Genomic DNA, 144,179 nt, shown 5'->3' on the forward strand with positions numbered 1-144,179 from the left:
AATTTCCCTTTGAGCGATCCTTTCTGAGAAATACCACCCCTTTTAACTCAGCCATTGCCACCTACCAATAGTAGGGCTTTGGGGATTCTTTTTTAAGCTATACCTTTGTTGTATTAAAGTCTGTAGGTTTTAATAGCCGAGCCATTAAAAAGTCCGAGAGTGAAAGCTGTGAGAGTAATATACAGAATCTTAACTTGGCTATTAAAGGAGAGTGGTTTCTAAACATAAGAAGTATTGTCAGTGAGACACTGCCTGGGGCCCTGGAAACACTCCAGCCTACAGTGTAGGAGTTTTGTCAGGGTGGCAGCAGGGTGTGTGCAATTACATCTCTCCTATGGTTCAGCTTCGATGGTTGCTGTGGCTCAGTGCAGCTGGCCGGCAGTGCCAGAGCCAAATGCCACGAGCATGAGGTCAGAGACCACAGTGATTAGGCAGTCACTTGGTGTGAGGATGTGGTAAAGACCTTTCAGCCTCTTCAAGGCCACGGTGCTTGTGCTGTTCAGCCTCCCTTAGCTCTACCTTTACCTGTCTTCTCCTCTCCCAGGAGAGTTTCTAAGATGCTGCCACGAAGTCTTTTTTATGACTGATTAGAAGGTGACTTTCACCCGGTCTGATTAGATCTGGTTCATCAAGGCTAAAGCAGCCTCTTAAACCACTGTCTGGCAGACTGGGAGAGGATCTCCCATTTGTCTGTCTGGGCTGACTTCAGATGATCCTCTCCTAGAAATCCAGCTGCTTTGATGAGGATTTACAAGACTCAGGTCCTGAGTCCCCTGTTTCTGGGTGGGTTAGGAATTGCTCAGCCTTGCTCTTGTGATCTGAACCGACTTGCTGTCTTGCATTCAAGAAACCCCTGGCCAAAATTGCTGTTAGGAGTCTGCAGCTCCACACTGGAACAAGACTCTAAAACTGGGGACTGAGGGCTCCAGACAGCCTGCCTGTAATTTTTGTGTCAGATTGGTTGCTTTGTGAGATACCAGCTTGGCAAATGTATCTTGCAAATTAAGATTGTGTTTCTCCTTAGCTTGTGAATGAACAGCAGCAGGAGTTCTGAACTGAGACACAGTTAATGAGTTTCATTGAGATTTTGGAGTCTAATGATTGATAAAGACACCCTAGTTTTAGGCTCCTAGAAGTGTACAGAGTACTTGCAAAAGCAAAAAGTAGTAAAACTAACATTTGTCTATAAAGATTTGGTGACTCAATCTATAAAGAAGGCAGACAAATTTAACTGAGAATTGCCATTTCTAAAATAATTTCCTTCCATTACTGTATTACAGGTTACTTTATTGGGAAATGCTGTTTACACAGAGATAAAAGCATGTAATTTCAAATTTCATATCAGGCTATTTAATTTCATAAGAAGCAAAGAAAAAAATTGAAATATACATAGAATAAGTTGTTTGTGTCAATGTGTAATGGCAAAATGCTGAAACCAATAAAGTCCCCTAAATAAACCACCATGTATGAAACCCTGTGCTTAAAAGTCAATTGCTTTTTGATGAGCCTGGAAAAAATGCTGTTTTCTTCTCCAGCCCAAATACTGTCAAAAAGATATTCATATATGTATGCTGTCTGACTGTTTGGGAGGAAGATTGCTACAAGCCTTGCTTATCTGGGTATTTGTGATATATATGTTATGACATCACCTCAAAATGTATTGCTGGCAGTAATGGAAGTTTGTAGAAAGTATGGAAGTTCCTGTTTATATTGTCTAAATTTTTCTGATTTATCCACTATACCTAGGGATTCTTTTGTCTAGAAGCCTTGGTGGTGTTTTATGTGTATGCTATCACTGAAGATGTAATGATGAATATTGCTAATGGACAGAGTAAGGAAAGTGCCAGTAATATTTAGAAAATATTTACAATATTGGACAACTTGCAGGTTATCTATTTACTACTAACCTATGTAATATCCAAGCTTTAAATCAGAAGAGGGCAGTAAAGGAAAATTACATGGGAGATGAAACAATGGGGAAAATATTATTCCCTAAGGAAAAATAGCAGAGTGAGAAAAAAACCCAAACCCACACGCCTGATTTCATCCAGTCTAGGAGTGTTTACTCTTCCTTAAGAAGGAAAAAAGAAAGTTATTGTACAGAGGTAACTGGGGCCAGAGGAGAGTAGAGTGAGAACGTGTGAGAGGAACAACTCTGCAGACACCACGGTGGAGGAGAAGGGGAGAAGGTGCTCCAGGCACTGGAGCCGAGGTTCCTCTGCAGCCTGTGGTGAAGACCATGTGAGGCAGCCCGTGGAGGTCCATGGAAATGCAGAGATCCACCTGCAACCTGTGGGGGAGACCCACAGCAGAGCAGGTGGATACCTGAAAGAGAGCTGTGACCTCATGGAAATGTGTGCTGGAGCAGGGTCCTGGCAAGGACCTGCAGCCCGTGGAGAGAGGAGGCCACACTGGAGCAGGTTTCCTGGTAGGACTTGTGGCCCTGTGGGGGACCCACACTGGAGCAGCCTGTGCCTGGAGCACTACACTCCGTGGAATCATGACCCACATTGCAGCAGGTCGTGGAGAACTGTTGCCCATGGGATGGATTTACGCTGGAGAAGTTTGTGGAATACTGTCTCTCGTGGGAGCAACCCCAACGCTGGAGCAGGGGAAGGACTCCTTTCCCTGAGCAGCAGCAGGAACAACATGTGATGAACTGACCATAACCTCCATTCCCCTGCTCCCTGTGCTGCTGAGTGGGGAGGAGGTAGAGCTGGCAAGGAGGGAGGGGTGGAAGGTGTTTTAAGGATTTGGTTTTACTTCTCATCCTGCTCTGATTTTGTTGGTAATAAATTCAATTAATATCCCCACCTTGAGTTGTTTTTTCCTGTGATGGCATTTGGTGAGGGATCTATCCAAGTCCTTATCTCAAACCATGCACCTTTCACTATATTTTCTCTCCCCTGTCCAGTTGCAGAGGGGAGTGATGGAGTGGCTTTGGTCAGTGCCTGGCATCCAGCCAAGGTCAACCCACCACAGCCTTTTTGGTGCCAAAACCTAGGATCCTGAGGAATTTGAGATACGGGTAGTGATTGGGAGAGTTATTGGGCAAAACATGGACTGAACAATGTTATAGAATGGAATGATTGTGGCGAATTTTTGTTGTAGTTGTGGTGAAGGGACAAGGTGGAGATGTTTAAATTGTCTGTTTTTGTTTGGTATCATGATGATGTTATTTTGATTTCTTGTGTGGGGAATTTTTTTCTTGTGTTTTGGTTAGTTTTGTTGATGTAAGTGAAGGTTGATGGATGAATGTGGATTTTAATGATAATTCTTAAATATGTCATTCACAGAGGCAAGGGGTGGAAGTACTGTAGGAGGACACCATGGTCACCCACCAGAGATACCCAGACCCCTTGTGATACAGTGATTTGATTACCTAGTTTCACCTGGATGGGGATGCTGGTTGGGAGCCATACTCATCACCTACCAGTCCAAAGAGACAAAAGGCATTGTTTCCCTGGGATACATACTCATATGAAACTAAATCCTGTGAAAAATAATGTGCTTAAAGCACTGTGAATATTTCAATAGCAACTGATTCAAATTCTAAAACAGTTGGTAATTTCTTTTGAAAAATTAAATTTCAATCTAGACAAGAGACTTAGTTACTAAGTTGCAAATCATATTAATAGATAATTTTAACAAAACTAAAATGATAATCGTGATTATTATTATTATTAAAATGGCATTGCTGCATCATAAGCCCTCATAAATGCAGTGCTGTTTGGTTTATAAAATCTCCATGTAGTTCCCTGCATTCCAACTAAGAATCATTTGAAACGGAAAGAGAAAGATTTTAACAAGAGCAGTTCTGTAACTGAAGTTCCACTATTTACCTCTGGAGTGTGCAACAAATGCCAGGCTGGTTGGTTTTCTTGAGGTGTTTTTGTTTTTTCATTACTGTACTTCTTTCAGCAGCCTGGTGTTGTTCTGACCTTTGTGCATCAGGAGTTGCCCAGATGTCATCCTGCCAGGACACAGGAGAGGTTTGTTGGTCTGCTGGAAAGGGGAAATTTCTCTGATGAGTCTGAGGCAGGACCTGAGCTTGGGGACTCAGGTTTGTGGATCTCAGGTTTCTCCCGAAAGGAAAAAAAATCTTGTTTAAAGAAATGGAGGCTTTATTCAGGTAACATCTCTTTCACATCCTGGCTGCCCTGGCTGTATGGCTCCTTAGCTTAACCTCTGATCTTTACCACCAGGAGATCAAGTTTACTCCTATCTCTGAGTTTGTAGATCCATGTCAGGTTGTTAAATGCCACGTTTTAGCTCTGGGAAGAAGCTGAAGGACCAAACCTTTTCCAGCATAGCTTCCCTCCCCGTGGCACACAAATCCTTCTGGAAGCACAGCTGCTGCTGCCGTGGCAATAGTTATTGCTTGTCTCTTATTGCTTTTGTCATGCAAGTGTTAGAAAATGGAGCTAAAGATTATAGAACAGCTATTGACTGCACTCAACAAGTGTGCAGGGTTAGGGAAAGAGCAAGGTTCAACCTGACCCTGCACGCTCTCATTGCCATCTAACTAAGGACACCAATACCGCTGTATTTTTCCCTAAAATGGCTGGTAGCTTTGGGCCTGTAGTATACAGGAACTTTTAAAGACATGGCTCCTGCTATCCCTGAATTTTCTATTTAGTGAGCACCACTGGAGCATCACTAGAAGCATCCTGGTAATTGGCACTTTTAGGTACCCTAATTGCCTTTAGGAGTTATGGATTAACTTGCCACCTTATTCTTACACCACATTACTAAATCACACACTCATTGAGAGGTCTCTCTAGGTTTAAAAAAAGCAATAGTCCAGTTTAAAGTCTAGGGAACAAACAGTTCACTATTTATTTTTGCTGCCTAAGCAATTATTTATGCTGTATGAAGCGATATATTCTGCTTCTGAGAATAGTTGCCCATATACACTTGTTAGTGCTGCAAGGGGCAAGCAGTGATGAATCTGACCGTAAAAGACCCATCAAAATAATTTTCCTTAACACAAATCTTCTGATGGAAATTTCAATTTTCTTTTCTGGAAAGAATTTCTTCCATGTATCACTAAACTGAATGTACTTGAGCTTGTATTGTGCGGTGCTGAATGTTTAAGCTAAATATTGAGTGTAATCCATTTTATTTTGTAAGTTGCACTTTGCTGCTTAAAGATGAGTTGTTGTAACTCATCTGAATAATGGTTTTGTTCTTAAGTGAGCCAACAGCACTGCTGTCCCAAAGCACCAAATTAAGAAGCAGGAGAGCATGTAGGAGTTTAATTTGTAAGCTTATGAGGGGGCACAAAACCAGCTCATCTGTTAGGAACACACAGATGAAAGACAAAACTGGTGGATCTAATAATCGTGTTCAAGAGTAAAATGTTTGGGGACTGTAATATCTGGAAAATTACAGCAATCTCTCTAGGTTTCCATGAAACCAAAGCTGTCTTGGAAAAGGAAAAGATTTCCTAATTTTTACTGTATATTCTGCAAAAGGGAAAGGATATTGCAGTTATGATTAACAAACTTTTAGAGTGAACTACAAGTTAGGCTAATTTTCATTTTTCAAATAGTAATGATTATTTCAATACTTATTAGCTGAATAGAAGCTAGTCACAAAAATGTAAAAAGACATTAAAGCAAAAAAAAAAATAATTTCTATAACTAAGGTTAATTTGGCAAAAAGTGCTGAGCTAAATGTGCTAGATTTTTATTAGATTCAGTTATCATGTTATACTTGAAATTTCTCCTTTTATGAAGATTATTCTCCCACATGTAGGAGTGTGGCTTCTCATGTATGGCTCCAGCCTTCTGGTCTGTTGCTGAAGCTTCATGTTTTGTTGCAAAGTCTGGTTTAATGGTAGAATGCCTTGGGATTGTTGTGGCTTCCAAACTTTTTCTGATCTTCTTTTTGAAAAGTAGCTTTGAAATATTGTGCTGTGTTTGTTCCTTTCTTAGAATGAGGCCATGTTAATTTTTTCTTTCATAATTGCAAAGTCTGAACAAACCTTTAAAGAGGCGATTGGTGTCCTGTATGTCCTAAGTCTTTCTGCCAGGAGTCCAGGTCTGCTGGTCACCTCTGGTCTTAGAGCGTCCTTCCAGCAGAGTGCACAGGGGCATGAGGAATTTCCTTGTCCATTGGAAAAGGAGCACATGGCCTGTATGAGCCCACACTGCTGTCTCCCACATCTTCTCCCTTTCCTTTCCATGTTTCCTTTACCTTTTCCACTGATAAGCCCTAGTTTCTGTTCCCTAGCAATTCCTATTCAGCCCATCAGATGAACACACACCTGCCAGTTCTGCTACCCATCATGAACTTGTTGTTTCCCCTTTTAAGACTGATCTGTAACACCATTTTTGAAAGGTTTGGCGCAGTAATTTTGTGACAGAAGTATCCCATGTTCCTATGTGTTGTAAATTTTCCAGATGAGATGAAGGGTTTTTAAATGTGGTGAAAGTCAACCATCTCTGAAGTTTGGGAGGCATCAAGGCTGTGTCTGCCCCCCAACCTCCGGCTGGCAGTGTCTCGTTGCAATGCAAGAAGTCTTCCAAATATAGAAATTGCTAATTGCTTCCTGGATTTTCAAAAAAGCTTTAACACTGGGAAATTCACTCATGTTGCTTTACAGCTCTGTCCAGCTGGCAGCACCTTCGCCTGAACCGCAACGACAGCAGGTAATTGTAACAGAACAGTCACTGTCAAAACAAGGAAGATATACTATGCTGCTGGATAATGAAATGGAACAACTCATGCAAGCAATAAAGAAAAAGCACTGCCGGAAAGATGGAAAGTCATATTCAGGCCTTTAAAGACTATAAAAGCAATACAGTAAAAGAGTGAGCTGTTGAGTGTATCACTGCTCAACATCCCAGCACAACAGGAGAACTGCGTTCACCAGCATCTGTAGACTCGCTCTGCGTCGGGAATGCTTGCTGAGCAACTGTGGTGATCATTCCCAGCATCATTAGCACTTCCCGCATCAAGTCCCTTGGTGGAAACTCATCTATTCCAGCACACTGGCAGTTTCTGAGACCAGCCCACGCCAAACAATTTAAAAAATGGTGCAGAAAACAACAACAAAATATGTTGTCTGTAGGCTTCCTGAATCCTAACAGTTAAAAGAGCTTTTTCTGTTTGCTTTGCATTAGTGTTTTTCAATGTTTCTGTGTGATTTGTCTCTTTTACTCTTTTCTCTCAGGTTATACAAATCTCTACCCTTTTGTGGAATTATTTTGTTTTGCTGGACGTAGTAATGTGTGCTAGAGAGGAACTCCATCAGCTGATTATGCCTCACGTGCAAGTCTGTCTGTTTTCTATTTTCCTGACACTGTCCTAGGGCTGGTTTATGTGAAAAAGTAAACAAGGAACATCCATCTCTCTGCTGTACATGAATCATTATTTTGTATATAATGCTTTTATGGCTTTGTAATAGTGCCTAAACAGTACACTGAAGTCAGGGCTGGAAGGATGCTCAAGCCAGTCCCAAATTAACTCTCCCAGCTGCTGCCTGAACCTTGGTGGCAGCAGCTCTGGGCACAGTTGGGGCTGCCAAGCCCACCCGAGAAGCAGAGCCAGATCTGCACTGCTGCACTTACAGTAGCAATTGCAGCTCCATCAATCACCAACAGCAGTGGGGTTACACCTTGATCTTTCCAGTGCTTCCCCCTGCAGTGGGTTTGTCACCTAATTCAGAGCTCATTTATTAGCAGATATCTTTCTTTCTGGGAGCATGTTTGCCATATGTTTATGTACACTTCCTTTTTCAAGGAGCATGCAAAGACTAAGTTCTTGGGTGTCCTAGAAATACTGCAGATAAAGTATAAGGATATATATACAAGGGGAGAAAGGGCTATCCTTTCACTTCATTACTCTCAGTTTCTTTTCCCTCTGGTAAACCACAGTGTTTTTTTCAAACTGTGCTATGCCAAGGACCTTCCAGTGGCAATATCCTTAGGATAACAGCATGATTGTGGCATTGAGGGAGGGAAGAGGTGAAGGCTGTCCAGTTCCTTGCCCTCCAAGCTGTCTTGTCCCTGCTCCCCTTGGAGTATCTATTTTTATTTCTGCCCCTGGGACTCAGAAGTAAAACCAAGGGTTGTGTGTCTCTTTTTTGCGGTTGCACAGTAACATTTCCAATAGGTTCCTCTTGTGGACTGGATTTTTATCTAAGATTTAGTGTCAGAGGCATTATATATTATATTATTTGCTATGCAATGACAGTAATTTTTACTATTAATTGTTTTTTCTACTTCCTGGCATTCAGGAGTCAGAAAGTACCAGAAGAAGCAAAAAAGGGAGAAAAATCTCTTATTTTTCTGAGGGCAACAATCTAACTTTTAAGTAGAAGGTCATGCTATATATTTATTTTCTCCTGTGTTCAACTCAGGCAGCCCACATTTATTATAGAGAGAGTGTCATCACTAAAATCTTTACAGTTTTGCCTTTGAGAAAATATAAGATTACCATACTACTCCCTAGGTGTTTTCTTTCCTTTACTGAGGGAACACTTTCCTGGTATTAATTACCTTGAAAAGCATTTATATAGATTTTAAATGTTGAAAACTATAATGTTTATAATGTTTGCATATGATTAATTGCACTTTAGCAATGTGTATATAATGGGATACAAACTATAGTCAATAATATTTTACTACATTTTACTATTTGAAGCACATTCCCCAAAAAGAATTGCTTTCTGGATTTGTGTGTTGGTCTAACGAAGTGAACAATCTCAAAGCATAGGACAAGGTCAAACAAAGCACCTTCAGCTGTGTCTGGAAGACAGCACTGGAGAAAATAATTTGTATTATTTGTATTATTTACTCTCCATTCTCCTTGGATGAGAGTGGATATGGAGTTTGTCCCTTACTCTTTTCATTCCATAGCCCCACTCCCTTTCTTCATACTGTCTCTTGTTGCTCCTTCTCTCCTGCTGACATGTGTTAAAGGGCTCTGTTGGGTGCAGTATGAAAGATGATATTTATATTTTTGTAGATATGTACAAACTGTAAATTGGGCAAAGGGTGATTTTACATGCCATCACTTGGAAGTTTTAGTCTGCTCCTGGTAGCTGTTTTCAGATAAGACAAGAATATGGTTTAAAGGCATGATTTTTCTTCTTTCTCTGGAACTCCATATAATTCAATAAAGCTAGGAGTTTGTTTTATTTAGTGTCAAAAAGTGCTCTATTTTAAAATGAATCTACCTTAGACTTTGAGGAGTCTCCAATGGCAACTCCCTGGAGTGGAAGTACATGATGGAGAATGTTTGCAGAGTGTTGGGCCGGTAGCTGTGTGCCCTCAGCACTCACAGATTAAATGCCTACATGGCCTTTTGTTTGCTGCAGCGTTATTGATGTGGAATGTGGTGAAAAAACCTATCAGAAAAGTGCAGAGCAAAGGTTGCTAGAAAAATACCGCTTTCTTCTTGTGCAACTCGTGTGTTTGCTTTAAGATGCTTTTGAAAGTATCTTTTAATGAGAAGAAAAGACAACAATTAGATGAATAAGTCATCTGTCAGGCTGACAGTATGGACAGTCAAAAATTAATATAATTTAGACACGGGCTATAAATGCCTGGCAACAGTGAGTTTAGATTGACAGCGTGCTTTAATTTGCCTCCAGTCTTTAATGTGCAAGCTCCTTCTACATCATATCTGAGACCGACACCATGTAACCTTTCTCATGGTTGCAACAGTCAATACTCTCCTGTTAAAATCATGAATTCCTGGGAAAAAAAAAAACAAGGAGAAAAGAAAGCTTTGGAGTGCACGGGAGTTTCTACCTGTCAAAAAGACTGTGTGCAAAGCATTCAACGCACAGGAAAAGAATGTCACAAATCAGTCTCCTCGTCCGCACTGTTGGAGCAGCTGGCTCGTCACTGAGCTATGGGAATGGGGGAAGGAAGAGGGGACAGACATTATGAGCAGGCTGCAGCAGCACTTTCATGTGCTGCTTTGTTTTTCTCGCCTGCTTCATGCACCTCAAGTGAAGAGCAGAAGTTTATGCCCTTCCCGGGTCTGCAGCCTGGTGTGCCTTTCTTGTGAGCGCAGAAGTGTTGGGCACTGCGGGTGTTCTCTCTTCAAGATGCAAGTCACAAACCATGAAGTGTTTTCCCTGCCTTCCACAGGGCACCAGGAACTGACATTCTGGCATGAGTCTACGTTCAAGAATGCACTTTTCCAGTCGAACTGCTAAACGAATATGCTCCGGCTGACGCAGCCTCCAGGTTCGCATGCAAAGCATGACTGATTATTTCAGACAGGGAAAATTAAAAAAGGAATCCGAAAGAAGAAGGAATTAAATCTAAACGTTAAACAGAAAACTAAGAGATATACAGAACTAAATATGCATTGGGGGAACTTCAGCTTGGACATTAGGAGAAGGTTGTTCACTGAGAGGGTGGTTGGTCACTGGAACAGGCTCCCCAGGGAACTGGTCATGGCACAGAGGCTGTCAGAGCACAAGGAGCATCTGGACAGTGCTTTTAATCATATGGTTTAGTTTTAAGCAGTTCTGCAAGGAGCAGGAAAATTGACTTGATGTTCCTCATGGGTCCCTTCCAACTTGAGATGATCTGTGATTCTATGAAATGTTGAGCTCTGGTGCGGAATCAGTAATCTGGCACAGTTCAGCCCCTTTTCTCTGTTCTTCTCTAGTTTCATCCATTTGAGGTATGAGAATGGGAATCTTCTCTTTTCAATTTAGCCATTAAAGATGGAGAAATACAGCTGTTATTTAAATAACCAAAACAAGAACCCATATGAAACATGGATTAATATTGGCAGAGGTGCAGACAAGTCACATTCTTATTCTCCTGCATGTGTTAATAGCTTTGTTGTCATCCATTTGTACTTTATTGTTTTCAATGCTGGAATAGCCACTTAAGTTCCCTGCCATTTACTTTGTTCAGTAGTTAGACATCGATTTTGTTGGTGTTTATAAAAGTGCCAGTGCCTTCACATGAATGTGCAAACATATTGGTTGCCTTTGTAGAGAAATAAAACCTTATAGGAATATTTACAAGGACCAAAGGCACTGTGAATATCAAAGGAAATCCCTGATTTTCAATTCAGACCTACACTTGGAAGTACACTTCGGCATTGTTCACCTGAGTCAAGCTAATATTTTTAATAAAATATCTTTGCAAAAGATATGAAAAAGATACATTTGTGAAACACTGGATTTCTAGGCAAGATATGAAGGTCGAAGGAAATAAAGTACTGTTTGATGGAGGGAAATTAAAAAAACAAACAATAGAAGTGGCTAGGTTGTAGCTTCTACTCATGTCAAAAACAAAGCCGGGCTGACTTGTCTGGCTGCTGTTTCAAAAAAAGCAGAGGGCAAAACTGTTTTCAGTTCTATCAGCAGACCCAATTAGCCTGGACTTTTCTGGATCAAGTCACAAGAGGGAAATGCCCTTTTATTTCAATGATTTCCAAAGTACTGAGCCCCTCTGAGCAGTTAACAGAGACTGTACAGGGGAATTATGTGGTGGATGCTATTTTCTATTCAGTACTTTCTAAAATGAAATTCATAAGATTTTTTGCTCTGAATTGCACTGTTACTTTGCAAGTTGTCCCCATTCATCACAAGACATCAAGAGAAGTCCACTGCTGACAGTCATTGCCAGGAAGCTGACCAGATAGCACAAACAAGAAATGTCACCTTCTCACAATTTGAAGACAAAAAAGGGAGAGCTGGCAACTGTGTGTTCGGTGAGATGTGAAAACACAAGTTTGCTGAAGCCAGAAGCTGTATCAGCAATTGATTTAATTCATTTGATCTCAAGAGTTCTGCTTTCTTAATCTATGTGTCTGCTGTAACCTCTCATTATACCTTATCCAGAGACAAGAGGAGGGGGGTTTTCACCAGGCCAGTCTGAGGGGGGTGTTGGACTGAACCCAGATTTCACTGGGCAGTGACAAGCAGCATTTGGGTTCTGAGTGAGACTGAGATGTCCCAGCAGTGAGATCTGAGAATCTCTAGTAGAATCAGAGAAACTGGATGCTGAGCACTCCAGAACCAGATGATATTTTGTCCTGGCTATAAACAGGATGTACCTCGAAGACAGGGAAGCTGAAGGACTCCCCACCGTGCTTGTAAAGCAAAATCATGTCTTCATCGGTTGCATTAGATGCAAAGTTTATAAAGCACTTTGGGAATTTACTATACTGTAGAAAGAAGTGAGAATTACAAGACAAAAATTAAAATGATCAGGATTTTATATGCACTCAGCTGTAAGAAATAGTTTTCCAAAGGGTGCAGTTAAGCAATTAACAACCCTCCCACACCCTGTTATAAAGTGTACGTGCATTTTGGAATTTGAAGCAGGGCTTGTTACAGCAGAAGATGTTGAGTTCAGAATTGGCAGTACTAACAATTAACACCTTAAAATACTGTCAATTCCTGCTGATGGAAAGCAGACATCCCCTGTGCTGTGGGTGTAAGGGTTTTGTTACCGGGTAGCTCCACCTCTCTTTAATCTGGGCAGTTCTTGCTCTGACTCAGATAAGGACATGGTGGGATATACCTTTCACATATTGAAAGTAAGTAGTTTAAGTGTTCCAGTGCTACTTTTTAACTATATTCCAGAAATAATAGTAATTATTGCACACAATTTGTGTTGCAATAGCCCACAGAGACCTTTACCCAGGCTGGTCACAGCTGGGCTTTGTGCAGAATGTGCAGAATATACTCATGGTGACCAATAGCTCCTGCTTGAGAGAGGTACCAGCCAGGAGGAAAGAAACCTGGAGACCTGTGTCACTGTGTCTTTGTGTCACTGGCCAGTTAATTATCTAAGGCTTTGTCTTCACAGAGGCTGTTGGTATGTCACTATCACAGTCTTTTAGATCAGAAAAATACCCTTTTCTCCCCTCTCCTGGTGAGTTTCTGCATCTGACCTCTTGGATTTTTCTGTTTCCTGCCACAGAATGGCCATTGTCCCAGGCAATGTTGCAAATCCCTTTCACAGCACCTAGTTCATGCCATTTTATAATCCATCCCCTAATCTCTCCCGTGGTTATTCCTTCAAATCAGAAAGGGATATCCTCACTCCTGAAGTGCAAGACTTGCTGGGACCACACCACATGTGGTCTCCCAGGAGCAGTGAACATTGTTCCAGGCTCCTGCCAGGGTTTTGAAACCTTTCCTTAAAGACTTATTTCAAACCTTATTTCGACTTTGAAGATGCTTTTAAGGCACAAAAATTATTGAATAAAATTTTAAATAAGCAAAACCTGATTATGTTCTATAAATATTAATCTCAGAGTGTAATTGCTCTACTACTCTATTATATTACAATAAACCTGCTGGTGTTTTAAAATACTTGCAGTATTTTAAATAAGTGTTAGATCCTTTAGTTTGTTCTAACACTCTTTGTGGCAACAATATTCAGTCTGAAACAAGATTGCAATTTGCTGATTAAAGCAGTATCACCTCATCAAGTGAGATTGTGTTCATTTTTTTATTTTAGTTTTTTTTCTTTTTATTTACTCTTACTAAATATTTCGTTTTTGGAACATTTTACGACTTTTCTACTCTTGCTGTTTAATTGCCATTAATAAAATATTCCTAGTCTCATTCACCCAGAAGGTGTTGCATATCCAAGACACATGATCAAGGTTCGATTTGGAAGTGCCACCTCTGAAAAATTACCCAGGGCTGCAGCAGGCCTTCAGAATGTAATCTGTTAGCATGAGTTCAGATACAGTAATGTTTCATATTTGTTTTACTGGCTGATTATGGGACTAATTGGGAGACTTTGGAAGGGGAGCTGAGAGAACTGGATTATGTTTAGAGCTATTTCTGCATCAGAATGGTCTGGAACAGCATATTGGAACTTATATTTGGTAAAAATACCATGGTATCATTCAATTGACAGAGGGCATCTGGCTCTTCTCTCTATTCATGGAGGAGGAGCTGTATGTGAGACATGAAAAGAAGGCAAATTGAACAGAATGAATAAGGCCACAGCAGTTTTTGCTGGAGCAAAATAGCTGAATTGAAGCTGATATTTGCTTTCTTCAGTCCAAATGAAGCAGTGGGGGAATCCATGCCAAGAGATGTGTTTCCCATCACATCTCATTCAGTTTAGCATCTTTTTAGTTGCAGTCAAATATTTTCATAACTGGCGACTCTGCTCTTAATGATCTATTCTTCATAGAATATGAGAATATGAGAAATGAACCTGCACATACAATGAAAGTGAGCTTTTACTTTTAAATAGGTGCTCTTATAAACATTCATGCACCATTCTTTGCCCTGTGGCCTGTGCTATTTTTCAGTCCCCACAGCTAAACCTTTCCTGAAAGTTAAAGACGCTATTTGGAAAAGATAAGTGGAACTGGTCTTGTGGAAGTGACTCAGAATGAGTTGGCCTCTGGCATGGTGGAGTACCTGAGGCTTTTGATCTGTCATTTTGGTGGTGCTTCTCATTATCTTTCCCATTTCTCTTCATATTTGCCATGCTATATATACACCTACTTTTATCATCAAATTGAAATTGCTCTGAGTACTGTAGAGCACTTCCCTCAAAAACATCGTGTAGCTTGTACTCATCTTTAACAAGTGATGACTGCATGTCCACTTTTGTGTGCACAGCCTCACTGGAGGAACTTGCCTTCAAGGTGGAGTTTGACCCAGATGTGAGGGCAAGCACAACCCAAACCAGTGCCAGGTAAATACCCAAGTCATGTGCATAAGACTGAAAGCTGTTACCACTGTGGTCGCTTTTCAAATTTCTGAGTTTCAAATGTCTTGGATAGAATGTCTTTATAGGCCTTTGCAGAACAAACACCTGGTCAGGAGGCACAGTGTTGTGGGTTAGTATGTGGCACACACCGATCAGCACAAACGTTTGTTCAAGCGAAGTGAGAGTTGCAGAAATGCTCACAGGATGTGAAAATACTGTGGGTGGGCTAAGGGATGTAGAATCATAGAATAATTTAGGTTGGAAAAAGCCTCTAAGATCATCGAGTCCGACCATTAATCTAACGCTGCCAGGTTCACCACTAAATCGTGTTTCCAAATACCCCATCTACACATCTTTTTGAGCACTTCCAGGGATTGTGATTCCAGCACTTCTCAGGGCAGCTTGCTCCAGTGATTGACTGCCTTTCAGTGAAGAAATTTTTCCCAAAGTCCAATCTAAACCTCCCCTGGCACAACTTGAGGCCAGACTTGTGCTCTGGACCCTTCCCCTGCTCCGTTGCCCTTCCCTGGACACGTTCCAGCCCCTCAATGTCTTTCTTGTCATGAGGAGCCTAAAACTGAACCCAGGATTCAAGGTGTGGCCTCACCAGTGCCCAGTACAGGGGGACAGTCACTGTGCTGGTCCTGCTTGTCACAGTATTGCTGATACAAAGATCATAGCCAATGTATTTACTTTCCTTCTTTAAGGGCTTGCTAATATCCCTGTGTCAAAATTTATTATTCTTTCATTATGGACTACTTTAAATATACCTTTAGTAAGCTTGAAAACACTAGATTCTTATTTGGGGTATAGTCTGTGTGGAAAACATGGGTATGAGTGGAGAACAGAACAGCAACACATAGCACAATTGTAAGTTAACAACACGTGGTGATCTGGCTGTAACTGTGCCAGGCCCAGTGTCATTGTCTCCAGTGATACACTCCTTTTAATGGTGTTTAATCAGCCAAAATATTTTAACTGTGAAATCTTTAAAATAAGAGAACTGAAAATATCTTACCTGTTACTTTTCACTGGCTTTCCAGCACATTGCTCTTAAAACCAGGTAACTCTAGCTCTCTGATGGCAACCTGCTGGTGATGTGGGAAGACATCAGGGTCAGTTATGCTTTAAAAATCTTTATAGTCAATGTAAAAAGTGGGTGCAACTGTAGTATCACACGTTTATATTACATAGCACTTAGTAAATGAATGCATCTGAAAGCAGTTCTTCGGGTCTTTTGCTCGGGTACATCTAAGTGTCAACTGTGGGTGAATATCCATTTCCTTTTAAGAGCAGTTTGTCATTTTCTCTTGGAATGAAAGATTTTCCCAAATTCAAGCACATTTCCTTCCTGCAGTTAAAAGCTGAGTGAACAGAACTGTATTTTTCAACTCATAAATCCTCTAAAAAGGAAATCTCATTAGTGTAATGAATACACTGAATGGTTGTTTGTTATAGACAATTAACCTCCATTAATTGGAGTGGTGTGCTCACAGAAGTGGGATTGTTTATTTGACAGAATGATTTTTTTTTTTTTTTTTGCTGGGCAGAAGAAGACGTTTCAGATAACTTGCCAAGATAACTTCATCTCTGGCTGATGGCACTGAGTTACTGAGGGCAGTGCAAATGAAAGCTGTCTGCAGTGTGGCAGAAGGGCTTTGTGACACTGAATGACCATGTAGTGGAACAGCAGGTGAAATTCGGTGCTTATGGGTAGAAAGAAGGGTAAATGGAGGTTTTCTCCAAGCTTCACAAGCAAAACAACACAGCCTGGCCTAACTCTTACTGCTCAGGAAAGAGCTTGGGCTGTAACTGGCAGTTTTATGAAAACAGCAGTGTTCAGCAGCAACCAAGAGGTAAAAAGAATAGAGTCTGCCTGGAACTGCTGGCAGAGGAGCATAGAACAAAACAGAGTTTGCTCTTATGCTGCAGTGTAAATCCTCAGCTTGGCTCTCTGTGGAACACCAACCATCCCTGTGCTCTCCATAGCTCAGAAAGCACCTCTGTTCCCTGGAGGTGTGCAGATTTTGGGGTGTTGTGGAGCACGTGCCGTTGGCCAGGACCAGCACTGGTTGTGTGTGTAGGACTGTGCCCAGATCCATGTGCAGGCTGACTTGCTGCCTGTGGTTTCACTGACCCATTCCTTCCTTGCCCATTGCACTTGGTGCTCACAGTCCCAGCTATTTGCATTTACCCAGGCATGCCCATGAAATGCAAATCAGATGCAAATCAACATAGGTACCCCTGCATGAGCCTGAGGATCAAGATCCGGCGGCAGGGCAATTCCCAGAGCCAGGGACCAGCAGGGGCAATTCCCAGAGCCAGGGACCAGCAGGGGTAATTCCCAGAGCCAGGGACCAGCAGGGGTAATTCCCAGAGCCAGGGACCAGCAGGGGTAATTCCCAGAGATGGGGACCAGGCACTGCTCCCTGCCATGAGAAGCATAGACCTTGAAGAGGCTGAGGGGTGTTCAAAGCCCACTCCTGCCACTGTGCAGTGTCACCACCAAAGGTTTGCCCGTTGGGGAGGTATTTTGGAGGGTTTGGGATGTTAACATTCAGAGATAAGGGGGAAGCAGGCTGCTACGGTTCCACTGAGAGGAGTGTCAGGGAGATGTCTAATCTTACAATCCACTTATGTCCTTGGGAAAAAAATGTTACCATTCTGTCTCCCTCTGTTTAATTTAGTGGCCTTCAGGGACAATTGCTCAGTCATAGAAAGATGAGCTTCAGAGTCTGGAGCCCTGATACCACAAGCTTTCCTGCTTTTGCAAGCACTGGAGTCTGACATATTTGCAATGGAATGGAAAAGGTACTAATTAATGTATTTTATATTGATGTTACATTTTCTTCTGCTGTTGAATCATTTTACTATCAGCTATATGATTTTATTGGTAGACCTACATAGTTACTTTTTCTGATGTTAGTTTTTCCTTGTTTGTGAGATGGAATTGATGCTGCTATTAGGGATCTCTGTTGCTTGCTATCATCACAAATGTAAGGAAGGCATTATTATCTTTATAAAACTTGCATTAGCATTTACTGTTGTGGTTATTTCTTAGCCATTCTGTATCTGTGTGGCTGCCTGTTGTGAAGCTGAGAAAATGTTAATGGAAAATGTTCCAATTCTGAAGTGCTGCAATCAATATGCAATGCTTCTTACATGTTAACCTTTAACATATGGATTTAATATCACATCTGATTTACACCTAATAAAACAGGACTATGCCTCCAGAGCTATTATTTTTTTTCTTTTTTTCTTTCCGTCTTTCTTTTTTTTTTTTTTAATTAATTTAAAATGGAACATTTTTTGCTTCAAATATTACTGTGTGCCACATTTTGGTCAAGGAACCATCCTATGGCCTCACCCAGCTCCCCTTACCTAACTAATATGACTTCAGCAAAAACTTCCTGACTTCAGGTATCTCCCAACCATGGACAAAGCTGGATCTCTTGTTCCAAACTCTATTTCAGTTTTGATTGTTTAAACCTGAGGAAAAACAAACTACATAAGCAGAAGTGCTCTGGATTTACTGGAGCAACCACCGTGAACATTTGCCACATCATCTCTAGAGTTCTCTGTAACATTTTAACCAAACTCTTACACATTTCTGGCTGTGATCGTAAGGTTTAATTTGCAACATCGACAGCCAGAAGTGGGCATCCTGCTCTCCTGATTTGTAAGCCAGTTCAACCCTACTGATTTCAGTGGGATCGCAGAGGAGGTGATTCCAGGGCAGTTCTGACCATCTGGCCTTACTGCTAGTCTGCTCATCTCAACCAGTACACCCTATTTCACACCACGGGTCCTTTTTAGCAGATATTTTGTGGTTTTCCTCTCCAGTGTTTTAATTGTGTGTCTTTAGTGTTTCAGTGTCTCTTTAGTGTTTCAGTGTCCTCTTTAGTGTTTTAATAGCATCTCCTTAAGTTATAATATGTCATATCTTGACTGCACTAAAAAGATATGTACTGACTTTCTTCCATTTAATTAATAAACAGTTAACTCCAAGCCACCTGTGCTCTGGTAGCAGTGGAAGGGCACTTGAAAATGGTGACAACAGGTACATCACAGGATATTCCTCACTGATATACCAGGGCCCTATTGCCCAGGTGGAGGATAGTCCTAGCAAAGCACATCCCACGAGTCCAGGATACCTGCACTTTTTCAGAACGTGTTTTCCCACGTACAAATCCATGTCTATAAATGTGGCACCCACAAAGAAGCGGGTCCCTGCCCTCTCCAGATGTTGATCTCAAACACTGTGCCCGTGCCACGTGTAGACAGAAATTCTAGAAGTAAATGAGAAGGTCGGTTGGCAGCCTGGTGTTACCACAGTTTTTTGTCAAGCCACAGAATTGAGGCACAGTGAGTGTGTGTGGGGGGCTATAGCAGGATGAGGGCCTTGCTGAGGTGCTCCTGCAGAAGTGGAGCAGGGCAAAACCATCACATTTAGTGTGCATGTACTCCGAGAGGTCAGTCCCCACCAGCTCCAGCCTCCCAGCTGTACTCAGATTTCCCTGTCTAGAGGACTAATTTGCCCCATAGCAGAGTCTAGATGAAAAGAATTACATGCACGTGTTGTGGGCAACCGGGATTTCGGGACCATGGTTGAAAATGGAGATTGCTCCACCTGGACAGCATGGATATCTCAGTGACTCCTGTCTGAGCACCTTGTGCATCCTGGCAGAATTCTCCTGCCCAAGATCAGGCAGCACCCAGCAAAACACTTAGAACAAAATTTGTCTTGCATACACCGCACGTGGACTTCCCTGCCGGTCTGCTCGAGGCGGGAATCTCCAGGGATTTTACCTGCTGTTTTGAGGGAAATGAAATCCTGCCTCAGGAGCTCCACAGGTTTTGTGGGCTTTGACTTACATTATTCCCATTCATTCACCCTCTTCACCTGCTTTCAGAATGGTACTATTTATGACTTTCTCCCCTGCAGGGTCTTACACCCCTCTACAGAGGCAAGCAACAAGAAGTAGCTTAATTCCTAACACACTCGTGTATTCTCTTTTCTTTCAGTTTCCTCTGAGCTCTGTATCACACCTGACCACTCACTCTGTTAGGAGTCTGAAAACACAGTCGAGTCTTAGAAAGTACCAATTATTTTAGTTGTGCCACTGAATAATAAACTGGAAAGCAAGATGCCTGAAGTGCTTCAAAGGCCCAGTGAAGGTCTGTAGAGACGCCTGTGTTATTTTAGGAATAAATATGTGCAGCCTAAGTAATGTATAACTACTGCATTTAAAGATCTATGGCATGATGAGAACACAGGGTGCTTCTGGTGACAGGAGTTTGAGAGCATCCTTGGCAGAGAAATAAAGTGACTAACTACAAAGCACATAGATGCTTCCATGATGGGAGATGATAATCAGTCGGAGAAGCACTTAAAGATGGATAAGGGATTGGATAAACATAGGTGGAGAGAAGCTGTAGGATTGAGGTGCTGGGCAGAGGGGGACCTTTCCTGTACAATGCAAGATCTCAAAGCCCGTGGAGTCTGCCCTTGGCAGGGAAACCTGAGGTAAGGCCCTGTTTGAGCTGGGCAGCAGGGCAAGGTGAAGGGCACATTGATCCTGCGTGAGAGGGGTTAGAAACAGGCTTGGAGCTACCCACCAGGGTGAGCAGCTACCCCAGGGATACCTGCAAACTCAGTGGTACTTTAGGCGGTGGGGACACAGGGGAAGGAAGCTTTGGGAAGTCGGATGTGGCTCTGCTGTGGGTGGTCCAGGATGTGCAGTACCAGCACTTGCTGAGCCTGCACAGTGTACAGCTGTGTGCTGCTTTCTTTAAGGAGTTTTTAATTCCTCCCTCAATATGCAGTATCTGGAAGGGCTGCAGGTTAAATCAGTCCTTGCTTGACAACCAGGAGTGGCTCATGGCATTCTCCAAGACCAATAAATTGTCTGACAGACCTGTCTCAAGTGCATGGAATGTTGCTGTAACCCTGGGGTCTCTGATGCCAAGGGTGGACCCAGCATGGGAGAAGAAATAGGTTTGTGGCCGTCCCTTGTGTCGCTTGTTCCCCCAAAACTTCCCAGACAGGCAGTGAGGACCAAGCTGCACTCTGAAACCAGAGAGGCTGGTGTCACATGAGGCATAGTCATATTATTTAAGCGAGTGTTAGTGGAGCCTGAGATCCTGATTATGCAGTTTCAGTGGTGAGTTAATCCTTTATGGCTGGAGGTGAACACGAGGAAAAGGTACAGGAGTCCAGACAAGCACCACACAGCCTTTGTGGCGAGAGGCAGGAGCTGTTTCAGAGCGATAAACAGCTGCACACTGCGCTGGCGTTAATGCAGCCGCCGAGAGAGTTTCTCCTGTGTTAATCTATGAATTTCATAGCCCAACACTCCATTACTTATTTATAGATTTATAGCTCTTCCCCCTCCCTCTCCCCCCAAGCATCTGGCTGCTGTATATGAAACACACAGTCGCAATTACAAAATGTCTTCTGAAAAAGTATCCCCACCCCTGTCACCCGTTGTGGGTAGCAGGTAGTCGTGCACCAGGCAGGGTACTTGGCTGGGCACCTGCAGGCTCAGGAGAACCTGCTGAGCACCCAAGGCTGGATCAGTGCCATCCAGGGCCCACCCCACACTCTGCCTCAGCTTGTACCAGAGCTGGGACCAGTTGCTGTGCCAGGGCACATGATGGGACCCATGGGCGGGGATGATTTCCTCTGGCAGCAGTAACAGAGATCTCTGTTGCACCTCAGAGGGATGTAGGTGGCTTTGGTCCTTCCTACTGCTCATGTCAGAAAAAGAATTGGATCAGTTAATATATTTTGGGTCTGCTGCATCATTTTCTCCTGCGTGCAGTTTTTTTGTTGCTCGTTGGAGCAATAATCCTACATGTGGCAATTTGCTCCTCTCGGGGACTGTGCTTTGGGCTGCCTCCAGGCTGGGGCGGCATCACAGCATGTGCTGTGCAGGGGTGTCTATGGAATGATGTTGTGCATGTATTTTTATAGGTTTTAAGTTTTGCTGTGAGTTGTGTACGAGCTGTGTTTTTCATTGACTGCAGGAACTGGGACCTTCTCTGCAGCCCTGCAAGGGGAAAGGCAGCTCCAGGACCATGGCCCACGTGTGGAGTTTATCTGGCCATTGGCATCTCCAGATGCATGTAAGTCCAAGGACTTTATAGTAACTGCTGTGAGAGATTCAATGAGAAAAGCAATCTTTTGAAGGTAAATGTGTTACATATGCAGGAGGGGTTTAGAGGGTAACTGGAACCTCCAGGAACAGCCAGAAGCAAGCAGCTATGAGACAGTGCAGTGCCTGCTTCTGTGCACCACAGTAGGTCACACACGTTACGCTTTCTGCCAGGCAAGATTTCTCTATGTGTTTTCAAAGATAGCTTCAAGAAAACGTGTTTTACAGCAGTCAAGATGTGGAGCTAAAAATGCAAAGAATAAAAACTGCACAGTCACTGGCAGAGGTCAGCATTCAGTACCTGTTAGCACATTGTGCTCTCTAATGTGTCTCTATTATTTCTGCAGCGTGTGCTGTGCTGGAGTGCAGAGATCTTGGTTATGGCAGCTCCTTTCCTTGCAGTGTTGATGAAGGGTTCAAGGCCCTGACATCCAGCTACTACCTGGTTCCTCAGTGTGAGTGCAGAGGCTTTAGGAGCAGCTGCCTCATAGTATTTTATTTTACCTTGCAAGTGCTTCAGTCGAGATGTGTTATCCTGCAAAGCTCTTTGTCATTTTAGCACTTCTGCTTCATCTCCACTTGTGTTCTTGTTGCATATAATTGTTGGGTCTGAGTGTTACTGCTGGTGTCTTTGTGTTTTTCTAAAGCTGAAGGATACCACTTAGGTCTGTAGATACATACTTTTTCCTTTTACTCCAATATATTTTTAATGATTAGTTTTAAAAGATATCACACTTGTCTGAAAGATTATTGCAAAACTATTCTAATGCTGCTGATGAAATTGCTGCAGAATATTCTTCTATGGTTGTGTCAGTACTTCATATTATTTTAAAAGAATCATGTTCTGTATAAGTGAATTTGATTTTCTGTTGCCCATTACTTCACAAGTATTTTCATGCAATTGTTTCACTTACAGAATAATTAAAAGAATATTTAAAAAAAATCCTGTTAGTACTCCAGGCAGGTTTGCAAGCCTTAGTAGGAAGTTTAATGGCAAGAGCTGAGTCAAATCTAAAAATCCTCATTTAGCAGCTTTAATGCTACTCTAAAAGGAACTGCACAGATACAGAGCTCTCTACACCTGTCAAAACCTCTATCGTAGTCATCATTTTATTTATTTTACTGCATTATTCAAGTCCTTTGAATTCAAGTCTTCTGCACAGGAGAGGTGTATCTCATCACACTGTGAACTGAGTAGGTGAGATACACTCATTTTCCTCTTAGGAGGTGTTTCAGAAGGAGAAATAATCAGTGGAGGAAGAGAATAATTTCCTAAGTTTTGATGCTTTTGTTACATGACTGTCATCTTTCAAATTCAAGAGTTCCATCTAGAGGAATCCTATTTCATGAGCTCGGTTTTGCTGGCCTTTTAATGTGTGCCATATTCTCTCTGAAAATAGATTAATTCAGTCTCCCTTCTCAGTTTTCTGTTTTGAATACTTATGAATTTCATTGTTTCTTCCTGGCAGTTTTTGAAACAACTCTTTAACATCAGTATTCTCTGCTTACATTTGAAGTATCATTTCCGTGTTTCTGTTTATTGTGCTGAAGAGAGAGAGAAATTTCGCTCATGCCTGACTGCCACTCATGAATTCGTAGCCCAGAAAGTTACAAGAATCAGATTTTCCCATCAACAGCAATAAAATATATACTTGAGCAAAAAAAAATTTAGGGTAACTTAACAGGCTCTGGCAGCTCTGAAACCATTTAATAATATAGAAAATGTTGAATGCAGGAAAACCCACTGAGAATTAATATTTCTGCAAATAGATATAAATCTCGGTGCAGTTTGTTTAAGGAGTCACTGTTTCCAAGTCTTTTTTCTTAACCTGTAGAGAAATCTGGGGGAAAAAAAATCCAGCTGAAATGCCAACAGAAGCAATTTTGCTATTATCTTTTGGGGTTAGGAGTTAAATTCCTGTTGATCTTTTATCTAATAAACCTTTTTAGACCCTTGTGCGGCTCAGATACTGCGGTTTATCTTTTCTAATATTCTTTGTTTGTCAAACAGAGATTAAACACCTTGGTAATGTTCAATAATGAAGTCTCATATCTAGAACTGTACTATGATGATCGTTGTATTCAGATATGTGGAATTTGTCTAGGACAGAAAGCAGTCAGGGAGAAAGGTTTTAGCTCTCAAAATCAGGTTATCAAAAGGGTAACGGTGCAACAGATGGAAATGAACTGAAGAAACCCCAGTGTTTATGCTGTGAAACTTGAACTTTAATCAAGCTTAACTTGATTAAAACAAAACAAAATATATCAAAACAAAAACACTGGAAACTTTCCTGTAGCTCAACTTTCCCAAGCAAAATTAGCATGTAGCAGCATTCCTATGCTGTATGATATTTATTGGTGTAGCCTTCATGTTCTAGTCACTCTTTGAAGAAAACTCTTTGATGTGTCCTTGAAAAGTAGCTACAGCAGAGGTGTGGGGTGTGGGGGTGCTGTGCTAGAAACCTGAGGGCAGGGCAGCAGGGCTGAGGTAGTAAAACAGGGTACTCAGGCTGTGCCCGTGTGGATCAGTGAAAGAAAACCACGGGGACACTGCAGCTGAGTTCCATGGAATAGCCTGAGTATATAATGCTAAGAACTAGTCCCTTGGCAGCAGATCTATGTTGGAAATATTTGATTGGAACAGCCCAAAACAGAACTTGCAAGGCAATGACCTAAGAGTTAGCTGATATGAATGCCAGTGATTGCACTGGACCCCTGGGTATCTTTTACTTAGAAATAAAGATTTCCCATTTCTGACATGGTTCACATTAAAAACATAAACACCTTTGAACATATAAAGAACACACTGAGCACAGCAGATAAAGTGTTTTTTCTCCACTTAGTTATGCGCTTTTTTCTTTCAAGCTCAAGGTACCATGAATAAATTCTTACCTAATTACTTAATTTTACCCAATTAATTAGAAACCAGATTTTATTTTTGATTTTCAACCTGAGGCTTATTTCAATTCAGATTATATGTTTACAAAAAAATAGAGCTTTTTTACAGTTGTGTTTAGTTTCTTTTTCTGCCAACATTTTCTGAAATTTTTAGATGTCACTAAGAAGACAAATTAAAGTCAATTTCATAACCTCAGGCTTAAATTTGTTTGCACTTTTAATGAAGTCACATTGTGATATGCAATCACAAGTTATTTTATCTAATCTGACACCTGCTACGTTGTTTGTGTCAGTGTTGATTTTCGAGTTTATTGTAGTTTTCCTTAACTTTCTCCCTCTTCATTTTGTAACTAGCTTTGCAATTAGGTAATTTTAGGAATTCAGCAGATGCAAGAGCGTAAGTTTTTATGATTTTTACTACCTGTTACCCTGCACTTACAAGATGAGAACCACATGGATGTTTCTGAACAACTGCCTGCAATTAGCCGTGGTGAAAAGTTTGCTTAGAAGGTATTTCATGTTCTGCTTAAGAATATGGATGTTTTCATGAGGTGCCTAAGGAATGCTGAAGCCTTTTGCTCCTCAGAGTGTTCAGAATTGGCTAACCACGCAGCAAAGCCAGGACCAAGGGCTCAGGTTTAGCCACTGAAGTGGCTAAAAGCAGACTCCTATCTGCCTTTTCTGATTTACGGTTCTCTTCAACTTGCCAGTGTAAGGTGGAGACCTTCTACAGTGAATTCCGTCTGTCAGTGATCTTTTGAGCCAATACTGGTGGAAATAGTATCTCCTTAATATTCTTCCCAAATCTTCGTTCGCAAAGCCTAGCCATGAATATACCACTTGAACCTAGAGGGACGAACTCTGGTAAAAGTCATCCTGAAGAAAGTCTCAGCATTGGCAGCCATTAATTTCAGAGAATATGACCTTCCAGTCTTTGCCAGGACCATGATCTGATGTTGTGGCCTTGTAGTCAAATGGTACTCTGTACAATCTTCTCTCAAACCCAGGGACTGTGTTCTCATTTGCTCTTTTTTGTGTTATCGAGGTGGTGAAATTATTGTTCAGTGCCAGCAGAAGGCCAAATTAATGGAGATGTCCAAACATATTCAGCAATAAGTTGCTCAGTGAAGGTTGCTTATTTATTTGTTCATATATTTGGTTTACTCACTAAGCATAACTTCATCTCAGAAGTAATAATATTTGCACAGTGTAATTTCAGGAAAGACTGTGATCCATAAAGAACTTCCCAAACAAGATAACTGTAAAGAAGATTTAATTGTAACAATTTATTGTCCTTCAAAACAATGAGGCTAGTTAATAAAAATGAAACAAGTACTAAGACCCTCGAAGCAGGCAAAGTGTGCAATGTCTTCAGTTTTAACCCATGCTCACCATCCATCAGCTGAAGTTCCTAACTAGCTGTCACACGAAATGTCACTCCAGAGTATGTACATTTGCTTTTTGCGTGATGGCATTTGCACTGAAATTTTCTGTCCATTGAATGTCAAGCTGTGGTCTAAACTGGTAACTCCAATCCAGAGAAGCCTTTAAATATACTCTAACAATTAAGTTAAGCACAGTTTAAGTTCTCCCTTAGTTGGGACCCAGGAACTGATCACTGAATCTCCCGTGCCTGGTGACTCGTTATATAGAAGCCCAAATTTTTAAGGCAGTAAACAGCTGATTGGTGCAAAGTGCAAAGTGTCCTTGTCTGAACTGCAGAGAAACCTCAGAAAGATGGACTGATACTTCCATAAATAGAGAGCAGAAAATAGATTATTTTTTTCCAGTAGAAAGTGTATAATTTAATCAAGGTGGAAACATTGCATAGGAATGTGCTCTTTTCAACATAATTATTTTTTTTAGAAAACAAAATCAACAATTCAATTATTTTCACTGCTGAGTCTTAGAGTCTCAATGTTTAAATGGAAAGTATTTTTCATGAACACTCGTACAGGATCAGGCTATAGCTGGCATTTGAAGGAGAATGAATGAATTAGTAGATGCTACCAAATATAATTTATAACGAATTCCCTTCCTGAGAAAGCAGCAGAATTTAAATGACTACTTGAGTGTGTTCATTGCCAGCATCTGCCAAGAATATTCATAAAAGGAGATAGGCTAGAAGTGGATTTCAGGATGATCTTTGGAGGCTCTGGCCTTCACTTTCCATTAGATGGATACAAGGGCAGATCTAGGGGACTTTTATGTAAATTTGATTAATATAAGCCCCCAGACAATATATAATGTATCTCCAGCCATCAAAGTATGATAGAATTAGAAACAGGTGATGTACTTGTACCCTTTCCTTAAACTTCTCCTGGGGTTATACTGAGTGTGGAGGTTCACTTTAATACCAATTCTTCTGCAGGGTTTTTGGCAAAAAATATCCCATGTCTTCATTGTCAGCATGACCAGTGAGAAAACTTCTGTTCAGTTTTGCCTATTTTTGGCTATGAATATGTAAAAATTTCATATGAAAGGTTACCAATTACTGATTTTTTTGTTCTGAAAAAGCAGTTCCTCCTGAAACCTGCAATGTTCAAATATTTTCCTCTGATTGGGACCTAACCAATCACTGGGAGCAGTGCAGACAGAAATGTGCTGAAACATTCTAATGAAATGAACTTTAAAGCAAAAATTGTTCTGGAACCTTAAATAATAGGTCACTCCTGTTACTGTATTATTATTTACTTACAGATCAGATGACTGTTTATTTTTACCTTAACATCCTGTCGCTCTCCTTGGCTGCAAAAGGAAAATGTTGATGAGTCAGGTAGCTGAAACAAGATGCAGAATGCAGGATGCTTCAAATATTGCCAAACATTTTCTATAAGATCTATCTAATTAGAAATCATTTCCCTACTTAGTAGCAGACAACAGATGCCTTCAGAAGTAAAGTAACTTTTCTTATAAGGGTCTTATCTACATAGGCTGGATCTGGATCCTGACCATGTAAATGGATTTTCTGTAGTAATAGGTACAATTACACATATATATCATATATACATGAGTGAATTTCCCTTCTTTTAATCAAAGTAATTATGAACTCATAGTTATTTTCTTATATTTGGTACTTCAAAATGAAGAATATAATAACAATAGTAATACCAATAACAATAAGGAACTTCATGTTAATGGCCCATACAGACTTTATAATGCAGATAAAAGACAACCATTTTCACTTTTTCTGCATTTGGCTTTGTTTCAACTTCAGAAATTAGCTGATGGGATTACAGATGAACACACACCGGCCAGAAAGTTGCATTACACCCACTGAAACTCACCTTATGTAACCCTGATGTTGTACAGCAGTGTCTCTCAGGTGGAAAGACTTCCAGAGCAGAAGGATGATGTAAACTAGATGGAATTCTGTGAAGCCACCAAGTGAAGACCCCCATCTCCAGATTTGAAGCCAGAGAACGATGCTTGCCTGGCTGCTGCTGTTGGGGGAAGAGGGGATCCTGTGATTACTCTGACGTGTTCAGTAGTGCAGCCAGCTTCAAAGGTCTTTTTTGCCTCTCCAAGACCTTGCTGACCCTTTAGCACTACTGAAAGAGCTTTTCTGCTCAAAGGTACCTCCAGTGAAAATGCCTTCACAGACCTGAGAAGCTCTTCAGTGTTTATTCGCTTTTTGACATTCGCCTCATGTGCTTTACCAGCTGGGAGAGATGCGTTTCTGCAATGGCTTGTCCTGTAAGTTAAAAGCAACAGTTAAAGCAGGTGGTTGGTGACAGGAGTTGCTTTGCATTGATACACATCAGAAGGTCATTAAATCCAAAGGGCAGTAGGAAAAGCCCACTGGCACAACAAGAACTGTGTTTTGACATCATTGATTACGCATTACCCATTTTCAAAGGTGGGCTTTCAAATGTAGAACTGTTGTGTGAAAAATTAACCATTCCAGAGGATCTCAGAACACATGTCTTTAGCTTCTTGCCATTGTGTTTGGAGAAGTGTCTAATCTCCCAGCACCACGTAGGTCACTCACTGCAATTGAAACAGCAGGAGCTGATCCCTCTGCTGTTCTCAATGCAAATACCAGAAGGGTAACATGCAGCTTTATTTCTCTCACAAAACATGTGGAAAAAGCATTTTTTCCCCATCTGGTAATTGTTCCTACTTTTCTTGTCATCTTCCCTGAGGTATCAAAAAAAGTTATTCCAGTGATATTCAAAGCTAACAGTGAGAGGGAGCAGAATCCCACTAAGGCTTTACGTGTTCCACACCGGGTCCTTGTGGCATTAACTAATGAATACCCACAGCACTTCCAGAACTGCAGCTGACACTAAGCCTTTTGTCTGGACCCCATCATAAATCATGAAAATCAGCACACAGATATTCAAAGTAACTGAACCTATGTCATGTACAGGACTAGCCAGCTGTTGACTGGGCATGGGGATGAAAGCTTAGGAACCAGGGATCTGATTTCAGGTCTATGTGAGAATTGTTATGGCTTTTCTGTTTCCTATTGCCTGAAGTGCTTCTTATTATGGATGTACATGTCAGAGCAAAACATGGACATGCACTAATCCCTCTTGTATTTCTGTCCTTTGTAAAAAAGCACAGGCCTGGCAGGCTGAGCAGAGTCATGGTGGGCTGCAGTCCAGCAAAGCATGAGGACTACAGGGCTCATACCAAGGGTTTAGTCAGTAGCACCCATCTAGTAAGCCTAGACACAGCTAGTTACCGTAGGACAAGTCCTTTATGTTATTTTGCTGCCCCTTTTTAATCACCTTGTATTTTTTATTGTAATCTCCGGAGGACAGGGAGAACTAATATTGCTTAACAGTGTGGATAGAAGTTTAGCATGACTTTAGTTGTTGGAAAGCCAGGAGCGACTTGGTAGAACTCCCTAAGAAACAATCGCTACAACTTAAGGCAAGGCAGCACTGTTCTGTATCCTCTGTAAATCCTACTCTGCCACATATCTTAGATATTTTAAATATACCTTAGAGATGCTCAAACAGTGTATTAGCACTGTGCTTTCCTTGTATACATCAATATGTAAGGCGACTAAGCGAGTTCCTGAGTTGCCATGGAGCTGAACTGCACAGATCTTGGGAGACAGTGAAAACTAATAAAACAGAATGAGAGAATAACTCCCAGGGAGCTGGATTTCCAAAGAGCAAATAACTGAACGCTGCATCAAATATACTTTTACCCCTTTCTTAAAAGATAGCAGATGTGGATGAACTTTGCCAGTCAGATTCCTTTGTCAGGCACATCCGTGATGTAGAGTTTGGGTATTTTTTTCAGAGAAAATACAGCCCAGGATTTCCCCTGAGGTAAATTTCTGATGCCTTTGAGTCTCTGTTGGACTCTGCTAGAAACTCTCCACTTGAAGACATGCAATTTCTTCCTCCTTTCATCCTGGCAACCCCTGCTCCCAGCTATCACCATCAGAGGCATTGCTCTTTCAAAACAGAGTTCAAGCACCCACCCTCCTCTAGAGCACCTGGGGTGCAGAAGGGAAAGAGTGTTCCCTCCCGAGCAGCTCAGGAAATGCAAGCAGCCTTAAGAGAGGGTGGAATTCATTTTGCTAAATGTGGATACCTTCACGTGAGCAAGAGGTCCAAGTCACTGGAGAGAAACTTCTGCATTTAAGCTTCTATTTTTGCCTGAGATGAAGAGCAGCAGAGACCCCCCATCACTGTATTGATTGGCTTGCCATCAATTATATATCTGCTCTGTTGGAAGCATCAGCTCCTCAGGGGAGCCTCATGCAGGGCACTGTCCCTCAGCAGCCCCTGGACATCCTGCTTGGTTGTTGTAATGGGTTTGTTACCCACCAAGCATTTCATCCTGGATGTTCATGTGGGCAGGGAATTGGTCCTTGATTGACAGTATCCCCTCTTGCCATTATCACCTCCTCTCATAAAAACAGTTAATTTGGCTCCTTAAAAATCTGAATCTGAGTAGGGAAGATAAAACTTGAAGGATGAGAGTAGGGACTCAAAAATCCCTGGAGATGAGAATGTTTCATTCTCTCTTCACAAAGTAAAATGTAAAAAAGCTTTTATTTTTCTGTTTCTTCTGGGCATTTTATATATGACTGGGTGGATTAATTTGTTTTCCAATCCAAGCAGCTTTGTTATCCAATTTAGCATAGATTCCTATGTGTATTGGGAGAAAACAGCTATACTCCAATGGGTTGTTCCAAAATGTCTCAAAAAAACTACAAGTAAATTCCACAGAAATATGGAAAATTTTTAGTGAGGCTAGAAATTACTTCATAATCTGAAGTAAATATTAGGAATGCTTGTGCCTGTGAGTCATGTCTTGCAGGAGTATTAACTACCTGATCAGATTCTAACTGCTTTTTTCCTATGAACAATAGAACAATTTGAAATATTGAAATCTTCCTACCCCGGGAGAGCTGACACCAAGTTTCTGCTTAAATTACTGTCTCTGTTGGACTCTTTGGTCATATACAATGAACAGCCAAAATTTTACAAGAAATGTGTTGATTTATTTAACCAAAAATAATAAAGCCTGTTTCGTGAGGGTATAAAAATAAAAATACAAAAAAATAATAAAGCCTGTTTTCTTTGGATGAAAGGGACTGTTGCCTGAAGAGGGGAATAGGATGCTGCTGCTGTTCTGCTGTGACCTTCTCTCCTCTTTTCAAGGACTTTCCTGTCAAGGGACAGTAGATGGGGATGGGAGAGCTGCTTTTTGTGGCTGCTTGTTCTCAACTTCTCCAGGGGCAGTACCTGCTACTTGCATTGCACTGAGCAAGACTGGGGCATTCTTATGTTGGAAAATACAGCTATTGAGTGTTTGGGTTCCCCACTTCATGAGTCAACCACTTCACCAGGACACGTGTCACAGGAGGCACAGGAGGCAAAGACTGGCCAAGGAGTCCATGAAAACAAAGATCCATGAAAGTAGGACCTGCCTGTGGTTTTGGACTCTGGCAAATCTTGTGGAAATCTCTTAGGGACTGAGTCCTCTTAGGATGGCAACAGAGTGCCAGGACACAGAAAACCCGAACAAACGAGAGAAACATCTACACCTCAGGAACTTTTTTCCTCATAGATATGCATGAGAAACGTGCTCCAAGGAAGATGGATGTCTCTGAGCACCCGGCCTCTTCTGCAAGAAAACAGAAAAACACCCAGGTAAAGGCTACGGCACTTTGTAACTTCTCATGCACTGGCTCATCTTAAAAACCCGTGAAGGCTGTTTAGCTTCTTGGGAAGCATCTTGGGAAGCATCTAGTCCTCATTACTCTGAAAAGTAATCCCTCAAGACTCACTTAAGCCAGTGAACTGGAGGATTATGTTCATTGTAGTGGGGAAGTTCTGCTTGCGGCAGATCGATCTTCTGATTGCCAGCAGGACCCTGCGATGAGGAGGAGGAGGGAGGAACAGGATGTTATTTTTGAACTTCATAAATCTTCCCCATGAAAACTGGTGGATCATGAGGGATATTAGTTAATTTAGCTAGAGTTCAGCTGAGTTTGTTTTTCCTAGAGAAGAATTTGTAGTGCATCCAATGGGGATTTTTTAATTATTTTCAGCGAAGGAGATCACGGAGGTTCCGATTCTCTTCTCGAGTGCCGGCACTGTGCAAACAAACAGTAAAATTCACTTGCCTCAAACAATTTGCAAACTACAAACAAGTACAAAAATCAGCAAACAGATTCAGCGAACAGGCTGGGGAAGCATAAAATAACAGCCAGACAGTTATGACCAGCATGAGATTATTATGATAAACAATCTAAATTATTATTGTACATCCCTAAGTAGCCTATTCTGGCAGCCCCATAATGTATGTAACACACTGTACCTTCTGCTGTTCCGTATCTTTATAATTGGTTGCCAGTAATTTCTGTTTTCATCACAGTATTTGATGTTTGCTGCATTCTTGATTGTTTCTTCTGCTGAATGTAGTCAACAGATGAAATTTATATTTACAGCACTTGCAGTTGCCTGGGTTCTGCAGAATTTTTGAATTCCAGTTGTTGAAAACCTGTCTTAAATTTAAAATAAGTTACAAGCAAAATAATTTTATTGACTGTCTAAAAGCTTAACTTCAAAGGAATTAAACCCCCCTGTAAGATATATTGTAACCTCATAGTCCATTTGCTATAATTTGAGCACTTTTATCAGCAGAGAATCTTACCAAAGGCTTCATGAACACGAGAGATGGTTAAAAATAAAAGATCAAAGCATGCAAACAAATCCTGTTAACAAACTAGCAAAAGGGAGTTGTTTTATAATTAAATATGAAGCCAACTCAAGCAAATATTTGGAAGCACTGAAGTGGGATCCCACTGTAGATTTTGGCAGGGTGAGGTACAAGTGTTGTGAAGACGTCTTTGTCCTGTTGCCACTGGTCTGACCAGAAGCCATGTGTGGGGAATATCATTACACCACTTCTCTCTTCTCTCCCACCAGCATTTTCCTTTCTCTATGCTTCCAGATACCCTCTCAAATCTGCAGCTAAATTTAGCAGAGTAAAAGAGCAACAAGCTTGAAAATATTACATTAAACCCTTCAGCTCAGCATCAATACATGGAGGTGCCTGCTGGGAAGGGGGAGAACTTGATCAACTCCATCTCCCATGATGGAGTACCAGTCACCTGGGTCGTTCAGCAAAGTTTCTCATGCCTTCCAGAAATCGTTCAAGAAGCAGAATTTGCACTATGGGTTTCTGTAAATCCTTTTGCCACTAATGGTACTACTGTTAAACAAATCTTTTGAGGTAGCATGTGAAGGCTGTGACTAATTTACCTTTGCCCATGGTTAAGTAATACAAACTGCTTCCCTGGACTCAGAATAATAGACTGAAATATTCCCATTTCCTGCAGATGAGTGAAAATAAACAGATCCAATCTCAGCTGAAAGAATGTAAGTAGAACAGGCCTTCATTTGTAGGGGAAAATAAACTCTGCTGATCCCGTAGGTCTGGGAGTATAAACAGCATCCTTTTTCTCCCAGGGCAGTGAATAATGTGAGTGCATGGTTTGAACATCCTCAAAATAAACAGCTAATCACCCTTTCCGGCCTAATTAGGTTATGTTCTGGCCCCTGGCTCTAGGTTTCATGCAAAGCAGCATTGAGGGAAGCCCTGCTCCTCTCCCAAGAAAGAGAGTCTGTCCAACTCTGTTAGTTAGTTAACATTTGCTCCTTGAGGATATCCAGCTTGGGGATCTTCCTTGCAAGCTTGGCAGATACAAGGGCAAGAATATTCTCATCTCTTTCTGCTGAGAACAAATGTAACCCTTTCTTTCTGCCTTTGCTCATCGCACAGATGCAATGGCAGGATGAGCAAATCAGGTTTTTTTATTGTTTTTAATTTTTTTCCTGGATTTGGATGATCTGCCTCTTTGTTGTGTATCAGCAAACTGTAACTTGCTAGATTTTTTTGTATGGACGTTTATTCACTCTTTCCAGAAAGGTGATTTGTCAGCAGTTGGTATCCACTGCAAATGGTAACTAATCAATTCCTAAGAATTGTACAGGGCCCCCATTATTGCTGTGGCATTGCAGACAAGGGACTGAAGCACAGATGTATTGTAAGACTTGCCCAAGCTGACACTGTGCAAGAAAAGACCTGGGAGTGCAGCAGTTGCTGATTGAAGATCACAGGCTGGACCCTGCACTGCTGAGTCCTCCACGGGGCTGCTGTGAGTGTTGGTGCACTTCAGCTGCTACCCTGTGATTAAGAGCAAAGAGAATTAATGCAGAAAGAAATCTGTGGCACAGGCCAAGTGGACTTTTAAGCTCTGGTTTATCAAAGCTTTCTGGGCTGCAGCATAGGGCCTGTAAGAGGAGAAATAGCTGACCAGATTGAGAGCATTGCTATATCTGCACTTCTCTAGACCTTGGAATATGTTTCCATTTTATACCACTCTTTTAAAATAATTGTTCTTCTGTAACAAAACCAGACCATCCTACCTTTAATCCCCCTTTCAAAGCTTCCTTTCATGTTAAGAACAGCTAAAGGTGCTAAGAGGACTGTTTAAACCATAATTCCTAGAGGTGCTAATTTCCTCTCTTCTCCTTTCTGATAGAGGCTTGCAGTGGGGCCAGAGCAGGGCTCCTGAGAATCCCAGCAGGGCCAAACTTTTCCAAGAAAATGTCCATAAGTGGGTACCACCCCAGTCACAGCCAGATTCATTTCTTCTTGTCCTCGCTTCTAATCCTTTGGCTGCAGGAAGCAGCATCCAGTGTCAGTTCTAAAGGCACAGACCCTTTTTTAGTGCCCTTTCTCCAGGTCGAGGAGTGCTTGGCACACACCCTAGATCTGAACCTCAGATCTCATGAGCCTCTCAGGTCCATCTCCCCTCACAGTTTTCTTGCCTGTGTCTGCCTTTTAGGAATAACAAGCCAAGGAAGATAAGAACAGCTGAGCAAAGTCATTCCTGAGCCACAGGCATTTAATTCTCTAGGGCATCCTTAGAAGTAAATGTTTATATACACTGCCTGATCCCACTTATCTGTAAGTAGTGTATTTGTTATCTGGGAGGGGGGCAGGTGAGACACTGCTGCTGCCCTTGGCAGCCAAACCATTCCTGCCCCCTCCCTAAATACATTTCCTCACTTTCAACAAGGAATTGCATCACCATCCCCAGCTGGGACCTGCTGCCAAACATTTTATAGGTCTGGGGCAGCAATGTAAAGGGAGACAAAGCTGTGATAACCCCATGGTCAGGGTTCCCTGGGGGAGAGGGCAGTGCAGGAGAGACAAGGGTGCAACAGCATGAAGAGTGTTCACAGTCTAATAGACGTATTTCACACTGTCACAGCATCTTTGCAAGAGCTTGGCTCCCAGTTTAGGTATCTGAACAAGTGACAGACTTCATGGAGGGGCTGTTGCAGGGAGGCCTCTCCCCTCGAGCTGTGCTCTCAGGAATCTTGATGACGGATGCAAATCACTTAGACCCAAATTAAGAAAAGTATATTTAGGCACCCAGAGAAGTAAAGAGGCACTTAATAGGATTTTCAGAAGTGTATAAGCAGATTAGGCATCCAGGTCCTATTGAAATCAATGCTGATGGAGCATTTAAAAAAAAAAAAAGTATCTTGAGGTATCTCAGCAGTGTTACAGCCTGGGTGCATTTGCAGGGGGTGAGTGGGCTCAAAACCACGTTTTGTTCAAGATAAGCCTCACAAATAGCAGAGCTCCCTGGTTGTACCAAGTCTCCAAAACCATGGGAGCAAGTTCTTAAGGTCCCACAAAAGCTGAATTATGTGGGCCTGTGAGAATAAAAGAGCAAGCCCTGGAGAGAGAGGTAATGATCCCTGTGTGCCTGCTAGAGAAGGAGCAGGGCTACCACAGAGGCAGAGGCAGAAAGTAACACAAAACCAAGGAGACAGAGCAGTCACTGGGTCTTGGCTCAAGAAAGGGCCTTGCTACAGCTTTTTTTGGTTACAGAGATGGCCAAGAGGGGCTAGGTGAAGCAAATGCTGTCTGTTTGATTTTGACAGGGAAGCAGCACTTTTGCAGTCCTTGTAAATAAATGTATTTGACTCAAAGAATCATCATCTTCTGTGGCCAATTTCTCCCTTGGGTAGAAAGTACTTGTCAGGACCTGGATTTTGCCTTGCTCTGTGATTTATATGTGGAGTACAATTCTGTAAAGTCAGTTCCCTTCTTTCTCTGAAACACAGCTCCCAGTCTGTAGAGCTGAAATCAGTCCTTTTTTGCTTTACTGAGCAGGAGTGATGATACATACATTAAGGACTGCAAGGCACTGTGGTAACTGGGGCCAATTAGCTGCTACCCGAGGGCAGTAGCTCCCAGATGTGGGATATCAGACAACTGCAAACCTACAGAACTGCTGGCAGATCACTCATTATTCTCCTCCAGAGACTTTTAATTGGGGAATTAACACATGGTATTTTTAGTGAGTGTCCTCAGAACATTTATCTTCTTCTGTGGCATGTCAGTCCCTCAGGGAGCACTATTTGGGAAGCAACCATTGCTCGAGGTGACAGGGAGGAGTTATCTCCTCTGGAATCCCTGTTGACATGAGTGGCTGATACAGACAGTAGGCAAAAGATATGCTTGCCATAACTGCATTCCCAAACATGTGAATAACACCGAATAAATGAAGAAATCCCAGATACCACATAGGCTGATGACTCCAGTCTCGTGCTGGGGGTTTCTGAACTGAAGTTGGCTACAAACCTCTGCCACAAAGAAGGCCAAAGGAAATGACATGCTGGGAAATTTAGGATGGTTATTAATGTGAAATATGCTAGAAGAGTCAGGCGAGAGGGAGGTGATTTGTGAGCCAGCAGACAACATTTGCTGGGAAAGTCCTAGTGGTAGCCAAGAAACCTAAAGATAGGCAAGAAGAGTTCTCTGTGTTACATCGTACCTGATCAACACCATTAAATACTGGTAGGGCTAAGTTTCTAGATGCTGCTGGGAGAAAGGAATTTCCTAGGGCTTCTGTTCTTTTTGCTTCTAACACTTTTCCTGTAAAAGTTAAACCCTTCTGACCTGACTGCACTGATGAAATATCTGAGGCACTGCAGTTCCTTGCCTACGTGGAAAGAAAGCAGGAAGGAACCTTGGTAGGCGATGCATGCCTATATTTACTTATTATATTTTCTCTGAGTTTGAAGTGCTGAATTATTGGTGTTATGCTAATATCATCCATTTAAGCTCATGGAACAGTCTCTCATTTAAAGAGAAGTGATTTTGGCAATTTGCCAGCAGGCTAGCAGGATATTAATCAGACAATACCTAGGGACCAGCACCACTATATTGCTTTTAATCTTTTGACCGATAAGGAAAACAGGAAGAAATCCATTTCCCTCCTTTCTTTGCTCAATGGGATAACCAGCTGGTACAGACTAGCTGCAGCTCAGCTCAATTTGGGAGTAAATATTTGGGTTTTAGCTGGGTAAATGAGAGAGCAGTGCTGCTTTCCCCCCCGGCTGTCATGCAGGCGGGTGCCATTCATGGTCACAGCAGGGCCCTGCAGGGCTTTGGATCCCCGAGTCATGTGTTAATAACAGAATGTCACCTTGCATGGGAGAAGTGTATAGCTTTGCTCAGATGTGCCTAGAAAGGGAAAGTTTGTTTGGCTGTGCCAGACAGTCATTTAAGGTGATGACCCCAGACAGTGTTCAGGACCAGAATTTCAACCTGTACGGTGGCTGTGACAGAACTGCCCCGGGGAGGAGAGGAGGAGGCTTCTAAAGCAGCGACTCCACTGAGCACCGAGCAGAGACCACACTGTGGCTGGGGACAGTGGTTTGTTTGTCCCCAGCTACAAACACATGGAGCAGAACAAGGAATGCGTTATATTTCCATGTCCTCGCAGGACTACCCTTTGTAGCCAGTGGAGATGTCCTCCCTGAGCCTGCAGGCAGTCCTGTTCTGTGTGTGTGTCCTGTAGAAACATTTGGGGACTCTTTGGTGGGGTTTAGACCTGGTCTTGCCTTGTTTCTTTGTGCTCAGATGAGGAACAAAAATGAATCACACAGATCTTTAAGGCAGATTCTGTATTTTTTTATACATGCCTTTCTGACCAGCAGCAAAAGACTGAAGAGTGAAAGCACTTTAATATTGCAGAGCACCTACGTGGAGACAAGTGGATCACTTCTCCTGCCTGAGTGTCCTTCTCCGAGACTCCTGGGGAGAAGAGTCCATCCCATAGATGCTCCTGGTGGGACCATTTGTTTCCCACAGGGGCATAGCCCATCAAATCAGCACTGCCAGCTTGCCGCAGAAAGGGGGGCCAGGAGTCTGGAGCAAACTAGTCCTGCAGCAGCCCTGAAAAAAGAGCAAGCCATCTAAAAAGAAAAGAGATCATTAAATTTCCTTTCCACGTGGTGAATGAAGAAGCTTTTACCTGTGGAAGAAAGGAAAAGTGTTCTTTTTGTTAGCTTCATCCAGAGAGAAAGAAAATCTTTGAGGTATTTTCTGGCACGTGGCTCCTGTTAGGTTTCAGCCAGCTGAGCTGCTCTCAAAAGCACTGGAATGTAATTTCAGCAATAATCGATCAGCAGAAATGGAGGCAGTGAGGGTGTTCTGTTGCACAGAAGTCCTGGGTGAAAACCCATACGCTGTGGCTAAGAACACAAATTTAACAAACATGAATCTGGAGAGCTGAATTCCTGGAACCTCCCTCTGCCCTGAACGATGGAAAATTGAAGCCATTTCTGGATGGGGGATGGTGCTTTTCAACTCCAATTTCAGTCAATTGACTCAAATTCATTTGTGAACCTTTGGCACTGCTGCCGAAAAAATTTAATTTCCCGCCATTTTTTTAATTTATTGCTCAGAATGTGTAAGTACTAAATTAGACATAGAGCTTTTGGCGTAAGCCAGCATAATCCTTTTAGCGCTGAATCATTCTGTTATATAGTGTTTTGACCGCTCTGTATGTGTGTGAAATTGCTGTCTAAAATGTATTGCTTAAAATTGGTATTTGCCTGTTTTGGACAAATCTTTTAGAAAATTCTAAAAGGAAATCATGCAGAATAAAGTAACCTAGTCTTTAGTCTCTTGGGTGGGAAACTCTTGAGTTCTGCACGGTTTCAAAGTGCTTTTGAAAGAGCTGAAATGGTTCGGTGTCATACTACAATGGTGTAATTTTTTTGTAGGCTAGTTAAATTATTTTCATGGGACAAAGAAATCCCTTACACAGTGTTGTATTTGCAAAGGAATGAGTAGTGTGCTTGCATTGTTCTGGGATCATGGAAGCATGCTAGTCTGAACAAGCTGAGCTTGGTCCAGACCAGCACAAAATAATGACTGATGTTTTGATGAGAATTCAGTGACATGCAACAAGGGTTGATATTCTGCCACGACGAAGGGTAGATCCCAGCAGTGAAGCAAAAAAAAATACCAAAACCCACCAAAAACAAGAAAAAAAAAAAGAGAAAAAAATGCAGCATTTTTTGAAGCGTTCTGCTTTTCTCAATCTCTCACTGAGATTAGAAGAGGGAACTTGAGGGCAGAGGTTGCTGTTTATGGAGCTGGAGTTATCTTCTCTCTTCAGAGGGAAGAGGAGCTCTCAAGTCTGCTGAGAAGATTCCCATTGCCTTTCAGTCTTCAGACCAATCCGCATTTGAAAGAATTACTTTAATCCTACCTCTGGTAGGAAGTCCACTGAGAAGTCTGTGAGAGAACTTGAAGTCATTCTGCTGGTACTTGTGGATATACTGCTCTGGAAAGAGAAGTTCCTGTTCTATGTTGTCTCCTAAGAACAAAAGTCCTCAAAAGATGTGGCACTCCATGTGACGTGATTTGCTTACACTGTAATTTTCTTCCTCTGAACGAAGCCAGGGAAGAGTTGGCTGTTGCATTTCAGGGAAGTTAGGTGATGTGCAGAGTGCATACGTCAAATAATGGTGTTCAAGTGTATAGCAATTAAGTCAACACTAATAAAAGTTTGCCGTCTTTCTAAAATGATCTTATACATTAGTGTCAAATGCTCTAGGACTTATAATGAAAGAAGACAGGATGTATTCAAGGCAATGAAATGAAGCTAATTAAAATGTCAGATAACACAACTTTGGAATGTTTGAAATAGACCTTTTAGTAAGATAGTGAGATCTTTATTAGAAGGCCACAAACGTTGCTTTTTAATAAAAAAATAATCCTAATAATTTTTTGCATCGAGTCTGACCTCTACTGCCTACAAATTTGGATTGATATATCAAAGTACATATTGCCTTTAATGTTCCTGTCAAACCTGAGCTGTGATGCATGGATTTATTCCCTACTTGGCGAGATGCTTCTGTGAAACTTGGCTAATAAAAACGTGACACAGCCAGTGACTGATGTCTGTTCTCTCAGGGTGTGTTAGCGTGGGACAAACACTGCACACACATTCTCTTCTTGACACTGAAAAATGAGACACATTTAGTAAAAAATATAATATATACTCTAATGGTCTTGCAGTGACCTTCTTCTTGTCTTTCTCCCTCCATACATACCTTTCTCACCTCTCAACTCTTTCCCTTCCTTCCCTTGTAGGCTCTGAGCCTGCAATTTATCTTGCAGTGAGGTCTCTGCTGCCTCTGAACGTGTCGTATGCTTGCGCACAGGCCCTGGCAGGGTCTGGGTCTCCTCTGTGGGAGATCTCAGGCTGCTTTTTGCCAGCTTGGACCAAGAGCGGACAAAGAAAAAAGCTTTTCCTGGTAAAATAAAGATATACTTAAAAAAATTGAAACAAACCTCGGCAGCGAATCCAAATCCCAGCTCTAGCAACCTGGTAATTTGTCAGTGCCAGGCGTCAGCCCACTATTAGTCTTTTTCTGGATAGAGATGACAGAGCTCTGTTGACAAGCTGTAGGACTTATTTCAGGAGCTGGCACCTGGCTCCCTGGCACGTCCCCCTGACGGCTGTGTCACGCTCCTTGGAGCTGCCTTTGGCTCTGCAGAAGTTGCTGCCTGGCGCTCCCAGCCTGCCTGGCTGGGAACCTTGCTGTTTCTTTCCATAATTACACGTCCATGCACCGCTGTCCCCAGGCCTGTCTAACGCTGAGTGGAGCTTGCCGTGCTGGCAGAATGGTTGTCCCAGCTCTCATGCACATGGAGCATGAGGGGAAGGCTTCTCACCCTTCCCCAGAGGGGCTTTGGCCTCTCTCTTGGCCTCTGTCTCCTCCTGCATCCCTCTATTCCGATTCCCCTGAGCTGTTTACTCTCCTCCTTGCTCAGTGTCACAGGAGCACCGGGTGCCTCTCCAGGGTGTGAGTCTGCTCCGTCCCTTCCCACAAAAGGCCACGGCGTCTGATCTGGAGCTTTCCTGCTCCTGCTGCAAGAAAATATTTAGCATTTTAATATCTTTTCACATTTTTAGAAGTAATTTATGTATGAACATACACAGTGCTTAGTAATCATTTCTCAGATGAATGTGGAATTTTTCTAAAATTAAACTATCATTCTTTTCTCTTCACACTTGGCTGTCATATCTTTCTTAATGCAAATCAGTCATTGACTAGAGACACCTACTGTAAGAAGCTATTTTAGCTGTCTGATCGGTTATAAATTGATTTTAAAAGTGAAGACCATTTTGGGGAGATAAGCTGGGATTGGTAGGGAATGGAAAAAATAATTCAAGGGGGAAGTTTTTATTTGAATGTAAGTGACTATTTACCTCTATCTCAGAGCAAAGACTGTAATCCAAGGGTCCTATCTCTCTTTCCTCCTGCTTTAACTCTTAGACCACAAATCCCTCATCCTCCCTGGTCCTATGCAATGCAGAGCCCTTGAGGACCAGAGACGGGTACCCCAAGGAAAACATATTTCCCCTTTCAGTCTCCATTTGATACCAGGCCAAAGGAAAAGGGAACATTATCTCTGAAGGAGCCAGGCTACTCTTCTGCTCTGAAGCAAGTCCCTTAGCGCAGGAATGAAAAGAAATCCATTATGGTTGGTTTCAGAGAAACCTCTCTTCACTGCAGTATTTCCCCCTGCTATGCTTCAAGTGCTCTTCAGAGGGAATATTCCCATTTTACAGGCAAAGAAAATGGCTTTGCTAACACAGTAGTGGTCTGTACAAAGCAAGAGCAAAGCAGAGAAGGTTCACTGAATGCAACTTGGGAAGATGGAAAAATGAGAACTGTTTTCTGGTTTTCTTTTTTCTGCTCTTTATTCTTCAGGGTCAGCTCTGATGTTGTCTGCTGGGGCTTGAACAAGGAGTTTAATTTTTAAGGCATGTCTGACTTTTCTCTTTGGAATTTTTTTTCTGTTGCTTGCACTGCTGGTTCTTGGTATATAATTAAAAGTATGTAAACAGTGGCTGAGTTTTTAAATTAATTCGGTTTGAGTGAACATGCTTACTAACTTCAAGGTTTGCATGCTGTGCCTATAGAAACAATATTCATCCTGGCATAAATATTGGGCAAGAGTAAATTTTGAAGCCACACAGATAAATAAACATAGAGAGCAGCTACCTACAAGTACTTCAGTGCTTTCCTGATTTGTTAAAACATTTCTTTTTCCCTAGCAAATTACAGCTATGCAACACTATTCAGATTTTGATTATTTATGATCAGTCCACCTTGTCAAAGCTTCTGAATACTGTTAGTCAAATGCATTTGAATAAACAAATGCGTGTAACGGTTGCAGCGTGTTTATAGATATTCAGAGAGCAGAAAAGGAACCTAATAAATCAAATCAATTACAAATCGCCTGTTCCTTGCACAGCTCTATTGCCCCTGAATGCTTGTAACTGGGAGCTCAAAGCTGAATATTCTTTCTTACTTTTGTAAAGTTTAAAGGGACATGGTGTTTTAGTGCCTAGGCTTGTGGTTTCTCAGACGTGTACAGGATTTTCTAACACACTCCATTTAATGCAAAATTCAGGGCAGTTGTTATAATCCTTCTTGAGTTAGAAACAGAGTCCTGGATCAGATTGCAGTTTTGGAGTGAGGCCAGCTGCTAAAGAAAGTGATTCTTCTGCCCCTTACCTTTCATGCATTAAAAGATCCCCCTAGCTTGGCTTCCAAGGGAGCTCCCTGGGAACCCAGCGCTGCAGCTGCATCAGCGGGAAGGTGCGATGCCTCTGGCAAGGCTGTGTGGCACAGCCCACAGCCACCTTTTGGGGTGGTGGGACCCACCCCCCCATTCCTTCTGACAGCTCTTCACATCAGCTGAACTCAAAGCCTTGTGCCATCTGTTTGCATCTTTGTTGCAACCTGTGAGAATCTGTTCCATTCAGAATTTGGCAGCAGTGCCTCAGCTACAAGTAAACGCAAATACACGACTTCAGTATAATGGCAAAGGAGCAGTTGCAGCCTAAGGGCCCGTCTCCCACTGTTCTGTTTTGTAGCAACAACCAGCGGGATGAGGAGGGCTGGCCCTGCTGGTTTCCCCTGACTCAGGAGACTGTGTACCATTTACATCCAGAGATGAAAGGACGGCCTTGGTCCCTAACTGTGCACTCTACTGTGAGGCAGGAACCAAAATACTGCTGCAGCCCACACCCTTGGGGCACAGCATAGTCAGCTGTGCCACTTCCAGACTTCCCATGACCCTGCTGTCAGGCAGGCTGAGACTGTCTCGTGGGTACCCTTTGTGCACAGGATGCCTCTAGACCGTGCAGTACTGCAAAGCACTCGAGCTCTCACGTGTGTCTTCCATGACAGGACTCCTCTTGTGTGGCCACCTCTGCTTCAGGATCTTGCTCCTTCTGTCTTGGGAGAACATGACATACTCTGTGAATGTGCTCCTTGTGAGCTGGGACCTTGAAAACCTCATGCACAGAGGTCTGCCAAGGCACCTGCCTGCAGCCTCCTCTACCTGGCTCGGCTGAGTGGTTTGAGCTGATGGTTTGGAAGGGGTGGACGTGAGTCCTCAGGTCACACATGGCACTGTTCCATGCTCTGCCCGACCTCTGCCTCTCTGCCATTGATTTATTCTTGGCTGATAATTTGGAGACTGGGAAATCCGTGTGACTGCAGCTATGGGTCCGCAACTCCAGTTTGTTTGCTGCAGCCAGGCCCTCACACAGACACTCACACACACACACACACACACATACACACATGCACACACTGGTCTCTCCAGGAGCTTGTGCAGACCTATGGCCAAGCCAGTATCTGACTACCAGACCCCTGGTCTCCCTCTGGTATCCAGCCCTTGACCTATGGTCTCCCTGACTGGCTCCCAGACCCCTTATCCTACATGCACTCTCACAGGACATACCTTCCCTAGGGAAACACACACAGACAAACACACACTGGTTTCTCCAGTTACTGGCATCCAGACTCATGGCCCCTCTGATCCACTGCTTGAATCCAGCTGCTGCATGCACCTCCCATGCACACACAGCCATGCACACAGAACAGGGTCCCTCACCCAGGAAAGAAGTTAAAAATGCAGTTTAACAAGAAGACTGTGGTGAACAGGGCATGACCAATCAAGCACACTGACCAGCAGCATATTTACATGCACTTATCTCTGTATTTTCCACATCTGTTCCTTCACAAGCAAACTTCATCCTCCTGTTCTCACCTTAATAGCCCATAGGTATCACACATTCCCATCAACCCCTTAAAGACATCCTGCAGTAAGTTTTACACCATTCCTCAAATGCCCATTCCATAATGAGCCTTGAACACCTGCAGGCAATAACCCTGTTCAGTCTGCAAGGCTGTCTGGTGAGAGCAACTCCTGCAGACTCCTCCAACACCCAGACTGTATTCTCTGCTGAGGTCCCTGGGAATATCCAGGACCAGGTGCTATAGGGCTTCCTCTGCTTGGTACTGTCCTCTGCCCATCTCCAGGCCTTTGTGTTTATGGTGATTATCCCTTCATCACATAAACTAACAGTTCCCACCACTGTACACGTAGATGGCTCTCAGAAGAGTAATCTCTGAGTTTATAACATTGAGTGTCAGCAGATCCACAGTTTGATCTTCAGAAATTCCATGGCTCCTGTGTCTTCTGTCCTCATGTGATAGACTTCTTCAGTTAATATGGTTTTTACAGTCACATCTGGAAGAAATAATTTCCTAAAGCTCATTTACTGCTATTTTTTAGGAAGTCACGTTATGAGGATAATGAAGAATGTGAGCTGTATTTAAATACTAAGCAGGCTGGGGCATCATGTGTCTCATTCAGTAGCTCAGGAGAGGAAGACAACCCTTGAATCCTGGTAGACAACCTACTATGGACTTCTCAGTAAGATGTTGTGCTGTTACTTCCCTCTGTGTGCAGGACATGGCTTGTGAGAACGTTGAGAGCCTTCAGGAGGTGACTGGGGAGGATACCTGACACTGTGTAAATGTAGCTGCTGTTCTGTTGCCATTTGTAAAACTATATCCAGAAAATCTAAGACTATATACAGAAAACCTGTAATTTATCGCTGTGAGATGTAAACAGGGGACACTCGATGTCAGGGACAGCCTGCAGGGTTAGGGATGGGATGGATCCTCTCAGGCTGCAGATGAGCAGAGCACAGCAGAGCACAGCAGGGGTGTAGTGCATGCAGGGGAGCACCTGGTAAAGATGTTCATTTGTTGCCCAATTAAAAGCAATCCAGCAGTAAGTGACTGTTGTGCAAACCACCTGCCCTCTGCCATCTCCCCTGCAATAGGCAGGGATGTGAGGTACCAACAGCTCTGGAAATATTGAAGCTGCCAGTATAAATGTTTTTGATTAAATTCTGTGCGAAGGCCACATGCATAAATGCACAGGGTACACAGAAACACACCCAGGATGGTGACTTCAAAACCATTTGCAATCTTCTGTTTACTCTTGGCAAACATTTCCAGGAGACATGTTTGTGAGGAATATGTGTAGAATTTGGCACCATAGCTTGAGGCTTTATCCAGCAGCTGCTGGAGGGATGGCATAATACCTGTTCTGCCAGGCTTGACATAGTTAGAGATGAAGCACCTCTTTAGATTAGTACAGAATTAATTCCTTTCTTGGCTACAAAATAGTCATATTTGATGTTGCCCGCTTGGAATTGCTTGAATGGATCAACAATGTTTCCGATAATATCTGCCAAGAACATTGACTGAGTCTTTTACAATTACTCATTTTTATTCATCATGCATCAGTTTAGAGTATAAGGCAGATAAGGAAAAGGTGTTGAAAATGGAAACCTAATAGTGTTTTGTATTTCTTACATTCATGTAATATGTTGGAATGAACGTAATTGTCTGGAGAAGCAGACCAGATGTGATCCTAAAATTCATTCAAAACTTTGATTATCTGGACTTTTTTGTATATCAAACTGCTTTGCAAGACTAATTAGCCAGCCAGCTGCCAGAGATATATTAAAAATGTCTGATGCTTACCAAAAGCAAGAGGCTAGTGAGGAATATTGTGGTGCATCCGGTACAAGCACACAGTCCATGGTTGTGGATACTGTTTGCAAGACTCAGTAGTCAATTCAATTGAATAAGTCACTCCTCCTCTAATTCTTGTTCAAAGACAGAGAAAAATGTGTTTGGAAAGTAAATCATATAATTGTCTGGAGTACAGGCACATGTCTCTACTTCAAGCTAGCCAGCAACCACTGTGACAAACTCAACTTCTCAAACTTTGCAGTGAGGAGGCAGGTGCAAAAATGATTTTGCTTGTTCTCTCAGTTTGGAATGGTGGATAAAAACAGTTATAATCACTGCTGAAAAACGGTCTTTTTTCGAGTTCAGCAAATTTATTTCTTGCCAGTGCACTGGAAAATTGGAACATAGACCTGGGAAAGATTCACATAGAATAATAAAGTATATGTTGGAATGGTACTTGCATATGCACAAGTCACCAGGTGTCTGCATGCCTTTTGGAGAGGCAACACTGTTGATGTTTTTAAAGACAGAGGAGTTCTAGAAACTTGAAACCTATGGCAAGAGAGTACATTTAACAGAATTTTGATGAGCGTGGGCAAACATGGGAGCTTTCATCACAGCTTTCAAAAACTGTAGGAATTCTTGAGTCATCTGTGTACCCCGGAAATTGCATCAGCAGATATCAATGACTGCTATTTGCAAGTCTGTTGTGACAAATGGGGAGAAACAGGTCCTGATTAGCTTCTGCCATGTGAAAAATATTTACTCCAGTTTGAACTGAAAATATTCTGCCAAGCACAAGATTGGAAATAGTCCTTGCAACAGTTGTGCCACTGTCACCTGTCTTAACACTGATGATAAATAAAACAGGGAGTGCCTGGACTAGAGCATCCTCTGCAATGGCTCTTAACAAATACAGTTGCACCCTTTGCTGCCAAGGCAAGGACTCTTTGTACCTTCGTTATGAACTCAAGTGGAAAAAAAATACAGAAGGTGCAAACTTGAGGATGCAGTTGAAATACAAATTATCTAGAGCAAGACGGAGCTCAGAATAACTGCACTGAAGGTGGAGATGGGAAAAATAAAGTGGGAATTAAGTGAAATATGTGGGGTTTTTTTGTATGTGTAAACAATGAATTTTATGTGGTAGTCTCTTATATCTTTTAAGAATTTCTTTTGAGATATACATTTGAAAACCAAAGAAATAATAAAAGTATGACCAAATGAACTGATGCTGTCATTAGGTATATTATCACAATGAGTAAGCCATCACTTAGGAAAGTATATATCTAGAGGAAATCTATAAAGAAAATTAACATCAAAACAAGAACTTTATTATTTGTCATGATAGTGAAAGTGGCTGAAGTTTCTCACCTTGGTTCAGGATTAAACTTTGTATCCTTTCTGTCATCAAAGGAGCTGAGTCTACTGGCCTTTGAGGGAGGGCTAACACAGGCTCTTTAGCCATTACTTTTTTTGTGGCAGGCCTATTTGAAGCTTCTGATGTATATTTTTGTTGTTCGAGCTGTGTTATTTGCCTTATTTCTGCTAGGCTGGTACATGGAGTTTTATTACAATTTCTTGCAAATAATGCCCACATTATATATAACTGGCATAGGTGAAATAGATGTAGAGTTAATAAAAGTAACAGAAACGTAAATAGCAATAGTATAAAAAGATAGCTACTATTGATTTACATTTCTAAAGGGTAATTGCATTTCCAAAATAATTAGACTAATAAAATTGTGGTTATATCCTGAAACATTTTTTAAATATAAATTTTATCTCTAGACTTTCATCTGCCCCTGTTTCCAGCTGAAATAGTGCAACATAGAAGTTGATTAGAATTCTCTAACAGTGAACCTACAGGTTGAATCCTGTTGTTATATTCTATTTTATTGAATAGTAAAATGATGAACAGTGCAGGTAATACCGAAAAGAGCAATATTCCTTTATTTAATTTTTCAATTTAAAGTTAAGAACATTTTGGTTAATGGAAGGTGAAAATGGTATTAAGGAAGTTATTATTTATTGGTGATTTATACAGCAGTGAGATTGTATTGTAAAGCACTGAGTTAGAAAAATTGACATGATAAGTCTCCTTAACTCTCAGACATTGGAGAATTGCCCTTGGTCCTTGTTGAATAATACATATTGGCTGATATAAACAAGGTACAAAGTGTGTATAGATTCATTTAGAACTCCCGGGTGGGAAAATTTGAGTAGGTTTTCAATAAAGAGTCTATTATCCCTTGGTAACTGAGAACATTACATATGAAAACTATGGCATTTAAAATGAGTAATCTTATATCCAGACAGTGTTGGCTGACAATGCCATATTCTCCTTTTTGAGCTAATCATAGCCTTTAATTACCAGATATCTTTTTTTAATGGTAGCCATTTCTCAGATGCTCTAGTTAGGTGTTTGCCTAGTGGTGACGAAAATTTAGCAAGTTCCTATTACCTATAAGGTGATGTTTTATTGCTCAAATACTAGAATAAGGAAAAATCTACCCCTTGTTGGTCACACTGTGTCAGCATTTGTGAGATAACTCATCTAGTAGACTGTACATTCCCCAGGGCAAAGACTTTTATGTTTATATTTGTAATCTGCCATTCAGACCAACGGGACATTGTAGTCCGTAAACAACAGTAGCTGAACGCCAGTTAATTTCAGTTCATAGGCTGAATAAGACATTCAGACTGTAATTTTACTTTCTAGGTATGGTTATCTAAGACTTTATATGGCAATTTCACTAGAGCAGCAAAAATTTTCATGTGATCCCATGCAGGAAAAATATCCACAATCATTCCAAACCAAACGCCTGTGAGGACTTGTTAGATCTTTCATTTGTTAATGTAAGTGCTGTTGTTTTATTCTGACAAACCTAATCAACACAATCCAGCAACTAAAAAACTCATTATTTTTTATATAATCTTACATAAAAGAATAAGTATTTACTAGTCTGCATCAGCAACACATATTATCTAGCATGGAGGTAGTTCTGTTTTATCAGAAAAGAAGGCATATTTCTGTGACAATAGTTTAATCTATTTCCAAAACACATCAATATAAAGGATAGTGAAAGTCTGAAGATGAAGATAATGAGAGTTGCTGAAGCTCAGAATGCCAGAACTTTCAGTGCTGAAAGCCTCTAGCTCTTCAGGTGTGCCACATGAAGCTGCCTACCAGAATGAAACTAATGAGAAGTCATATTTTCAGTATTTTATTCCAATTTTTATTATTTTTTAAATGCTACGCTCTTTGATTATGGCAACAGCTGTTGGCAGTACTGTACAATATGTGTCTGCACAATATGTGTTCTCTCACATTTTGTTCTGCAGAGAGTGAGACTTGGATTTATTTTTATTTAAAACTGAAGAAAGTGTTTTATAGGATGTTCAATAACTGGAATTCTTAAAAAGTCATTTTACAAGTCTTAGGGAAGGGTCACAGTTCAAGTGCACCATGCAATGTCAGGGGAAATGTAGATTCTTCCTTCTTTTCTCAATGATGTAGAGATATTTTTAAACAAGAATAAGTGACAGACAATCACGTGTATTTTACAGCTTGCTCACACATTAGTCAAACATCTGCCATACAGTAATACTGTGACACGAACTGCAGTCAACTAAGGATTGTTCCTACCAGAAAAATTGATAGATTTATTGAAGAAACACACAGAAGATGCAAGCTTCAGTCTGACTCTGTCTGTTTTCTTCCTTCATCTCTCATTTTGTACAAGAATATACATATACATATGTGTACATACACAGACAGACAGACAGACACACACACAGACATACATACTATGCCCCCCCAGGACAAAAGCTGAAATGAAATTACACTAATGTAGGGATATGGGATCTGGGCAATATTAAAAAAAAAAAATCTGTGCGCCTGTGAAATCCAGATCCCCTTTTCCAGTGAGATCTGGGGAATGCCAAATGACTTAAAGATAACATTTAGGCTTTGCTGGCCCGTGTGCCCTCATCTGAGCATGATGCCATTTCAACAGCAGTTCCACTCCTCCCTGCTGACCCTCCTTTGTCCCTCCTCTTTCCTGTCACCCTCTGTCTCGCTGCCAACAAAAATGTCTAATGATCTGAAAAATAATCTGAACTAGCTCTTTCCATCTGGATCTGTTCCGTGACGTGTCTCCCAGGGTGACCACACACAGCTGTGCTGCCGGGGGCATACGAGAGGGAATGATTTTAGCTGGGTCAAGTCGATCTGCCACTGTCTGTGAGACCAAGGCCTCAGCCATTTCTACCATTTTTCTCCTTAATCTCACTCCAACAATTAACCTGATCATCAGCTAGTGGTGTTATGTGTCCTGTCACTCTTGAGCAGCTTTTGACATCCACAGGTTCCTCTGGGAGTCAGGAAGCAGAAGCAGAGGCAGAATCAGGCCTCCCCTTTCAGGAGGTGGTGTGCTCTGTGAAGGAGGCTTTCCAACTGGAGTACAAGCAGGAAGGTTTGTGCAGGACAGAGAATATCAATGCTGTGCTCTTCCACATCATGGGCAGCAACATTTTGCCCCTCACAGTTTCCTGGGCTGGTGGCTTCCCATGCTGGATATGGGCTGGAAAAGCTGGCGCTGCCTCAGCTCTGTCTATGTGTGCTTTGCCCCTTATGCAGTTTGAAGTTTTATGGTCCCTGTCAACACCTTCAGTCAATTCCTTCCCTCTATGCTGTGTGAGGTGGAGGATCCCCAGTGGGAAGGATGAGAACCACACAGTGAGCATAGTGACAGCATGTCTCTTCTGGTCAAGATGGATGTACAAATCTCCCAGCTAGCCCTGACCCAAGTTGATAAAGGGTGTTGTGCCTATTTTTTCACTGTGGGATCATCACCCTGAACCCAAGCTGTGCATTCCTTCTTCCTTTTCTGATGTGCAAGACACCCAGTTGTGAACAGTCCCCTGAATATAAATTCATCATGTGAGATCTCTCCAGACCTGGCAGCCGAACGCCCCACTTACCCTGTCATACCTCTCCTGTTCTCCTGTGTCCTGCATGTGCCCTGTGCTGGTGGCTGCAGGGACCAGTGGGGCTGGGCCCTCCTGGGGTGGCAGAAAGCTGCTGTTCGTCGTTCTCCAAGCTTGGTTGCCATGTTGGAGCCAGCTGGTGAGACCAGCCTGCATTTTACCTCCCAGAAGCCCAACTGCAGCAGGAGCCCTGACTGATTTGTCAGCTTGGAGTCACTTCTAAGTCTGAGGTGACCCAAGAAATCTTCAGAACCCCTTTGGGGACTAACTGGCAGCTGCATGGCAGCCTTGAACATGCTGTTAGCATATAAATGACAGTCTTAGGTGAGCAAAGTGATCAATTGATATCAAAGTGTCTTTAACAATAAGTTCTCACTTCTTCCTGGTGAAAGCCAAGAGTCAAAGGTGGAACTTCTGTCACGGAAGAAAAGATAAGGCCAGAGACTGCCCACTGGAACAGCTGTTGGCTCACAGAGGGATGTAAAATATATTTTCCCCACCTGCTCAGTTTCCTCCAAGTCAATGAAATTAGAATCTGACCATTTTGTTCTGGTAACCTTTGAAAAGGTGTCAGGCTTGCCAAAAACCTCTGCTAATATACCAAAGGAAAAGGAAGCAAGTTGTAACACATGTTTTGGATCCAACAGTAACATTCTGTTGCACACATCTAAAACACAGTGGAGGGAACACAGTGCTGCTTTGGAGTGTGCCTAGTGACATGAATCACGATATTAGCTCAATATTTGCCTAAAGAGTGTAAATCACCAGGATTCAGGCAGCCTAACTTTGTTTATAAGAGCTGCACAAGGAAATATGTATACTGCAGCCTTGTTTCTCTTAACTGTCCAAGTTAGGCTTTCCCTATACACCAAGTAATTTTTGGTGTTCTTTTCCTTCTTTTTGAAGAAGAAAATTGCATAAATAACACGATAATGAAAGAAACGCTGCACCTCAGAGAGAATAAAACATTGGCAGCATAACCAAATTTGACATTATCATAGATAAGGGTTTGCAACACTGACAGTAATAAGCAACGGATCTATTTCATGTAAATTTAGCATGAGACATCAAAAAAAGTGTTGGCTGGTGCCTGGTAAAGCTGTTTCAAGAAGATTTTGGTCAGTCTAGTGAAGATCATGTGGAGTTCTGTGAGTCAGTTGACTGACTCTGAAAAGTGGAGTGTGGAGTGGGTCAGCAAGTTGTTGGCTTTGTGGCATTGGGAGAAGAAGGTGAGGGGTTTCTGTTGCCTGTGTGAAGGCCCTTTGGTAACTTGTGACCCTCTTGGACACCTCAAACCAAATCTGAGAAGGCACAAGTTTTCCAGCAATCCTCATTTATCAATTCCATTTGGCAGGTGGATAAAGGACAGAGGTTTTCTTCATGACATATCTGAACAAATTAGTGCTCAGTGTCTGTTTTGGCAGCCCCACAGCTGGTCAGGTGGCAGGCACCTTCTAGCAGATCAGCTCTCCAAACTGTGCTTCCAACCTAGACCCAGTGTTATCTCCTGCCCAAGTGACAAGATGGAAAAGGGCAGCAAGGGCATGAAGGAGAAATGAATGGAGTTACCAGAAAGCCTGGGAGATGTGAAGGTAACTGGAGATATTGCAAGGCAAAATATTACAGGGACATGGAGGGTACGATGAAAGGACCAAGGGGACACCTATGATGCCAGAAGCAGAGAGATGTTATTTGGGGTTAAGAAGGAAAGCTTTGGGACATTGAACTGCAGGAAATCAAGGTTCAGTAGTTCTGCACCTCAGGGAACAACTTGTCTTCAGAGCTTGACAGTATTGCATTGTGGTTAAATGTGTCTGGAGGGATTGGTTTATTGCTAGCATGATATATGGATCCCTTACAGATACTTATCTTGGAGGTTGTGAAGGGGTTCAGCTAGCAATGGCAGGCTATAAATGGGGGAGGAGAAGGATGTCAAGCTTAACAGTGAGGAGGAAGGAAAACTGAAATAATAAATATTGATTTGGAGTATGTCACTTATTATCTCTGACTGAACAGGAAAATGTTATAATAATGTGATATTTATGTGAACCATAAATTATCCACGTCAAGCTCTTCTGCATTGGTGTTGACTAATCAACGGGCCATTCTGGGGGTGGTTGGCTTTACTATTCATTCAACAGTTTGAGTTTGTTATCGTATTTCATTGTATTTCTGTAGGCTGCGCATTTTTATTAGTTTATAGAGATTTGTGGGATGCATGCCCTGGACTCAGAGAAATCACTTTTGCCAGATGGTTTGAGTCAGTAAGAGACTTGTCCTGACTTCAGTGATCCTTCGATCTGTTCCCTATTGCACCAGGTTGTAAAACCGAAGACACATAAGTAAATCCTGATGATAACAGACATTTTACTAAGTTAAAACCTTTCATGTGGGTTTTGACCATATATATACTGAAAGTGAGTTGTAAAGTGAAGCCAAGCATTGGACATGCAAATTGAATGCTGCATTAACCTATTGGTGAGAAGCACTCAGAATAACAGATGTAGTTTTTGTACCTGAAATTTATTTGGACTTCATCCCTCTCTGACATCGCTTTTGTCGGTGCCCAGGGAATTTGTGTATGGACAAACCTAATGAATTTGCTGTTACAATGGGTACATGTGAAACACTTTGAAGAGAGGATGTCAGCAGGAAAGCAGGGTGGTGTCCATGACCTAGAGCTTCTTCCCAAGAAACCTGAAACAGCATTGGAACAAAAAACGAAAGTGTGGGTTGCACCAGGAGGTTGCAACTCTGTAGAGGACACAGATTGTTTGCTACATGGTGCCACACAGGGTGTGCGTGAGGGAGTTGTGCCCACCCCATACTGCCTCCTTTCTGGGACCTGTGGGCTTCATCTCCTCGTGTGCTCCCCCAAGAAGTGGCCAATTGGTGATTAAGAAAAGTTAACAAATTGACACCACAAAATTGACACCACCTCCGCAAAACCTCCCGTAATAGAGATGCAAAATGGGCTCTGACCCAACCTGTCCTTGCCCTCCACCAAAGTGTCAAGCCAGGAGCTTCCCTTTAACAGGGGGTGTCCACTTCTCCTGGACATGCAGCTCAGGACTGCATTTCTCCACATTCAGATTGAAGTGCTAAAGTTTCAAGATGCAGGATTACATGTTCAGACATTTCATTGCTTCAGATGCATTACAAAGCCATGCTATTTTTGCTTGTAATGTGTTCTTCCTAAGGAACAACATGAAAAGAAAAGTAAGATTTATTGTCCAAAAAACATTCCCCAAGGAAAAAAAAATATTAACGTGGCAACTTGTGATTCTTAATATGTAGATCAGATGGAGGAAATGTTAGTGATGGTATGAATACCAAGTTTTTCCCATTCCAGAGTCAAGAAGGAAAAGTCATCCAAAGAACCAGTGCAGATGTTCACCATGTGGCCACATGTTTTTTTTCTGTGATCTGTTGAACAGATCATATAGCTAGGACCAATACTTTCAGACTCAGTCAGATGTCAGGGCCTTAGTTGTATATATTGAAGAGGATATATTAAAGTTACTTGTGTGTCTTAGAGTGTTATTTCATGCCACTTGCAGAAAGATGTTGTGGGTTTAGGGTACATCTATGTCAGTATTTATTTATATGCAAGCCATCCAGATACATTTTTGTCCCATTTCCATTTTTTTGGAAAAGCTTTCCTCAGATTCAGCAATTACAGTGCCATTCTGAGATGAGTCTAGCCAAGTCTGTTAAAATTTGGGATATTTTCTGATTTTGGCAACTTTTCTGTCCTGTTTTGGGCAACAGGCTAACTGAAGGATGCACCTTCACCTGCTCACAACCTGTGACCTGAAGGAGGATTTCCTTTCACATTTTCAGCTCTAAAATTGCACTTTTGCTTATTCAGCATAGGTTGTGAGGCTCAGGCCATCTCAACTCTGTGCAAAGTATGTGGAAGCTGCAAAAGTACATTCACTTCTACTTGAGTTACCTGAATCATGCAAGTAAAGTCCTGAATTGTGCAGGGGCTGTATGTGACTCCTGCAGGTCCCTCTCCCAGGCAGAGTCTGGCAACAGATCCATGACCAGGCACCAGCCCAAGCCTGAGAGGACGTGATTCCTTCCCTCTGGTAGTGGAAAACACTGCTGACACAGCAGAAATCACAGACAAGGATCAAAGCCAATTTACTGGTGCAAAGTCGGATCGCATCATTAGCAGTAAGAAAAGGGATGTTTTCTTTTGTTATAAACCATTTCTTTCACGTCTATGACATTCCATTTTTACCATTTCTTCTCTCAAATTTGTAATTTTTTTAAATTTTTTTATTCTGTTTACTGTGAAATTGTGTGCATGTGAATCTGTCTCGTGGTGTAGTTTGCATATATCGTGTTGCATGGGCCAAGGAATGTGCTGATTGAAGACTTTGGATGTGAAACACATTTGAAGGGTTTGATTTTGCATGATGTGTGAAAATCAGATCCCTGTAAAGTTCCACGTGTTAGATGTCTAAAGATGAGGGCATGCAGAATCAGCGACCACCTAAATATGTATTTCTCCTCATCAGATTTCCTCAATTAAGAGGAGAAACTGCAAGAGGTAAATTATGGGATTTAAGTTATTTTCCTTTATTAAAGCATTGCTGCTCTGAGTATTCTGGAAGGGTTGTTTCTACTGATGCTCTTTGCTGTTGGGACTCCAATGCAAGTAACCAGTGTCTGCCACAGTCAGGATTTTTTCTGAATGTTGTTCTGTCTGACATTACACGGCTTTTCAAAAGGAATTTTTGTAAACTTTTAAAACACCAAAGGCTGATTGCTTTGAAATTTTAACAGTGTCAAATATTTCTTCGAAAGTGGGGACAGTAAAATGAAAGCTGAACAGGCACCTCTGCCCACACAAGCAAATTCTTTTTTGCATTTTCAAGTGTTTCTGCCGCTGGTTGCTATTGAAACTTTGAAAAGTCTTTTTAGTGCTTGAAGTGTGACACAAAAGAGGGACTGTTTTATTTTTCTTTTTCAAAGATGAGGAAATTTCAAAATTATTGAAGGCAATAAAAAGGAAAATGAAAAGGAAAACTAGAACAATTTTGATGTTATCAATTTTACAGCATCAGTGTGAAAAGGAAAGTGGAAAAAAAGCAGAAAGACTCTCTCTGTGTAGATATCTTGATTTTGTCAGGTTTCACATTTGAGTTTTTTTCCAAAGATTCTGATTTGCAATAGAAGTATTTTTTCTTTGAAATCCAAATTTTAATTTTCAGGCAGTTTTGAGAATAAATCTGGCTGTTTTTTTTGGAAAAAAGAATCCCTTCTATATATGAAGTGAATTGTCTTTTGCTGTCTAAAGAGTTCTACTTTTGGACAGTTAAATTAGAAATAACTAATAATATGTTAATTTATTATATGTTTTTGATTCCAACAATCCTCCCTCCCTGAGTTATGAGAGAAAATTAACTAAACTTGCTTGCTGGAAATAATTATCTTGTGCCTATTCCTGTAAGCCAAGACCGTCATCTGCAAACATGAATAAAGACTATTAATGTCACATGCACTGAATTTCAAGGAAATTTCTTGCAATATGTAAAAGTAATCATATGAAAATATGTTTGCAGGTTGAGACTGTTTTCTCCCCCAAACATATAATGCAGTTTCCACGTGGTAGCTATCTGATATTATGTCTACTTTTGTTTTAACACAGTGAATACTCAGCAGCAGAGTAATACTGCTCACTGCCTTTTCCTTCTAATATTTTTCATGGCAAAAATCCAATTTATACAGTGCAAATAATCATTATTTCCAATAGGCTGAGGATCTTTCCTGGCAAGAGCATAACCAATGCCTTCTACTCCTACTTATGTCATTCATGATATTCCAGTGATGTGACATAGCATACAAAATCCATTACCCATAGAAGGATTGTGGGAAGGGGGGAGGCGGGGGGAGAGGGGAAAACAGGGAACATGCCTGGTGCTGTGAGGCACAAGGAATTAAAAGCAAAAAGCAAAGCAGGTGGAAAAAAATAACAAGGAAACTTAATACATTGAAGAAGTACGGAGGGCTTGTGGACCTGGGGAACACTAAAACTGGTGGCTTAGTGGCATCGTTCAGTCCCCACATCATTGTGGGGGAGTTAACTATTGTTAAACAGGGGTTTGCCACAGTCCCAAGCCCTTCCCTAGACTGCTTTTGAGGTACAAAGAAAGGACTTTAGCAGCAATCCCTTTTTTCACCTGGAAACCTGCGGAGACTCCGTGCCAAGCAGAGCTCCTCAATTGTCTTTTGCAAAAAGACTCCAGCAGGATGCTAAAGCAAGAGCATGTTTTCATCACTGACTTTGCGAATGGGAGTGACTCATGTGCCATCTGTTTTGTCCCTCCACCGATCATATGCGCTCCCTGTTTGTGCTGGTTAATGCATTTGCCATCTATTAAAGGGAGAGGAAACTTTGGAACAGTCAAAACAAACACGCCTGAGAAAGGCTGAAGTTTTGAAAGGGGCTGCCTGGAAAGCCACTGCCACTCTCTCCACTCTCTCACTTCCCATTGAAACATGAGGTTCTGGGACAAGAACATGCCAGGTGACAACCCACTGAACTCTGACAGCGGGGCAGGGGTTTCTGAGTGTCTGAGGGATGTCTGATTATGGGAAGCAGAGACTGACAGAGTGCACTAAATGCACCATGTCATGCCTGGGCTGGCAAACCCTGCTCCTCTGTGCCCATTGCTACAGTTCCGTGGTGGGCAGGGAGGGCAGTCCTGCTTCAGAGTCTGAGGGGGACTCTTCAGCCTGGAAGGGAAAGGACCCAGTGAGAGCTATGACAGCGTGGATTTGTGAGCAGTACAGAGAAGGGGAGCAGGGATTGCTCCAAATTGCGTGGAGGAGACCATTCAGCCATTGTAAAAACTGTGAGGGAGGGGAACAATACATGAAAAGGGGAAGTTGGCACGTTCAGAAAAGCCGAGGAGCCATTCAGTATTTATCTGAATGGTGGGACTTGCTGCAGGACGCTGAAAGCTTACCTGGGGCTTCAAAGGTGCTTGAATAAATGAATGGAAAAAAATTTCCATCAAGAGCACTAAGATACAATGACAGCACCTCCGGCTCATTCTGCAGCGTAAACTCTGCGTGATGTTGGCACTAAAACCTGGACTCCAAATTACTAAGCCTTGTAACAGACTCAAAAGACTGATGCCAGAATAAACTGGAAAATTGGATTATTGGTCCCTTGGTCATGCACGGGCTGAAATTTTGCCACACTTTTCCTCTGAGGTTATGGTGTTCAGTTAAAGAGCCCACCAAGATGGCAATAGCCCCATCTGAGAAGAAGGGCCATGTTGGGGAGTAGCCAGAACACGGCACATTCCACCCCTTTCCTGAATACTAACATCACCATAATATACTGGTGACAGTGCTTTCTAACAGGACATTAATAGATGGCATAATTGGAGGAAAATCAGCAACAACTTGAGCTCTTCTTAAGCCTAACATCATGACAGCAGGCAAAAAGCATAAGCAGGGCCAAGGAATGACTTAGTAGAGCACAGCCTGCCCAAGGAGCAGTCTTCCCTCGACAAACACCATCTTTCCCTCAGTGCCTTCCTGTCATGCTCTTGTACATCATCCCTTCCTGGTTTTAAGATTTTTATATACAAGTATATTGTGGCAGAAGTGCAAGACATGCTGTGCAAATGTGTTAAAAATATATCTTGGTTTTCCTGTCGTTTCAGGTCCTCCTCAGTGGGCAGCCTGACTCGGTCACATACAACACCCCACAAAGAGCTCATGGGTTTGGTGACGTAGTTTCATCCTCCCAGCTCAAGCCTAGACATGAGCCAGGATGTGTCACTGTCTTGCTCTAGCTGGTTAATGTTTCTCCTTAATCAGTGAAAATGTTACCTAGCTAAATGGGAATGAGGAACAAACTGTACCTATCACCAGAAAAGCTCCCTCGAAAACAGTTTCCAAACATATGCATGAGGTAATGAGCCTGTTTCCCTGACTATGTGTCACAGCACTCTGTGCTATTCTGGTTGTGTTTCACAAGCTGGCATTGCATTTTATTACTCTCTCTCCTGGTCTGCTCTGAGTCAGTCAGTCTGCACAGTCTCAGGCTCCTCTTGTGAGAAACCACAGCTACGCCGGGCAGCTTCTTTCAGCCCCACACCACACCTCTGGATGGAGCATGACTTTAAGCTCTCTCTACTTTTTCATTTTTCCCTTTCCTATCTCTAGCTGTGTCTTTTTGCAGCGTGGTATGAAACTGTTTGTAATGGGGAAAGGTGCACAAACCTTCCCAGTGTCCCTCTCTCCACTTCCTTGCCAGGAACAACAGCCACAGACACACAGTGGTGTCATTCAGTACAAGGAAAAAGTGCCTTCAGAAAATAGGTGCAAGGTGTTGTTGAGAAGGCTCAGCCTTTTGCGTATGAAATCTCTGAGAGCTCCTTGTGCATTATATCAGCTTTATCAACAGTTTACAAATATCCCCCCCTCTGGAAACATTTGTCACAGTAGATTATTTTATTCAGCGCTGCTGTATGTAAAATGCAGAATGTTAATACTTTATTTGGCTAAACATGCATGATTTGGGAAGACAGGTGAAGTGATGGATTAATCATCAGGCTTTTAACACTCAGTCTTGTTAGCTGCAGTTTTAAATGTTGTTTATTCGAAATTACAGTGTGGGTATGATGTCTAAGTGGAAGCTTAAATTAAAGCTGCTTTTGCTTTTGGTAATAAGCTAAAGGATTGATTTAAAATCTGTCATTTTCTCTCATACCTGGATGTTCATATAGACTTATCACAAATAACTCAATGACAAAGCTACAGCTACTACATTTTCCTTCTGCTTTCTATGAATGTCTCTAAGCCTTGACCTACAGAAGCTTTCCTACTTATTGTAGGAAAGTAATTTTACAGACAAAAAAAATTACGGACATATGGAGACATGGCTATGAGTCTTTGGCATGGAAATAAAATGAATCCAATTTTGCTGCTCTCATTGAGTGGGCAAATCACCCTTTATACATCTCACAGCTGTTCCAAGTCACCTTCTTCAGTATCTATTCATAGATTTTGTGCTCAAGACATCTCGACTTCAAAGAAATTCTTCTGAGGACAGCACACAGTATTGTCTGGGAAGATAGGGGTATTCCTGCTTTGAATTTGTGCTGTGGAAGAGAGAGGTGAATATTAGTTTTGTCAGAATGTCAATTGAACCAAAAGAATGGAAAAATGTTCATCTGATGCTGAGCCAAAAAGGGTATTTTTAAGGATACGTTGGTGAAACTTAAATGCTTTACTTAAATGAAAAAGAGATTTTTCATTTTGGGAGTATTTAACCCTTTAAACCTTTTTCTGCTCTATATTTGTTTAGATAAATAGTGTTATTTCAGAGAAATTGCTTGCTTTGTTGTCAGACAGAAGATGTAGGTGTTTCTGAAATGAAACATTGATCAAGCAGCATCCAAACACTGTGTTTTGGTGTAATATTCCCAGTACTTTTCCAGCTCTATTTCACAACAAACTTTTTAGTTCCCAGGGATGTTTTGCCCAGTTGAGGCAGAGGCTGGTCTGGGTCAGTGAAAGACAATAAGCAGAAAATCCTTCCTAAAAGAGTTAGAGACAAAAGAACATTTCGAGAAGCAAATCCTTCTTCCTTGACTGGTGCTGGAGGGAATCTGGTGATTAAATGGTCTTTAGTGATGCTGGATGATGCTCTTCTATATTCTACTCCCGGGAACTAGCGTTTATTATCTTTCAGATATGAGGAGAGGTACAAAAGACCTGTGTTGCTAATTGGTGTAGCAGCTGGCATATAGTTATTTGTTGCCAGAGATGTGCACTTTGCATTTAAGGGTTCTAATGTTTTAATTTCATTTGTGACGGCACTGTCTAGAGGCAAAAGCTGTGATGTTTGTGTTCAGGCCCAGCCTGTTCACAGCACTGAAGATTCACCTTGTCTGCCACAGTATATTTCCCCATCCTTGGGTAATATAATTACCCTGAATAAGGAAAGGAAGTGTGAGGAAATCATGCTGAGCCTCACAGCAGCTTGGGGGAATGATGCTGGAGCAACCTCATAACCACTACCAGTGCACTCACCTTAGCTGATGTCCACTTTAGCATGACTTTGACAGGACAAACTCTGGAAAACAGCATTTTCAGGAGTAAAACAGGAGATGAAGGCTTGCCAGCGTCTATCATCTGACAGTAAGTAAGTAAACAAGTTGGCGGCAACATCTAAGATTATCTCCTCTCTGCTTGGGACTGGGTTATATTTCAGCAGAGCCTGTGACAGAAGAGAAGAACTTGTGTTTATTTTTATCTTCAGCTTTCACATTGGTAGTTGTTTTTGTTCCAAGACACTGCGGTGCTTGGAGCTGGACTGGGCTGGAAGGTGTTTGGGTCCAACAAAGGACTTCTGGGGAGTCACATTGCTGTGAAGCCACACAGACACCATTCCACAGTGTAACAGCATCACCTCCGAGGCAGCTCAGACATGCCCTCTTCCAGAGCATGTGGTTTCATCCTGTCACCATTTGCCTTCCTTGGAAGAATTTCTTCTAAACTGCCTTTTATCTGCTTTTCTCCTTCTAAATCTCCATTGCAATTGTTCATAGTTGGCTGTGATTAGTTTGTATTTCTACGGCTTTCCTGCACTGAATAACCACCATTTTATTTTAATTATTGGAACACAATAAGAAAAAGAATTGGGAAGAAAAGGAATAAGCTGTGAGACTATGTATTTGTAGCATTGGTTTCCCGTGTCTACCAACAAGTTTTTCATTCACCTAGATAAAGGTATTTTATCCTACTCATTCTTATTTGTTTTCTTGCATCAGAATCCTGCTTTGCTTCCTTCCTTTAACTCTTTTATTTATGTAATGTTCCTATTGCAATTTACTGAACTGGAAGAGGATGTTAGAGTTCAAGCTCAGTTTTGGTCTAGTCTGAGCCTCTGTACTTTTTGGAGGACAGGATTTCTTGGGTAAGTGGATTAGTGTCTGTCTTTGTGCTGTTCAGGGCTTCATCAAATTGCTACTCAAATCATAAGAGATAAAACCTTTGGCAGTTAAAACTACATATTTTTGGAACTGCTGCCTTTTGCATAACACACACTTGGGACCTCTAGTTGTTATCTGAGGTCTGAGAGTTTTATCGGATTTATTTTCAGACTTATAATAAAGGGATAGACTCCATTTGGGAAGCAAATTTATTGTCACCCTCAATGGCCTGTTTGTCACTGTGCACAGGAGGATTTTAAATCTGCACTTTAGAAGATAAGAATGAACAGAAGTTCTGCTGATTGTGCTCCCTTTGGCTCCAGGATTTTGTCCAGACATCTGAGCTGTAGAAACAGGGAGGCAGAAGCAGATTGACCACGTTGTTTTATCAACCACTTCAATGTGCAGTATTTTGAGTGAAACCCTGTCTTCCCGCTACGTTGCTCCTGTTCCACATCTGCTTCCCGGCCTCGCTCGTGTGCTGCTCTCAGCTTTGCTGCAGGAAACACATAGCACAGTGTTGATCACAAACATTACTACAGACTCTTTTATTTAGCCAAGAGCAATTGCAAAATGGGACTGTGTCTGCCAGACAAACACATGGTCCAGGTCAGAAATAGGTTAATTAAAAGGAGATAAGCAGGGCAGGAAGTCCTGAAATAGATAATATTAGTTGGCATGATCTTGACTTTGAAACTTACTTAATAGTTTTCCTTTTCAAAGAGTTTATTTATGTTCTAAATCTTATTCTTTTGAGCAAGGAGGAGAGGAAATGTGATTAAGTGAGATTAAGTGGCTTTTAATTCACATTTTTTCTCTTTCCAGCTGTATGCCTGCTACTCCTTGTGTTGAAGTCAGTGCTCTTGCATTCAGTGGGGACAGAACCAGAGCCTGAATAAATAATTGAACGCAGTTCAGTGAAAAGTGCTCCATGTGGAATTTCAGAATTGTGATGACACTGGATGTAGCAAACTCTCATTTAACACGGGCAAAAGACTGTGTGTGCTAAAGCACAAACCTGTACATTTGCTTAATTAAAGTTCCTAGAGTCAAGGCAATGGGGAGGGGTGAGGAAGGCAGGGAGGGAGAGAGGGCAGGAAGCCTCTGGCAGCTCAAAGCATTTTGCCTGAGGACAGGAGGCTGCATCAAATCTCTCCCAAATCCTGTCACCTTTTTCATGGGCAGGATTTGTGCTTGCAAATCCATGGTCAAAGAGTTACCTCATGGCTTATGCAGGCACCCACATACAAATTTCAGGACTTGTTCACCTTATCCACACTTAAACTCACTCATTGTAGTGGTAACAAGTCCTCTTTATCTCTCTCATTGCACAGAGAGAATATTTGTGTTCTCCTAAAAGTGGGATGTGCCCTTTGGTGACACAGACAACTGCTTGTAGGTGGCCTATAAGGGTGGCTCAAAAATCATTAGAGAAAGCTATTAATGAAAACAATTTTCAAAGTGTACCTTCAGGGGGATGCAGCATCCGAGCAGCAGCCACCTGTGGTGCAGGGGCTGGGGATTCAAACAACAAAGCATGTGGTGCATCTGCACCAGGGTCTCAGGACACTGAAGAACACCAATTCACAGCCTTGTCAGACCTGACACAGCCTTGTCAGGATGTAGCTATCCTGACTGGGATGTCAATACTTTCTGAAATGGAAAGGCTTATGTAGCCCAATGAGACAATGAAGAGATGCTGACTGCCTGGTTGCCAAATGCAACCTTATGTCATAGATCTTTCAGACTTGAAGTTTGGACTGGAAAACTGTAATTCCTCCAGCCACAAAAGAAGAGAAGACTTTATTTTCTCTAGAAATCAGATCCTTTGTGAAACGAACTTCCCAGGGCTTTTTGGCAGTAAGTGGTATGTTTTTCACCGAGTTGCATTCTTCATATATTGACTATGCTTACCATGAAATTACAAATACATTTAACATTAAATTGGCCAAATTTCACTATCAATTTTCTGATTTGCACCTTTGAAGAAGGGTCTTACAATGCTTAGTGATTGAGCAATAGAATGATAGAAGAAATTCAATGCCAATAGATGTAAAATGGTGCATATGGGGGAAAGAGCACTCTAGCTACATACAGAATGAGAGTTTCTAAATTAGCTTCTGATGTTCAGGAAAGAGATTTTGGAGTCATTACTGATAAGTCCCTGTGAAAATCAGTTCATTGCTCAGCGGTGATCAAAAAGATTATTAGGAATTGTCAGGGAAGGAATAGGGAACAAACAGAAAAAATTAGTTATGCTACCACATAAATTCATGATTTATTTTTATTCTGCATATTGTGCAGTGAACTCATCACCACAGCTTGGAATGGAGAGCTGAAAGTGTCCCAGAAAAAGGAAGAAGCAGGCTCAGTGAATGGAATGACTTCTCTGTGAGAAAAGGCAAAATATACTGGGTATTTTCATCTTGGTGAAGAGATGAAGCCTGATAACATCATGAATGGTAATGGGTAGTTGAGGAAAGAGATTAATTATCATTCCTGACAATATAAGAATAAGGGCTGATGAAATAATCAGCTGGGCGTTTAAAAAGGGAGCACTTCATCACCCAGCATGTGGTGAAGTTGTGCAAGTCATGGCCACGGGATGTTATGGAGACCAAAATAATAAATGGGTTCAAAAGCTGATGGGGCAGTTTGGCAGGGAATAAGGCCATAATTTTCCATTCAAAATTATATTGAGGATGAAACCCCAGAAGTTAATGTGTCACCAGGAGCAGGAGAGGGCCACTCAGTGCCTACATTACTTCTCATACGCTTCACTTGAGTGTTTCCTTCTGACCACACTCAGGATATGGAGCCAGGTGAGTCCTTGCTTTTCAATATGGAGACAGTATGGATGTTCTTCTGTTTTTAAAATATATGACTGAGGTATTTATTTTTATTTGTAGGCTTTTCCACATCTTCCATCTCTGTCTGACATGGGAGCCCTAAACGTATCAGTGTCTGTCCCTCACAGCTCTTCAAAATGTCAGAGAAACAGCCAAATCCCTATTTACAAGGGGATCACTGTCCTAGGAAGGGTCTACTGGGACGGGAAAGGCACTGAGGGACTGACAGCCACCTTCTTCCTCCCCATGCTCTGTGGTGCCCTGGAGAAATGGCCATGCAGCACCTTGCCATGCCAGCCCTTCTCCTGCCAGTCCTCCCAGAACTTGCCTCCTCTGGGCTGCGTCCAGTCCTTATGACTAAGGCACAGTGAGAGAGGAAAAAAACCCCTCAGTGCAGCAAAGCCCTCAAGTCCTTAGTCAACATCGAAGCGAAGCCTACGTGGTTTGGTCAAAATCCAGCAGCACATCTGTGGAAGAGGTGGGAGCTGGATCCAACCCTCTTCTGACTTGGATAGTAACCTGTAATTACAGCTGTCAGACTGTAAGACACCTAATATATCCTTCTTCGATATTCTTTTTTCTCTTGGTGTAATGTTTTCTTGTATCCAGCATGCTGCAATTCTGGGTTTTTCCCTTTACAGCAGTTGGTTTCTCGGCATAGTCCCTGACCACAAATACTTTCGAGTGGAACAGCTGGCTCTAATGTGTGCTCTAGAAACGTTACTTTCTGCAATATTCCGTTTTTCTCCCAAACAATATTTTTCCTCTCGTGTTTGCCCAGAAAAGCTTGTAAGCTGATCAGCAACAAAGGGTCCATTTGAGAACAAAGGCTCCAAAAGCCACATAAATGATTTCCCAGAACTCGAGGTGGTTGCAGGGGAGATAGTTTGCAGATCAGCCGTGCACATGGGAACTCTGCAAGGCTGCCTCCCTCCTCTTTCTCCGTGCTGCCTCTCCCCACTGGTCCTACCAGTTACCATAAGTGCAGAGGCATTCTCAGTTTGTTTCTTCGCTGGTGATCCCACCTAACTTCGTGGTTTTTAGTTCTCCTTCACTTCTAGCCAAACCTATTCGAATGTTCAGAGGAGGAAATATGGCAACCCAGTTCCTTCTGTTGTTTCTCACTGCCATTACAGCTGCTTTTTTCAGAACTACAGGCTTAGGAGCTGTCCTGCACTGTGTGAGTAAACAAACCTTCACCTACTTAGAGAGGGAGTACTGGTCTGCAAGAAAGAGGCTGTGTACTCAGTAAAGTGGAGATACAGGACGAAGCAGGAATGTTCAATGTACTTTCAGGCATGGGCAACATGAAAAGGCTGCTGAACTCCAGAGAAAACTCTAGCACTCTTCTGGTATGTTTGCAATACAGATGATGTAAATAATATATAGCTCCTGGAAGGAGTGCAGGAATATATAAAGTTTTATGTAGGGGAGCGCTGCACGCATGTGGGAGATTCAGAGGCAGCTACAAATCACGGGCTGGATGCCAACCAGTGAAATGGTGCCCACAGTAAACGAGGCTTGGGGACTGAATTACTTAAGTAATTAAAGTGGATTGTGACTCACATGCTGAAAGGGTAAATTGTGCACTGCCACAATCCACCAAGTTATTTAATTTTGGAAAATCAAAACTCCTCAGTGACGGGGGAGGAGGATTTATTATTCTATTATTTTATCTCTGCAAGCCAAGCTGTAGGCAAATATGATCATGGTTTTTAAGGGTTTGCCTGAGCAGGGCTGTCTTGCTGGCCAGCTACTTCATCATTAACAGAAGGCATGGAGAAATAGAGCATGATTCAAACATGTGAAAAAATGTAGCTTAACCATTTTAAATCCTTTAGGGCTTTTGCTGTTGAGAAGTGAACAAAGCTATGCATACTTTCAGGGGCCTGCTGTCCAGCCATGTCTGGCTGGTGGCTGTACAAGGTGGAGCTTCCTCTGCTAAAGTGCTCCCACCCATCTCAGAGTGGGCACAGGAGCACCAGATGGAGAAGCCTAGAGTTTCAGCTTTCAAGGAGTTGAGGCTGAAACCCCACTCGGCTCCCAAAAGCCTGTTCCATAGATTTCTGTGGAACCTATCAGTTTGCTTTTTGGACCTGGAGACTTGCTTTTCCAGCTCTGTTCTTTGGGGCACACGTGGGATTGAGCTGCCTTGTCTCTTTGCACAGCCACTGTCCCAGACCCCCTTTCTTCTTCGCTAAAAAACAGAAGGTAGAAGAGAAGGTCCCAACTCAGCTCTTACCTCCCATTCTAGCGAAAGGTGTCCCCTGAAATTTGAAATGAGATGAACTCTAAGGTCCCTTCCAACCCAGGCCATTCTATGATTCTGTGACTCCCAATTCAGCCTTTTCATAGTTTTCCTCCCTCCTTTCAACCCAGAGAATACACCTAGTGTCTTTTTCAGTGTTAGAGTCTGCAGCCATTCTTTTTTTTCCCTCTGCTCATCCATCCATTTAATGCTTAGCATGACCATGAATATTTGCCATATGGGCCTGTCTCTTGATATTTTAATCTGCCCTGAGTTTTGGGTCAGTAATAAGCAATAAGAACAATTATAAAAAAATTTGTCACACTTGAAATAAAACAGAATTATTTATTTTATTCCTCCAAGGCCATATTCTTAATATAGCTTCTTGGACACCTGAGAAAATGCTTATACTGAGATTTTCCTCTGACTGTTGAAATGATACCAAAAGGACAGAGATTCCCTCTGTAATCATTTGCCTGCTTTTCATGCCATTCAGCACACAGTAAATATGGTGAAATAGAGGAAAATTTTTTGTGTTGCTGGAGGTCAATAGAAATTTCAATAATTGTAGAAGAGGTGTGTGGAAAACTAGCTGGCTGGGATAGTTGCACCAGGGGGACCTCGACCACTTTGCATAGCAGCAAGCAGCCTCTTTGAACCCTCCCCAGAAATATCTCTCAGCTTGAAGTCTTGTCTTTGGTGGAGCAAGACTGCTGCTGTGCTGCAGCATCCCCTTCCCCTTGCTGTTCCAGGAGCAGGGTGGCTGGACAAGAGCTTTCATTGGGATGGAGAAAACCAGAGGGATCGACTGAGAGAGCTCTGAAGGAGCGAGGGTGCCACATTTTGGGGTTTTCTGAGTCTGTGCAACCATCTCTTCAATACTGATAATCCAACAGACAGCTACAAAGGAGGCACTGACTTTGCTGCTTTTTCAGGTGATCACAGGGGTCACAGCCCTGGGTCATGCCCTCAGTGAAGCTGAGTTGGGATCTGATCATGCACAGCAGGGAAACACCATGAGGAGTGGGCTGCTGCCAGCACCTCCCCAGGAAATGCTTCACAGAAGTCAAAGGGATCAGGTTAGAAAGTGAAGCAATTTAATCACCATCTTTTGCAGGAAATGCTTCCACAGATAATTTTGTCCTCGTTTATTAAAACAATCCTTTGATCTGAAAAGGAAAAATCTCATTTTATAGGAATAGTGATTTCTGGAAAAGGTATTTTGAACTAATTTAGATGTAGCTGGCAAATTTTAATTATAGATGAACACTTGCTTTAGCACTTTTTAGTCATATCTTACTCCTCTGAAAGCATGGTGGATCTGAGTCAGCAGGATGCACAGCTGACTCCAGCCTGGGCAGAGCAGACACTGCAGCCTCCAGATGTTCTGCACTGTTTTCTTTTCAGTGGCCTTGTGCAACTCCCTTGGAGAACTAGGTGACATACAGATTAAGACTATTCTTTTTCAGAAGGGATAATCTAGATAACAAAAATGACTAGGAAGAGTACAATTTCTGCAGGTCTGACTCAACAGCATCTGCTTCACTTAAGGCACTGAGAGATTATTGAACTAAGACAGGTGTCCAGGTTTCACTGAGGAAAATATTTTAGGCTGTTTTCACAAGGAATAATAGCTGGAGGAACAAAGTTGTCTTATTTTGAGGGAAACGACAGAGATCAAAACAAAGAAAACACACAAAGAAAGAAGGGCGTGTGATTTTGATGTCAGCTTTTATGTCTCCTTTTTTGAGCATATTAGAGGTTGGTGTTCTGGACATGTACCTAAAAGACTGACATTTTGGAAAGAAAGGAAGGGACAGAAAGAAGAAAATCTGTACCTTGGGTACAGAAACAGGGGTTTACCATGCTGTGGAGAGGTAGAAGCAGATTTATCTCTCTCCAATCTCTCCCTAAAACCACAATGTATGCATGCTATATCCACATGCTCTTAAAACACTAGAGGTGCATATGTTTTTGACAAAGGTTTAGTTATTTTACCTGTCATTGTGATTTATGATTCTTAGAAAACATAGAGCTTCAGCTGGAAGAAAAGAGAAAAGCCACATGGCAGACTATTGCCAAACAAACAAAACCACAAAATATAGATGCCAAACAGCTTCTACACAAACAAAGGGGCAGAAAAACAGCCTCATCCTCCTTTGATACATCTACCTGCTCTTATGAAAGAATATGTACCTGGCTTTTAACCTCCCTTCAATCCTTCTGAAGAGACTGGCTCCCTTACAGCCTGTGCTCAAGGTATTTCCTAACGCCTTCATGTTTGATTAAGATCTCAGTTTACAGAAATAAATGTGTCTGACTCTGTGAATAACTCCGTAACTGGCGTTAATTTTAGGTGCTATCACGTATTTTGAATAGCTGAAATACTGTGGGATGGAAAGTGTCTGGGTGGGCAAGGACTGTCATGACTCAAAAATGGCCCTTTCTAGAGTCAGTCAGGACTGAACCCCCGAGTCTTGCTCATGGAGCACCTGCTGTTACCTCAGCCCCACGATGGCAACCCCTGGAGCAACCTTTGCCCAAACAGACAGAACTTTGCTCATTTTGGGTCTCCCAGGTGGTGGGTGTGGGGTGGCTCCTCAGGAACCTGCGATTACAGTAAGTGTTACATATTTAAGGACGTAACTGTCACAAAGTTTTAAAAGCCCTGTGTCTTTTTGAAAAAGTAAATGAGGAAAGAAATAAAATTCCATAGCTTTTGTTAGAGAGGGAAAACTCATTTTGTCTACTGTGTAAGCATTTAATCTAATGCAGGCTGCTGAACTGCACGCCAGGAAGATGGGACAATGGAGAAGTGCAAGGGGCCAGGGACTGACAGTAGCCAGGAAGGTGTCTGGGGCTGCCTCTTGTCATTCCTAAATTCCTCTGCTTCCATGTTCCCCTGTTGCAGAGAAGGTCTGTGAATGGCTTATCAAAGTGGTTTTTTCATTCCTCTCTAAACCAGATAATTGTTGAAGAAAACAAGTTACTGTCCCAGCTGGCCACACTCAGTTCCTGGAGGCTGAGGTCTGTCCCAAGGACTCTGTGATGGCTCTGGGTGCTCCTCACTTGGTGTTTGCTGAACCATCAGTTCCCCATTCTGGAACCAATGTATATTTAAAATAGGAGATGGCATGTTTCTTCTCCTCCTCCCCCTTTTCACAGCTTCTCACAAACACGCTTAAACAGGATGATCAGCCTGCACAGACTTGTCCAGGTCTGGAAATGTGAGTACTTGAACTCAGCTGCTGGTCCTGTCACAGGACAAATCAGCTCCCTTGTCTGTCAGAGTACAAGAGCACAAGGCCTCAACTTGGCTGTACGTGTTTTCACTAATGTCTTTTGAACATCTATTACAAAAAGGGGCTGTGATAGGTTATCTGTGTGCTCATCCATGATAAAATTAGTAACTTAATGAGAATTTACCATGGATGCGGTAGGTCTGATTCCACACAGGAGAACTTGGGTTAATTGATTGTGTTAATCACATCCTCCCCTACTCATCTTAATCCCTACATTTAATTTTATTTGTGTTGTGCAGATCCCTTGAGGAGCTGTGCTTGATCCAAGTGCAGTCAGACTCAGTTAGGTTTCTTGACAGGCCAAGGGAAGTGGAAGAATGCACTGAGGATACTGCTCAATCCAAAGCAGAAGGGACAGAAGGGGAAAAAATGAAAAGAATTCCAGATGCCAAATCTAAAGTATAAGTCCCAGGGCTTGTCATTCTTGTAATTACAAAATTACTAAATAGATATGACTGTTTCAGGAAATAAAACAGATGGGAGCGAGCTCTTTCTCACTGAGGGGTGTGAGGGACGTGGCACTACCTGCTCACATACTGCTGTGTTTTCTTCTCCTAGAGAGTGAGTTTCCTTGCCCATGTAGCCAAACGAGGGTGGCTGGGGCTCAGTGCTGCTTCTACACCATGAACAGAAGCTGAATGGCAGAGTGCTGATGGACACGAACCTAAACCATACCAGAGAGTGCACTAATGTGGGAGCACTATGGGCAGTCACATGTGGTGTTTGAGCCCAGGCCCTGTTTGGTTGGCTAGGATTGATGGAGCTCATGGGTTTCCAATCTGTAGGCAGCACACTTTTATTTTGTGAAGGCTCCGGTAGGGAGAGGCTGCTAGGCGGGAATTTCAGATCCATCTTTGAAATTTGTCACTTCTGCAGCTTCAATTCAAATTCTTAATGTTTCTCTAACACAGCTTTTTGTAATATAATTTCCCTCAGCCTTAATTAGGGGTTGAAGGACATTAGCCCAGCGAAGTCCTGGAGGAACAAAAAAACCCCCGCCTAGTCTTTTTCTCCATCATTTTTTGTAAGCGAAGTAGTTAGCAGGGATTTAGAGCAGGTAATTTTGCCCTTGACAATAAATCAGCAATCATTTGTGATGAGACAAATAGACATTCAAGCTGGGCAGAGAACAGCTGAAGTAGAACCTCAAGACATTATAAAAGAAACCTGCTGATGTGCAGGTTTCTGACTTTCCGGTGTCAGCATTAAGTGACACTATTTAGGTTAAACAAACCTTTTTTCTGTGTGAATAAAGCTTTGCTTCCAGATGCCTTTTTTTGCACTTGGTGAACAAGACATGAGAATTTGTGTGGACAGGTATAAAACTGTGTAGTTAATCAGCATGCCTGAATATCAGCCACCCCCAGCCACCCAAGTTTAGTTGGTTGTAGGAATCAATCAACTTACAATACAGTTATAAAAGCACAAAGTACAGAATATATAGACCAGGCACACACTGTTGACACTTATGAATAGGGTAAAAAACCCAACAGCCTAAGGAAGTGCTGATTACAGCCATCCCCCTGGGGTCTGGAATCCAAACATGGGTGGTCACAGGTGCCAAAGGTGTGTTGCTCTGCAGCGTAGCCACAAGAGGTCAAGCAGCGTCTTGGGGGGTCAGACAACAGAGCAGGGAAGACTTTAAACAACACAATGTAAATAGGTTTTTAAGCCATAGGGATCTTTATATCCACACAACTCCAGTGGAAATCCCCTTGCAGGACCTTCATGGAGAAGATTTTTTACCACCAAACCCCAGGAACACCCCAGAGGTAAACAGACTGTGGCACTGCACACCCTCTTGGCCTCTCTGTTATCCCTGTTAGGAGCAGGCTCCCTCTCTGCCATCCTCCCATGGAGAGGGAATGCTCCAACCCAGCTGCCCATGGACTCACCAGCAGAACAGGTTTCCTGAAGGTGCCCTGTGCTCTCATCCCACAGAGAATTTCACTTTGGAAGTCACTGCACAGTTACACTTTCTCCCTTCAGAAGTACACAAAGCTGAGAGCCAATGCACTCAACATATTTTGCAACAGACTCTGGAAACTCAACAATTTTTAACTTCAGCAAGGTTGCCTTTACTGATGATGCATTTACCCTTGTTCTCTCCAGGCAAGTCTATTAAGGCACCGATAACACTTAATCCTTGACCTGTTCACAGATAGATAAGCAGGCTGGTGCCAGGTCTAGTCTCCCTAGCATAGAAGTATAAATTATAGCACAATATGAGAAATTCCTGGGGATCTGAGCAGTTTATATAATCCCAGTGGAATTGATAAATATGCTTCAAGATATTCCTTGTGTTGTAGCGATTAATTTGTTTTTATTAATGTACCACATCTTTGAATGTTGTAATCTCATCCTAGCTCCAGGAAATTGCTGTGATCCCTTCTCCAAAGCTCTTAAAATGTTATGTTAGTCACAAGTCTATTACTGAGATTAAAACACTAAGAGAGTAAGGGGCACAGTACGAATCTGGTGAAGAGGAAGGTTACAGCTACAAGACTGCCAGTTTTTCTGGGGGAATCATATGAGATTTAGGATAATTTTTTTCTCCTGCCAACACTAGATTAGAAGACATTCCCATGTTGGCATGCAATGTGTGAACTTCAAAGGGAAAGTGTTTTGAGTAAGGAGAGAGTGACTAGAGTTTTCCAAGAGGAGTGCCCATCCCATGAGCACCCTAGGCACTTTTTTTGAAGTAGACGTTTACATGTTTCAGCTATTTTAGGCAACACCGGAGGACTTGCCAGCTTCTAACAGACTGCCCAGGGAAGTGACTGAGTCACCATCCCTGGAGGTATTTAAAAAACATGTAGACATGGCTTAGGGACATGGTTCAGTGGTGGACTTGGCAGTGTTGGGTTAATGGTTGGACTTGATATCTTAGAAGCCTTTTTCAGACTAAGTGATTCTGTGATTCTCTGGGCCGTGAACTGAAGTGAGAGACAAACAGCAGCTCTCCTCAATGTGGTCCTCACCCTCCACTGCTCCTGCAGAGTCTCTGGGACAGCAATCCTTGCTGCCTTCCCACCCTGAGGCCACTCTTGCACTGGCAGGAATAGGTGGTTGGGTCTTTCACCCAAAGCTGTCCCGGGCATCTGAGGTGGTCGTGCAGCTTCTTGCTCTCCAATGCACAGTCTTGCTGCAAAAGACTGTGGATGAGGAACTACTCACATTTTAAATCCTTCAGTTACAGGTTTCCTCAGAGTCTCACTTTTGAGCAGTGAAATTTGGTCACTGTTCAGTGCTGACCTACAGTTCATGCCTATGTTGTGAAGATGGCAAAAGTTGGTCGAAGGTCTCCATTCACCACCTTTACAAAAGTCCAAATAACTGCTTTGCCAAAATTGCACTGGAAATAGTAGGGTTTGTCTGAGGGAGAGTGGGAAAAGGAGGGTATTGCTAAAAGTTTTCAGGCAAACTAGAAAGAGGATGTTTTGTGAAAGTCAGAGGAAAATTGTTATTAAAACAGGCACGTTTTTCTGGATCTTCTTTCTGAGTTTTTGGCTTCTGAAAAGCAGTCTGTTAATTAAATGAAAAAATGCAAGAAGAAAAGGAAGTTCTGGCTAATCCTAGAGCTGAATGTGGATATGATGGCTGTCTGTAATAAAACACCTTGTCTCCTTCCCTCCCTGCCTGCTCTCTTCCCTGCCCTTTCCCTCTCTCCCTCCATTCTGAGTATGGATGTCACCATAGATTTTGCAACTGTGCAAATTCTTGTCCAGCAACAATTTCAGAAAACCCCAACTGGATGACACAGTAATGTTAAAACAATGGCCTTTGAATTTTGGCTGAGCTGATTAAAAGAAAATAACTTAAAAAGTGCTTTAAAAGCATTAGTGGATTCAGCCTAGTCAACAACACAACAAACAACATTTTTATTTACTTAGTCCTCCTCTTTTTTAATGACTTTTTCCATTGAAATGTTTGCTAATTTAAAGCAGGAAAATCACCAGCTATGCCAGTATAATTTGCATCAATTAGTCACCCAGAAGTTGGTGCAATTCTATTTTGATCATGCAAAACAGCAATAGCCTAAGGGTCTGTACAAAAAGGGACTAACACACAGCCATAATATATTGCTAAAAATACCTCATAGGTGAGCACATATGCATAGACCATAGAGTGTTCCTTCTCCCCGAGGAGAAAGGTAAAAAAGTATCTTAATGAGTAGATTTGTAAGGGTTTTTTCTTTTTTTGGAGGGAAGGTGAGGGGAGTGTTTCATTGGTTATTTTAATGACATTTAAATATAAGCATATTCTTGTCTAAAACATAAAAGGGAGAAGGACAAGAGGATAAATACTAATCAAGTATAAGCAAACATTACAATTATCAGTTTCTTCTGCCTAACATTTCCCCAGTTACAACTGAAGATATTATTCTGATAAGGACAGAGTAGTTTCTAGTCTAAGCAAATTTCAGGACTCTGAGAAGTTACAGAGCTGGCTTTAGCTTTTTGCCATCCTGGCCTGGGACAAAATCATTGAGCCTGAGAGGGGTCAAAGTGTGGCTCCTGGGAGGAAAGAAAGCAGTGTGCATCTCCTCATTCCTTGGGAACATTTTGCCCTTCTCTTTGTTATTTGCAGCATGAAGAACTATTGTTGCTACAGATGTAATTGCAATTTTGGTTTTGATTTGTATTACCTGGAAATCAAACTGGAGCCTCCAAAGGGCAGGAGGGCCTACATGGCAGCTCTCTGGAGTCTCAATGGCTACAGTGCGTCTGTCTATATGGAAAATATTTATAAAACATGCTTGCTATGAGGACTAAATGGCAATATGGGATGTCTGCCAATAACCTCAAATCTGTAGTGAGAAATAATTCAGTCTGCTTGCAAGCTGATTTCCAGCCTTCCTCTCCTGTATGGGCTGTTGATTTGCCTGTGATTTACTAAGAGTAGGTACAAAACATATTTTATTAAGGCAACATCTTCCACTCTAATCATGGTTCTTAAAATAACATGCCAACACTTTACTTACTGGCTACCCAGCATGTTTCAGGCCTACTTTTAAACTTAGTACACTGTTGTAAGTAGAGGTCTTCATCACTGCTGGCAGCTTTCAGAATCAGTCATTGCTAGATTTAGCTTCTGCTCTCCATATATCATCAAGTATCTTGAAGCCAATTCATTACCAGAAGGCTGATGTGTGTCCTTGATGCATTTTTTCAGCTTATCTAAGTTGTTGAAATTGTCGAGAAATGAGCACTTAAAAGTGAAAGTCCACAGGTATCAAGCTGAGTTTCAGCTGTCTGGTAAGTGAAGATTCAAGTGACATTTACCACTTACTTCTTATCAACCCCTGTAACAGAGATGACAGAACACCTCCTTGAGAAAGCTCTCACTGTTCTCACCAAAAGCAAACATGGAACTACCAAAGTCAGGCATGGTAGATGTTTCCTAGTCTGTTGTAACAATGCCACGTGTGGGTTTACAAACCTGTAGTCCTAAATATATGTGAGTGTTGCTTCTAGCTGCATGTGGAGCAGAGCCTTCGAGGCTGCAACTTTCAGACAAGCCGTGTTGAATGGTGACGTGACATTAAGTGTGATGGGAAGAAGATGAGCCTCAAGGGAGCTGTAGAGTTGCCCAACTCCTCATTTAGCACGGGAAATGAATAAATGTCTAACCTGTGCACGTGTTAAAGATTTGCATTGCTAAGGTGCTGGCATGCCACATCTCCTCGGACTCAGCAATGAAGGTTCTAAAGGCTGGCACCAGTACTCGGTCAGTCAAGTTAGGAACTCGGCCTGCATTCTCTTCCTGTTAGTCTCTGCTTTTAGTTGTGTCTGCAGTCACATCCTTTGTTTGTACAGCACATGACAGTGATTTTAGGTGTTTGTGTAAAATGTAGCTTTCAGGTGTAAGGACTGAGCATGAAGTAGACGGTTAAGCTGACCTAACTGTGGGCTGCTGCTGAAATGAGTGGCCCCACTCCCCTTCCCCTTGTCCACAGAGCAAGACCTCTCACTCCTGCTGCTTCCTTTGCACTGGCACTGCTGTGTGTTCAACCCCACGATGTGCTGGTTCAGAGAGTTCAGCAAGCAAAGCCCGAGTTGGCTGCTCACATGATCGCAGCAGTGCTGGTTGTGGGGAAAATGGTGAAGAAGTATTGCTGGGGAGATGGAGGGTAGACATACCCTTTTTTGCAGCAGAGATGTTTCATTGCAGTGGATTTAGGATTAAATGTCACCCTGCTGGAGTGCAGATAGCATCTCATCCACAGGACGTACATGGGCTGCTCACAGGGAAAATTACTAACCCAGTTGTTATTCTCTATGTTTATGGTCAGGAAAGTCTGGAGTTCAGTGGCCACTCAAATGGTGATGCCAGGCTGTGTCTGGCCTGTGCCAGGGGATATCCACATTCCTAAAGGCAGGTTGTAAGAGATAAAAATCACACAGTTTGCATGATAAAAATGCATCATCAGCTGCAGGTAACACTCTGATGTCTGCATCTGTACAACCTGCAGAGAGGAGCCTGCAGGAATGGAAGCATCCCCAGGGCAGCATCCCTGCTCTGTGCCTTGCCTAAGGAGCTGGAAAGCAATGAGAGTGTTTGAGTTCAACATAAACTGCTCAGACTTTCCAGGCTCTGGCTCTGGCTCTTGCAGCTGAGACAGGCCCCGACAGCATTTTAGCTGGATGAAATAAAGAGAGCAGCAACTGGAGCCAAGCCAGGATGCAGTTAGCTGAGAGAGAGCACTTCCTTTTCATTTTTATAAATTTGTTCCAAGATGGTTTTATTAAGCTTATTCTTTCTTTGCAGAACGCTGGTCTAGTTTTCAGAAGAGTTGGAGGCTGACTGGCAAACCGTTCCACCCGTGAAGCAATGTTGATCCCAAGTTCCTGCCTGCTCCTGTGAATCCCAGCTAGACTTAAGATTGGAATGTTGAGGAGGTAGGGGGATCTCCCCTAGCTCAATCCTTTGAGACAAGCTCCAGCCAGCATACCCTGTGATTCAGTGGGGCACTAGGTGGCCTTTTACAGAGTCTTCTTAAATGGGTAACAACTAGGGACAAGAGAGGACCTAAAAGCCAAGTAGACTTAGGATACCATAACTGCAGCATTGCCATGGTTGAGTTCCCTGAAATTCAAATAAAGGAAGGCTTCCTAGAAACCCTGTTGTGAAACCAGACTTTCTTCTGTGCTCTTATGGCTGGTACAGGCTGCAGAAACACTTCCTGGGCACACCTGAACGTGGGGAATCCCCAGGAAGTTTTGGGTCATCCGTTGGCACAGACAGACAGAAACTGCGGAGCTGGAGAATACCTGCAGCCTCCCAACAGCCAGACTGAGGGAGAAAGGAAGATCCTGGTGGAAGAGCAGCAGCTGTTCCTAGATTATGCTGCATGGAAAATAAAGTTGCTGCGACGAGAAAATTAGAGGCCAGAGTGAGGATGCAAAACAATGTTGATATCAAAGAGCTACAGACTGAGAAAGAAGAGTTTGAAAAAAAAAGTCAAAGGACCAAGTGAGGGGATATTCAAAGGAGGAGTAACAAGATATTCTTGTGTGCTAAACTCAGTGTGCAGGTGAAGCCTTGAGTTTAGGTATGGAACAAAGGAAAAATGTGGGTTGCAGGCACACACTGAAAATATGAACTATATTTTCCTAGAGGTCTCACCCCTAAGGCCAGGAGAAGTAATGGGCAGGATGGCACTGTGGTGCTGTTGATGAGAGCATGTCTCTCAGTATCCATCATAATCAGGGTTTTGGAAACTGATCCTTCAAGCTGCTCAGTGTTCCCAGTGTCACCAGACATCACAGCCATGGGAGCAAAGAAAAATTCGTAGCAGATTCAGGATCAGGCACAACAAAAGCAGGGATATGGATTTCTGGGAGCCTCACTGTAGGGCAGAGCACATATATGTTGGTTAACAAGAGATTATTTAAATCTGCATTGAGATCACGGGCAAAAGCCAGAGCTTAGGAGACGGAGTGTGGTACGAGTGAGGAGACTTAAGTAAATTGTATTGATGCAACTTGAGTCAATTTGTATTTGATTTGGTCAACAAGCCTAAAGCTTGTATAGATATTTGTATTTCAGAGGGATAATGGATTACTCCAGGTTAGGTCAAATTGACTTCAGTTAAGGTCAGACAGGTGCTCACATTTGGGCTGGACTTGTTTGTGAAGCTGCTGCCCCTTTGTGTTAAAGAACTAAGTGTGGGCACTGAGTTAATTCCTGTTCCTCAGCTGATGGACTGCAACCTCGAGCTGAGGACAAACCTTGGGAACAGGTGTGCAAGCTCTTTGCCTCTTAGGTTAAGTCTGTGTGAACCACTCTTAAACCAGTTGAAAAATCTTCCCCGAAAGAAGTTTCAAAACATCTTATATTTTGCTGTTGCTTAATTGCATCAGCTTAAAATTTCAATCAAACTGGTGGAAATTCACCTATAGCCTGCTCTTTGAGCAATATGGTTCTTGAAAATTAAACTGGCCTCAGACTGAAGATGAATGAACAGGAGAGGAAAAAAGCTTTGCCCTAGACAGGAATCTTGAGAGTGACTCTGATAGGTTTAACCTAACACAGTGCCACTGATATCAAAGCAGGTATTCTTCCTTTACACAGAAATAAATTTGATCAGTAGTTAAGCTGGTAATTCAATATTATTCCACTAGATGTAAGGTTTTTATAACATTACCAGCTTATTAATAGTCAAACCCTGAAATTTTACATTAGTGCCAGGGATGTGGGGGAGAAGCAGAATGAAGGCTGGAAAAAGATGACATTATTTGCCCAGGGCAAATGATTAAAGAGTAATCTACTTTAACAGTGTCACCTTTATATATTTTCTCCTGTCTACCATTGCCACAGTTTTCCACACTTCAGGGGAAGAGCTGGGACTCTTAGCAGAGCTCCTAAATAGGTTCTCCTTTCTGTTATTAATTTTTTTTTTTTTCTGGAAAGCAACAAGTAAAACCACCTCCAGACTTCACAGAACAACACAATGAAGTTCGTCCTGTTACTGGCACTGGGGAGTTGAATGTTGGGACACAGACACTACTTTTATGCTCCTGGGCACCAGAGTGCTTGCATTGCTTTGACAAAATGACAACCCTTACTTTGATTTTTTCATATGCATCAATATATTACATGGGTTTTCTTAAAGATACCATCAGCTTCTCTTTCCTGCTTATTTATTCAGCAAACCTTTCTGCATCTGAGAGAAGAAGAACTTTTAATTTTCAGGAATCTGTGCTCTTTAAGTTAATGTCTGTTACTATATTCTTTTACATTTATAAAGCCTAAGCTCCTCACGGTAGTTTGTACAACCACTTCCTATAAAGATGTATCTGTGATTAAATATATACTATTGGGATAACCTGTGTGCAACTTCTGTCTCTCAGTGTTAACTACTGGTTTCTGAAACTCAGCATGACTGTGCTACCCTGGACAATATAAATGATGTCCCAAAGATGCATGTTGACACATTCTTGTTTTTAGCTTCTGTTTCTTTTGTCTGCCTGACTGGAAATTTTACAAGAGTGCCCATTGCCTTGATATCTAAACCCACTATTCTTTTAACTGTCCTCTTTTGCCTCTGGTATTAACCTTTGGGTTAGAGAAACGTCTTTGGATAAATATAAAGATAGTTTACACAAGGAGTATATATCAGTCCGTGCCTCATTTTTCTGAGGCTGAGACAGAGGTGACAGCTACATGGGATGAACTCATTTGGCAACTCATCATGTTGATGTGGCCATTTCTTGCCTTTTTATTGCACAACATTTAATTGTGTAGGCTTTATTTGTCTTGCAGGGAACTACTTTTGAGAATATCTGATACTGCTCCTAGATCTAATCTATGAAACTTAAACTTGAACTGCAAGGCTAAACATTTATAATGTAAGCTCTAGATAAGAAATTCTGAGTCAGTAATGAAAACGCAAAGCTAAAATGCTCTTATTAGCCTCCCTTTTTATGTCAATACAGTTTCAAACAAGCCTTATGACTTTGGTAATTGAAAATGGTCTTTCTGTTCTCAAGTCTGCCTTTAGGCCTTAAATTCAGTCCAGGTTGATGTGACCAAAAGTCATCACCCACTCGACCGCTCTGTGATCAGCTACAAAATTTAAAGCTGTAGAGGTCAGCTGTTTGGCTGTCTGTCATAATTGGCACCTGTGTTGAAAGTCTTAACAAGCACTTCAGAGAGGGAGCTATGGGTGCTGAATACAAAGGCTTTCTCAGCTCCAGAAGTCATCACTCACGCCACACGGCTGCCTGTCAGTCTCTGTAATGTATATCAGATTTCTCTTACAGTGGTTGTATCACATCTGGCCGCCTAATCTGGGATTAGGGAGAAGCATTATTCACTTCTAACCCCCGCAGAGGCACAGGTTGGGGAGCTGGGGGTTTGGGAGGGGCTGCTGTGGAGACCACACCTCCCAGGAGATTGCAGCTGGAGGTAAAGAAGAGCCCGTGTCTGCAGGGGCACACAAATATGCAGTACATGATAAACAGATTGGGAAAAATAAACTTCTTGTGGGTCACCTGAAATAGTGCAGCAAATGGTCAAAATGTTCTACAAAGGCTTTGAATATGATTTCTTAGGAGGTCTTGGGCAAAAATCTAGTCAGACCCATTTTACTGATTTTTTAAAATTTATTTATTTTTAATTTAGGACGGGATAAAGTAAAACACTTCAATGTTTTCCACTGCACTAGAAAAAAGAAATGCCTCTGAGGAGTTACTCTCTGCTTTCTCTGTTTTCAGTATTATTGATCATAGGCAAATGCTGAAAATCAATATGTTGACAGAATGGGCAGGAGCAGATTTTGAACATGACTATTGGGAATTTTTTCCTTGAATGCTTCTCTTACAGAAAAATAGAAAATGATGAAGGGGTATACAAGTTTTCCAAATCTGATAGATATGCAAGTTAGTAGACAAATTGTAGAAAAATCCTTTCATGCTTTGAAGACCAGGAGTTTCTCTTTGACAAAAGAATAAATAAAACTTTTTATTTTATATTTTCTTCAAATTGTTTCAGTATGAGATTTAGAAAAATATACATAGAAAAATGAGAATATTAGAAAAGTGATACTTGAGGTGTTTAATTATCTTTCACCCTGGAGTGCTCTTTTTATGTATAGCAGATCTGAACAGAGTATCTTTTATTAAAATACTCCCAGTATTGAAAAGTGCAGCCTGCTGAGTAAAAAGACCCTTCTGACACGTACAGAACTTCTGAAGATCCTTTTGCATGTAGTTTGGGCATATTTAGACCTTTCCTCTGAACTTATTGAACAAACAGGTAACTTTGTTGGTGATGGGAGGTGACAAATGAATCCTGTGGAGCTACCAAAGGTACTTCTTAACCAGGCGTATGAGAAGTTGTCTCTCTGAAGCCAGTATTCACAAAGGGAGGGAAAAGTGGCAAGGCTTGTTGTACTTGATGGCATCACTTCACTGCTTTTCTTCACTGCTATTGAATCCCTTTCCTACCCTCTCTTCAATTAACAACATCCTTGTGGAAAAAGAAAAATCCATTCAAGGAAGGAAGGCGATCCTTTCACAAGATACTTCAGGTCATTTTGACACATATGGGAGCTGGTGAAGAGCCAAACTCTTATTACTGGGTTGATGGGCTGGACTATAACAGCCAGCTGGAAACAACTGGCTTACTTTTCAGATCTCCAAGGATATTCAGCTTAGAAACACAACCTGTTGCATCTGCTTGATTGAACATTCATGTGGAATGGCCAGAAGAGCTCAGTCACAAAATCATGGCTAACTAAAAAAAAAAAAACAGGTCCAGCAATTTCAAGGCCTGCAGTAAATGCCCTTGATGGTTCATCTGGCAGCTGTAGTATCTGTACCCTTCTTCACAACAGGTACCCCCACCCAGTGGAAAAAGTGCTGCTCAGACCTGTGTGTATACATCAAGTCCTTCAAATAAATGAAATTTTGGTTTCTTCAGTTTGCTGAGGGTTTGCCAGCAAGCAAAGCCTGGTGAAGGTTCTACCCATTCGAGTATGAAGTCTGATTTCTCTTAGCAGAAATGGTTGGAAGAATGCAGCTGCTATTAACAGGGAGAAGCGGAGGGAACAAGATTTTCTTTGCTTTTAGAACGAGAGTTTTGATTTTTCCTGCTGGAGTCACAAACACATAGCTTGTCTTCTGGCAACTCAGATAGTCTGCGCAAAAATCCTGTAAAACAAAATGTGTTTGTGACTAGGATGGGGCAGCTGGTAGTGTTGGTTCTGCTTCTGAGAGCACACCCCACATAGGCTCTACCATTCTCCTCAAAACGTGGATGCACCGCGGGAGAGGAGGGAGTGGGCTGAGCTGCAGCTCACACTGCTGCCTTATTGTTCCTCTGAGGGGGTTAAGAAAAGGCTCAGCTGGTAGTTTGCTAAGCTTGGGAGCAGAGGCAATGGACTAAGTGCTTCTGCATTTAATAAAGAGCAGAAGTCAATTACAGCACCACGCAGGAGCAGGGCTAATTGGGGCAGGAAATTCAGTGGCAGGTCTTTGCCAGTTCTCCCCTTTGTTCAGCACAGTTATATATTCAGCTGTACATATAGTTATATATTCAATATCCTGAATGTAGGCCATGCTGTGGAAGAAAACTACCTCGAGCCCGAGGTTTAAAAGCAAACTCCCATCTGAATAATTCAAATACAAAAGACCTCCTAATTTTTATTGGGGATGTATTTTTGTTTCCTTCCATGGTTGTATAACACGCACGGATGTGAGGGAGCTCTTTGTTCTCTCTCTCGAGGGTGCTGCACACCTGCGCAATGCAGAACTGCCTCGGCTCACTGTACTGACATTAGGAAAACCAAGCTTTGTCTGCAGACTGAGTATGAGGAGTTCCATCTGCCAAGAACCCCGAGAGTCAAGTCGTGAGGGCAGAAGAGTAAAGTTTTAACGGGGGCTGTAGGTTTGTCTGACCGAATTAGTTGTAACTCTAACCGGAAAAGAAACCAGAGCAGCAGAATAAATATCCCAGGCTTATAATGATGAATACTGCAAAGTAGCAAAGCAAGTCCTGAAGCTGGGAGCCAGGAGCACTCAGGTCTTTCAGCTCTTCTCCTTATAGGAGGACGCTGATATCTCTATGTCACCATGTACCTCCTTTGGAAATGTAGGAATCCTTATTATTGTCAATATTACCACGTCAGGTGCTCCAGAAACCTGGAAGAAAAAGTTGCCTGCTTTCCCAGGAAATGTTCAGTATCAAAATCAGAGGCAGCTGTCAGAGGCAGTCAGGACATGAAGCAACGTAAAGGAGGAGTGAAAGACTATTTATCAACAGGAGAAATGGTGGTCTCAGCATACCAGGAATTTTTGAAGCATTGACTTTCATTGCCAGTGATGAAAAAGGTGAGACTCCACTGCTAAGTTATAAAATCCCACTGATTTCAACAGGACATAACTTGTGCTTTTAAGCACAAGTGCACAGAGATGACCAGGTGCAGTACTACTACAGGGGACTCCCTAAAGCCTCCTTGCTTTGTTTGTTACTTGTTTATTTGTGTAATGACAACTGAGTTTTAGAAGTCTCAGACACAGTCACATATTAGGCTAATGAGGAAAACCAGGTGAGAGCATGTGTGAACTCACTGGCTGCTGCTGGAACTGCTGAACGTTGTGTCAAGCCAAAAGATGGTTGATCTTTGTAATGTAGTGTGAATCTGAGACTCTGCTAACCTGTGCTCCCACTGGTTGCTTGCAGAAGTCAACATTAACGTGTGTATTCCAGACAGAAGCCCAGAGTGTAATTTATTGCTGTAGTAATGCCACAAGGTGCATTTGTAGCCAAGCAAATTCATACACCTCTTAAGAGCCAGCCAGGGCAGCTGCAAGGCACCAGGCAGTGCACCTCAGGGTACATTGAGCAGGCATTTGGGTGCCAGACAAAGAACTTCTTTTAGTTGCTGGGTTGAGTTCACATCATTTAACTGAGGCTGGGGCCGATACCTATGTGTGACACAATCACCCCTGGGCTCACTATAAGGCAAACTGGAGAAACAGGCAGTTCTTGGGTACAGTACTTCTCAACTGTTTTAGAAGCCACCTCTGAATAAGGCAAAGCTGTTTTTCATCTCTGTAGACTGTGAAGGAACCTCAGCTACAAGTTCTGGGGATATCAGCAATGTAGATGTACATTTACATATTTGCTTTGATGATTTCCACGTTAGATCTTTCCTGCATGCTCAGAAAAGCCTTAGTGAGCAGCCTCAGTGAGGAGGGCTGGCCAAAGCTGGCCACCCACAGGTGCTGGGGTCTCTCACAGAGCTGACTTGGCCTCATGACAGGGACATGGACTATTCAGCATGTTAAGGAAGGAAGAGCCATGTGAGTCTCCTGTTGACGACTTTTGTCATGGACAAAACGTATTTCTGGTTGCTTTTTAGTTTTCCTCTTATAGTCATGAACTCAATTGACTGAGGTTGAAAAGACACTGGATTTGCTTGGGGAGAAATTATGTCATATCCAAAGGATGCATTTCAGATGCCCCCCAGGATCCCAGCTGGGTCTGGTTTCCCCTTCAGGCAGTGTCAGTGCCGCACAAAGAGTCATCACCTGGAATAGGAGAGGAACTCTCTGCTCCAGCCTCCCTGTAGGCTGGGACTGTTCTGCTTTGTTGTGCTCCAGACAGTGAGCAGAGATTTGCAGAGGAGGTGACCCGTGCCTGTGGCTCTGCTGGTGGCAACACAACCACAGAGAAGCAAAAGTAAGAACTGGATACTGTGGGCAGCCCTGTGCTCTGCCCAAAACACAGCGTCATGAGCACGGACACCTGCATCCCCCTAGGGCATTGCCCTTTAACAAGAATATAGCACATAAAGGGAAAATAGTGGCTTTAGTATTTTCTCAAGAGGACCCTCAATGAGTCCAGCGTGGAAGGAAATGGCAGACTTGCTTTTTCCTCCTGTTCTGGTGGTTTTATGCTACAGAATTACCCCAAAGGTACCCTCTCTGTAACAAGGCCTCACAGGTCAGCTGGCCCCCTTGCCTCCTGCCAGTCCTGCTTCCCAACAAAGCCCTGTGCAAAGGAGCAGCAACACAACTGGCTGCTTCTTCATTGGGTGTGTGGAGATGCTTAGGGGTGATGGAAGAAAAGAAGCCAGAGCAGGAATAAATAAATTACAGAATCATAGGATAGTTTCAGTTGGAAAGGAGCTTAAAGATAATCTCATTCCAACCCCACTTCCATAGGCAGGGACACCTTTCACCAGATCAGGTTGCTCAAACCCCCACCCAGCCTAGCCTTGAACACTTCCAGGGATGAGGCATCCACAGTTTCTCTGGGCAACCTGTTTCAGTTCCTCACCAGTCTCACGGTAAAGAATTTCTTCCTAATATCTGATATAAATTTACCCTCTTTCAGTTTCCAGACAGTCCTTAGCAGAAATGGTGAAGAGTGGCACAGGGAGCCTCTGCACATCACACATGCCCTCCACCCCTGCAGCTCTGTCTCCTTGAAGCCGTGAAGCTGAGGCTTGGCTGGTTTGTGTGCTGCTCCACTGCTCTTTGCTGAAGGGTGGCCTCCTCCAACGAGCAATCAGTCAATGGTAAATGATAAGGGAAGGCCGCTGAGGCTTCACTAACTGCATTCATTACAAACGTTGTAATTGTAAAGATTTGCTATAATTCAGTTAGCTGCCCTAAAACCCTTGGCAAGCCACGTTATTGAAATGATTATTGTTACAAGATTGTTGTAAATTGGAGTCAATCATCCAGACGTGAAATTGTCTTTTTTATATCTGCGTGGTAGGGGAACAGTCTTACTCCTTTTATTTCTTTAAATTAAAATCTCCTGGTTATTATACCTGGAGTACCGTATTGGACAGTGGGATTGCTCCCAAAAAAATGCAATAAAACTTCTCATCTCCTCAACAGAGACACCCTGATTCCTTCTAATTTGACAGCTCACACTGTTAATCCCAGCAGGTTTTTTGGTGGTGTAGAAAAACAGCTGCCAGGGATCACACAGGTGCAGCTGACTCTCCTTTGCACTTCAGCTGCATTGGACCAGAGTTTCTCTACCTGTGTCCTGTGGGAATGGCTGCAAAGCAAGAACACTGGTCAAGGAAAAACATGCATGGGCATTTCCACACACATGCCAAATGAACACATTGCAGAAGAGTAATTAATAAATATTCCAAGTTTCAGATGATCTTTGCTGGTTGTAAACTGATGAGCTGCTCTGACAGTCCTAAGCAAAACAGCCTGCTAATTTTAAGAAGAGAAGTCCCGGATTTGAAGTGGTGGATAAGCACTGGACTAGCCCATCTGTTGAAGCTCTGGAAATCTTGACTCCTGCCTGGTGTTCAGGCCTGGTATTTGTTGCAGTCTGAGGAAATAAGTGATCCTTGCTGCTCCTGCTGTGGGTTGCACTCTGTCCCTCTGATGCTCTAATTGCCCTAACTGTCATGCAGGGAATCTTGTGCATATTTAGGACATGTCACCTCTCATGGGCATAGGCAGGTGAATGTCTGGAGATTATTCTGGCCATTACAAATGCCACTACAAGGATGGGAGTTGCTGTGCCTCCTAAAGAGGTGCACTACATAAAATGGCTAATAGTTAGAACTTTTTCTGAGGACTAGGTCAGTAGCTGTGACAGGCTTGGTATGAATATTCTGTGGAAGGAGTTCCCTTACTTGACCAGAGGTGCAGATGTATAAGTAGCGGATAAAATACAGTCTAGCACAGTTATTGGCTGTAGCTAATTTGGTGTTTATGAGTCTTCCCTGAGGTGGGTTGCCAGCTCAGCCTAGAAGAGCTGTGTCTATGCTCTGGCTGAGCTGTGCACCCCACGTGAGCAGGGGAAAGTGAAGGAAAGAGGACTTTACATCAGTGGGTACCTCTTTAGACTACAAGGCCAGTCTCTTGTCTAAATGTGGATAGGTATCTTTAATCCTGGATTTGTACCAAAAGAATATGACCAAAAAGAATCAGCCCTTATGCCTCTTGAAAACCCCTTGTCAAGTGATAGCACTTGGTGGAAATTGTGGAAACAGGCACTTCAGCTACTCCTTGCAAAACCCTTAAAATTATTCTTCTGATAAGCAAAGGTTCTTGTTGTTTTGGAGCCGAAACCAAAATTAGATCCCAGCAGCCATGAAGAAAACAGTGGGAAAAGGGGCCAAACGACTGCATTCTGCTCACAGAAGCAGAGGGATGTTCTTGCTGTTTCCTGGCCTCTGTGGAAGCAAAACTGCCTCAGACTTTGACTCTTCCCTGCTCTCAGGGTCACTCAGAAAAGTTTGTTGGTGTGTGACTGTCATGGGTCCTTCATACCACTACAGCTTTCATGAGCATCACTCCAGTACTGCCTACCATGCCTCTGCTAACTCACGTAGAAAAAGCAGGGGCAATGAAAGGTATAGAAAGGAAATTCACTGGAAAATAAATTATTTTCTTCCTTAACTGAAAAATTGTCATAACTTCAGGGAGAAAATACCAGGCCAGGAAGCTACTCCTACCTGAAGCCCAGGAGCCAGTCATGGAATTTTAATCATATGAGCCCACGCAATAATGTATTGTATTTTTCTTTTGGCTTCAGATTTCTGTATTCAGCTGAAACTGATGCTACTTTTTAATCAATGATCATATATATTGTGTCCAACCCACTGCCTCCCCTGCAGAGAAAAAACCATCAAATGTCTTGCAGAAAAATTTGGGGCAAAGCTGAAAATGAAAAGTTGCTGATTTCAAAGCAGGCAGTCAGAGTGCTGGTCAAATTGGGAGCCTGATGCATTACTGAGCTGAATATAAAGTTCTTCTTTTGTTGTGTTTTTTTTTTTTTTTTTCCTTTCTGAATCAAAATGTTTCAAAGGCATTTAAATAAAATTGAAGTGATATAATTAGTACAAGCCCATGAGAAGTGATTGAATTAGTAAGTATGGCCAGTGCTACGGCTACATAATGGAAGCCTTCAGTTTTTATTAATTTCATGTTTAAAAATCTGGATTAAACAACCAAACTAATAAGTCAAAACACTGATGTAAGCTCCAAAGGACAACGGTGTTGTCACTCTGTATAGCAGGGCACCAATTCAGTGCTTAATTGGTACAAGAGCTGTAATAACATGGTTCATGTTTAATTAATAAGACTCCTAACTAGTCATGAAACTTTTAAGAGCTCTTGTTTCTGTGAAATTGTTGTAGTTTACACCCAGTGTGCTACAAAGCCTCAGACCTCTTCAGGCCACGTGTGATGTTGAGTTAGTAACTGTTCATGGGCAAAGAGTTCACTGCTCAGAGAGGGGTGAGGCTTTTGTCTCCTGGGGAAGTGAGCTTTCCCAGCTGGAAGGCAAAGAACTGGAGTGTGATGAACTTTGATTGTGGAGAAGGACTTGTGTGCCATGGGCACTTTATGCAAGACAGAGAGACTGAGTTGTCCCCAAAGAAGGAGAAAAAGGTGAAGAAATACTTGTGTTAAAACTAAGATGTGAACAACCTCTTCTAACATTGATTAGGAAGCACTTTCTGAATTTTGACGGATGGTTTGTGTCCCCTTTTAATGTGAGTGTTGCCCTGGGACTGAGGGATGCTGTACAACTGGTAGGGGGGCATGGGGCTTTCCTCTCTGAGACATCCCACTCTGATGGAGAAGGTTACCGGCTGGAGGGCTGGTAACACCACTGGCTACAGCCTATCTCAAAAGCAAAAATTGTATTTGAAGGAGTTTTACCATCCATGTAGTTAAAAAAGTCTGGAATTCATCTTGGGTTTTCTTTCCCCTAAGAAGAGAGGGACAAAATGTGGAAAACCTTGGCAGTCAAGATGAAGTGGTCAAAACACTTGGTGATGTGGTCATTAGCTCCCACTGTCCTCTCTTGCTGACTCCAACAAGCACTCACAGACTGATTGTCTTGAGAAAGAGCTCTCTTGGCATTTTATAGATTTTCCAGGCAGAAGTTTTCTGTGTTAAAAGAACAGTGTTCAGTTTAATGTTCCAGCCATATGCCAGAATTTATAATCCTTCTCATTTAAAGCAGTTCATCTAAATTTGATCCCAGTATCACGCAGTAAAAAAATATAATTAAAGGTGAATGTAAAAATTATTGAACAAATATAATAAAAGGGCAATTAATATGTTCAGATATAAAAATGCAAGAAACTAATGCTAGCCCTTGCCTCTTAAAATACTCCTGCAGCAAATATATTTAATCATGCAGATGGCATTCTCTTTTTTACTTTTCGGTCAGATCTGAATGAAATACTATTAAATCAGGGATACATTTTGGATATTTTTTCTCTAATACCTACTAAGATTCATAGGAAGGATAACTTGCTATTAGCATAGGCTTCTCTTCTTTTTTCTTGGAATTAGCATACTCAGGGTAGCAGTGCACTTTATGAAGAGAACATTTTGTTTGACATTTTTTCATGGAATTTCTTTCCTGGTGAATATACCTAATCCCTTTTTGAAAAGCTCATGTAAGTTTTAGGCACTCTCAGTGTCCCACAGAAAAGGACTCCAAAGCTTATTTCCGTGAACTACCAGCTCTGGTTCTACATGAACCTGCTATCTGCAGGTTTCACTTGGTGCCCTCACCAGTGTTAGAGGCAGTGGTAATAATTCTCTTTTCCCTTTTTTGTTCCTGCCTATTCACGAAAAATGTTTTCAGAAGAGCAGTCAAGTCAAATTGAGTACTCTGCAGGAGATTACTCTTCACCGTAAGGTTAATGGGAATAGTATTGTAGGGAAAATGCCTGACTATCTATAAGGCTGGAATTGGAAAGATCCTATAGCCAGAGAGTGTGTTACTTTGTGACCAGGTGACTTCAGAGGAGTGGGAGCTGGACAACTGACTCATGGAAAAGAGTTAGCTTCAAACTGCAAAGACACTGAGAGGAGATCTGAAGGGAAACCCTCTTTAATGTAATGTTATTACTATGTTTGAAAGCATACTGATCATAAAGTACTTTAACAATCAATTTGACAAATAAAAATATTTGTTTTCAATATTTTGTGAGCTTGAAAATACCACATCCATTATGTTGTGTATCTTGAGGGCAACATTTAATTTGAGGTGCATTTTTCTTTGCACCATATTGCTAACCTGAAATACGATGTCATCTGCAGGTGTGCTGTAGTGAATCTTCTGAGCCTTGTGGCTCTGATCAAAGATGGAGCAGGCTGTGAACGGTGATTAATGAAGATACTGACCCTATTTTTTCAGCGAGCTAAAGTGAGAATTTGTTTTTAATCCTTTATAAAAACAAAATCAAGCAGAAGCACTTCTTTGTGTGTATGACATACAGCAAATAGGATAAAAGCTATTTGTAGATTCAGTGGTGTTTGTTGTTTAACACCTACACATTCTCTAATGGCAGATGCTGCTGCTCACTTCATGCACTTGGCTGGTTTGGTCTGCTGGCTCGTGGGTTTGCTTTGTGGAAACATTCAAAAGCTCATGGATGAAAGGGGTGCATCAGAGTGAAGCTGAAGATGGGCCAGAGGTTTTGAAGCTAAATCAAAAATTTCCTAAAGGCTGAAGTCTCTGATTCCAGAGACTTGTGTTCTGACTTTCTTACAGGTGCTTGGGAGTTAAAAGCCCTTGGAGTGGTTTGTGCCAATCACTGGTTACGTGGTTACCTCTGATGTGTAGCAAAGGTCTGTGTCTTCATGGTAAGAGCCATCCAGAAGGTTGTGGTTAACTGCAGCATTTCTGAGACTTAAAAGATGTTCCCTGCTGCTGTGGCCCCTCAGAGCCAGAGCTGCTGGGTCAGTATTGCCCTGCAAGGAGTGGGCAGGGGTGGAGTGTGACTCTGCCTGGAGGCTGCCAGGGAAGGGGAGGACTGAAATACTGTCCTTGTCCCAGGCTCTCAAGTAACTCTTGGTACTCCCACCACTGACCAGTGCTGCTAACTCTGCTTTTCTGAGCTGTGCTCTGGGGTCAGAAACCTCCCTGGATAACAACCTTGGATAAACAGCAATTTCTCTCTCCTGTCATAGGTCCTGTTTGAGAAGGGATCACTGCTGAGGGAAGAGCATCTCCCTCCTTTTGTTCCTTCTGTGTAATGTCCATGTTAAAGATGTGACACCAATGCTGGTTTTGCAGGAAAGCTCTGGCTAAAATGCTGCCCCCCCTGAATCAATGGCAGCATTCCCACAGACTCAAAGGGGGCCAGAGTCTTGTCCTTCATTCTTCTCTTCCCAGCCTCTTCATGCTGGAAAGAATGTTTGCTCAACCATCAAATGTGATATACGTATGATCCCAATGGGGAAACCTACCCTCCCCCAGACTTTAAGAGAGATTGCAGTGGCTTGGGAATGCCTGGAGATGTGAGGGATAAGGTCTTTCAGGAGTAGAGCCAGCTGGCTTCCAGACACAGGTAATTGGGGTGACTCCACTAGTAATACGATGATAAATGCAGAGAAATAGCAAAGAGAAATGTGCCAAAGCTTGGAATATTAGAAAACTTAACTGTTTTCTGCCAGAAATCAAACTGAGGAGGAAATATGCTGGCATCCTGTCCCTCTACTCCCTCCCCTGCCCCCCAGCCTCCCCTTTTTATCTTTCATTTTTCCATCTGGCTTATCTAGTTGAAATTTGAACTGAATCTGACTTCAAGTTCCTTTCAGGTTTTTGTGGAATATTTTACAGGGTAATCTCTTTGTCACAATTGCAAGATTGTGAAACTCCTAAACCATGATTTGTCCTTGTTGCCACAATGAAAACATAAATTATAAGAGTGTCCAATTACCCCTTTAGTGGTTGCAGCATAACTCCCACTCGTGGTCTGCATGACCTGGGAAAGAATTGTATGCACTGGCTGAATTTTTTAACAGACATAATAGAAGGAAAACTTTGACAAACATGACTAACAGCTAAAAAATGCAGTGTGCTAGCAAACTTTAATAAGTACTTATTAGAAGTGGAGTTGAATCAAAACTTTGGCTTCACCACACCATGAAGTATGGTGGGAGCTGGGAGTCCAGGCCCACATCAGGAATCATGTCAGTCCCTCTCTCTGGAAAGGATTGAATCAAATGCAGAAAACTCAAGGTCTGTCAGCTAAGAGGCCAATCAGACATGGAGACAAAAACAGTGTAACCTGCAAGAAAAAAAGACTCCTTTGTTTTGAAGTGTGTGAAGACAAAGACAGTCAAGGAAATAAATGTATTGCAGAGGTGTTTTATTGCCTTTTCAGATGATTTCTGTGGAGTGTATTTTATGAGCTTTGGCTGTATTTTTACATTACTGGTGAATAAAGCTCTCATTGTTCAAAGGGTATCATCTGGTGACTCATGAATTTCTTCAAATGCTGCTTAAAAAACCCCTCATATGATATTGAGAATGCTGCTATGTATGTATCTATAGGCCTACAGAAAAATGAGCCACTCCTGAGCTTGATCAGTTAGTGGACTGGGGACTCTCAGACAATTCAAGATTGATAGACACAGGGAAGAAGTGAGAATGTAGCATCATCTCTGCTCCTCGTGGAAAATAAATCTCCTTGATTTTGTGTCACAAATGCTGATTCTGTATTTCCAGCTCAGAACTTCACTCTGGAAGTACAAGTTGAATTTAAAGTGAGTCTAAGTTATTTTTTAATGAATGTCTGCTTTCTCCCTCCTTGAGTCAATGCTAGAGCAGACATGCCTGGCACAGAGCTAACAGATAGCAGGAAAGTCAAAAGGATGCTTAGCTGGGCAAAAAACTGCTTTACATGATTTACCTAATTTTCTAGGTCAACCTGGGTGAAGCAAGTCTTTCAAACCAATCTTCTCTAGCAGCTTCACAGAGGTGTGCCCAGGAGGCTCTCAGGTTTGCTCTCTGCCTGCAGCCCAGCCAGAAAGCTGCTTTTGAGGGAAAGTGCCCTTCCCAGCCAGGTACATAGTCCAGATCTGCAGCTGGAGTTATTTTCAGAAAGTTGATCCTAGTGCAGAAGCACACCAAAGCACTTTATAAACCAGCTGTGGTTTAACTGACATTCTGCAAATACTTCCATTGTATCACTGAACCTGTGTGTTGGCAAAAATGTTAAAACAGCTCAAATAGTCTCACCTCTCCCCAGAGGAGTGTTTGGTCATATTGTGGATCAGATTTTGCTGTGTTTAATCAAAACTGTACTTAGTGCACATGTGACAGAATTACCTGGATGTCAGCTATTGGATCTCTCTATTTTTCTTCCTCCAGCTTGCTGTTTCATCATCCAGTATCTTGTGGGCATTGTAGAAATACACTACATCATCCTCTGGTTAAAACCAGTTGAAGGAAGTAGAGCATGTCAATATCCACTAAAAGATATCGGTAAAGATATTTTCATACAATGTTTTCAACTCTCAAGGAATACCTTTAGGTTCAATATCAACAGCTGAGGAATGCACCTTGCTTTGGGAAGTAAAGAATGGCCCAGTTTGTGGAAATCTGAATGCCATGTGTGTAACTGAGGTCTTGAGAATGGGATTTTATACCCATGATGATACAGGGGGAGAAACTGCTCTGGGTACTGTGACTGACTGTGCCAAAAGGCCTTTCATTGTGTTTCCTACCTCTGCACACCTGTGGAGCATCAAGTTGTCCGGGTGCTGACTTTTTGACTGTGGTTCCAACGTTGGAACCAGGTCTCTTGGGAGCTGAGAGGTGTGTGAAAGCTGAGGGCAGTGCTTCTCTGTGCCTGCTGGGAGACACTCATCCATTTAGTGGATAGAGGAGACCACATAAGACATACTCACAGCTGGGTTGCACTCCCTGGCCTGAAATGTTCTGGACAGAGCAGGTCCAAGAAGGCCAGAGCAGGTCCAAGAAGGCCATGTCAGGGAATGTGAGAGCTGCATTCCCCTTTCAAAGAGCTTTGTCATGACAACATATCTCACAACATCCCATCTCTGTGAGGCTTTGCTGCATTTTCTATTTGCATTCTACAGGTCTTGCTGCTGTAGGGCTGCACTCAGGCAGATGGTTGCTGCGCGCCTGGAAGCACAAGTGAGGAACAGGAGAGGCGAGCTTATCCTATACCAGAGAAAAAAAATACATCCTCTCTGACAGCAGGGCCTTCAGGAAAACTTGGCACTGCAGATCTTTTCCCTTTTCTGCAAAACACTGAAATATTAGGAGGAAAAAGGGAGGGTGGGCAATCTCATTATAATCCCTCCTTGCCTCAGAAACAGGGAGTCAGGAGACACCTTTAAATGATTCCTCCTGAGCTGGATAAGGTGGTGTCCGCGCTGACCATAAAGGCTTAAATATCTGATTAAAATGTAGTTGCAGACATTCAGGATGACCAGATTTTCAGAGGCGTTGAGAACTCGTAAAAGCCAATGTGATTTTTGAGATCTTTGGAAGTTGAAATTACAAAACTGAGCTATGCCTTAATACACAGAACCAAAAATATGCAAAAATTGCTGCTTCATAACCTCAAGTACTGAGCAATTTTAAATGCAACATAGTAAGAAAAGATAAAAATGAACACAGTGCACAATAACTTAACTTACAATATTTAGTGAAAATATTGATATTTCTGTCCTAAATACTGCAACTCTAATAAGGATACCAAACTATGAGCAACTTATATACAAATCAATGCATTGACTAGACAGTGAATCTCCAAATTACTTAACAACTCAGAGTTAGGATATTTTTTCCATGTAACCTTTCATATTATTAGCAACAAAGAGAGTCCTAGTTACTCACATGGATGCAACAACCTATCAGTCAATAGCTAAATATCCCTATAGGTCTGCCCACACTCTATTACAATATATCTGATTGATAATCCTGCAAAGCTTCTTTATTTTAAAAGGGCAAAACTCAAATAAATCCTTCTCTGTTCAGTGTCCCCATGTCAGCTTTTCCCAGTGCCTGTGGGCCATCTGTAGCCCTGTGCCCTCTAAATTGTGACCACCCTGTGCCCTGTTCTGGTGGCTCCCCCAAGTAGGTAAATGATAAACCATCCCATGAAGTACTTGCATGTTTGTGTATCCCCTTCTTCCACAATTGCCATTGAATGTGGCCTTCTGACAGTGATTTTGGTGCAGGATGGGCACATTTCCAGTGAGAGTCACAACCAGCAGTGAAACAGATGCTTTGTTTTACCTTCCTCTTCTGCAGGAAGAACTCCAAACCACCAATATCATACTGTGCAGCACGGAGCTGACCACAGGACTGAGGCAATAAAGTCAATGGGTCATCGGGGCACACCCCTGGCATGACTCAGTTTATGTAAGATACAGGAAAGAAAGGATCTGAAAGCTAAACCTTCTGATTCTAGGCACTGAAGGAAAGGCAACTGTTACTAGTTCCCAGAATTTCCTTTTTAAGTTGTGAAAATTGTTAGTGGTCTTAAAATGTAACTTTTCCCCTGTTGTGGACACTAGAGGTGGCTGAAATGCAGCCTTAACCATTTTACTTCAAAGAGATCACAGGAAGCATCAGGTGGCAGTGACCTTACATGACTGATGATCTGAGATACATTTTTCATTAATGTAACTGCTGGCCTCCAGCCCCAAATGCTGGAGAGGAAACAACGGGCCTCAAATCATTCTGCAGAGAGTAGGGGATTACACAGTGGTAACACGGGAAAATCAAACCAAACTAACTCTTTATCCAGCTAAAATCCCGCTGCACTTCAGCTACACATTTCATCATTCTGCCTGATGGGATTAAGACACACCAAGGGGCTCCCATTCTCCAGTATTGCTGCCTTATTCCTTTAAGTGCTGGCCAATTTCAGAACCAGGGACATTCGTGAAAGGGTGCAAGTACCAAATGACAAATATTTTCCGTTTTTGATCATCGACTCTGAAGAAGTCTGACTTGGACACTTATTAACAAGGTGAAGTCATCTGCTATGGAAGTCAATGCTCTGGGAAGCTTGGAGACACTCTCTATGCTTGGCAGCATTCCCCTTTTAAGTTCCAGTTGGCGGCTTTTTTTCACTCCCCTTAGTTAAAGGTTCTGCTTGACTTCATTCAACCCCAGAAGCAATTCTGCTTTCATTACTAGCTAAGGAAATGCTGTAGCACTGGTTCAGAGAGTGATGATGTTAGTGTGCAGCAAGGGCCAGCAGCTCCCTGGAAGCAAAGAATCACATGAGTCTCCGTAGGGGCTTGCAGGGTCTCACCAGCCAGGCCCCATCTCACCACCCTCTGCAAGGGAGCAGGCTCAACCAAGTTTCCAGATCACCATGCAAGCCCGTGGTGATGGGGCAGATTCAAGGTCAAGCCAGGAAGTCAATCCAAAGGTCAGATTCAGTAAATGTCAGGCAGGTCCATAGAGACAAGGGACTGCCAAGGTCAACATGGAAAGTTGGTCCTTTGGACAGGGACTGCCAGGTAAAGACAAGGTTGTTGCTACATATTAGAGCTTTTTATGAATTGCAGATTTTAAAATCAAAGAATAAATAGCCAGTACTGTTAAAAAAGTTAATGTTGTGTTTCTTCTGTGTTGGTATATCCAGCTTTCACCATGACATTTCTTTCTAGTTCTGTGTTAGGTTTTGCTGTTTATACTCACAATGACAGCATGAGCCAAAGAGATGCTCTTTGTCCCAGAGAGTTGAAGTAGGGACCAGTGTTTATATCTGTAATTTTATGGGGCAGGCACAAGGGTATCAGTGTTCTGGTTTCCCTGAGACACTCAGCAGTGCATGATAAAGCAAAGCAGAAAACTGCCAGAGACAGAAAATTGCCCTATCTAATTTAGCTGGGACATGTACAGTCTCTTCAAAGAAGAGATTTAGTCTATTAGATTCGTCTGTAGTTTTGCTTCAGCCACTCAATTGTAAGGGGGTTAAGCTGGAGACAAACAGTGATTCAGTTTTATGACCAGGTTGAAAACACCAATAAATCTGCTGCTCCTATGTGTTAACTGTCCTGTGTGCCCAAGTGCATGAGGCTTTAATTGCGTGTAATAGCTCCAGGTCTGGACCTACGTACGTGCACATCAAATAACTCCTTTTAAACCATAAAGCAAGAGCTATTGAACTAATTATTGTATTAGCATCATCATCTTTCTATATGGAAATGTGGAGCATATGGCAAGCTCAACAGATGCCCATAGCCGCCATCCAGATAATGTTATTAAAAACAACAACAAAAAAAGAAAAGTCATTACATTTTTTGCGTATTGGCTGAGAACACTCAGGAGGCTGAACTGGAGACTGCTGTCGTATTTGTCATCCTGCTGATTGCCTAATATAAAACACAGAAGGTCAGCGAAGTGTGAGAAAAGCGAGACATTGTGGAGGACCAAAGCCTGAGCACTGGGACTGAGAAATTGCAAGCAGTGACCTACAGTAAATATACAACAAAAGTGCAGAAACCCAGGTTCTTGCTGCCAGGGGACAGGCTGTTGACTGGGAACAAAGCTTCAGATTTCTCTGAATGATTAGAAATTCACAGTGTTGTGGATGCCACGTCCTAAAAGTCCTGGAGGAAGAATATGGGCACGGTGGCTGCCAGCTGATTCATGGGGAGCAGCTGCAGAGAAAATGCCTCTTCCTGCCCTCCCAGATGGATGGAAACTGTCATGAAAGGGCCCCTACAAAGGAGGGTTGGACTTCAGCTTCCAAGCAGATTTGTGCAGAGATACTCTAAGTCCCCAGATGGGAAAAAACACTTCCCAAACTTACTGAATATCCTGTTCAAAGGAAAGGCTACTTCTCCTTCCTGTGAGAATTGTTCAGGGTAATGTAGGGCACTGGGGAGAGAGACTTTCTGCTCTCCTAGACCATGAGCTGGTGCCTGTATCTGCTGGGTTAAAATGGTTGTAAGATTAGGCTTTTCTGAATGAGAGAGTCTCCTCCTGTTCCAAAGATGGGGAGAGAGGAAGGGAAAGGGGAGCTGCAAGGGGGAGCTCAAGATGGGGAATCGCATGTGAGTGAATGTTCTTGAAAGAACAGAGCATATGCTTGAGCTGGATGCTTTTTTATTTGTTTATTTTTGTGGACCTTCTAAAATGAGGACATTCTTGATTAGTTTTGTTGCTCTCTAATATCCCTAAGCAGTGCTTTCTGGTAAAGAGAGGAACTATAGGGAAATACCTGTCTTGCTGTGGAAACACCGTGGTGATTTACATCAGCTTAAGAAGCTCTGCCTCTGCAAGTTCTTTGCTTTTTTTAAGTAGCAATAAGAAAATTTTCTCTTTTTCTTTTTTTTTTTTTTTTAAATAGGAAATGCTCCTGGCACTCAATACAGTGCTTCAGATGTTGCCCTTCCTTCCTATTTCTGGGTAGTCTGCTGGGGGCAGCTGACTTCAGTTGTGAAATGTAAATGGATTTTGTGCATTCAATTCAATTTTGGTTGCAAACAATCAAAATTAGGAAGAATTATGAAGGGGTCTTTAATTCCTCCTTCTCAGGAGACCCACATGAGTAAGATAAAGGAGTATGTGTGTCTGGGAGAGAGAGAACATATTACTCCTCTAGTCCCATCTATTTGTGCCCCAAATTTGTGGACAACTGCTACGTGCCCCCTCTGTGACTGCTTTCAGGAGGCATAAGCAGGAGGTAGGGAAACAGAATGACTCAGAGAATGGACTGTGTGGCACAGGGTGGAGATTTTACACAGTTTGTGTGACACTGTGGGCAAGTGGGGTTGCTGGAGCATGAAGCAGGACAGGCCAGGAGCACCATGTCATCACAGACCCCATCAGACACACTTCTGCCCTGTATTAGATATGCTCTGTAACTCAGTGGGCCATGCTAAGACTGATTCATTGTTAATTTACCTTTCCTCTGTCTCATTGCCCATATAACATGCAGTTTTAAGACATACACGAGCTAATTAGAAGATATTTTCTGGAAGGGAGTCACAGCTGTATGATGTGAAACTCCTGTAATCAGTGAAAAAACGTAAGGGGCTTGTTTACACACTTCAGATGTCCAACTTCAGCTACACTGCCACGAATGGCTGAACTTGTGGTATTCTTTTCTTCTTTCATAGTAAGTATTTCTCCAAGAACATGTAATGCTGACTGTAATACTACTCATTAGGCTGCTCTTGAAGTATGGCTTGTGTGCACAAAGGCTTGACCATTTTTTCTAACAGTAGCTGTTGTTTGAATAAAACGTTGTTGCACATCCCCTGCAAAATTTGTTTCTTGTCCTTAATATTTTGTTCCAGGGATACTGCCAATGTGATTTCTAGAGCTCCTTCAGGTTTCCATAGGTTTTCATACCCTTAGATGAGGAATGATTTATTCTCCACTGCCTCGAATCTATCATTGGTTTTGGTGCATTTTCCCTTCCTCCCTTACAATTCTTAAATGATTTCAAGAATGTTTTAGGGAGATCTTAGCTGTTTACTTCTAAGTCATTCATTATCAGCAATTTATCACCTTACAGTACTTTTTTCCTACTTTCAGATGTGAATAAAACACAAATAACAAGTATTATTTTAAGTGTACACTAGACTCATATTACAGTAACAAATGGGTAGAATTACTTATGGCATATATTCATTATTGCATGCTATATAATGTTAGTGCATGCAATAATATATTATATGTACACTGTGCAGTTGACTGTGTTCTGTGCTGCACATGGGACTTGCAATCTAACAAAACTAAAAAAGCAGCTTCAATGACCTGTATGAAAACCATATTTTCAACTTAATTTTTCCTTTTTCATGGTTGCATTTTTGGAATTGAGATCCTAGAAAGCCATGAAGAAGTCTTCAGCATGAAAGGTGACCTTTTTCAAGATACCAGATCCTGTGTGGTATGTATTTCATCCATGGCTAAATGGCTTATGCATTTATTAGCACCTTTAGATTCAGAGCTTGCCCACTTGGTGCTAACAGAGGAATATTTTTCACTGCTGATGTCAGTGTGTGCTCTAGCACATTCTAGAAGATTCCAGAAAACCTGTGAAGAAAATGTATCATAGGTTTAAGGCACATGAACCTTAAATTGTTTGGAAAAGCATTAGATAAAGTTTGAGAAGGGCAGGTTTACACATTACAAATATTGACTAGATAAAGGACAAGTATCAGCAAATAAGACTTGATAAAGTCAATTGAACAGTTCCTATTATGTGTAGATTAAGTGCTGCCTTCCCAGTTTAAAGGGTTTTATTTTGCACCTACTGTCTTAAAGAAGGTTCCTGTGATCCTCTGGGATACTCAGAGAGGAATTCAGTTGCAGCAGGGAAAAAGTAATTTTCAGGCTGTCACAGGAAAGTCAGCTCTTGTGGGACAGGGATTAGGAACAATGGATACAGGAAATCTCCACAAACAGATCAGAAACTGGCCTGGAAATCTGAAGGGCCATATCAAACTTCTTTTACTTGAATTAGCAAGTCTGTTAGGAAGTAATTGCAGTATGAAGATGGAGACTCCACTAAGGCTGGTGCAAAACTAAGCTCCGAAACAGATAAGTTGAATAGCTGCGTGAGTCCTTAAAGCTATTTAAGAAACAGAAGGTGGATCTTAATATCCATATTTAAGGATTAATCATCTGCAGCTGGTGCGAAACATCCACAAGGGAGCATAAAAGTAAGCCTTCAGGCCTCCTGGTAAGGAGATAATTGGGTGGTTATGACATTATGGTGACAGCAGTGAAGTTTCATGCTCTTCAGGGCCTCAGTAGATGGCATGGCCATCCCAGCAGGACAGTCCTGTGCATGTTGTGCAGGGGGTTTTGCTGCTTCCAGGGTATTAACTGTAACTGTGCATCCTTCACAGATATGTTTTCATTGAGACAGTTTCCAAGAGAGTGGCTCATTTTTTGCCTAGCAATAGCAGTCAGAAGATAATTGCTGCTTAGTAAACAGCAGAATACAATTTAGCTGACTGCCTAAAAATAAAAATAAAGCAAACCAGCCAAGAAACTCAGTAGTCCAGTATTTCCATAAAATGTGAATATGGGCAGGAAAGTAGGTGCTGATACAACTGTGATCACAAGGAGAGAAGCCACAGTTAGCACAGAGAGAGGTGAACAGCAACTATAAACTTTCTCAGGCCTGGTGTTACCCTGATTTACACCATCTGAGAGCCTGGCCCATGGTATATAACTGTAGTGGTTGCTGCTAGTTCTGTGAATGAAGTTGCAATTCAGTTCAAGGTGACCAGGAAAAACTTATCAATGTCAATAAAACAAATTGTCATAGAAATCAATGTAATTTTAGAAGTAACTGAACTGTTGTGCAAATCTAACTATCTTCTTCTTCTCTTTCTATTACCTTTGTGCTGTGAGGAAATCAGCTCTGGGAATTCTGTTTTGGTTCATCTTGACATTTTCAGCCTGACCATTTAGTTGTTTTATGCCCTGCACCAGAAGTACGTAGTGTTCATGGGCACTTTTATTCTTCCTGGGGTTATTATATGGTGTGTGTAGAGGAGTATATATATTTTGGCTTGGATTGGTGTACAGTTCACAGGGTAAAAAACTGGATGACCGGGCCAAAGAGTGATGGGGAATGGAGTTACATCCAGCTGGTCACCGCTGGGGTTCCCCAGGGCTCAGCCTGTTTAATACCTTTATCAATGATCTGGAAAAGAGGATTGAGTCAACCCTCGGTCAGTTTACAGCTGACCCCAATTTGGGTGGGAGTGTTGATCTGCTGGAAGGTAGGAAGGCTCTGCAGAGGGATCTGGACAGGCTGGAATGATGGACTGAGGACAAGGGTATGAAGTCCAACAGGGCCAAGTGCCAGGTCCTGCCCTTGGGTTACAGCAACCTCAGGCAAATGCTCCAGGCTTGGGCAAGAGTGTCTGGAAAGCTGATCTGTCCAGTTCTGTCAAATGTGGCAGTGACTGTGAAACAAAGGTTCCAAAAATAACTGGGGACAGAGGGAGAAGACGCACAGGCAGCAAGCATGGTTACACAAGCTTAAAAATGAGGCTGAAAACAGTTTGCTGCTACAACACTATATGACCAGTTAACATCCTAGAGCCGTGTTCTACACAGTGAAGAGATCCTAGAGAAAGAAAAGAATGAGATCCAAAAGGAGTTAAAAACCTCTCTGAATTACTAATGAGCTAAGGCAAAAATTATCTAATGCCTGGAGAGCTTCTCTCTTCCTCCCCCTTCACATCTTGTTTTGGTTTTGCTCTTTTATCTGAGCAGCAGTTTTGAGAAAAATGAGTGTTTAAAAAATCATGTTATCTAAAAAAAACAATTAATATTGCAGGAACATGGAACATGCAGACAGTAGGCTCTAAACCTCAAATTAATAAATTACCGAGTAATAAAAGTAGAGTTTTGTTGAAAAAACCCAGGCACCTGATATTTAGGTGGGCTATACCAGAATATGATAGTTTGTTGGCTCTCCCTGCTCACAAACCATGTGTTCCAAGTAGAAAAAAAAAAAGAAAAAAGAATTTTTTATTCCTGGATGACTTTTGACAGTCATTCTGACAATAGAGCATGACTTGTACCAACCACCTTTGGGGTGAAAAAATGCGCTGAATATGCTAGGAAAATACAATTTTCTGTGTTAATTGCACACAGTGTTGGTAAAAAAACGCTGCAGAAATTTTACCCTTAACTGCACTTAGTGTCAGGGTCCTGAGGCACTAAAAGGTCTTTATTTAGGAGTTGCTAATAAGATTGCTTCTTCCAGTGATCTTGAACTCTTCTTGTTGCTGTGAACTTGCGTGACCACGTGGACTCTTGGCTGGGCCTGGCCACCATCTTCAGGTTTGCCTTCTGGTGAGATGGGCTTTGGCTGATAAAGCCCTGTGGGGTCCCCTGTGGCTCCCTGTCTTGAAGACTGTCCTGCTGTGCCACCCTCCTGCAGGTAGTGGGTGGGCAGGAGAGTAGCCCATAGTGAACTCGCTAGGTTTGCTCTAGGGAACATTCTCATTCCTCTTCTCTTTCCTTTGGCTTCCATGGTGCCAAAGGAATATCCTTCCAGGGTATTGCACTATGGGAAACACTTAGAACTTGACCACGTGAACTAATACCTTTGGTTGTTGCAGTTATAAACTCTAAATGAAGATTCGACACCTTGGTTGGAGATGTAGTATCTTGCACAGAGTGGATTGTGGTTGTTAGATTGACAAAATATAGTTAAACTATTTTTAATTGTCATCTTTCAATTCCATTTAGGTAGTTTCAAAATGCTTATCTCACATGGTAACAGCTCTTTTTCAGCATAAGGTGACATGGAATTGTAAATATCTTGGTTTGACCCTAGAGCTAAGGATGAGAACTGTATAGTATAGGTCAAAAGTCTAAGGTTTAGGACTGATCAGCTGCTGATCTGCTTCCTAGAGGAAGATGTGACAGCCGTGGGACACTATCTGCCTCTGTCTTTTCATGGAATCATAGAGAATCATTTCATTTGGAATGGAGCTTAAAGATCATCCAGTTCTGAACCCCCTGCCATGGGCAGGGACAACTTTCAATAGACCAGGTTGCTCAGAGTCCCATCCAACCAGGCCTTGAACACTTCCAGGGATGGCACATCCACAACTTCTCTGGGCAACCTGTTACAGTGCATCACCACCCTCATAGTAAAGAATTTCTTCCCTATATCTAACCTAAATTATTCCTCTTCCTGTTTGAACCCATTACTCCATGTCCTATCACTACAGTGCCTGTTTCCTTTTATCTGTTGTTGTCCTTTAGTTGTTGCTTATCTTCAGTTGCATGTTCAGGAAGGACTGCTTTTCCTCTTTGAAATGTCCAGGGCACACATGTGGTCTGGAGACACAGAGAACCAGCTTTTCTTCCCAGAATTGGGTAGGCCACATAGCATATCTGGATATGTCGATGCTTGTGGCTTCTTTTGCCAGACAGAAATTACAGTGGGGGTGTTGTTAAAGGAGGAATGTAATGGGTAGGTCTTGCTTTAAAACCTGGGGTGAGAGAGCTGTTTCAAAGGTGCTGCACAGGCTGCCTACAGACCCTGGAAGGCATTGTGACATCTACTACATTTGTTTCCATTGCCATGCTCTACTTAAGCACATACAAAAGAACAGTCAAGCTGGGAATGACTCTCACAGTTGCTGAGGCAGGACTCTGTAATGGCAGGGTTAGCAATGCCTGCAGTTACATAGCCTGTCTAGGAGCTGGTCCCTTTCTTCTTTTAGTTCACCTCAGGTTTTCAATTTCCCACTGAATTTAACAGGCTCCCTTTCTTAGAATTTTTAAGATCTGACCTTAAAATGACTTGCGTTATTCCTATAGTTCACTGACTTGCAAGTTGATGTGGTTGCTATGGTTTTATGCAAAGGGCAGGGTGATCTTATTGCTATCTCTTTTAAAGTGATCAGCAGTACTTGATCTGTTCTACACTTACAATATGAATATTTAGAAACGGCTGAAAAGAGGCACAAAAGTATAAGCATGCAGAACAAACTGACAGAGCAGTCCCAGCATGTCCTTCAATACAGCTGAGCAGTCTGCAGATAATTCAAGCCTTTACAGAATGTCTCCTGCCTTGAACAAAGTGATTGCAAGGGGTTATGATGTACTTGCCTAGTCCTGCTGGCCCCAGGATGCCATTGACCTTCTTGCCCACCTGGGCCCATTGCTGGCTCTTGTTCAGCTGCTGACAACCAACACCCCCAGATCCTTTTCCAGACACTCTTGCCCAAGCTTGGAGCTTTTGCCTGGGGTTGTTGTGACCCAAGTGCAGGACCTGGCACTTGGCCTTATTGAACCTCTTAACATTGTCCCCAGCCCATCAATCCAGCCTGTCCAGATCCCTCTACAGAGCCTCCCTCCAGCAGATCAGCATTCCTGCCCAACTTGGTGTCATCTGTGATTTACTGAGGGTGCCCTTGATCCCCTTTTCCAGATCATTGATAAAGATATCAAACAGAACTGACCCAAGTCCTGAGCTGGAGGACCCCACTCATGACTGGCTGACAGCTGGATGTAACTCCATTCCCCAGTGCTCTCTAAACCCATCCATCCATCCATCCATCCATCTATCCATCCATCCATCCAATTTTACCCCAGTTGGACACTGTAGTGGATCTGCCAGTGAGACAACCTTGTGGTCATGAGGAACATCTGCCCGAAAACCTCTTCTCCCTCCTGACTAGCCCAACAGGAGCCAGATCCCTGCTTCCTACACAGCCTCTGCACCTGCTCCCAGTTGTGATGCCCCCTTTCCAGGAGGCATAGGAGGGATTTGCCCTTTGTAAATATGTTAATAAAACTGTTTGTTTGTGTTAAGAAATCCTGTGTCTCTGAGTGTCTGGGCAAGACTGTGTTGCGGGTGATACCCTTTGGCTCCATCTCCCTTCTGTAACAGAGAGATGAAGTTTGCACTACAATTTACATTTGCAGTGGTTACACTCAGACACTTTAACACCTCCATGTCTTCTCTCTTCCTGGTGTTCTTGACATCTCCTCCTCCCTACATCTTTCCCCATGTCTTGGAAAACCTCTCAAGTTGCTTCAAAAGATGCTGAAATCAGTAGTTCCATCATGGGGTCTTGCTGCTTCTCCTTGGGCTGTTCCTTTAAGAAGTGTGGTCCCATCAAGTGAACCCCAAAGCTCTGCCAAGGCTATCACATTACCTATTTCTGACCACAGCTGGAGGCTCAGTCACCCCTGAACACAGTTTGATGGCTGCTGGGAGATGGCCGTGTATACACAGACCTCCACAGACCTCCTGATTTTTTCCTGCACTCCTCCTCCAAAGTGGGAGTGTTGCCTATATCTCCCAGGCAGCTGAGAAGGTCACTCTTGGTACAAGCAAATCTGTGTCTCTGGCCCAGGTGTCCAGGCTTGGCAGCGCTGGAGCTGCCGGGGAGGCCTGGGTGAGAAGATGCAAAATGCTGCCTGGCAGAGTGAAGAGTGAGGAAAAGAATGTGAGGAAGGAACAGCTCTGCAACCAACAATATGAGAGGATGAGAAGGAGGAGGAGAAGGAGGAGGAGGAGGAGGTGCTCCAGGTAATAGAGCAAGGATCCACACCAGTGGTCACAGGTCCCCACACTGGAGCACCTGGACATTTCCTGAAGAAACTGCGGCTCATGCAGAGCCCCTGCAACACAAAGTTTATGCTGAAAGACTGCAGCCCTTTTAAGGGGCCCCATGACAGAACAGGTGACAAGTGTGAGTAGGATGGAGCAGCAGAATAGAGCTGGTGGACTATTCCCATGCATCCTGTCCCTGGATCCCAGGGAGAAAAGATCAGCCCCTCCCCCTTTGCTTTCCCTCCTCAAGAAGATGGAGAGAGCAATGAGATTGTCCTGGAGCCTCCTTTTCTCCAGGCTAAACAATCCCAGCTCCCTCATTTGCTCCTCATAAAACAGAAGTGGCCCCAAGACTGAGCTGCAGGGAACCCCACTGGTGACCAGCTGCCAGCTGGATGTAACTCCATTCTCCACCACTCTTTGGACTCGGACAGACAGGTTTTTACCCAGTGGAGAGGACACCTGACCATGTCATGAGGAGCCAGTTTCTCCAGGAGAATTCCGTGGGAAATGGTGTCAAAGGCTTTATTAAACTCCAGGTAGGCAGTATCCACAGCCTTTTCCTCATCCACTGAGCGGGTCACCTTGTCATAGAAATAGGTCAGGTAGGTCAATCAGAACCTGTCTTTTGCAAATCCCTGCTGGCTGAGCCTGATTCCCTGGCTGTCCTGCATGTGCCACTCGAGATGCTCCATGACCTCGAGTCAGGCTGGCAGGGCTGTATTTCTTCTTGCTGTCCAGTTCTGAGTACCAGAGACTCTTGTATGTCCTCCTGGATCCAGCTGTGAGTGGTGCCTGCAGAGGTGCAGGGGGTTGTGCTGCATTATGTGCTGCAACAGGTGCTTTCCATTTCCTACCTCTCACATGGTTCTTTCACTAGGAGGTTATGTTTTCTGTATGTTGACAGAAGAGCTGTATTGCACACCCAGCACCCAATATATTCTTCAACAGGAGGGCTGAGAATATACCTTTGTTTCAAAATAGACAGTAGTGTTTTAGAGCAGCAGACCATATGGTCCTCCAAAGCCTATTTCTGTAAGGTTTTAAAAATAATCAGACACTCTCTTGTTGTTCATATGTAATTACACAGCACCTTTCAAATGTCTTCTCTTGGAAAATTGTGTCCAGTCACCTTGCAGGCCCTCTTTTTACATGCCCAGCGTTGACTTTGAATATTTATTTTGCGCTACAACCACTGTTTTAAACAGGCAGTCTGTCTGCACAATGTAATGTCTTTGCTATGAGGGCAGGGAGTGTATTGCAACAATCTGTCTCCCTTTCACTCCTAAGTCTTCTTTACCTGTTGCAGTCTCTTTATTCAATAAGCCAGAGGCCACATTAGGCAAATCTTTTTCCTTGAGTCATGGTCTCTGAACCCAACATTAGCTGTGGTTTTCACCCTACCAGTCCCTCCCTAGTGAGTAAGGGTGGGGAGATAAACACCACTTAGCTCATATGCTTTGTGATCTTGTCAGTCCTTGTGACAAGATAACTAACACTGTGTTATTTTGCATGTCTATATTACATGTCAAAAATAAAGTTAAAATAGCCTGAAGAGCCTAATTTGAATCTCCTGGCATCAGAAAATTCAGCATGAAGACTGAATGCTATCCTTTCAAGAATATACTGAATTCTACTTCACATCCCTATTCAAAATATGTACAGTAACATCCAACAGACCTCAGCACATTGGCAATGAAGACAGAGGAAGTTGTGCCCCATCCAAAGGTGCTAAAGGCAGGCTTGGTGGATATAAAACCATAGAGTTTTTATCATATATAGCAGACTGTCTGCTAATAATTCATGGGAATCAGAGAATGAGAAATTATTAGAAAGATTGGGGGTTTTTTTGTTGTTGTTTTAACTTATTTAAATTCAATGTATTATACAAAAGAGATTTGAGTGCCTTCATGGCATTAATTAAAAATGTTAGTAACTTCACAGAGCCTGAACTTCAGAAAGCTCACTGCTTTGAAAGATTCTATCAGTATAAAAATAAATTCTTTATACTTAAAATGGAGAGCATAATAAAATCCATAAGGATATTGCCTTGCCTAAAGGCGATTGTTAGTGGTAATCTTCTGTTGATTCTGTTGGTGCCAGTATTTCACTTGAGGACTCAATGATAGGGAGTGGGAAGGAAATTATTTGTTTTATCCCAGAGGAGGTTTTGAGATATTTATTTTTTTCCTTGTGCAGCAGAAAGAAAACTGATATCCTGAAAATTTTCAAGGTCTGATAATCTGAAAATTATGAATCATTTAATTTTTAAGTACCTTTTTAGAGGAAATTAGTAGGAATTATTGAACAGAAATGTGTAAAAAAATCACAAAGTTCATATTTTTAATTTTTGTGTTCTAAAACCTCTGAAAGGGAGATTTCCTATCGAAAAAGGTGATTAATAAATACATTTCAAGCAAAATTTAGGGTCAAATAGCTTATCACAGAAATTGGAAAGGACCTCTGGATCCAACCCTCCTGCTCAAGCAAGGCCACCATGTCCAGGCAGTTTTTGATTACTGAAGGATGGAGACTCCATCAGCTCCCTGGGCAACCTGTGCCAGTTCTCAGTGAAAAAATATTTCCTGGTGTTCAGGTAGAACCTCCTCTGTTTCACTTTGTGCCCATTTCCTTTGGTTCTGTCCCTGGGCACCACTGAAAAGAGCCTGGCTCTGTCCTCTTTGCACCCTCCTTTTGGATACTTGTACACATCAGTGAGATCCCTTCTGGCCCTTTTCCTCTCTGGCTGAGCAATCCCAGCTCTCCCAGCCTTTTCTCACAGAAGAGATGCTCCACTTCCTTCATCATCTTAGTGCCAGCACTTTGCTGGCCTCTCTCAAGTAGCTCCATGTCTTTCCTGTACTGATGATCCCAGAGCAGTTCCCAGCAGTCCAGGTGTGTCCTCACCAGTGCTGATAGAGGAGAAGAATCACCTCCCTCCACCTGCTGCCAAGGCTTTGTCTAAGCCAGCCCGGGATACCATTTACTCTTCTTTACCATGAGAGCACACAGTTGGCTCATGTTCAACTTGGTGCCCACCAGGGCCACCACAGGCCTTTTCTGCAAAGACACTTGCCAGACAGGCAGCCCTCAGCATGTACTGGTGCTTGGGGTTGTTCCTCATCAGGTGCATGGTTTGGCACTTCTCCTTATTGAATGCCATGAGATTCCTGCCAGCTCATTGGTCTCTGGATGGGAGCACAACCCCCTTCGGTACCAGCCACTCCCAGTTTGGTGTCACCAGCAAACCTGCTGAGGGTACAGACCGTCCCATCACCCAGATCACTAGTGATGTTGAAGAGGACTGGACCCAGTATTGACCCTTGGGTTACAATGGTAGTTACTGGCCTCCAACTAGACATCATGTCAGTGATCACCACTCTCTGGCTGTTCATCCAGTTTTCAGTCCATCTCTCCATCTGCTCATTTGTCTCTCATTTCATCAGCTTCTCTTTGAGGATCTTATGACAGACCGTGTCAAAAGCCTTACTGAAGTCTAGGCAGACAATATCTGCTGTTCTCCACTCACTGCCAAGCCAACCAATTTTGATTTCTAAGAGTTTAGACATGACAAGTGCAAAAGGATAACAAAGACTGACACTGCATAATGAAAACAGAGATACGTGGAAGGTATTTCTGAAGTAGCTTTTAATATGTTTCTATATACATAAGATATATTGTGTAAATATACCTGTGAAGTTTATGAGCTAACTTAGCAATCTTGTCTGAATACAAAAAAAGAACAAATGAACAAGATAAATGAAATATGTTTCAGGCTGAGTGGCATAACATGCTTTTGAGCTGTTCTTCACTGGATTCCTACACCCTTCCTATCTTACCTAAACCTTCATATTGGTTATTCCTGTTATGGTGCAGCTGGCCATCTGTAAAGCAGAGGTGATGCTTCTTCCTTTGCCTGTCCTGCTATCTGGATTGGGAACTACTCCATGTGGAATCCAGGTCCTCCAGCTTTATGCTTCTGCAAGCTCAATGTTTAGCCCAAATGTGTCTCCGTGAAAGGCCAGAGATCCCTCCCTCATGTTCAGAGATAGAGAACTACAAAATCTGGAGGGGTGGTTGAGGCAGATATGGACCACTCCTTGCTGTTCTTGGGCAGTAGTGCTGGGTCACAAGACTGAATTGAGAGGAGTGAAGTGAGGCAGACAACAGACACAGCACTTCTGGATGTGCTTTGAGACCTTCTAGATCCTCGGGTAGCTGCTTCTGGGTTTGTGGGGGGATCCCAGAAATCCTCTGAGGAAAGTCGGGGTGGCAGTTGCTGCTGGGTAGGGAGAGTTTAGAGGAATCATGGACTCCTGGTAAGCCCTGGCAGCCTCTCATGAGCTCTGTCAGCTGCTCCTGATTAAGGGATGCATTAAAGTTTTGGATTGAGCTGACTCCTGATAAAGTAGAAGAAAGAACCCTCTGAGCAGCTATGAAGAGGGAAGCCTATTTAAAGGCCCACCTCAGGGCACATAACCGCTGTCCATCACTGTCTTCCACAGAGGCAGTAATGGCCATTGCTCATTATGTAATCTGAATTATTTTTCTCCATTTTTGGCCTTCACAGTGATGTATGAAACCTGCTCACAAAACATGACTTTTAGTTAACTTTGCAAGCAGACAACTTTGTTCTTTTTGTTAGTAAATACGCTTTGCAGTTGTATTTGATATTACAAATTCCTCTATGAAACAGTTCAACAGATTCGGTGTATCTGTCACAAAAAATACTTCTTTCAGTGCTGTACTGCACAACTCCACTCTCAAGTTGAGGTGTTTAAAGGTGAATGAGCTTTCTCCCATAGGGAAAGACTATGACTACCTTTTGCCTCCACACCTTCCCAGCAGGCCACCTTCCTCCACTCCTGTGGATAATTCACTTATTTCTGTTTCCAAATCCCCTACCTGTCTTGCTCTTCTGAAGGCTTTCAGCAGCTCAGTTAAGGAGATCAGTCAGCAAGAAGCTCCCAAGTTCCCTGAGAAAACCCAAATGTTAGTCTTATGCCCCACGAACATATAAATGTTAATGCTCTGTAGGGACATATGGGTCTGTCTTTGTTGGTGACACAGAGGGTTTTATAACCAACACTGCCTACCACGGCAACCCCTTTGTCCCTTCATATATAGGTATGTCTATTTACATGGATCTGATTTGATATGCCCTTCTACATTTTTGTTTAGAAGGAGATCTCAACAGCTGATCAAACCTAAGACAATGAAAACAACAAAAGATCTTTCAGCCTGATATCACAGCTGCTGTGATTGCAAGTGCTAGATAGAAAAGGAGTCAATTCTTTTCCATAATTAAATAATTTACATTTGATATGAATCTGACCACATGCAACCATTTGATCTCATGACAAAGTAGCAATCTCTTGCTTCCAACTAAAATTAACTTCTGTTGCACCCAAAGGTTTCAAGTACTTAACTTCCAGCAGTTATGCCTAACCAGCAGGGAAAAGTGACTGGGGAATCACTGCTCCCCAGCCCATATTCTGCACAGGCTTCTATTAGATTCCCATTCCTGTTCTGGGTCCTGATTCCTACTCTGTAAGTCATAGACTGCCTGTGATCATAATCTTCCAGACAGCTCCATCTGAGCCAGCTGAAACCAAAAGTTGAGTCTTGATGAATTTCCATGTGCAAGATCTTTCTTGGAGATTGGGAAGAGCTAACTGTAGAGTAAAAAGTAATTTTGTCAACGACAGCACAATTTCTTTGCCCAAGTATAAACATGTAGGGTCACTTCAGATACCCTTATATATGGTTTGCAGAGGGCTGGGAGACATTATACGGATCTTCATCCAAGCCGTACTTTCTGGAGATACAGCCAGTGGCTGGATGGGGCGTCCAAACAGCAATTAAAATCTCATATACATTTATGCAGCTGAATCCTTCCCTCAGAAGCAAAGAGGAACAAGAATAGGAGAAAAGCTTTAAGTCTGGTGTGCTGGTTGCTTTAGCAGCAGCAAATCACCCCAGAGCATAGCAGAGGATGGCTGCATCTGACCTGCTGGCACAAGAAAAGGCTGCAGTGTTGTACCTTCCCAGACCTTCCTCATTTCCAGAAGGGCAATAAAGTTCACTATAATTGTCAGTCTGACCAATAAACCTCCCTGTCACAGAAATAATAGGGATGAAAAAAAAGTTCTGATTTAGGTATTTCAGTCGTTTTTAAATGGGATTTGTCACATAGCTATTCACCAGTGAGAACAGAGACTGGATTATATGTTCCTCCATTTGTTCTGGTGCCCAGGTACTGAAATGACTGTGTGGAAAAGATCACATTGGAAACTCCTCGTGGTTTGGGTTTCAGCAGAATGAGCCCAATCTTTTCTTATCAAAGTGAAACCTGAGGAGATGGCAAAACTCCCAGAGACCTTAATAAAAGCAGTAACAGACCCCACGACTCTGCTATGAGAATCAAATAAAGTGAAAACAGAGGGGTGAGGGACATCAGTCACTCTCTGAGCAAACATCACTCTGGAAATCACCAGACATACCAAAAAACATTAACACTGTTGTGGGACTGCATGCAAGATGAATAGCTTTTATAGAATTCTCTCTCTTTTTTTGCATATATTTTGTATGTATTTGCTTAATTTGCGTTTTATACAGTGTTTACCCACCTATTTCAACCCCTAGGTGAACAAAGATGTTTTTTTCTAACCCCATAGGCTTACTAACTTGACAAAAAAATCAACCCAGAAGGAAAAAAGTAGTCTTCTAAACCTTCTTTAATAAGCAATGCGAATTTTTGTTTGTTTGTTTGTGGTTTTTTTCCTTTTTATGTTTTTGCTGTATTAAAGATGGGTTCTGAGAATGTTGACACTTCTTCCAGAAAGAAGCTTTTATGTTTGGGTTTTTTTTAATGTCATTTGATCCTCTGTTGTGTTTTTAACAATGCAGAAGGAACCACTAATTCATCCATTATTTATTTCCGTTTTTGCTTTGCTATGTTTTGTTTTGTTCTTTTCAGTCACTATGTTTTAATGCATTTTTTGCCAGGTGTTTCAATTTTTATTTCTCATATGTCTTTGACATCTTAGTAAATGAGGTTCTTATTAATATTTAAAGGGTTTGTTTTTTCTGTTTTGTTTTGTTGGATGCAATACTAAAAATTCCCAGCATATGTTATAGTATCATACATTCTCCATAATGTATAAAGTCTCACTGAAGTGATTTGGGATCTTGGGATCACACCTCACAAAAGTCTCATTTCAAGGAGCTTTACTCATTGTCGTCATATTGTCAGTTCCATTGCACGTGTTTGCTCTTTATGGCATATGTTGATCAAAATAATTTATATTGGAAATGCCAGACTATGGAACTGAGGTTGCATAAAGGACCATTCTTATTAAAGAAACAGCACTTTCAGTTATTTAAGCCAGGACCCTTTTTTCTGAACTCCTTCCTCCATTTGAATCTTTGGAAGCAGAGGATCATGATTGCTGTGCTTATCACAGGATTTTTAACAAGAAAAATCCATAGCCAATCCCCCCCAAAAATATGCTAAGAAACAGGAAAAAAAGTTTGTATGCATTCAGACCAGTCTTTGATTTTAATAGACACAATCCATTTTTTAACCTAATCCTGTTCTGAGCCTGGCTGTAACTCACCAATGTGTTTAATATCTAAGTTCCTCTTTCAAAAGGTATGTAGAAACTTTCTTTTCATCAGAGATTTGGGAGTCAAAGCTAGGCAGTAGCGTGTAAGAAAGGTTTTCTATATATAAATCTCATGATAACAAATTATATCAACAGAGTTTTAATTTAAAAATACAATTCGGTACCTTAATAGTGAAAGATGAAATTACTGTTGTGATCATTCCCAAAATAAATAATCTGATTTGTAATCTAAGAATTTAGAAAACACTTAAGAAAAATTAAACACATCCTAATGTGTATGTTCCAGGTGTCAAATAAATAGCCTTAACTCTACCCTGCAGTTTTTCTGTAAAAATAACTTTGCCTTTAAGCATGTATTTGTTCCAGTTTTTAACTGCAAACGCTGCTTGTGTGTACAACATACAACTGGAGCACTATATATTTAAAAGAAGACAATCCAGAAAGCAGACCAGAAAAATGACTGTGTGTTGCTTATAATTAATAAATATAAGCCATTTTCTCCATGCCCATGGACAACAACAGGGTAAATAAGTTTCTGCAAAGAACTTTATTCAGCAATTACTACAGGCTTGATTCTAGTTTACAATGCACCTGTTTCACAGTATGAAAGGTTTACACTTTCTGAAACTTATTTTGACAAGAATGATTATTAGCAGTTATGAAAGTATAAAACAAGTACTTTAAATAAGCTGATGAGTACTCATACTTCACATTTAAATTTTTTAAAAATTTAAAATATGAGAATAATTCCTGTGTTGCCACAGGAACATGAATTAAGTGTTCCTGTTTAAGTGTAGACTAGGGAAGTGGACAAAGAGATGGACTGAAAACTGGCCAAACTACCAGACTCAAAGTGTTATAATCAGGGGCATGATTATAACCATGTGTCGGGGTGGCAGTTGCTGCTGGGTAGGGAGAGTGTCTGTCCAGCTGACTGGAGAAATTCATTTACCATCACTCTCACACAGAAATATATGTACACTGATGAAAACATACTAAAAAATTGTTGTATCATAGCAAAATACATATACTTGTCTGTTCTTTGCTTTATTAGAACACCTTTCTCCAGCCCTTGAGGACCTTTCTCTGGCTGTCCCAACCTTTCAAAGATAATTGGGTGGCCTTACAATGACCACTCTTCCATCAGGGTTTCTTCCAGCTGTCTGAACAAAGCCTCATCTACTACATCTTCCTGGACAGGCATTTGGATGACACTGATGTTGTGAAGGTGTGGATGCTGCCATTGAAGATGAGCTGAGAAACTACTTGAAGCCCCTGTCCAACGTGGGACATCACCACACCTTCCCCTGAAACCCTCCAGTGCAAGTGCAGATGCAGCTCATAGCTGCAGCTGTTAGACATCCCACATAATTTTCATTAGAGGAATTCCCTTACTTTCCCCCTGTTCTCTCATGACTTATTACACCCCTCACACAGGCAGAGCACTTGGAAAGACCTGCTGTTAAACAGTTCAACAGTAGCAGTGTTACCCTTGTATTAGAGATGTGGTGCCCCTTCTGTTTCTCCAGATTGTCTGTATTTTGTGTCTGGATGATGTACGTGGAGGGTCTCCCTAAAGGGAGGGACAGCACCACCCTACATGTCAGGAAGCTCAGGTTAGATGCTTCTATAGGAAAATAAAATCATAAACACAACTGAAGGAGTGGAATTAAACAGCTCCCAGCTACCACATTTCCGTGGTAGCCAAGCCAGTGACCCATTCCTCTGTTTCAACTTCCCTTGTGCTGGGACCCTTACAGTCTCTCTCAAGCATCTGGAAAGACTATTTTACATTAAAAAAAATATATATATATTTGGCTAACTAAAAGTATCTTAACTTTATTAACCATGTTGCCAGCTAGCAGTCCTTCATCAGGGACAAAAAGGAGGCTTTAGTCCTGATAACTTCTTAAGTTGTAATTTTCTGCCAGGAAGCTGTAAAAACTTGTTTTTTTCTCAAGTTACAGATGAACTCTTTATATACATGTGCCACCAGTTACCAAATGCTACACTTTGTCCTTTTAGCAACCCACATCAATAAGATGCTGTTTGGTATTTAAAAATTAATGCCATGTTGCCAATTAGTCAGCCATGCCTCTGGTAACCGTATTCAATGCTATGGGGCTAATCACTTCTGGAGGACCTTGACATATTTTATAATTGAACTGTCAGGTTTGCATTTTGCTCCAATTCATTCATATTTAAGTGTGAGTTGTTAACCACATTAAGTTGACTTCTTTTGAAGGCTGGTGGGAAGGATGGAGTCCTGATTCCCATGTTTATATGCGATTAGAGTATTCCCATAGACTGCTGGTAGGGAAAAGGATTTTGTTATCATTTTGGGAGCTAAATGAAAGGTTGAGGCTGGTTCATCTGTGGATGCACTGCTTATGGACTGACTGGTATTCTCTGCCTGTTTCCTTTTGCTTTCACAGAATCAGAGATTCATGGAATGGTTTGGGTTGGAAGGCACCTTTAAAGGCCGTATAATCCAACCCCCTTGTAATAAACAAGGACCTCTTCAACAAGATCAGGTTGCTCGGAACCCCATCCAACCTGGCCTTGAATGTTTCCAGGGTTGGGGCATCTACCACCCCTCTGGGTAGCCTGTTCCAGTGTTTCACCACCCTCACTGCAAAAAATTTCTTCTTGCCTGTCTATAATCATGTGTGTCTTCCTTCTTGTCTAAAACTTTGGTCTTACCTCTTGGGGGAAGGGATCCCTATCAATTTTATTTACACAGTCCTTAACTACAAGTTCTAAGTCAGATAGTAAACAAACCAATGCTCTAATATCCTCCCCTTTGTTCTCCTTCCTTATTCATTAGCTTAAGAGACTTGGCAGCTACAAGAAAAGGATGTAATTCCTAGTGTAGATTACTGAGTAGCATTAAGCCTGCTTCAACAAACCTTCTTTGCATCAGTAGTATGGTAGTATGCATCCCTGTGAAGCAAAATCTTCATGTGGAATTGCCTGTCATTGGAATAGGCTTATATCAAAATGCAAAGAGAAATATCCACACTTCTGGCAGCTCTCTGCCATGCTTGCCTGGACTTACTTTCTAAAATGAGATTAAGCTGCTTGAATTGAAATCCATGTGTCATGTGTGGAACTGAATGGGGTTAGAAAGAGGGTCTATAGGCAGCTGAGACAAAACAGTTTAAGGAGATACTGTTTTCATGGGGCTTTATGTGCAGAACTCTTAAGCACCTAAAGCAGCAGTGTCCATGAGATTTGCAGGGGATTTACAGAGGGGAAAACCCACCAAATTCAACAGTGTGACCGTTTAAATACTCCCATCAGGCTGGGAGGTACCTGTTCCTCATGTATTGCTCAGAATGGTTCCAGCTCTCAGTAGAAACAGTCTGTTGTTTATTCTTGCTGGACACATTCAAAATCTGGCACATTTGGAGTTGTAATGCCTTGAATTTCAAGGAATCAGATAGCATTAACTGCTTCCACTGCACTGTGCAGAATATGTGAGCCATGAATAAACAGTAATCCCTGCTACCAGTCTGCAGCTGATTCCCATCACTTCCAGTACATCAAGCCAAATTTGAACTGAGCTATGGGATCCAGAGGAGCAGCACTTAGGTTGAATTTGACCTGTTGCACGTTTGTACCATATAGTACTGACACTCTGCTTTCTCCTACAGGCTTATTTAAACTTAAACTTCTGATGCTTTTTAGTTACTTTGAATAAGGTTGGACTCAATGATCTCAGAGGTCTTTCCAACCTAATTTCTTCTGTGATTCTGTAAATGAAGATGGTCAGCAGTTCTCTGCTACAAAAAGGGTAAGTATGTTCTTACTCCAGTCCACTGGAATAAGTGTCCACTTTATGAAGAGAAAATTGACTACTCTTGTTAGGGCATTAGAGCATAAAAACATAATTAAATCTGAGATGGCTATTTCTTGAAAAAGGTGTGAAATTTATTGTCCAAAATGAATTCTCAGATTTGATCTTCAGTAGAACAAAATTAATCTCTGAGTCTTGATACACCCTTGTTCTGCTGGAAAAGATCCCTGTTTATCACCAGTCAGGGGTCTGCCTTTCAAAATGGCCATGACAACAGTAGTAGCTATAATCCTTTCTAGCCTATTTAAACACTATTCATCAGAAGTGGCATAAAAACAGGATTTTTTTTTTTTCCAGCAGAGGTCCCAGACAGGTAGCTGTTCATTAAAACTGTAGTGTTCCTTTCAGCTTTCAGAACATCTGTCCTGTATTTAATTTACCGCCTTTGCAGGGTGCAAATAACAGCAGGCACACAGACAGAGCTATTAAAAATGTAAGAGGTATTCCAGTAAATCAGTTACTTTGCAGTAAATCAGTTAGTTTACCATTATTGAAGTTCTGTATGAAGTGAGTCTCGCTGTTGGCAGAAGAGGATTTTGTAATAAATAATACAAAATACTCTCTGTTTTTTAAAAGGGATTTTGTAGAGAGACTTCAACAATAAATGATTTAATGGGTTATGTGATGATCAATGGAGCTGCCTCGTGGCATCTCAGAACACTGAAAATCCTGGTGCACACAGAATCCTTGGAGGACCTCTGCCTTTTAAAAGACTGTTACTAGCAGCTGACACTTATTCTTTTCTGTTTTTGAAAAGGTGAGAATCTGAACTTCCAAAGCTTGTAAGGAGTTCAAGAGGGTGAATTAGTCCTCTGTACGGGAGGCTGCAGTAGCATCTAGTGAGATACATTATGGGCAGCAGAGGCATCTATCTGGATGGGCAGAGATCCTTTGGAGATCAAACAGAGGAAATGATTCTTCTCTGGAAAGGGAGATCAATGCAGAGAAGGACAGAGGCAAAAGTGCACTAAGACTTGAAAAAGCAGGACAAAGTAGAAAGAAGAAAGACACAAGGTCTGTCCCAAGTCCAGACCCGTTCTCCGTCATAGCCTGTTGCACCAGCAGACACTGGTATGCCAAAGCCTCATAGCTGTGGCTCTGCACTCCTCTCAGATATTGAAGCTATGTGTGTCCCACAGGTTGGCTCTACCCTAAGTCAGTCACCACAAAAAGGAAAATCTTCCAGTCCTGTATCATTCTTGAAGTTATCAGATTTTCCCATATGCACTACTTCCATTATATTCTCTAGCACAACTGGATTCAGAAGCAGTATCATCAGTTCCAAATACAAATTTAATACAAAATCCCTACATTTATTCTGTTTATACATCTAAGGATCACACTAATTCTATCAGGTTATTTCCTCTTCCTTGTTTGCTATCTGTTTACTTTCCTGTCATCTTCATATGTTGAAGATAAGGTGCTTCCTTCCCCTTAAGGATGGGGTCATCACAAATTGTTCTTTCTATCCAGACTGAAAAAACTACTCAAAACCCTAAGTCCAGGGACCAGTCCTTGCAGAAATCCTTTGGAAACACCTCTACTTCACTGTAGTCTCCTGTTTACAGGAGTGGAGAAATATTTTGGAACTTGCATGCAAAGCAAGGGCAAAGGAAGAGTAATTCTTGAAACCTCCTGGTTGGATATTCACGGAAGAAAAATCTGTAGGAAAAAAACCCCTGCAGGATTAGAGAAAAGGAATGATCAACAAAGAAAACTACAACTCAATGATCATAAAGTATTGGAATAGCCGAACAGCATCTGAGATTATGAAAACCAATTAAGGGAAAAACGAATGGGGCCATTTTCCCAGGAGGATGTTACGGTCCTACACCTAAATGAATACCTCATCTTTCAGAAGGAAAAAGGTTTCCATTTCAGTAACTCTGTGCACAGATGCTGGTTAGTGGAGTGAGTGTAAGAAAATAAAACTTACTATTTGCAAAATGGAGTTAAAACTCACGGAGGTTAATGCAGATGGATCAAATGGACTGACCATCATTCATCTTATACATGGGAGATGAAGACAATCTTAAATGAAACTAGGAAGTTGAAAGCTTTTGCCACATAAGTAGGAAATAGTAAATGTACTATCACCATGTCTACACCTCTAGAAGGGGAAAAAGTGACTTAGCAACCACAGGCCCATTAGTCTGAATCCAGTGGCATAAAATATTAAGAGAACAAGTTTTAAAAGAAAGAATAGAATCATAGATTCATTTAGGTTAGAAAGGACCTTTAAGATCATCAAGTCCAATCATTAACCCAGCACTGCCTAGTCCACCCAAAACTATGTCCCTTAGTGTCACATCAACACATCTTTTAAATACCTCCAGAGGTGGTGACCACACTACTGCTGATCCAAGCCAGATGCCATTGGCCTTCTTGCCCACCTGGGCAGTACTCAAATACATGAAGATAAAATCATGAAATATGATCTGATTTCATCGAAAATAATTTGGAGCTGACTTGCCTCACATATTTCTTTGGTCAAATAACTTCTTTTTTAAACAACAAAAGAAGTGGATTTGTCTTTTTTTTTTTTTTTCCACATGGTACCACAGCAGTTATTAGTTATGCTGAAGGATATGTGCAATGCTTATAAGGGAATAAAGCAGGTACTGGAAGGCATATAAAAGTCTTTTAATGAAAGGAGAATCATCCAGATTGAATGGGATTATTACTCCATTGTTCAAAAGCTGCTTTAGTGACTGACACTCAACTTTTTCAGTTATAATAGTCAGAATAATTGATCCCATATCCCTTGCATTTTGATGCTGTATGGTAGTCCCAGTGGGAATTTCCTTCATCTGATCGAATAAATTCTTGAAAACTTTTGGACTGGGGGACTGTTTTTGAGAAGGAAATTTCAATGTCTTGTATAGATTACCTCGGCACAAAAGAATGGATATTTGTTAAGGAAATTAGGAGGCTTTGTTGATGCAGAGATAGATCAAGATCTTTTATAGAAGAATAAGGCAACCTTGTAGACTAGAATGATGGAAATACAGCAAAATGTAATAATACACATTGAAAAGCCATGCCCTCAGGGTTTCATATGTAGTCTGCTTCCTGTACAAAAGGGTCTCTCTCATAAGTAGAAAACAGATGAGAAGGAGAAAACCCCAGGTGACAACCTCAGAATAAATCTTGTTGACTGTATATGACCTAGAGTGATTTGAGAAAAAAATGTAAGTCTTTAACCTGACTTGACTCTTTTTTCAGATTATCCTCTCAGGTCAACTCCTTTGAATTACAGCCTACCCTTCCATGGAGGCATTAATCTCTTGCTGAGATCCTTCCACTCTGACCTGAGGTTCTGTCATGGCAAGGTCAGCAAACCAGATGCTCTGAGTTGTAGGGAAGATCCCACATCTGACAACCCTGTAGCAGAAGATTGCAGTGTATTCCACTGTGGATTCCTCAAAGGAGTGATAAACTGCCATCGAATTGTAAAACACAGGAGATTGCAAAAACAGCATCTCTGAGGAGTTTACTCAGACAGCAGGAAACTGTGCTGGAGGCAAAAAGAAAAATCTGAGTATCCAGGAAACATTAGTGAAAATCCCAGGTGCACAGCATGTCTCTGAATGTTCAGAATATTGGCAAATATTGACTCCAGCTCTAGCTGCTTATTACCACTGCATTGCCAACTCATAATGATGGAGGGGGATTATTTGCTTTTCCTTGTTTTCTTTTTTTTCTCCTTTTTTATATCTTTCCTAGTTACAGATGGTTAATTTTACCATGAGGGGGGGAAAGAAAAAGGAAGGAAGATCTAGAAATACATCTCAGCTATTCAGTAGGCTACAGAGAGCAAAGAATAATCTGGGGGTAAGTTCTCTATAGCAAGACTCCAACAAAGGACTGATCACTAAGAAGTGAGCATTATATCATACTTTCCAGACTATTCACAGGATTAAACCAACTGTGCACACAGTAAGCTCTCTTTACAGATCTGAGAGCAGCACAGGCAGCGAGACCCATTTGTTTTGGATGGTTTTCAAGACACAACTATTGTTTATATTGTGCAGTGGCCCAGGGCTGCGGAAGAGGAAACCGTAAATTGTAATGAGCAAGCTGGAGTGTGCACAGCGCTGTGCTTCAGGAAACATCAGCTCTCCAGCTGGAAAAGGAGGCTCTGAGACCAACTGCAACAACAGGGATGTTGACGTTGGAAGCAAGATTTTACGTTTTAAGGAAAAGAACCCAAAAAGAAAGCAAATGCTTCAAGCTGATATGGTCAGCTAAGCCTGGTGCTGACTGCTTCCAGGTGTGCTAACCAGCCCAGTTCACTTTTCAATAGGGGGTGAAAATCTTATGAAAACAAGATAATCAGGATCAGATTCTGACAGTAAATATCTAAGTCTGAGGGCTTTTTAAAGGTTGAATTTGGACTTGGTAAAATTCAGTAGGATCAATATATAAGTATTAGGGAGGGCTGTTCAGAGAGAGTCTGCTGGCTGTGGGCAGGTTGCTGGGGAGGGAACCATGAGATTACAAAAGCTGTGACAAACACTTGCTCTTGCACCCTGCCAGTTAAATGCAGGGCAGACATATCAGTTGCTTCCCATTTGAGTGTCTTAAAGCTCTGTTGTCCTGAGGTAGCCTAGTTATCAAGTGGGGAGCAGGAGAGAGGAGAGGGTTGTGCAAAATAGTACTTCCCTGAAATGTTTGAGAAGGGTCAATAGCAAGGAGGAATGAGTGCTGGAGATAGTCTGGCATGGGGCTGGTGTTACTAGAAGGCAGCTGTTCATCCTCAGCTTAAAAAAAATAAATCTATGATAAATCCAAGAATGGAGTCACAAAGTGGAGAAATATGATACTTGTCCTTAGATGATCCTTAGAAAATGCATAGGGTGCTAAGCAAAAGAAGGCAGTGAGCCAAACACATGGGTCACATCAGCTGTGGACTGGCACAATGGCAAAGTAGGGGGCTGGAGACACAGATAAAGGCTGTCATTCCATGCCAGGCTCCATCCATGGCTGCTGCCCTCTTCCTGAGGGGAGCACTGAAGGTGCGTGACAGGAGAAGGGTGATCCAGCTTGCTCCTCTTACAGGAGGTAGTACCCACTTCTAAAATATTTTTATTTTACTTTATTAAAAAAAACCCCCAAAAAACGCAAAAAACAACCAAACAAAAAAACCCCAACCGAAAAAAGAGAATGGTCAAGTTTCCATAGGGTATTTTGCAGGTCTGAGCTGATTTTCTCAAGGCAGGTGTAAGGGTGGGCAATGATGTAGTCAGCCTGCCCATCTGGCTCGGTCCCTGCCACTCTACCCTGGCCTCCCAAAACCCCAGCTCTCTCCTTTGGAGGTGCTACTGCTCAGTCAAAATCTGTCAAGCAGTGAGATAGTTTCCTACTGGGAACTATTTTAAACAGAAACTGGTTGTAGGACATTACGTTGAGATAGCTAAGCTCTATTTTAATAGTATTTATGTCCTTGTTTGCAGGCAGAATTGTGCTAAATCACCCCTCCTCCCCAGTCCCTGTTGGACAGGATTCATATCTGAACACTGCCGTGCAATCCTTAACAGGAAAAAAAACCTGAAAAAAACTAAAGGGGTAATCCACTGGGGAAGTGAGTGTCATGAGCAATCACTTAGTTAAGGTGCGTGGGAATAGATGTTTAGAGACTGTCACCTGATATTGCTACCTCTGCCAAAACCCAGAAGGCTCAGTGATTTCAGTTTAGAGGACTGAGACAGTGGAGACCAAAAAGTTAAAATAAAGCAATATGAAGGAACAATGATACAACTGGACCCAGACACACAGTTGGAGGGATGTCCAGTCTCTGCAGCAGAATTTAAGTGGAGAGATTTCAGGTCTTCCTGAATACTGCTCCTTTAGCCATGTTAAACATCACTGATTTTAGAGAGCTTAGAAGACGGGCTTAGCAGAGACTGTGTTTCATCTGGCTGTTTGGAAAGGCATTTAACAGCACTTCTGACCAAGCTTAAATGAAGGATAACAGGGCTGCCCTTACTGCCCTGTGAACAAGGTGTAAGTTTCCCTTCCCTCAGTCTGTGAGGAATAAGACTTCAGGTATTCTCCGGCAAGAAATTAGTGTTCAGGAAATCAAGCGGTGTGAATCAGCGCATCTTTGTGGTCTCTAAAGGAACAACTTCTCTTCACACGACTGATGTGTCTGGCCTCTCACCCTCTGAGACCTGGAGGGCAGGGATTGTTTGTACCTAAGTGCTGACCTTCACCTCTGCTTATGTTCTCAGTCACCTCTAAAGAAAACAAATGGGAATAACACAAGTGATTGGTTGTTGCGCAGGTCTGGCAAGTCTGAGACTTTGAGCATGAGAGTTGCTCTTTTGTGCTCCTATTTCATGCTCTGCTGCCTTTTCCCTGCTCTGAGATCCCACGTCCCTGCCAAGCTCTTTCTCTGTGTCTTCCTCCTCCCGTAGGGAGGTGCCCCCTCTGCGGGCCCTCGACCCATGTGGGCCATTGCCTCTGTCCCACAGCTCCGCGTGGGAATTGCTCGTGCTGGGAGCTGGAGCAGCCTGAGCGGCTCCCATATGAGTTTTGCTAATAGCAAACACAGAGTATATCATTACTGAATTCACGCACAGACTGCTAATAAACACCCACACTCATCTCCTCCAAGAAGAGGTGTCATCACTTGTTCCATCCTTTTCACTGTTGTCAGTGAATGTTATCTATTTATGTGGAATAGCTCAGGTTGGCACAGTGAAGGCACCAGTCTGAAGGCTGCTTACACTAAGCACACTGAAATTATTGTCATATCAAAACCAGGACTGGTTGAACATCTTCCTTTCATAAAACTTTCCTACAGTAAATAGATTTTTTTTTAATAATACAGATCTTCTTGCAAACACCATTTCTTTGTGAAGAATTATAGAGAAATATGCCCCGAAATTCATATTTTAAAAGGGGAATTTCTACCCAAACGCAGAAAACAGATTGTTGTAATGACTTTGGGAATTACAGGGTGCTCATCATACCCTCAGAGCTGTGATGACAGTTTATCTCTCATCATGTCATTCTAAAATTACTAATTGTCAACTCACTTTGCTTCATCTCCAAAAAGTTGGGATCTGATAAACTGAAGGAAACCCATCCCAGTCCAAGATCCTGACCCACAGAACTGAATGAGGGCAAAGTCCTGAGTGCACAGCTCCTATGAGACATTGTGGTAATCTCAGGTTTGGAGTGCTTGAAAAGAAATCTTCATGTCTCTATTTGATGGTTTTTGAAACACCTCTAAAATTTCTATTAAAAAGTCAATAAGCTTTGTAATTGTCAATTAATTTTTAGTTACTTATGAAAATCAATGTTTTTTGCTATAGCTGAAATCTTCCTGTTGCTGAGTGAGCTCAACAGTAGATCTACAGGTCAAATCCAGAGCTCTTTTTAAGAAAGGACAACTTCAAGTCTGTAGCTTTTTCTGTTTCCTGTACTGCAAAGATTCTGCACAGTTTCACTTTTCAGCACTTAGCTGTGCCAGAAGTAATGGATGCCTATGAAAACAGAAGTTTTTCCTAAACAATAACTTTCAGTTGAAAACACTGTAGAGAATAAGATTAAGGGTTAAGGGCTAAAATTTTTGAATGCTGCTGGGAAACCCTCCTGTGTAGTTCTGTGCTGGCAGCTTCTAAAACTTTTCATTAGATTGATTCTTTTAAATGTTTGTCCTTTTGCTGTCGAAAAAAAAGATTTTACAGAAATGTAAAAGTGTCCAAAGGGAATTTTCTACTTAGACCAAAACATTTACTCTTTCTTTAAGCCATCAAAGTGAAATATTACATTGCTGTTCATATCAAATCACAGTGTTTACTTTTTTTTCGAGAAAAGGGAGCCGTTTTTTTTTGTGCTCAGCACCAAAGTCCAGGTGCCTCAAAGGAGGCGTAATTCATGTTCCCAGCTTTCCTTATGGATGTAGTACAACTTCCTTGAGACCCCTGGCTCCCTCCTAATATTACACCACTTGATATTTCTCAAAAACTGAATAATTCATCTGAGCTCTCTGAAATTACGGTAGAATTAAGGAGCATTTTTGTCGCACAGAAAGTTCTCTTACTTACCCCTTCCTTTGATCAGAAATTAAAAAAACACCAAACAAACAACAAAATATTGGAATTTTCCAAAAGAACAGAAATTGTGGTTTTTCTCTCAGCTCAGTGATCTCTTTGGCTATTTCTCACTCACTCACCTTGTGAAAAGGGAAGAGAAATTGCTCCAAACAGAAGTGCTTCAGCTGCTCCAATTTGAATTCAATTGCACTTAGAGTAAGCCTGGGAGAGAGTTTGGCAGATACTTAATGTGTTAAATGACACAAAATTGTAACTATTACGATAGGGCATGCATTAACTGAGTATTTCTGATGTAGGTAAAAAAAAGCAGGAGTCCTGAGAAATGGATATTCCTAAAGAATAAATGGTAGGCAAGTGCCAGGAAAATGACATGTATCTTTTAAATTTCTTTTGATGGTTGGCTTTGGCTGTGAAAATAAAAATGCTGATTAATTACCTTTTTAAAGTACTTTAATAATGACACTGATTAACCTTTACAGCAACCTGGTGGAGCAGATGAGTTTTAATACTGCCAATTTAGAGATAATTAAGTAGCAGATCTGTTAAAACACCTTCATTTTTGATGCCTTCTAGGTTTTTAATACCCACCTCAAGAAACCCAGTGGTTGAAGAGCTTCTGCCCCTTCAGTTGGTCTCTGGCTGAGTTGTGACACCTCAAAATGTTTTGCCCCTGAGGCCCCACTGTGAGAAGCTGCACTTGTGATCATCCACAGTGAAAACCTGTGCCTGAAAATCCCCTCCATGAGTGTGCTGCTTCATGTAGAGTCAGGCAGATGGTTGTCAGATCACTCAGGAAATACAAGGTATGGGCATTTATCCTGTAATTTACCCTAAGTGTTATCCAAGTGTTTCCAGTGGCATGTTTAAATCAGTCCCATGGTAAGAATATTACATAGTAAGATAACTACTTACTATTACATAGTAAGATTGAGAATTAAGTTTTGATTTTTGGAGCAGGAATCATTTTGATGTGTGTCTGCAAAACAAAGGTCAAAGACTTACCCCAGCCCCAGCTGCCTTTGGGCAGTTCCTCGTTCCAAAGTAGCAAAAAAAGAGGGGGAGGTGGGAAAAAAAAGGAGCCAAAGAGGATACTAGTGTTTAAAAATGCTTTATCAGGGCTTCTTTTCTTCTGGAACAGCCAGCAGGATTGGAGAAAGCTCAAAAACACACAGACAAAGGAGCAAGTATGGGAAGATATGTGCACTTCCCTGCCACAGATTAGCAAGAGAAATAACATACTTTAAGTCAATAGATCTTGCTTGTCTGAATGGCAGAAATTTAGTTCTGGAAGGGAAACAACCATTTGTCAAAGCTGCATATTTCTTCACTTAATTAATAAGTAAAACAAACTGTTGGAATGTGAACACAGAAACTTTCCTGTTTAAGGTCTGTGTAATCTGGGGGCCTCCCTCTGATGATGACCAGCACCAAGTGCCTCAAACAAAACTGCAAGAGACGACTCAGTACAGAGTTATGGAATGGATTGCAAGTCCAGTTTCTTTCTAGACTTCACAGGTCAGTAGTTGGCTTATGCTGTCATGTAAAAGGTTCTTTCTTTATTTTCTAATGTTTCCAGCTCTCACAGTATATGGTGTCCTTGAAGCCCTGACGATGCATTTCTCTTACTAGATCCCAATCTTTCCTTAAAATAATTGAACAAATAAACAAATCAAAAAAGAAAAAAAAAAAAAAGAAGAAAAAGAAAAAAATAGTCAACTTTTCTATTTGCTGGGGATAACCTGACAAGAGATTTTGAAGGCTGACACGGGTTCAAGGCAAGACTGGACAAATACACATGAAATAAATTCACTGTGTGTTACTAATTAAACAGAAAGCACTTCCAGCATGGCAACTGTCTCTACTTGAAAACAGTTGGGGAGTGGAAGAATATGAGAGGAGAATATCACATGTCCTTGTCCTGTTCTTATGCTTCCCTTGGGAAAAGCAGCTATTGGAGACAGGACTAAATAGACTTTCTGCCTGAGGCAGAATGGCCTTTCATACAGCAGATATCATCTACATTTTGAAAAATCCTACCCATATTCATAAGGCTAAGGCAAGAACCTTAAATTATTTAAGTGTCATCCAGAAGTTAGTTTTGATTTATCTGGAAAAGCTGTGGATTTTCCCCCCAGTGTTTAGAATGGAGTACATGCCCAAGTATCTCCAAATATCATAATAGTCAGTGTTGAAATGCTGGATACTGTAGGTTTTGAATGGTAACATATTATATTATTTATAATATCTTCTTTAATAATAATAAGAATGTGCTGCACCTTTATGGAAAATGAACGATTTTTCATAGAAAAAGAGCCATTCGGGGTTCTTTTCAAATGCCAGAAACTTAGGAGGAGAGTTCTATTTTTGCAACAGTTCAAAATAACAGTTATGGTGTTTTTGGTTTTGTTGGTTTTTTGGTTTTTTTTTTTTTTTTTTTGTTTTTTTTTTTTTTTTTTTTTTTTTTTAATAGGGACCCCCCCCAACTATTGTCAGAAAGTGATTGCTTTTACTGCAAAACTGACACTGCAGCACTAAGTTACATCATCCTCCAGGAAATCACTTTCCCACGTGGCTTCATTGGAATAAGAACTTGCTGGAGCTGAGTGGGTGTTCTGTGCTCTGCCACAACAAGGTCCTGGCTAAGGGGAGCTGTGGTGTGTTAAACAGCCCCTGGGCTCCCGCAGCGATGCAAATTCAGAGGGAGGTGAAAACTGTGAGAGAGGAAACGAGCCCGTTGGCTAGTCATGATAAAAAAAGAGAGAATTTGTGCATGCCAGCACAAATAGTGTTTTTAAGGGCAGAGATAGCATCTTTGGGGATGTTTTATTTTTAGCTTGAAAACTTTAACACGGCTAATTAACTTCAAATGGGATGTACGGGATAAACAGGCAGGAGCCTGCTGGTGAAATTAATTATTCACCCTAGGAAGGGACAAGATATATATGAGGGTGATCAAAATGGGAAAAGGGAATTTGATGCCTGGAATTGGCTAAAAACAAGGCATGACCTGAGTTCAGTGTGGGGTGTTGGGGGTTTAAATTTGTGTGATGATTACGTAAAGTGGGACTGAAGTGAAGAAAGCAGCATACTACAGCTTGTGTGGGCTTTGTTGCATTTCTGTGTGAGGGTAGAGAAGTTTCAGTACCTGAGAATGTCTCAGTTCATGGAGTCTGCATTGGATGAAGAAGTTTGTGGTGTCATCTAGTGCAGCACATTACAGCAGGGACAGAGCCTGGCTGTGTTACAGTAGAAACAATAGTAAAAAATGTTAACTAGAAAGGAGAAAGTAAACACTTTAAAATCCTCTGTAGGATCTGCCCAACTCTGTAATCCAGAGGGATAAGAAAAAACTGAGCCTGGCTCACTTTGGTTGGCACAGAACTAATTCCCCTTGTCTGGAAGTTAAAATAAAAAACCTCAACCCCTTCAGTGATGATGCCCTGCAGTCACTTCCCAGACAGACTTTGACTGAGCACCTTGCAGGTGAAGCAACAGGAAATTACAGAGGCAAAGATGCTAAATTTTACAGTTTGGTGCATCCTCATTGGCAAAACTCAGTCTAGTGTGTCTGTGGAAATGCAGTTCTACTGGTACAGTCCTGCTGCCATGTGGCTCTGGGAAACCCTGCAGACACTGTGGCAGGGAGAAAGTTGGAGGTGGCCCACACATACATCCTCACTCTCCAGAGCTGGTATATCCTTCAGGTCAGGAGGAGTGCTGCATCATTAATTTTTGGGTTTTCTCTGTGTGTGTGTGTGTACATGTGCATATGAAAGTCAGGGAGGAGGAGACTGCTCATTTTTTGTGTCCCTTAATTAGGAGTGTTGTTACCATGGCTCTGAGAAGAATTCAACTATCACAAAGATGGCTGTCATCACTCCCCCATGATACAGCTTGCAGGAGGCCGATAGAGTCAGCTTTCTGACTCAGTTAGAGGTCAGAGTGGGAGGCAGAAGACCTACAGATCATCTCTGCCCATTAGAGGAGACAAAACAAAGTGATTGTGACTCACTGCTCAACATGCCCATGCACACTTTTCAGGGCTCTCCACCAGGATTCAAGGCCACTGCCACTGGCTGTGCTGGACTCCCAGGGCCGCATCCTTCTCCTGGACAATGAGGCATGCAGTGCTGCATTTCACAGCTGGGCTGTTTCTTGACTGAGATAAAAGACAGGGAGATGGTCTTCTCCCAGCTGCACCCACCTTCTGCATCATCGTGACGTGGTGCTCACACCCAGATGAGCAGTGCAGGCATTATCAGTGATGAGCCACTTCCACAACTTTCTGACATGAAGAGGGATGCTCAGGCTTGTGTTTGTGTTTGTGTCTGTGCTGCCTACATGCCTATTCATCCCAGCTTCCCACGATCCACTGGGACCCTCCACCCAGCTTTCTTTGTTTACATCTTGGGATTCAGATTTTGAGCGATGTAGAGAAAAGGGCAGATGGCAAGCTAAGCTGCCATGAAGGTATAATCTCTAAAAAACTTATTCAAGAGTTATTCTAGAAGACAAATAAGAGAAGGTGGAAGAGACAGCAGGAATTTACTGACACTTCTGCGAGCCAGCACCTTTCCCCAGTTGTGTGAGTGTGTGTGATGGCAATTTATAAACACTAATAATTAATCCTGAGCCAGACCACCGAGCTGCTTCCCTTCCCTGTAGGTGACTGAATTCAGCAGGGGCTGCTTGTGCATTCTGGCTGGGTACCCCATCTTAGCAAGCACACGATGCACAGCCTGCTCAAGTGCTGCTGCTTTGCTTACCATCTGTGAGGATGCTGTTTGTCCACAGGCTGATCCCATCTCTTCCTTGTTACAGACTGGATATGACCAGAGGACCCCATTGCAACCAACATCAGGGAAGAAAAAGACTCATAATTGGCTCTGTTTTGCATAGTTTCGTTAATAAGCCAGCTGTGGAGGGAAATACTATTTAGGCTGCATGTTTGAGACAAAAAATATACTCCAGTCTAATTTAAAGCTTTAAAATCTGCCAGATCTAGCCACTAAAACTCTACATGTAAATTTAAGTCATAAAGTTACCCTAACACTTAAGTAAATTTGCAGTAAGATGTACATAGATTTATTCCACATATGTCTCCCCTATGGGAGTTTCACAGCTAAATCCTTGTGCATCTTGTATCTTCTTGTAAATATGTACACTAATGATGCATAGAAATGGCTTTCACAACCTTGATTTGCCAGTGATTCTTGTTTGCATTACTTTTTATACTGTATTACAAAAAATCAGTGGTGATTTAATATTGAGGAATTCCTACCACTTAGTTATGGCCCTCTACCGAGGAGAAACCAGCACAGAGATCTGCAAACAATGATTTAATTTGCACAGCCACTGTATCTCACCTACTTGCATATCAGTAATAGTCCATCTGCTGCTGACAGTCTGTTCCAAATGTAGTAATATAACAAGTAATGGTACTACAGTAATGTAACAAACCACAGCAAATCTTCTCATAAAGAACACAAAGTGTTTGCCAGGATGGATTTGAAAATACTTGGTTTGTGTTTTATCTTTTTTTTTGCCAGTGTCATTATGTTAGGAATGAGGCTTATGTGAATAATTGGTTGATGCTTGAGCAGAAAAGTTAATATTTATTCAGGGGAATGGTCTGCATGGAGAAATATTAATGTGACTGGACACAAGTCTGTCATCAAAATAGGTTTTTAGTATTTCGATGGTGGAAAATGTTTCCAGACTGCTACGACTGAATTTGCTCCCTTTTTCTTCTGAAATCAAGGGTATAAATCAGTATTATACAGCTGGACTTAGCAGTGGGATACCTATCTGTGTGATAAGAAGGGACATGACTGTGTCTTCCTAATCCACACTACTGAACTTTTCATTCCAAGATGTGCTGAGAAACTTTTGTTCTCAATCACATTTGAGACACATGTTTCCTCTAACAAGGGAATGAACCAGAAGGGGCAGTGGCAGCAGAAAGAAAAATACCAATGCCACCTAACAGGGAAAGACTGCAGGACCTCTAAAGAGGACAAGAAGATCTGCTGGACCCTGTTCAGATCATTCTTTTCTCTGTGATTAAATAATTCATCAGGAATAAAAAGCCTTTAGGTGCAGAGTTATGTTTCCAATATTACTGCTCAAGGGGTTTTTTTATTGTACAAAGACTTGCATCTGAAGAACTATGCATATCTTATGATTTGTTTAGGGTTTAGGCTTTTTTTTTCTTTGATTAGTGCTAGTGGGTTTATTCTTTCAAGAAATTATGCTAATGTTATTCTGGATGTAAGACAGTGTTTTTGCTAAAATGAAAGCACTGAACTATGTGCTTGATGGTTACTATAACTTAAGTGACTCTATGTAAGTGATAAATCTTTAAATATTTGTAAATGCCCTGCAGTTACTATACCATTGCAGTAATTCTTCAGGCCAATGTTTTAGTCCAAGTGAAAACGATCAGAAGAGTTTGATTTTTTTTTACTTACTGGTGGTGGGAGAGACAGCAGTGCCTGATCATCTCGTGGGGAAAGAGGGGCTTGTGTTAAATAAATAAATACAGGCAGACAGAAACACGTGGAAATTAAAATGAGAGAGAAGAGGGGAGAGAAAGGGGGAGGGGAGGAGAGGCAAGAAGGAAGGAAAAGAAAGGGAAGAGAAGGGTAAGGGTAAGAATGTCTGTCTCTTCTGATCAGGGTCTCCAGACTAAGGAGGAGTGAAGCTGAGCCCCCATGACCTGTGATGCTGGTTAAGACACTGTCGAATGACACAGTACTACAGACAAGATGTGTTTGGCACAGGTGAATGACTGCATTTCTATTCAGATAGTCCATGCACAGGCCATGGGTCTACGCTGGCTTCCTGCTGGCTCCTGATCCCTGTTTCATGAGCACATGTGGTGTGAATACATCTACAGTACGAATCCTGCCTGCATGAACATAACCTCTTGGTGTTGTTTCAGCAGATTTGAGTTGGCAGAGTGAATTTATATTGGATCAATGCTTTGCATTATGTGGCCACAGCATTTCTGCTCCTATGTTAGTAGCCCTGAAGCCAGATTTGCTGCATAGTCAAAGCATGGCTTGAATTGGCATAGAAAGAAAAGCTATTTAAGGTCATGGTTGTGGCAGACTGCTGGCTCTGCCTGGAGCAGCTTGTGTAACTACTCCACAAGCTCTGCTGGCTCTGAGCATTGTGGTGTCTGTCTGTCACAGTATTTACTGCTGAAAAGGGGAAAATTGCTAGAGAAGTACAAAGGGAACATGTTTCCACAGGTTGCCCTTGTTATACCAAAGCATCATCCAGCTACAGCCTGTGGTGAGGTTGTGGTTCAAGTGGGTTCTGCTCTCCAAGGCCACATTTTATAAAGCCAAGACCTCTATTGCAGAGACACATCAGTCTTTAAAGAGATAGCATTATTCATTAAAATCAAACCCTCTGCTGCTGAGAAGGAGCTTTCCTGGGACTTAATTATATCAGGTTTAGAAGGCCAACAGCCAAGGGTGTTAGGCTTTCTCTCCCATGAGAAGAAGCTCCATTTTAATAATTTTAAACTCCCTCTAAAAATAAGGGCTATGAGAAAGACTTTGGAATAATTCTTTCTCTGACTGGGAACTAGAAATGAATAGATCTGAATCCCTGTATGAACATAGGTGGAAAAAATGGGTCGCAAATTTTGTAAACTGCTCTACTGTCTAGTAAGGACATAGGACACCAGCTACCTAGATTTCATCTAAATGCTTCAGAGCAGAGGTCTTTCAGCCTAGACAGAGACTATCCCTGCTTTGCAGAATGGAAAACTTTAGGCTGACTAGGGATAATAACTACTCAAATATTTGAAGTCAACTAATGAAATGTTTGAGGTTAAAATAATATATTGGACATGTTATCATTGGTATGATTTTGATAACACCTTTTCCACTCAGAATTTTTTTTCCAGTTAATAGCTGTGCCTTCATTTGCCATCTCTGTCTGGACATTACATCTACTTTAGATCCAAGGCTCCAATAGTGTTGCATGACATCCTTTCTCCCCCAGACACAGCAGAAAGCAGGCTCCTATTTTGAAAAGTAGTTTGCAACTATTCTACAACTGTAGAATAGTTGCATAGATAGTGTAAAAAATACCCTGAAGTATCTAAAAAGTACATATTTATTATTGTTATGGCAGAAAACCACTAAAATGAATTTTCAGAAGTCTAGTGGGACCAGTCTAGCAGAGGTATTCAAACTGCACACCAGAGTTTAGGGTCAGAAACTTGTACCCCATGGGAGCTGCTGGTGGCAGAAGGCAAAGGCTGAGACAGCACAATAAGGCAGAACTTCTCCAGGTTTCAGTTGGAACTGTAATTCAGGCTGGAGATGCTTTGAGCAGAATGGATATGTATCTCCTGCAGGAGGATCAAACACCAAGTCCTGCAAGGTGCCACTTTCTTACTCTGCAGAAAAGACCATATGCATTGTGAATTCTTCCAGGATGGCATGAATCTTCTCATCTTATAGCTAACAATCAGTCAGTCTTATGCCATTTTAAAATGAAGCAAGGTCTTGGGACTAAGGAATTGTAGTTGAAGTCTCATTAGTTAAACCAGTTTCCTTTAATGCAGACAGGGACACTTTTAATATCCTTCATTCAAAGTGGACTATCCAGCCCATTTTGAAATGAACTGACTTAAAAAAATCTATATAAAAAGGTAAAACCCTCCTTTGACCCTTCTTGGAAAAAAATGGCAGCAAAGGCTGAGACTGTTGATTTAAAATGCAAATGAGAAATGTGCTCTGCAGGACTTATGACCTCCTCTGTGTAGACACGGGCAGAACTTACTGAAAGATTTCTTCCACTTTTAAAGTTGACACTTAAAGGAAATTAATTTGTCACAAATGCTCTGTCTTGGTGATTGTTTTTTTTCCTCAAAGAGGCAGGGAAATGAAAAAAAAAAAAGGCACCACTAAATGCATCTTAAACATTTGCAGTTCCATAATACCTGGAAATACATGTGAAATACACATGTATTTCACTCCAGCATCTAGTATTCTGAAATGAGAAAGAAATAATTGTTCTTATGTAGTGCAATGTTATGCCTTGACATGATCACATTTACAAACACTTCTTCACTTTGGCTGTGGCAGACACTGTCTCCTGTGTTGAACCCTGCTGGTGGAAAAGGGTACTCACCACAGCCTGCCCTCAGTTTCTTGGTGCTGTGCTGCAGCTGGAGGCTATTGCTCTGTACCTGTCAGCACAGGAACTCGTGGGAACACTCCCTAGCTTGCTTCAGTCCAAAAGGGACTGGCTGGCTTAAAGAAATCAAGTGGCAGGTGTTTGTTCGTAGAGGTCATTTTAACTAAATTGCTTAGGGAGCAATCAGACAAGCAGTCTGGTTTTTGCTAACAGTTAGCAAAAAATTGGACAGGAGCAGGGGTGATAACCTTACCACCAGCACAGCTGCTTGAAAACAAATGTTTGTCTGTCCTGTGTGGGCAGATGGCAAGTCACATTACCTGACTGCAATATAAATTGGATGTGAAACTGTGTGAATGGGAAAAGGAAAAATGCTTGTTGTTAGGGCTAACTATTATAAATCATCCATAAGTATTCACTCCAGTATTTGTTCTGAGAACCTTTACATATTTGTCTTTTTTTTTTTTTTTTTTTTTTTTTTTTTTTACAGAATACCTTTGTTTAAGCAATGGATCACAATAAAACCTGTTTCAGTGGTTTCAGGTAGGTACTGTTTAGCATATCTTCCCACATTTTAATGGCAAATACCTTCCTGATAAAGAGTGTTAGTGACTAGGTGTAGTGGTAAAACTTCCATTTGGCCAAAAACTGCTTCAGTGAAGCTTAGTTGAAAAAGAAGATAAGGACCCAAAGATAAGGCACCACAGAATATGGCATTTTCTGTGTTTCATGGCAAATGCAAGCAATCCCAAAGAATGGCAGTAGGTACATTTGTCTACTTCAGCAGATGGTGCAGGAGAATCATTAATGTGTGTGGAGAATTTAAACACTCACTTCAACTTTTGGATCTCTCATTGTCCCTATGGCTGCATAAGAGAACTGAGATTGTTCAGCCTGGAGAAGAGAAGGCTTTGGGATGACCTAATTCCAGCCTTCCAAGACCTGAAGGGAGCCTACAAGAAAAATGCAGAGGGAGTATTTACAAGAGTATGCAGTGACAGGGTGAGGGGGAATGGCTTCCTACTGAAAGAGAGTAGGTTAAGATTAGATGTTAGGAAACAACTCTTTGCTGTGAGGGTGGTGGGGCACTGGAGCAGGTTGCCTGGAGAAGCTGTGGATGTCCCATCCCTGGAAGTGTTTAAAGGCCAGGTTGGATGTGGCTCTGAGCAACCTGGTCTAGTGAAAGGTGTCCCTGCCCATGGCAGGGGGGTTGGAACTGGATGATCTTTAAGCTCCCTTCCAAGCCAAGCCATTCTATGATTCTGTGATCTCTGTCTAGGAAGTTGAGTGTGGTTGGAGCTGCTGCTGCTGAGACCAACCAGTACAGCACAGTCCATGTCCATGGTGGTTTAGCCTCTCTTACCCTCTAAAACTGCTTGTTTGGAGTGGTCTCTGGATCTTGCCTGGGACTGCTTGGGAAAGTGCTGGCTGGTCCAAATTTGAACCAGACTGCTAGGCTGCTCTGCTCCAGCCTGGTAGAGGTGCTCAGGTCTCAGTGTCCAGGGACAGACTTGCACATTTAATAAACCAGCACAGATTTAGCCTGGGTGTTTCACTGCCCCACCCAGCATTTATGGCAGGGGTTCACTGCAGGTTATTTTACATTGCCTAACATGTTATGCTTGGGATCCCGTCTGTTTGTGTACAACATAAGAGAAGTCTAAAATAAATGAATGGTCATAATTTTACCTGGAAGTGAGGAAGGACTGGTTTTCAGAGCTATGGCTACTACTGATATTTATGTGTACCTTGTTATTTTCTGTATGGAATCTCAGCACTTCATAAACTGTTTAACAGAAAGATTTTGCATCCTTTCTCCTTTTCCCTAGTAAAAGGGTCAGAAAGACCCTAGGACTGTTACTGTGATATCAACAGTATTATCCTTTTGTTGTCAATACTTTGAAGGACTTAGGAACTATAGCTCAACTTCAACTTCTTTTTGAAGTAAATAGTAAAGAAACATTTTAGTTTTTTATTAGTTATTATTAGAGGCATATTAGTTATTTTTAGGTATTATATTACTATTATTAGCTATTAATTATAAATTACTTATTATATTTATAATATTAGTTATTAATTATATATTATTCTGCCCCTAACAACCCCACTGACCCTTGCCAGAGCTTGCTCTGTGCGACTGCACTTCATAATAGTTTTGATTTACCAGAAAGGATAGGTGACTAGGAAATGACAGCTGCAAAGAAACCTCAGAGAGTGACAACTGCTGGCAGAGGAGCCATCCAGGGTGGTCTACAAATTTCTGTTAGGATTTCACCTCCTGATAATCCAGAAATACTGAAGGAACTGGCATGAATTATTTTTGCCATCATTTGTCTTCTTTTTTGAAGCTGCGATTTCTGTTATCTCAAACGCGCCGAAGAAGATAGAAAATTCTCAGTTCCACTTTATCTCTCAGTCTGGAAAATCAAAAGATAAAGAAGATGCAGATCTGATGCTTAAATAGAATCAGGTACTTCAAAGACAAAACTATTTTCCTCCTCAGGTGTTCCAGAAATTTCTCCAACAAAAAAAAAACCCTTCTTTGTTCCTGTGTTTTAGAATATAGAAAACATGCAGTGCTAAGGCTTGCCCCCCTTATTCACACAATTTCCATCTTTTTAGAAATCAAAGTATCGCAGAGGAGGTGGAAGTTTAAAACTATCTATTCTCCCACCATTAAAAGACGTCTTTTGTATTCAGTTTCAACAGCTTTGAATGTGAAAAACAAAAGAATCTATTTCTTAAAAAACAGTTTCAATGGCTTTGAATGTGAAAAACAAAAGAATCTATTTCTTAAAAATTTCCCTATCAAATGTAATTATAAACCAATTAAATATTCCAGAAGCTTGCTTTTTACCTGTGAGAAGTAACAACCTACAAAGGTCTTCCACAAAGAAAAACTTTAAAAACCTTTTTATATATTTATTTATATGCATGCACATATACTTCAAATTTTAAATGATATTGCTCAGTTAACATATCCAATAGATGCATTAAGTATAATTTCAATTGCAGACACAACTTTAGCGAGACAATGAAAGTGAACCAGTTCACTGAACTGAACAACAACATTCTAAAACATGCCTGAGGCAAAGGTATTTTACTTTATAGCAATTTTTAAGTGAATGTGTTAGTGACAAAATTGCTCATCCGTATTTTTCTATCAATTTCTTCTTCTTCCTGGGCCCATTTGCAAAACTATTCCTAAGATAAACATGAATGCAATTTATTTTTGTCTTAATGAAAGCAAACAAAATGTCAGTTTTGGTTTTTTTAGTAAAAAGTATTTTGGTCAGTAACATTGAAGGAAGTCAAAGCATAGGAAAACCATCCTGGGTATAATCTTGATTAAGAGTCAGGTAGTATTTATGATCAATAGGATCTAAACTAAGGAGAGGAAGCCCAGGAAGGTCTCAGGAATCATGAGCATACACATCACTTTTTGGTCACATCCCCTTTTGGGTTCAGAAAACTTCTCCAACTGTGTATGTTCTAGAGTTAGATGAAATCTGTTTTTCAGTGCAGTACAGTGCTGTTTTCACTCATCATACTCATTTACCTGTTTATCTGTGTCTGACCTCTGCAAAACTCTTGAGGGGCATTCCCAAGTTCCCTGGATGTTTCCACCACGTCAGTATCAAGTCAGTGCCACCACCAGCTGCTCCCAGTCTTCCAACCACTGCTCGAAGAATGGAGCAGTAAAGCCTTTCTCACGGGCACACACAGAGTTTCCCAGCTGACTTGGGTGGGACTTGCATGGGCACATACCAGTGGCATTGGGATGACATCCCAGAGATCCACATCTTCAGTTTCTGTCTGAACTTGCAGAGGGGTCAGCACTTCCCAGCTATCGCTCTGAGGAAGTGTGGTAGGTTATAAATGAGACGGTGAAAATGAGTGAAGGATTTCTGTTCAATGGTTAATGTAAATACCTCTCTTCATTTGCATAACGCATAAGATAAGCAATGAAATTAAAGGAGGGACATATCACAGGTGCCAGGTGCCCCCAGCTACCAGGGTGTCCCACAGTTGGACTACATGTGCCCATAGAAGGCAGTTTGCTGTGGTTGCTGCATATGCGCCATAAGCCTGACTCAGCTGACACTAAATTTATGGGTTTTCTGCCTTAAACCAGGGTTGAATCAAAGCAAGGGACAAAACTGTTAGATGAACTATTCTCATTAATGACATAACCCACCTGTATCATGGCATCAAAGACACTGACCTGAGAAAAGCATTGTGCTTCAAGTCTAGACCTGAATCCATGTTGTTGCCTGAACATTAGGTATCCCACAAGGCTCATGGAGAAGAGGGAGGGAAGCTCAGAAATTTGAGCTCTTTGTGTTATTCTGATCCTGCCTTTAAAAAAGTGCAGAATATTTCATGTTTGATGACAAGTGTGGTACTGCAGGATCCCCCCAAAATTGCTCTGCAGATCTGCAGAAGGAAATTTAGATGTCAGTGAAACATTTGAAGAGGTTTTATCTCAGCTTGAAGTAATACTATAAGGAAGCACACAATTAATTGTACATCAGAGTGTCTGCCAGTCATCCCTTCACACTGATACACTGTCTGCACTTTCCAGCCAAGGAGATCTGCTGAGAGAACTGTCAGTGGGACACTTTGCATCCTCCCCTCTCTTTCTCCCTCTTTGCTGCTCTACACTGTCAGCAGGCTCCTGCATCTCTCTCAGTTATTTTCTACAGGGCTGTCTATAGCAGATGTTACAAGGATTTTGCTGTCACTGACATTTTCCTCTAGTGGCCAAGATACACTGTTGAGGGCTGTCTATCTATAGGAGGAACCTTCCTCACATCAAAAACATCACCTGGTCACCCCCAGCTATGGTGTTTTAAGCGATGAGACAGCTGATGGATTTGAACTGTGCCCATTTTTACCATTGCACTCTTATTGTAGCAATGGCCAAGATTTGCTACCTCTGTGTTTGTCATTATTTTTTGTTTGTTTGTTTTCAAAAGTTTTCTTCCTCTTAGCTGTCTTCCCCTATGGTTGGGAAACTTTCCTTCTTCACAATCAACATCAAACACAGCTGATGATTCACGTTGCCAAATAGGTTTGAGATTTTCCCCAGCTGCTGACTTTCTCCAGGAGATAGTATGGTAAAAAGAACTCCAGGATTTTTTTAATAGACTTCATCTTTTTGAAATTATTATTGTTCATGTTTATCCTTTTTCTTCCTCTGTGCCTTATCTGTATTGCTGGGAATATAGTCAGAAGGGGCAGTTCAAGATATAATTTAGTTTTTTCGATAATTCCTGTTTATTGCCCCTGGTTCTTCTTGATTAATGGGTGACTGCATGGGAAGCTGTTTGTTACTAACAGAGTTCTTCCACATTCCATGGGTTATGGTTTTATCTTTCCCTTGGCTCGTCATTTCTTTTTAATCTTCTGTGGAATATTTTTTTATTTTTCATTCCTTGATGCATTTTTGACTATATTTTTTCATTTGTAAGAACCCAAACCAATGCTGCTCCTCCACACCCTTGTCTCCCCTCCGAGAGACACCAGGTGAGATCACACTTCCACAGATTCATATTAGGTGCCAGCTTTTTCCCAGAGATTACACAGCAGATAAATCTCTCTGTTTCTGCACATGGTTTATTACTGAATATATTGTCTGCCTACACATGCAAGAACAGATAACCAGTGATTTATATTTTCATAATGACTACTGCAGTGATTCATTTACTCCGTCGTATATTGGTGTCGGGGCAAATCATTTATGTAAGAGGGGAGAGAGACCAAAGAACAAAAGGCAATATAAAGTGGTACAGAAAGCAAAAGAAGGTAAAAAACAGCCTGGACAGATACAAATGCTTTCAATAACATGAGGAAAGGGTTTTGTTGTTCCTACTTCTTGCCACCTTCTCCGTGTTCGGCTTTCTGGATCTGCTGCTTTACAAAAGTAGGTTGCTCCTTCCTGGAAGAGCCAAACCAGTGCCAGCATGGCATAGAGTCTGGAGTCACGTATTGTGCTCACTAATATTCCTACTTCAAAATTCAGCCTGCTCAGGGCAACTCCTGACCCCTGAGCAGTAAGGCAGAGGAACTTAGGGGAGCAGCTATATTCAGAGCAGCTACATTCAGGCATGTGGATTGTTGAACTGGCTTAGCTTGGAACTGTGCTACAGATCACTTTAGAATAAGCTGTTGGTAATGCTTCCATGCATATGAAAAACGTGCTTTAAATTTTACCTGCCCTTGAGAATTCCTCTTTTGTGTTGAAAATTTACCATTAGTTTTGCAAGTGCATTTTGTGTGGCATCAGTTGCCTCTTAATCTTGTTCTAGGCTGAGTGGTGGCTTTTCAACTTGGACATACATTTAGTGTTATTTGGGATTTCCTTTCATTCCTGAGGAATACATGGTCATAAGAATTATAGAATCGTAGAACAGTTTGTATTGGAAGGGAGACAAAAGATCATCTCATTCCATGCCCCAGTGCCATGGGCAGGGACACCTTTCATTAGACTGAGTTGCTCAAAACCCCATCCAACCCGGCCTTGAACACTGACAGGGATGGGCCAGCCACAACTTCTCTGGGCAACCTGTTTCAGGGTTCCACACTCACAGTAAAGAATTTCTTCTGCATATCTAACCTAAATTTCCTCTCTTTCAGTTTGAACCCATTACTCCTTGTCCTATCAGTACAGTTCCTGACAAAGAGGGCAAACACATGATAAGTTTAGTCTTTACCCCCTTACTTGGGGGTAATCCTGCAACTAGTTATGTTGAAAGACCTTTAAAAAAATCTACCCCATAAAGGCACTATTAACATGCTTAAGACACTACACAAAATAACCAGTTCACTGTCCATTCTACCACAAAAGTCTCACTGAAGTTGGTAAGAAGTGCTATAGCCAAATCTTTCATAAGTGCTGTTTACAAGAGTGCCTAATTTGGTGCTGATCAGCTGCTGGCTGATCATTTCATACCTGTGAATCTTCCTTCACAAGTTTATTCACACAAAGAAATGATGTCATGAATTCTTGTGCAAGGAGAAGTCCTGCATGGGTTAAGGAGTCAGAAGACAGCGACTTACCCAAGTGAAGAAAAACACATACAAACTGCTCAAAATTAAAATCTTATGAATACTTGCTATGCACACTGAAGGATTAATTGAAAAATTCTTGGCAATAACCACATTTGTGATCAGTAAGTGTATTTGCCAGTACTTTACAAATGAAAAATGAGGATAAGGCTATGAATAAATTGTTCAGGGTTTCTACTTTTAACTCTGGAATATTTGCTGACAGCATTGTTGAAATCAGGGAGAGGGAATTTATGTGGTAATACTGAATAGGTTAAAGCAGAGATAACATCGAGACGGTATATTCTGAAGGAACTTTATATCATTGGGAAAAATAGTGGTTTTCTCACCATAACTTCTTTCATAACTGTCTTTCAGCAGTGCTGAACAAATCAGCTTTTTTTTGTCGGTTACACGTGAGCTGAGACTTGTTATATCTACTATTCAGAAATATTTAGTAGCAGAAAGCATGTCATAGCTAAAAATTTTTATTTCAGAGAAAAACACAGTTTTTAGTTAATATAAAGCTATTCATGAATTAATGGAATAACTTGGCGAGTGAATTCTGGTCAAAGGGAAATATTTCACTAAAACAATTTCATTTTCTTGTGTTTTCTCAGTTAATATGGCTATTTGAAAGGGATTTTACCTACATCTTATTAAGTTCAATTAAAAGTAAAAATAAAGAAATAACACATGGGCTGGGGATGTTAAAGAAAAAATTATAAAGCATAATTCCCCTACAGTTGCCCAGTCTCCCATCACATCGACCAAAGCCAGTTAATTTGGTTTTAGTTTGCAAACTATCTTATCTGTTTTTCATCCATCTTTTGTTGCCTCAGTGAGGAGGTTGCTCTTTGCCTTTCAAATGGCTGGGCTTGTTTTACACCCAATGCCAGAGAGGTAGGGAACAGGTTTTGTTTTGCACAAGGGCAGATGCATCCGGGATGGCAGGGTGGGGAAGGCTTTTCACTGGAAGTCAGGCAGGTTTGTCACCACTATCTCGTCCTGGAGGAATTTCTTGAGGAAGGGATGTGTTTCACTCTGTCATCAGAGCTTTCCCTAATGAAGTCAGCGTACTCCCCTGGTTTGCATCAGAAACACCTCGGGGCAGGGCTGTTCCAGGTTTCTGGCAGGAGAGTTTGCTCTTCCCTGCCTCCAGCTCTTTTCAGGCTTTCCCTTGCTGAGCTCTGAGTCTTGTTGCCAGCTTAGAGGACAAACCAGACGTATTACATGAGTTCAGGCAGCTGTGTATTAAATGCAGGCAACTGTGAGCTCTTTCTGTTGCACCTGGCCAACCTCTCTTATTTCCTGCACCAAAACCGGAAAGGTTTCCTTATCTTTATCCCTCTTGATGTACTACAGGATACAGGTGAGAGATAGGAGGGGTTCCAGTGAAACAGTACAGTAGGTATCATTTGTCAGCTGTCAGAGCAGGAAGGTACAAGAAAGAAGATAGCATTGGGAAGGGCTGAGCAGCGACTTTCAGCCTTCCAGAAAACAGAGCAACAATTGCTCAGCCCAAACTAAAACACTGAGGGAAGTACACTTTCACTTGAGTGGTGAGAATTAAGCATAGTATTGTTTCTGTGAGAAAGTGGGTTAAATGTGGTGTAAACAGCTTACAGATAGGAGCAAATAAAGTCATGGGCTTCCTGAGGAACCACTGATGCATGGAATTGGAATCTCTTAAATCACCCTTTGCTCAGACATCTCACCCTGTCGCCTGCTTTGGTAACGGGAGCACATGGAGAGGGAAGCACAGACGAATCTGAATCAGTTCTGAACCTACATGTGCAAG

At 41.9% G+C, this 144,179-nt stretch overlaps 2 long non-coding RNA genes across 7 annotated transcripts; both read left to right on the forward strand.

Moving 5' to 3' along the window:
- The first annotated feature begins 17,397 nt into the window (after positions 1 to 17,397).
- On the forward strand, positions 17,398 to 80,237 carry LOC127481894 (uncharacterized). 4 transcript variants are annotated; one of them, XR_007908374.1, is made up of 5 exons: positions 17,398 to 17,486; positions 21,705 to 21,803; positions 59,136 to 59,386; positions 77,585 to 77,715; positions 79,730 to 80,237. It is a non-coding gene; the product is annotated as an uncharacterized LOC127481894 (long non-coding RNA). The 4 variants fall into 4 exon arrangements; XR_007908371.1 differs by lacking the exons at positions 17,398 to 17,486; positions 21,705 to 21,803 and adding an exon at positions 52,865 to 53,036; XR_007908373.1 differs by lacking the exons at positions 17,398 to 17,486; positions 21,705 to 21,803; positions 79,730 to 80,237 and adding exons at positions 52,865 to 53,036; positions 77,984 to 78,000.
- LOC127481890 (uncharacterized) lies at positions 62,218 to 65,844 on the forward strand. Of its 3 annotated transcripts, none has more exons than XR_007908357.1 (3): positions 62,218 to 64,876; positions 65,116 to 65,236; positions 65,324 to 65,844. It is a non-coding gene; the product is annotated as an uncharacterized LOC127481890 (long non-coding RNA). The 3 variants fall into 3 exon arrangements; XR_007908358.1 differs by having other exon boundaries at positions 62,218 to 64,281; positions 64,719 to 65,236; XR_007908356.1 differs by having other exon boundaries at positions 62,218 to 65,236.
- Positions 80,238 to 144,179: the final 63,942 nt, after the last annotated feature.

Source organism: Manacus candei, unplaced genomic scaffold (assembly GCF_025592945.1).
Source record: "Manacus candei isolate 608988 ecotype Guabito, Panama unplaced genomic scaffold, ASM2559294v1 h1tg000083l, whole genome shotgun sequence".
NCBI classification, from domain to species: domain Eukaryota; kingdom Metazoa; phylum Chordata; class Aves; order Passeriformes; family Pipridae; genus Manacus; species Manacus candei.